This window comes from Pollachius pollachius (assembly GCF_949987615.1).
Source record: "Pollachius pollachius genome assembly, chromosome: 2".
In the NCBI taxonomy this organism is placed as follows: domain Eukaryota; kingdom Metazoa; phylum Chordata; class Actinopteri; order Gadiformes; family Gadidae; genus Pollachius; species Pollachius pollachius.
The window spans coordinates 9,448,834-9,590,542 of record NC_136935.1 but is presented as its reverse complement, the minus strand read 5'-3'; the positions used below and the strand labels follow the sequence as shown (position 1 = coordinate 9,590,542).

The window sequence follows — 141,709 nt, the reverse complement described above, 5'->3', positions numbered from 1 at the left end:
TTTCAGAAACACTGTAAAAGGCAAGGATCCCTGCTCTGTAATCCAGGTAAACTCCGACCCGGGACGACCTAGGCACCTCTAACTCTGTGCTCTTATTGTTGTGCACAAAGGAGTATTTGGACTCTGAGCAATAGAGGCTCCAGGACTTCTCATTCCAACCAAGGCTGCATTCGTTGCCGCTGCCTTTGCGTTTGATGCCCCTGTAGGTCACTGCGATGTCAGTCTCCGTCCCTCTCCAGTCCACCTCCCAGTAGTAACGACTGCCACTCACACTCTCTCTTCCAAGAACCTGCAAGAATAGGACATGTTATGGAAACCAGAATGACTCGTTATTAATTTATACAATCATTTATATAGGGACGTCATAATATGCAAACAAGCAGTTAATTAGGCCTGTAAAGGCCTACCTTTTTTTTTCATTGGGGAAGTTAACCAATTATATTCTTATATTTGTCAGTGGAACTAGCAAGCTAAACAATGACCCCTACTGGTAATTTACAGCATTACAATAACAATGTACAACCAGTGCATTCAAAAATAAATTCAAAAGAGTTGTGAGAGATCTTACTTGTTGCCATTGGTCAAACCTCTCAGGGTTGCTAGAATAACTCTTGGGGTTCTGCACCATGGTAGCCGTCTTGTTTCCATCAGAGAGTTGAAGATTAGGGTGGACGGTGTTTGAGTCAAGGATCAACTGGAAAGCATCTAGAAAAACACGGGACAACAACATGTTGACAGCGCCGCATTGCCTTGCTCAATGCCCTTCCTGGATCTCTGTGTCACCTTTCATGGTTCAAATTATTTTACAAAGAGATCTGGAGATAAAAAAGTATAAAGTAAAAATATGCTTATAAATTTCCTTTGAATGATGCTTGTTTGGCTGTTACTATGGCTTATACCAAAGGTATAAGCCATAGTAAGAATCTGCAATTCATCGTGTTGTATTATATGAGGGGTCTTTCACCATCACAATCACCACCAGCCATGAATGTGCTACTGATAATACACCATTCACAAAACAGTGGGAGTCCATATGGCGATCAAGATTATTCTCTACCTCTACCTCAGTTGTATTACTGCCTTGGAAATTATTCATTGCCAATGATCATAAATATTACTAAATACATTGGTGGTGAGAAAGATCAAGATATTACTGTTGGCTGGGGGTAAGGAAAGAAAGTGGTCAATATAATTAACATATGTTATATTATTATATAATATTATTAACATAATATTCAATGTATACTATTATAAAATGAACACATTCCTTTAACATTTTGTTTCAAGGTGCTTATTAAAGTCACATGACTGAAACCCAAACTATGACAACCAACACTGCCGAGGGTCAACATGAACCACTGCAATCATGACAGAATAACGTATGACATTATTTTGTTTGATCATTTGTTAAAGTATGGAACCTGAATGTTTTTGATGTGTATCCAACTCTAGCTTTGTCCCAAATATACCCTTTATTTGTATAGTTTATGCAAAGTTTTCAGATTGTTTCTAGACATTTCCTCAAACCTGTTCTCCGAGTGGACATACTTCTACCTCTCCGGTGTTTGTCGTTTCTTTTGTTTCACTACAACAGTGGTCTAAGGTGCTAACATGTCGAAAAAGGCAAAGCAGACAATGATAATAACAACATATATATATCATTTTTATTTTTTAACAAAATGAACTAAAACTCACATTTGAGGAAATCTTGTCTGGTCCTTGGTTGTTGTTGTTCCCGTTGTGGTTCCCGTTGTGGTTCCCGTCGAGGCTCGCTGACCGCCACTGTGTCATCTGCTCTCTCTGTCTTTGTGTCCACTTGTTTTGTAATGTGCACCTCTTTCACTATGCGGGACATGTGAAGGAAACATATTGGATTTGATCAGTTCAATGTCAACTGAAGCCCAAATAAGTATGATGACGTTCAACTTTTACTACATTTAAATGTGGGAACCTGCGGAGGAGATCTTGCTGGTCTCTGCCTTGGCGGCCTCCTCCACCTCCATCTTCAGGGCAGCGATGGCTCTCTTGGTGGCCTCGAAGGAGTAGTTGGGAGCTACCACCACGTTGTTGAGGTCCTCATATCCTGATGGTCCGGACAGAGCCTGCCAACTCTGTGGTCCAAGAATCAAACCAAAGTGAAAGAAAAAATGTATTTTTACATAACTGAGACACTTTTATCCAAAGTGACTTACAGCAGAAGCTGAGAACAATCCCATATTGGAGCCAGTACAAACAAAAGGGATAAGTGGAGCACAAGCTGCTTTCTAAAACAAGACTAACTGGAAAGATGAAACTAGGAACAATCTTTATGATTGTTCTTCCTGACACCATCTTGATCCACTCCCCCCCCCGCCCTCCTCCACACCCCAATCACTAACAAACACACACACACACACACACACACACACACACACACACACACACACACAAACACACACACGCAGAAAATGCAATGATGTGCCTGCACCACCAAAAACTCTTAGTAAGTATCACCTTAGTAAAATATAAACATCTGCAATGTAAATGTGTATACATACACACACGCGTGAATTGTAGTTTATTAGGGCAATCGCTTGTTTGATAGACTGAAACCTTGGATAAGGTTCAGACTCAGACTCACATGAAGGAAGTGGATGTGGTCGTCAGTGTGTGAGAGCTTCTCCAGGTCGTTGTGTTTCTTCCTCATCAGGGTTATTTCTTCCTCCAGGCGGTTAAGCAGTATCTCGGCCCTGGAAATAGTGATCTTCTCGTGGGATTCGATCATCTCGCGTACTTCGATGAACCTCCTCTCCACGGTGCGCAGAATCTCAGTGAAGATCCGTTCGTTTTCATCCAGGGCTGTCTGGGCTGAATGCTGTTAAGGTATTAAAAAAACGCTCAAAAAGGTTATTATATTTGAGATTTCTTGGGGAATAATTAACACTCCTTTGCTTTGATCAGATGGAACGTGTGTTCCTCTGATTTGTACAAGGTACACTTGACTCGGCTGACAACGTCACACTCACTTTTACTGATTCCACAGCCTGTTTGAGGTCCTGCCACTTTTTCACTCGCCCGTCAATCCTCTGTTGAGATTTGTGAAGAGTATTGCCAAGCTGTTTCTGGAGAGGGAAAACAAAAATAATACATTTAGAATGACCAATTCAGGTTAAAATAACACAATATGGAGCTATATTTTACCAATTGTATTATTCTATAATGAAGAAGATTGGCAAGTTCTAACTTAAACTAAAGGGGTGTGGTGGTGGCTAGGGTGTTGGACTCCCAGTCGGCCCATCGTTCGGTCCCCAAAGTCCGCAGCCTACCTCTGACACGGACCCTATATCGGTTCCTTAAAGCTTAACATCCTAAATATTTAATTATATTATTGTGAGATTCACTCACTTGCTTCTCGGTCCTCTCTGTCCCGGCGGGAACGGTGTCATGGTGTTTGTGCTCGTCCATCATGCAAAGGACGCACACGGACGTGTTGTCGGTGCGGCAGTAGGCCTCCAGCAGCTTATCGTGCTGGGCGCAGAGCTTCTCCCTCATCTGACCCGTGGCCTTCACCAGCTTGTGCTTCATCAGCGCCGGGTACTCGTAGTGGGACTGGACGTGGTCCTCGCAGAAGGAGGCCTGGCACACCAGGCACGACTTCACCGCCCGCTCCTTTCTGGTAGTGCAGAAGTCACACATGACGTCCCCGGTCCGGTCCTGACCCCGGGACAGGCTCCTGGTCTTGGTGCCGTTGGTGGTTGTGCGGCGGGTCTGACTGTTACTGAGGCTGCTGTAGCGGTCCAAGTCCAGGGTACTTTGGCGCGACATTGTCCTTTTTTTGTCTCTTTCTTTTGGCAGAATTATGAATGAATGGTGGTCGAGCTGATCGTTAGGTATGGTGGTCCCCAGCTGAATGCTACTATATCGACTAAATCACAGGAGCGATACAAGTTAAGAACTGGTCCACTGTTGAAAAGATGACACTTGGCGTAGCTGATACCTTGAGCGAGAAATGGGCCGCTTGAGTGAAACTCCTGCTGAAGTCGTGTATGACATGGTATGCAAAGTCATGCATGGGGTGTGTTCATTTTGGTCAAACCAGTTCTCCTGGTAAAAGGCGTGGTGTAATCTAAAATGCCATTCATCGAAAGGGGTTTAATTAATGTAAAAATAAAATAAAAATGTAAAATAAATTAACTGAAAATAATGTCCCTCATGGTATTCTTAACCTAAATATCTGAGAAAAATTGAATAAATTGGCCTTCTATTTTATACTCACTTACATTCCATTAGTGACATGAGCATACATGGGATTGTGTAGGCTTCAAAAACAAAATAATCCCCTTTGCTTTCTAGCCTGTTTTTTGCTTACAAAACAAACCATTTAAAATAGTGTAGTATAGTAATGTGTAAAGTTTAGTACAATTCAATATCATAAGATAGAAACGATTGGATAAGGGATTAGATTGGGATAGAGGGATAATTGGATAAGAATGAGGGTAGAGGGAATTAGGTCATAGGATAGTATGATATGGTATGGCATGGTATGGAAATAAATACAGTATGTCGAGTTTACGTTTTTTTTAATGTCCTTTAATTACTTATTTAAGTTATAATAAGAGGAATAATAAGACAAATGCAAAAACGGTGAAGCCCAAGTGTCATTGAAATACAAATCTATACCAATTCAACTAATTGTTGCCAAATTATTCACAATAAATCATATAGGCCTAGGTGCCCCCTATGATCGCTCCTGGGCTGTAGGCGGCAGTAGAGCAGGCCACGGTGGTGGAATGACAATGATTCGTTCCCTAAAGTGTGTCGGTTTCTCCATCGTTGGCGCCAGACGAGCTGTGGCGCGAGCTGCACAGAGAGGGAGGAGAGAGAGGAAGACCCACCAGTTTGACGAAGCGCAGACCAACCCGCAGCTATCTCCACTCTTTAGTTTCAAAGCTTACAACCAATCTCTCTTCAACAACAATCAAAAACTGTGATATAAAGGTGGGTGGCCGTTTTACAGATACATCAGTTATGGTAACGATATAAAGCAGGTTTATTTTTTTATTTTTTAGACATCTAGCGACTATCACAAGTTACATCGCGCAGTGCCTTAAAGCTTTGTATGAGGATTAAGATGAGCCCATAGTGTCTTGTTGAAAACAGCACTGCTGCCTTCTAATGTCTGAATGTGTGCGTTTATCTCCAGATACGAGAAGCATACTGTCTGTGTGTACAGTAGTGGAAAAATACACCACACAGGCCCATTATCTGAAATGCTCCGTGGCAGCGTTACGCATGATAATATTACATTTTAGGGGTAAATCTGCTATGGCGATCAATAGTGTGGCCAAAAACGCCATTTTACTTTTGTAGGTGCTTTGTTCCAATTTGGCTTGACATACAAAACTTGGTGTGTAGGTCGGGTTAGGCGTTTTTTTTATATATCAGGCTTCCGTTCTGTTTGGGTGCCAGACGCCAGAAGTTGTGGATAGCCGTGCTAGCGAGCTGGTTTAGCCGGCTAGTTAGCCTGGTGGTGCGGCTAGGTAGCCAGCCTGCTAGCGCTGTTGTCTCCTGCTATCCCCGAGCAAGGCCGCCATTGAGGCCGTGTTTGCTGCCGCATTAAGGAGGGCTTTGGTCTGCAGGAAGCGCCCTTCCACTTTTAGACCACTGTTAGTTCAGCAGCGTATGTATTTCATTGATTAACGTATGTCACGTTTAAAATTCGTTCGTTGGATGTATTGTTTCGTAATTATTCTGTCTGTCACCCCGGAGGAGAGGGTAGCCTTTCCCGGGATTTTCACCCCCCGAGTACCCCGTCGCTGCTGCGTTAGCCATCTTTGTTTCAGCTAACGAGCTTCACGGCGAGGGTGTAGCGCTAAATATAAACAGGTCTCCTTATAAGAATGACGACGGTATTGGTGGATGAATTTAAGACGCATTTGTATGTTTTGATTTTGCAAAGTTGTGGTGTTGGGGGTCCCGATTCCCATGGTTTTGTGGATTACGTGGCATAAGATTAAGTTGTTTTGAAGGGCGGTAGCCGAGCTCGTCCCATGCTAACTAGCGGCAGCCATTTTAGAGCAGACTAATCTGGGCTAGCTGGAAGTGGTGGTGTGGCACGACAAGATGGCCTGGTAATTCTGCGCACAATGAGGATTTCCGCGTTGCTAAGCGTATCCTAGAGGCGGTTCGAAAGCGGTCTTATGGCTTTCGAATTATTTTTGCTCTGAAACTGTAGCGTATTTGCTTGTTTGTTCAGGCTAGTAACACATACCCGCTAATTGCTGGCTATGAAGCTAGTTAGCTCGCTATATTCGCAAACATATTAGCCGCTAACACAATACTGTTACCTTTAACCAGTTCCCCCATCGTAGCCAGCTAACTAGCGGCTATGTAGGCTATATGTAGCTGTTTAGATAGGCTAACAACCGTCAGATGCTTATAGGGGCTACAACTCACAATATTGATCAATTCCTTTGCATTTAATGCCTTAAGAACAAACAGAGAACACAGTCGATTGCAGTTTAGATGGCGGACATGATGTGCTATCCGTGCAGATTTTAACTATGCATTTCAAGTGGGGGTCCATTCAGACTTTATAGATGTTTTTTGGCTACTCAGGTAAAGCTCTGCTGGGCGCTAAAATTGTATGCCAAGTGCTTATGAATCACGTGAAGTTGAGCAGTTCACTAGCAATTTTGGGCACCTGTCGGATATTTATACAATATACCAAATACCTTGTATTGTCACCATTAGCTATTATGGGGAGGATTAGAAGAATAACAAAATGTTAACAGAACCCCAAAATGCTTAACTTGTACGTTATATGGACTAGCGAACAACTCGTGTTACAGTAAATAAATATAAAGTAAATAATATACAATTGCATATACATAAAATCTTGTATGGTGCAGATCCGTCCCCAAGATCCTCCTGATACATTTGTTTTGAATGTTATATTGTGATATCTGTACATCATGGCAGATTCTTTATTTTATTACTAAAACTAACTACTTTTATTACTACTACTAAACACATTGGAAAATTTCGCCAGGAGTCTGCACTTTCCTCTTAACTTGACGCCATGTAACTGACCTTTGAAACTCATTATGACCTTTCTACTAATTATTAAGTCATATATTTTGCAAGGGGAGATACTGAAAGAAAACCTTAAGTGTAACTGAACTGTCTAACTTTGAAAGCATTTATGTTTCAAAGGCACTGCAAACATGTATATACTTTCTTTTCTCCAATTGCAGAACGGCTTGACCAGAAAAGACTTGTGTGCAGCGCTGAATCAGGAGGATCTCCTCTAACCCAAGTCCCTACAAAGTTATCATCCGGCAATAAAACGGAGGTCGTTGGGCTGGAGTGTGTTCTCATGGCGGAGTCAGAGACTGAATGTGACACACCCGGCCTTGACACGCTTGGGTCGGAGTGTGTCATAGCCCACAGCCAGGTCGACCTTCACTATGGTGCAGAGACGGAGATCATGACTGAGGAAAAGCGTGGTTTAGAGCTGGAGATCCATGGCTCGGACCTGGCCAAGATCCAGGGCCTAGGTACAGAGCTCGGAGCAGTGACCTGTGTGGAAGCCATAGTAGCGGAGACGGACCACGACTACATCAAAGTGGAGCACGGCGAAATGCATTGTTTCACGGGGGACGTCAGATCGGCTAACTTCGGGGAAGTGCTGCTGAAGAGCGAACACGACCACGTGGTCAAGGTGGAGTCGGACCACGGCGGGGAGCTGACGGTGGAGTCAGAGAACGGCGTCATCATCCACGAGGCCCACGGCCTGCAGTGCAACGAGTGCGGTGAAATCTTCGGCAGCATCGCCGATCTTCACCAGCATTTTGAGATCCACAAAGATCTCAACCCGTACATATGTGTTCACTGCGGTGAAAGCTTTGCTGTGGAAGCCAGCCTTAAGCAGCACATGAAGATCCACATGAAAGAAAAGCCCTACGTCCCCACCGGCGTTGACATGGTGGGCAAAGGAATGATGGACTCCTTCACCTTCAAGTCCCACCAGATGATCCACCTGGCGGAGAAGCCCCACCGGTGTTCAGAGTGCGGCAAGAGCTTCGCGGCCGCCATCACCCTAAGAGAGCACATGAAGATGCATTCGGAGGACAAGCCCTACAAGTGTACCCAGTGCAGAAAGAGCTTTGTGCGCCGGAGGCATCTGAAGAAGCACCAGGAGCTCCACGCACGCGACAAGCCTTATACGTGTGGCCAGTGTGGCAAGGGTTTTGCCACCACTTCCAACCTTAAGCAGCACCAGAAGACCCACGCGGCGGCCATGGGCGACAAACCGCACCGCTGCACACAGTGTAGCAAGTGCTTCGCCGCCGCCGCCACCCTGAAAGAACACCAGCGGGTCCACTCCGGCCAGAAGCCGTACAAATGCAACCAGTGCAGGAAGAGTTTTGTTCGCAAGCGCCACCTGAAGAAACATCAGCTGGTCCATGCCGGAGGTAAGCCTTACACCTGCTCCCAGTGCGGCAAGGGCTTCAACCACTCCTCCTCCCTTTCCCGACACCACAAGATCCACCTGCGGGAGAACAACATGTACGCCGCCGTGCCGAGCGGCAAGGGCTTCGGCTACGGGAATGCCGTCAAGCGGGAGCACCAGCAGGGCGACAAGCCCTACATGTGCCACCACTGCGAAAAGGGCTTCAACCATTCCTCTTCTCTATCGCGGCACCAGAGGGTCCACTCCGACGGGACCTTGTACACCTGCCCCCACTGCGGAAAGCGATTCAACCACTCGTCCTCGCTGACCCGTCACCAGAGGGTGCACATGGATGATAAGCCGCATCTTCTCAGCCATGGTCAGCAGCAGCAAGATCGAGAGCAGAAGCAACTGTTGCAGCAGCAAATGTTGCAGCAGCAGCAGATGCAGGAGTACAACGCAATCCCCTCGGGAAAAGGGTTCTCCCATGCCATCACCAAACAGCGCCTGGCCGACGGAGACAAGCCATACAGATGCTCCCAGTGCGGGAAAGGCTTCAACCACTCGTCGTCGCTCTCCAGGCATCACAGGGTTCACAGTTGCGCTAATGAGGCAGCTGTGAGATGATTTGCAATTGACCCTCTTATCGTATTGGAGGTACCCCGTGATTGTTCTGGGCATAGTCAGGACCTTTTGAATGCTTTTAAAAGGAAACAAAAAAAAGTGATTTGATATACTAACAATGTTACCTGGACGGCGCTTGCCCCTCTGACTTGGCTATTTGAGGCTGAATTCAATGAATATACCTTCAGGCAGGCATATGTAACTTCATGTGATGTGGCTCACTGGGCGACTGATTGGCGATCAAGAAAAGTTCTATTGTCTTGAGGATATCAATTGGCGATTTCTCCTATCAGTCCATGTTTAGCAAAAAAAAAGAAATTCTATGTAAATAATTGGAAGATTTCTTTTATATATATATGTATAGGTTACTTGTGTGCTGTTATGATCCAGAAGATGAAATTTTTGATAGCAGGATCCACTCTGGCACCAACCCATTTTTTTCCCTTTTTTGCTACCATAGTAGCGTGTGTTACCAGACACTTAACGTGCGCTCACCCTGCAGTAAAAAAATTAATGTCTCGAGTCAAACAATCTAACCTAATCAATTCTTCATCCTGCTGTTTTTCTTTGTTCTCCCTTCGTTAGACTACATGGTCTTTGTACTGGTGTACAGATGGCAGTTTTTGCCTAGGCCCCCCCCTCCTGTCTGGTTTCCATTTTAGCTTTGAGGAAAATGCGTAATGTTAAATAAACATACTGCATAGCATACTGCAAAATGCTCTGTGTCCTTATTTAAAGTTTTATTTCCCCCGTGAACTCCAGCATCACCTGAATGCAGAGGCAGATTCTTCATTGGTTTGGAGTAAATCAATTATCTATCTACTGGATAGCTTAATCTTGTGATGTTTGAAGCAAAATGGTCACAATTTGGTCAAACTGCTTATTACAATGTAAATATAAAGACAATTGCAAGACTAAAGTGAACTTTCTTTAAGATTATCCACCTGATTCCATGGGATTGCGCTCTATTAACTGGTCTGTGTAAAATATCTTTTACAAACATGTATTTTTTTTAGACATGGCTTGGGTCATGTGAAAGGGAATGAGAAATACAGTTTTTATGCGTGGTGAAATGGTGAGCAATATTATCTTTTGGATAACAATTGTGCTTCAAACTGTAGCATAGGTTTCTTCCTTGTGTTAGATAGGTGCCTTATTGCATGCCATGTAGAAATGTATGCTAAGCAGTTATTTGGAAAGAAGAAGTTAGGGTTTTCAGGATTTTTGTTCTTATACTTACCCAACATTTTAATTTGAAGTCACTGATCCCTTTTTTCCTTTTATTTTTGCTTTTATGTATATTACCGTTGACACTGTTATGATCATTATTGTCTTTAATTTCTTCCATCCTTGTCAATGACCTCCAATGTAGAGCAAAATAACCCATGATCAGTAAAGGCCTCGAAGGGGAAATCTGTAACATCTTCCGGATTTGAGTGGCACATGTATGGATCAATAAAGGTCATTGACTCTCTCTAGTCTCCTGTTCATGCTTGATTTAGGGTAAATAGTAATCTGAGCTCAAATTGAGATTACCGTGATTAAATACTCTGAAGATGTTGAGGTTTGGGCCAAGAATATTGGAAGGCTGTCGCAGTTCATTACCGCTGATGTGGAGCTAGGGGGAGATGTTGTGCCTGCAATTTTTTGCATTTAGCACACGGTGGCGCAATTTATCCGCAGTACTGCATGCCTGATGCAGATCTAACGTCTAACAAGGAGTAAGTAGTATGGTCAGTCACTCGGGAATAGCACATGAGAAATTTGCACAAAACAACTACCACTACAATCCAGAGAGTGGTGGCTGGTTTACCAGCCTTATTCACTGCCTGGATACAGGCATATGCTCTCTAAAAATGTATCGATAGAAAGCAGCTCACCTACTAAACAGCCATTGGTTTTATGGCGATGTGGGCTGAAAGGTCCCCCGCTGTTAAACCAACCAGTCCCTCTAGAATCACGCAGTGCTTTCCAAGCCTTGCTGGGAGGCAGTATCACTTCCTAACACTCAAAGATAAGTTGTTCTTTAATGCTGGACCAGCAGACGTGGTAGAGTTGTTTTTCAAGTATCAACTACATGAAAATGTATTTGTGTACATTAATGATTTATTTTTGGATTATTTGACAAGAGAAAAATCAAATGCTTGGACGAACCCTTTTTTCCAGACACTCAATGTGGATAAAAAAACAAACATTCGATGAGCAGTAAATAGCTCTAAATAAACACGAAATTATAAACCACACAAGATCATTTGCTCTGTATACATGCGGCTATTAGAATATATTGCATTAAATCATGTACAGAACGAAATTACACATATGTACATAATACGCCCTGCATCCAGGCCAATGGGCGAGTCTTGTGTTGTGACGGGGGAGTCATTCAGAAACAATTAGCCCCACTCCCCTGACGGGGCAGACGGACAGGCCCAGAGCCCTCACTATACATTCATAACGGGGGTGAGCTGCAGCAGGGAGCTCTGTGGCCGTATAGTGCTGCTCTTGGAATGCAGCTTCTCCAAGTTCTGCAAGAAGCCTCTCTTCTTCAGACCCTCCAGAATCACTGTGTTGTTGGTGGCCAGACTCACGCGGGTCCTACAGAACAGAACGCAAACACACACATTTTCTTAGTTGACATATGACCTGCCCTCCAAATATTATAATGTATATAATAATATCCATATAATTGAGTGAGTTAATGGAAAAAGGCGTGTTTTTCCTTCCCTTCATTATCTCATGAAAATATAAGAAAGTACCATGGCTGTAATCATACTTATTATGATAATCACTGCCTCCTGTGTAAACACTAGGTGCTGTAATTGGCTACATACTGTTTATTCAGCTTCATCGCATTCATTCATCTACATAAAAGGGTAAAAACACAAGTTGTTGAGGCACTCAATTGGACATCTAACCCAGAGGTTAACTATCGCCAGTATAGCTTATTATCTTTCCTTATCCTTTGAGCTTCAGACGGTCCCACGTCCACAGATGGGGGGAAATAGGCCCTCCTGCAACACCATGAGGGGATAGGGCTCCTTATATATATATCTATATAGTACTTGAAGTAGCAAGAAAATATCATTACCATTAATAATTACAGTGATTTCTTTAAAATGCATGCTGTTAATGAGAAGGTAGGAGTTAGGCATCTTTCACTAGTACCTTTTAGCTAAGAGTGGAACACTATATCCACTAACACGCTATCCTTTCCCAATTAAAGATAAATGATCCATTTACCTCGGGGAGTCGATTCCACTATCCCCTGTGATGCTCTGGCTCTCTGCAATCTCCCCCATGTCGCCCCTGGCTCCACTGGGCATGCTCCGTCCGACCACATGGCCCTGAGGGGTTCCGTTCACCACCACCCTCTCCTGTTGCTCCTCTAGGGCTTCCTGCTCCAGCTCCGCGCCCCAGTGAGCAGACTCGCCATCCCCCTCGCCGACAGACCGCCGTACGGTTTCGGCGTCAGATTCGACCTCGCTCGTCTGGCAGTAATCAAAGATGCTGCTGTCAGCCGGCTCGGGGGGTTCCAGGCGGTCTAGGTTGACACCGGCCCCCTGCCGTGGCTCCACGGTGGGCAGTGTTGCTCGCCTGGTGCCCGCCTCGCTCTGGATCCCTGGGGATCCACCGATCTGACTGTGAGGTGGGTGGCTCCAGCTGTTCTGCCTTAGTCTGTCGGGACTCAGAGAGCTTTCTCCCTGGGTGGCTGCAGTGAAGCTGTCTGTATGAGCCATGCTGCCCTCCCATTCTTCTTGCCTGCTGGGATGGGCCAGTGGCGGGTAGCGGCGGGGGTCGTGGGGCTGAACGCGGGGGAACCTATGGTACTGCATATCGGAGTCGTAGTCCGGGTAAACCCCATGGTGGCTGTGATGATCAGCTAGGGCTGGGACGTAGGGTGGGCCGTCCGCCATCTCTTCCTCGTTCAAATACAAGGAGCTGCAGGCGTCCTCGTCCACCTCTTGGTCCTGATAGAGCCGCTGGTCATCTTCCTCAAAGTCGTGGCTGTTTGTCAACAAGGAGCCGCTGTCGGCAGCCAGCTCCGGCCTGTTAAACAGTGCTCTATTCACACCCATGGCAACGTTGGCTTCAGTCACCTGTTGCTGTCGATTCGCGGCGAAATCTCCCGGCTGTTGGTGTGAGTGGAGTAGATCAGGCCTGTGCAAGTTATCGTCCTGTTTCTCGGCATGCCTGAGGGAGTGTGTCCGCTGAAGAGAAGGGTTCACTTTAGTCCAAGGTACTGCCGGCTCACGCATTTTAAGCACTGTGTCGTACGGATGAGTAGGGAGGATGACATCGGCATCCGAGTATAGTAGGATGTGAGCAGGGACCTCCACCGTCGTCGTCGTCTGCTCCACCTGGTGCCTGTGGCTGTCCGCAGAACCCCCGCCCTGCCGCTCATGCATAGGCCTGGGTTCGTCCTCCGATGCCCTGGCCTCCACATTGCCCGGCCCCGTCTGGTGTCTGAGCTTGTCGTCTATCCTAAGCGTGCTGCTCTGAGGGTAGACTGCGCTGTAGCCTAAGGGCAGCTCTCGGCTGAGTTTCATATCCGCCCGGAGGTGATTATCTGCGGCCAGTTCCCCCTCACGGAGACAGGCATATTTGTCATTGGGTGTGCAGGATTCGCCTGCTTGCTGCGTGTCCGGTAAAATAACTTTGGTTGGATGTGGATCCCATGACTTGGAACGGAGCCCTGTCCGCTCCTTCCTCCCTGCCACCGATGTCCGGCTCTCCTTTGTGTCCCGCCTCCTATGCCCTTTGTTGTTGGCGATTGTTTTCTGGCAATTGGTGGTGAGTGTTGCCGGGGTTTCGGTGTCACCAATTGGCTGGGTGTGGAAAGGGTTATCGATGCGCTTTTTATACACACACTTCTCTTCAGCCCCAGCTCCGGCTCCCTCCAGGTGCTCCGGCTCATCCGCATGGATGTCAGGTTGGAGTCGAGCGGGGACGATGTCTCCCTCCTCAGGGTATTCGTCCTCACATAGGGTCTTGTTCCTAGCTCTCTCCTTCTCCTTTTCCCTGTGCTTCTCCCTGGAGGAGTAGGGCCTCCGCTTGCTGCGGGAAGCCTTGGGGACCGACCTCCTGCCCACCCCGGCCCCCCGCGATGACTGATGGTGCCGGGGTTTGGAAACGGTCAGGATTTCGGTTGATATTCCCTTATCCACGCCTCTGTCCACCCGCTCCCCCTTGTCAACGACTCTCTCCTGCACCTTCTCAATCGCTCTCTCCCCTCGGTCTTCCAGCTTCTTCATGAGGACCGTGTGCCGTGTCAGATTGTCCACGGTGAGTTCGGGGTTGATGCGTTTGATGATGGCGTGCTCCAGGTCACGAGGTAGGTTGTTGAGGTCTTCCTCGTCCCGCACCGGCCATTCCTCCGGAGGAAACTGACCCGAAAACGAGGTGTACTCTTTCTTTGGCTTTTCCTTTTTCGCGCCGTTCCTCCAGAAAAGACTGAGGCCGAACTTCCTCCCCGACTTGCTGTCCTTGCAGTCCTTGTCCTTGCGGCTGGTGGCGTTGGTGGTCGCCGTGGTCTTGCTGAGCTCGCTGGGCTGGTAGTCGGCCGCCGTGGAGGTGGACTGATGCACCAGCGTTGGCTTGTGCTCCGACGGCCGCGGCCACTTCAAGCTCTTGCCCGTGCATTCGCTGATAGATACGGTGACCGTCGAGTGGCCGTCGGGAACCACGGAGGGTGGGACGGCGGCCACGGCAGTGGTCGGCGTGGCGGAGACGTTAACCGTCGCTTGGGGGGGTGCGAAACAGCTGCAGGACTTGCAGTGTGCCACCAGGGGGGCGTGGGCGCTGTCCACATCGCAGGCCTCGTTGCTCAGCAGGTAGGTGATGGGGGGCGGGGAGGGAGGGTCGTCCCCCGAGGGCGAGGCCCACCAGTTCTTCTCCCTCACCAGGCTGTTGGTGATGAAGTAGGTCTGCGGAGTCACGATGAAGTAGCCCTCCCCCGTGTGGTAGATCTTGCGCTCCTTGATCAGCGCGCCCAGAGCGTTGTACAGGATGTCCTGAGTGGGGATGGTCATTCCTGGACGCAGAGCACAAAGGAACAAAAGTGAAATCAAAATTTAGGAACATTAGGGATGGATTGTATTTCAGCACAAGACTGGATATGTATGTAGGCTTGCTGCCTTTATTTAGTATGGGCTGAAGATGTATTTCTATTACTATTACTCATTTGACGCTTTTATAGGGATATCAGCCATTTAGAGTCAATTCAGAAACATTAAGCAGATAAGGGGTAAGGTATATTGTTCAGGAAGGCCAACAGGAAGGCTGTGGACATAGGGGATCGAACACAGTGCCTAGTTGGGAGTCAAACAACCGAGTCACCAGAGTATCTAGCGTTGGGTTACCTGGATGGGCTTTGCTCATGTGGTTGACGAGTGCTTCCTGGGAGACAGTGGTTTGGGATGAGTTCATGTCTGAAATGGCCGAGCACAGCACCTCAGCCAGGGGAATAAACTGGGACTGCGAGACAGGCAACATCTGGATGGGGGACAAGTCACCTGAAACACAAACACAGACACATTCCCGGGTCAAACAGGTGGGTCTCGCTATAATTCACACAGTTTAAAGTATACCTGGGTAAAATAGTGGTGGCCTCTGACTTCTTCTTTGCCATAACAAACACACTCCTATGCAGGAACTGAAGTTCACATTCCTGACCATGGCCACATTTTAAATCATGACTAGGGTGGTCTACTCATGTTGGTTATGTCAACCTTGCCTCGATGCTATTGAAATTCCTTCTATAGAGAGGCAGGCCACAGAATTCCATTACCCGCCAAGAACTGACCACAGGTCTGTCTGCTGGACGGATCATATATCCCACCCGCCACCCCCTATAACATTAAAACCCACTCTCCATCCCATGGGGGATTGCCCTGTAGACCAAGGTTCTGCGATAAGTAAAAGACAAGGAAAGAAAAATAGGCGGGACGGAAAGATGACTCTGAGACATTTTGTCCTTGTAAAAACACTGGTTCGACTTCTACATTACACAGACTCCCAGATCAAAATCCTGGACCAGAATTTGGGGTTGACTTGTTCACAAGCTTTGGTCCCCCATCAAACAGAAGCCGCAGGGCTTTGAAAATATAGAATGAGTGCCTTTCAAACAAACACAGAACAACACGCATTTTAGAGCCGTTTCATCTCTCCACCAAAGACTCCCACGGAGCAACCCCCCCATACATAAATCAGACAATTAAATGAGTTGTACTAAGTGATTGGTCTCCCTTTGAGGGACCAGGTTTTCACTAGCTCTGGTCTGTTTTGTACCACGAGAAAAGGCCTTAAGGTACGGTGACATCAAAGCTTACCAACGCCCATATTAGCACGTGATGTAATACAACCCTGATATATTGTGGACCAATTGACAGTTGGTTGTCAATAATTCATCTGCCTGGCTGCATGTTAACATGTTAAAAGAACAGGTTGCTTCTAATTTGCTCGAAATGTTGTCTGTGACCTCAGTCAAGATGCAGTTGAAATCCTGTTCCCCCTCAGACATAAGACAGTGATTTATTGTTTTTTAAAAAACATTTAATTCCAAATTTAACCACAGCTTTTCCTACTCAACAAGTAAAGCAGGCACTAGGGAGGTCCGATTTGAATGCCACTAAAAAGGGATTTCAGCTCTGTGACAAGCAATCAAAATATCACTCCATTTGCCATAGGCCCTATGTGGCGTTGTATGTATTTAAAAATACAGATGCTTGGGACAGGGATTCCAACTATCGGGCAGAGAGTTTCCATGGCAAATGTCCTACTAGCTAGTTTGAGCCAGTGCAATAAAGGTTCAGATTCTTGGCTGCGCAGAGAGAGACCAAGCTTTCAATTCATGAGGAGGTTCAACTGTAACAGAACAACTTGACATACAAGGGCATCCCCATGACCTTACGCAAGGGACTGGGAAATTGCTCTTAGTTAATGAGCTACAGATCATTAAAACAAGGCGGGAAAAGGCTGAGCAACAGGATAGGGTTGAGATAAAATACTAGGCCAGGTGGAGGTGATACAGCTCCAAATTAAATAGTGTAGTTTGCCAAATTATGTAGAAACAATGATGGTGTGTGTGTGTGTGTGTGTGTGTGTGTGTGTGTGTGTGTGTGTGTCCCATCAACCCTAGGTCATTTAGTGAAAACACTGCCAAGCTTACTCTCTCTTTTAAGTAAACATTTACAACATTCACACTTGAGTCACTTTTAAAACAGAGCACATAAACCACTAATCAACTGCCATACTAGATTGCACACACACGCACACACATTCACACAAACGCACGCACGTTGCATGCAGAAACATTTACACACTTCCACAGACATAAAGGATGTTTTTGTTTTTTTGCAGTTACAGACAAAAAATATAACCAGACAGATTTAGTGCAGGATGATGAAAAGGTTCTACTTAATCAAGATGGCAATGTAATTTCTGCAGTATATTAATCACAAATGCAATTTATATTTTTATATTAATGGAAAATCTGTTAATTTATTAAATGTATGAGACAACCCAGAGTTCATATGATCTCATAATATCATTTTTCTCTCCTTATCCAGAATACATTAATTATTAGTCCTATATGACTAACTAATTTAAGTAAATAGCTGAATGTGTGCGCGCACGTGTGTGTAATCCCCCACCCCCCCCTCACTACCTGCTTCTAAACAGGATGTCCTGCTGGAGAGCTCTTATCCAATAAGCTAACTGAAAAGAGAAATGTCCTGGGGCGCTAAAGCGCTATGTAGCACATAGCTAGCGTCTTCTCCCCAGCTCCTTCACAGCAGCCCAGACCAACGTTACAAAGAAGACCCGAGAGATAATACACTGAAGCAAAGGTGTTTGTGTTCAGGACAGAACGTTTATTTGGAATGAAGTCTGGGTTGCTAGAGGAGGAGGCAGCTTTTGAATCGGTGTTTATTGAGACTAACATTAGCGGGCGTGACCGTATAGTGGAGGCTATGGCGTGCTAACCGTCTACTCCTTCCTGGCTGGTGGGGTCGGGGGGGGGGGAAGTTAACATGACGGCGACAGTACTTTGTGTTCCTGTAATCCAAGACCCGGTACGCGGACATTACACCCATTGTCATACACAGCATGAATTGAATACCCTGGCAGATGCCTTGGCAACGGAACCCCGTGCCACGGAGAGGAGAAAGGCGGGCGAGCCACTGGGCCAATGGGACTGTGAGGCAAGGCAGGACATACTCCAGATGCTGCAGCATTGGGCCCTGTTGTGGTGCCTTGAAGTTTACACTTAATTGAAGCTATATAACCGTAATCAGCAAAAGATGTGTGGAACGTTTAAAAATGATGAGTGGCCTCAATTGAAGTATTGGTTAATTTCCCTGCATTAAACCACACACCCATGTCATAAACGGCATACAGTCCCTGCGAGGCAACAGCTGCTCGCAGTTAAGACGCAGAAATGATGGGAGGATGATTGAAATCCCATTCGGTCGTTGTAGCTGATGGGGATTGACGCAGATATTCCCTCATTCCTCCGCCACCATAGGTCGCTGCCTCCTGGTTGATCAATACCATATGGATTCACATGATTGCATGGGCTTAGCTTAGAATCCACATGGCGCATGAGCCCCATTTCATGATTGATTGCATTACCTCCAATGCTCTCACACAATAACCTCTCACATGCACACCAGTTCCCAGGAGTTCAAGAGCCATGGGCCAGTGGCCAGTGGATGACCAGCACACAGAAATACATTTCAACCCACCGCAAGACTGAGATCCCATGACAGAGGATTGTTGAGCCAGTTGGGCTTTTTGGCTGCAAGCATGTCTATGCTAAATGTGTGCGTGCCGTTCTGCAGGAGAGATGTCTTCATATGCATGCATTAAACTCTAAGGGTCATTGATGGAAGTAGCATTCTGACACACACAACCACACACACACACACACACACACACTCACTGTTTGTGAACTATGGCATTGATATCAATAAGCCAAGGATTGTTGAGTCTGCTGATACTGAATGAATAATGGCCTCTGGCCAATAAGGCCAATAAGGTCCCTCCCATCGTATCCGTGTGGTCTTTATTAGGTTGTTGTTTATTCCGAGTCCTTGCTGCATTCCAGATTTCCCAGCTAGTAAATTATAATTCAATTCAGGGGGAATTTCACATGAGTAATACTACAAAGTTGTAAATATAGGAAAATATCGGCAGAAACATACTCAAAGCCTAAAAGGGGGAAATGTTTACACCAAATATAATCATAGGATCAAGGCCTTGACCTTCCACCATAATGCAATCCATGGTGAGATCTAACCAGAAAAAGTGAGCTTTGTTCCCACAACCATCCCCTAAGGGGCGGTCCCACATGCACACACACCCCAACACATGCACTCGCACACAAACACACACAAACAACCACAAACATTTCAACACACATTAAATACATTAAACACACACACACACACACAAAACACACCTGAAATTGTTCCTGGATCACACACAAACACCCAACTCACACACACATACACCAACGCACACACACCAACCCTCAACACAGACCCAGACTCACTTATCTCATCCCTCAATCGCTGCTCTGATCTCTGCAGTACACAAACGGCTAATCTTTCTCCCCCTCGTTAGAGAGGCAGTGTGTGTGGCAGCAGTCAGTGTGAACTTGAGGCGCTTGGCTAAAATGCCAGCGCTCGCCTTTTGTTTTCAGTCACTGATGGAGACTGTGTGCAGGACAAGCTTCGGTGAATCTGAGGGCCGCGAGGGAGACATCCAAGGGGAGCTCTTCCGTGTGTGTGTGTGTGTGTGTGTGTGTGTGTGTGTGTGTGTGTGTGTGTGTGTGTGTGTGTGTGTGTGTGTGTGTGTGTGTGTGTGTGCTCAGAAATCTGAGAGATGTGCTGTGATTTATGCTGCCACGCCCTCATTGTCCCAATGCAGTGTCGTCTTTGTCTTGGCTTTCTCATATCTGCTGCACTTGTGGGCCCCCCCTCAGTGGCACGCCCTTCTTTTTGTGTGTGTGTGTGTGTGTGTGTGTGTGTGTGTGTGTGTGTGTGTGTGTGTGTGTGTGTGTGTGTGTGTGTGTGTGTGTGTGTGTGTCTGATGTGCATGTGCATTTGAGCGCTCATGCATGTGTGCATGTGTACAGGTGAGCGCTCCAGCATTTGCATGTGTTGCACCTGCAGTTAATGACCAAATAAACCAAGTTAAAGATCCTTTCACACAGTAAAATCTGTCCTCTAGCCCACTAGGCACCAGCATTTATTTTTAACTTGTTATCACAAACACAGCACAACTTCTGTGTACCTTTCTTGTGTACCCCTGATAACGTTTTTTTAATCTGACAGTAACAATAATTACTATTAAGTTGAAGGGTGGGTTGGGTACTGTTAAGGAAAGTGGGTATACTGTCTAGTATACCATTGACTAGTACCCCTAGGCTGGTTGGTACTATCTTAGGGGTGGTACCTAGGCTGGTTGTTACCAGCCTAGGTGTAATCTGTAAATACTATTAAGTACTGTGTAATGTACTATGTGAATACAAAAGCATAATATAGAAATTCAAGAATGCAATAAAAATTTCTACAACCACTGCTACAACCAAATGTCTAATGGATGCCTTTATATAGCATTTGATTTGCAACAATAAGATCGGTCCCACATTGAAATCATTAAAAAATATGAACTCATCGTGTTATGACTGGGAATCAGTGTTGAAATCATTGAGAATATAACTAAAGTATTGCTGCCAGACAGACCGCCAGACAGACACAGAAAGACGTGCTGACCGACTTAAATTGTTCAATTTAGCTTGTAGAAATACAATAGGAATTGTCATTGTGCGCTTATATACCAACATCTTGGGAGGAAAAACTAAATCCCTCAATGCAACTCTTGTGGTCAAGCTTTGCAGAGTTGCTTTTCATGCAGGCTGTGAAAAGAGAAACAGACAAGAGCATGTGTTGACTGGGGTCACCATAGAAACCCACAAGTGGGCGTTTTTTGCTTTCAGGCAGTGTAACAAAGAATGACGACAAATAAACAAAAAAGGGCCCAATCTGCAAGTGAGCACAAACAAAGTCAACAGCACCAGAATGGGGCAACCAAATTGCTTACACATACACACAAATTAAAAACTTGGCATAAGACACACAGTAACTATTTTTGCCAACTATTCGCTTATTCGTATGGATGAAGCAAGTTGTGTCAATCCACATTCCATTCTAAAAGTGAGTTTGGGATAGAGAAATAACAGACACATGATCCGAGTGCTGTGAAAACATATGGAGCACTATCAAAATTGCCTTGGGAAATGTTCCTTATTTCCCATGACCACCCAGTCTTTGAAAGGTTTGACAATAGAGGAATTACCGTGTATTCTGTTCCATAGCCGAGAGTGCTACGTTGTAACATTATACAATTACCACTGCTGAATGGTGCGGTGCCCTCATTCTGTTGATGCATTGACAAGATGTCAGAGCTTCACACACTAACAGCCTTACAGCTTACTCAGGTAATACTATGATTTTTGTGGACTGTGGTTTTAACATTAATTTAATGGAATAAAGCTGTAGTAAAGAGGTTGGGATTTTGAGGTGGTGCAATTGTGTGACCTTCATAGACCAACACTCCTTTCCTTTTTCAATGATTTATTTGCCCATTCCTTCCCTTCCATCCTCACCCCATGCATGCGCGCATATGGGCCCATGCGCACACACACAAACACCAACACACACACACACACACACACACACACACACACACACACACACACAAACACACACACCAGAAAAGCACCATTTACAGCAACAACTTCAACAACATTTAATCAAGCATGAGGGCAGTCATTGCTTGGGCACAGACGAAAGCCATTTCCTGCTGATTAGTCTGTGCAGCGCTCCATGCTTGGTCCTGTCCCAGAGAACGAGTCGTCGCCGTCGGCCACGTCTGCTGACTGAACCCTGCAGTCTCACTTTCCCATAAGTGCTCCCAGTGAGGCACTTTGACATTGCCCTCATGAAGGTATGAGCTGTACCGTGTAAGCCATCCAAATCTAATACATTGCTGGGATCACATACTCGAGATTACTAAAGATTATAAAAAGGTAAAGAAAACATCCTGTCAGCAATCTGAAGGCTAATCGCAATGCCATATTTATAATAATATTGAACCACCCCCTTCTGTGTGGACCCCCTTCCCTGGTCAGAGCAGTGAAAGAGTGAAGCTGAACGCTCCACAGGGTAGGAGAGCAGACGGATTCAGAGGTACCTCGTATCTGTTGTTTTTGGCAGCGGGCCATGGATATCAGAGAGCTGTTTTGTGTGGGTCCATACAAAGGGCTGGCTGGCTGGTCTGAATTGGGGGCAAAGAGCTTCATCTTCCATTGGAGAGAATCTACTGCCTGGCATTTCAGGTGTGTGTGTGTGTGTGTGTGTGTGTGCTGTCCGTGTTGCCACAGAGGCAGAGCGCAAGCGGGATTTACGCTGATCCTGATGTCTATGTCTCTCTCTCTTTCGCACTGTTCAGCCTCTTGTCACGTATCAAATGATATACATTTTTGTAATCCACAATTTTGTTCATAAACAAAAAGGATTCTACTGAATCTTACTTCTCCATGTACAGAAATCTTCATATTAATGCGGGATCAACATTCTATCCCTGGTTTATTATTACGTGAGGCCAGATGGTCGAGTTAACGTGTGATATATTTGGACAGATATGAGGAAAGAAACACTTGGGACTAGGATACTTGGTTTATAGTTTCCTCCAAAAACATTCCACTGGTGGTTTTGTGGCATGTTATAGATTGGACTCCCTGCTGGGAAGGAATAGGCCATAGGAATATATTATATAAACTTAATAAAACATATGGCTTAGGTTAGGGTTCAAATATATGATGCCTTCATAGTGGTAGGCTGTATCACAAGCTAGGGATTAATTTATTTTAAGAGTCATACATCTCGAGAGCTAAGAGAGTCATAAAATGGTGTTTCAGCACCAACATACGGTGATGTGGAAAGTTATCCCAAAATAACAACTTGCAATATAAGAATTGCAAACTGTTTTCATATAAAAGGCATGAGCTGTAGCTGAGAGAAACACATTCAAATAATGATGTGTATAACAAAATGTATTTGGTTTGACTAGTATCAGCAAGTCATTTTAAGGGTGGGGATGAGTACTGCCTGATACAGTATGTAAACAGATTACACAATGTATACACATTCACAGGTAAGGTGGCCTTTGGGGTCTTATACAGTTTCAGGTTAATCACTTTCTAGATGTGTATGTTGATACTAGAAACAGGTGTTGAGAAGCCCTCATAAACCACATCAGAGCATGTATATGCGTCTGTTGAGTGTGTTGGACCGCGGCCAAATATCAAGTACTTAACTCGCCCCACCTCCCTGTTATTATAGACAAGTACTACAGAAAGAAAGTACCTTCATCGCACACCTTGAGTTTTACCGATCAGGAAAGTATTAAATGAAAATCCTAAATGTTATTAAAGTCTGTTATGCGGGGTACACTACTTTATAATAAGGTGTTTCTGTGTAGGTAAACTGGTACAGCATGGCACGCCACCAACACTGCCATGGTTATGGGTTCGAGTCGACCACCCATGCTAACCATGCACTGCCAGTAACATAAGATGACTTGGATAAAATCAGCCACCAAACACTGCCGTTACAATAAATATTTAAAGTGTCATGTTTTGGGGTCCAATTGAAACACCTGGAGATTCTATAATAACACACAAACTTTTATCCTCGACTCGACAAAAAAACAGCAAAATAGGCAACACTCTGTGACCCCAAAAGGTGGCCAGTTTGCTGATAGGTCGTAGCTTTTGACCTTTTCTGCTTACTCAGGACAGGGTGGGCCATTTAGCCCAAGTAAGGCAGCGGATGGGGGGTGTCGGGACCAATAACGGAGCATCTGGAAGAGTTATGGCCATTAGCAGGGAGAGCTTTGAAACTTTTTCCAAAAAAAAAACACATAAAAGAAGACACAGATCGTGTGAAAAAGTACAACATTAGCAAAGTGAAAAACGCCCAAAAGGAAAGAAAAGAAGGGTAGTTCTGTGAGCATGAGTTCAGGAAATGATCTCAGAGGTAAATGAAGCATTTCAGGAATGTTTCACCACCTTATGGTATGGTGGCCTAAATGAAACACTGTTTGAAATGGAACCTGGGCACAGGGAGAGAGAGGGGAGAGAGAGTGCACACTGAATTACTCCACAAAACATAGGAAAAGCCTCAAAATTCATAACCACAATTTGTTGAGAGATCTTATGGATCAGCACAGGCTGCCCACCATCACATCGAGGTTCAAGTCCATGTTCACACAATGAGGGGGAGGAGGCTGGTTAAGGAAAACCCTAACCCTAAAGGGTATTGGATAGGGATGATACAGCTCACTCTGTATAAATGATTCAGGCGCACGATCCTCGCCATGCGTTGCACAGAAAAGACATGGCTGTAGTCCATCCAGTTAAAGCAAGCCTGGCTAACTCAATGCTAAGTCATCACTGTAGTTACATAAGGAGAGGTGAGCAATAGCTCAAACAAAAGGTATTTTTCCTCATGAGAACCACATTATGATGTATGTGGTAGTGAATCCGGGTCGCCAGTCTCAGATATAAAACCGTAGATTTTTCCTTTTAAGTCAGTGCCGGGTAGACGAAAAAAATGCCTTCATTTCAAATTAACTGACATTTGCTAATTTTATGGGGGAGGGAGAAATAAGACAGTTACTACAGAAGGCTGACACAAGGGATAAGGGAAACCGCCCCGGGACATCGGAGACTCGAAGAAGTGGAGGAGGAGGTGGTGGAGTAAGGGGTAGGGGCAGGGGGATAACCCAAGCATTGGCGAGGGCCTTTCCCACCAGGATGATAACAACAGAGTCTGTTCATGCTAAGTCTTCACCGTGCTCTGTTAACCCCCCATAACCTCGCTGCAAAGCCCTTCCTCAATCAAGCCCTCGCCTCCCACCAGACTCCCCAAGCCCAGGACCTCTCGCCTCCCTACCACGATCGGAGAGCCCCCCCAAGGAACGCTCTGTTTTCACAAAGCACCTTACTGATAACCAGACAAGAAGGATGAGGTATTGACACAATGAATCACAGCGAGCTATACTCTTCTTGTCTACCTACAGTTCTTTTCCCCTTCAAATATAGGCCTACACTTTAATCTTACTCCAACCACACCTGGTATGTCTTAGAGAAAAGCTCTCCCTAGGCCACTTATCTGATGAAAGGTTTTTTTTTTACGACGTATAGCTCAAAACTGAAATATCTTCTGATTGCAAGTGATTCGTTAAACCTGGAGGACATGTCATTGCGTCAATACAGACGCAATGTCCAGAGCCAATGGCCATGAAAGTGAAGGACATTCATCCAATGGGGAGAGGCTGTGTAAAAAGTCGCCCGTTAAACGGTGATTCACTGCAGACTGACTCCAAGCCAAAAACTAGGCCGTAAACCACGCTGACAATCCACAGAGGATCATTTCCATATAAATGGTCGCAGCACAGGGCCGGTGACTTTGTTATGCAAAGGAAAGAGGTGTCTCGTCCACAGATGTTTTGTCCTAGGTGAGGCTGCTATACGGTGTGAATCTGTAAGTACATTCACCCTTTAGGAGAAACCCTAAACCGCGTTAGGTCTGCTGTCGTTGCCGTATCCATCCACGTCTGTGTTGAATTTGACTCTGAGCTCATTCAATGTTCTTGTGTACATTGAAGCTTGTGGGGACCTTATGGTGTGTGTGTGTGTGTATGTGTGTGTGTGTGTGTGTGTGTTAGCGTGTGTGTGTGTGTGTATGTGCTCATGCATGCCCACACTACATTTTAATCTTAAATCCAGAAACATGCTGCCTCCCAGCAGGATAGCCCATTTCAAACCACCCAAACGCACACACACACACACACGCACACACACACACACACACACACACACACACACACACACACACACACACACACACACACACACACACACACACACACACACACACACACACACACACACACACACACACACAGCCCCCCCACCATCTCACAGCCACATGCACTCAATTTGCTCCCAGGTCTGGCCCCTGTGTGGTCTTCCACCCCTTCCTCGCATTCTTCCCTCATCCTCCCCCTGTCTCACTCCTCCCCCATACTCCCCCTTCCCTCATCACAGGGTCCAGCCCAGCAGGGCTTGCCTGTTACTGACACTTAATGGACAGGTAGTAAGACAGAGAACAGAGACCAAGGCTGAACACCAGCCAGACAGGTAAGGAGAAGGAAGGCAGCTGAATGAAAAACGCAGCTGGGCCAGATGTCAACTCACCAACACTGTGTGTGTGTGTGTGTGTGTATGTGTGTGTGTGTGTGTGTGTGTGTGTGTGTGTGTGTGTGTGTGTGTGTGTGGTTGTGTGTGTGTGTGTGTGTGTGTGTGTGTGTGTGTGTGGGGGGGGGGGGGGGGAGGGAGGAAGTTTCAATCATGAATCAAGGGAAGGAAGCCTGTGTGATTTTAGCATACAAACACTGTTATTCATTTCTGGAAATGATTGCACCTTTCTTTGTGTGTGTGTGTGTGTGGGGGCGGGGGGTGTGTGTGTGTGTGTGTGTGTGTGTGTGTGTGTGTCAGCTGAATGTCTGTATGAATGACACAATTGCATCATGTATTTTTGAGATGCACCCTTCTCAAATTGTGATGTTTTGCAAAATGACGTAATCGTTTATTGCCCTAAAACCATATCTAACCACAATGTCACTGTAATCTTGTATCATGTAGGTTGGGTTAAGAAATATGAACCACCAGTTCCGTGGTGCAGGGAAGGCTATCATTATGTCCAGGATCTCCTTCAATTTACTGCCAAGTGGTGCGGGCCTGTCCGTCATTTAAACCCCATGACATTTCGTCATGCCTGAGTTATACAGGGTCTTCTACAGAAGCCTTTGTCTGACATAAACAGAAGCTGAGTTATACAGAGATAGAGAGAAGCAGATGGTGATACAGATGAAGAACCATTAGGTTTGTAAACCTGTTTAATCAACTGAGACAAGCACAAGCCAATGTCAAACTTGTAGATTCTATATTTAGAGGACAGATCGTCCTCTGTGACATGTTGCCAATGTTGTGACAGTAGGAACGAAGAATCAACCTTCCATTCAAGCCTACAGGTATAGACCATACCGTTAAGGTTGCCATGCATTTGCTCAATCTGCATGTAGGCCTATGTACAAATTGCATTCAACAATGCTCCTAAACTACTATTAATATTCTGTTTTGTTTAAAATACCTTTGTTAATGAGTAGGCAACCCTTTCTGAGTTTCCATTTAAATAAAACATTTGCTTTGATTTCCTCACAATTAACTCAGTTACACTTTTGTTTAATATTATTTTAAAAATAATATCAATGATGTATTTGACATACCAACAGCTTTGAGGACGAAGCCTTTTGGTGACCTGAGTGCCCGACGCATCCATGCCTCTCTTATCACCTCTAAGTTGTTGGCGTTTCCTTGGAGAAAAAGGACCAGATTCTCCATCCATCCCTGAAAGTTCACTTCGGCCACAGCCTTGACTAGTCTCTTATTCCAAAAACTGCGAAGGTTTTGAGACCTGAAGTCGGCAAAGACATCCTGGCCACTCGCCGCAGCCGTGGTGGCGGAAGCTTTCCCGCCGGTGCGCGAGATCTCCTCGTCCCTGCCGAAAACCAGCGCGAGCGAGGCGGCGGAGAGTTGAACCGCTCGAGGTTGTTGAGACATGGCGACACTCCCGCTTACCTACACCAGAACAAAACGGGTCGCATTCTAAACTCCTCCAAAAATAGAAAACGATGGGTTCTTATGAATTAAACAAGGCGTCCCTGACTACACATTGAGGTAAATACACTGCATTCCGACGGTCCCTGTCCGGATCCAGTAGTTGTGAGGCAGAGGGGGGAGTGAAGTCTGGCTAGTTTCTCGGCTCCCAAGGTAACCGGTGACGACGGCAGACGGAGGGAGGGACCGTCAGCCATTTGTCCCAGACAGGTTCTCGTGTGTTTTGCAGGTGTGTTGTTGTTTTATTTTGTCAGAACATGCCACACCATGGCCCTGTATTTAAGCTTATTTGAAGCTTGGCGCTCAATTAGAGCTGAAATATTTCGCGTCAAACCCGCTATGCATAAGGGCATTCGTTGGATTCGTCTGGGAGTTTGAGTTGCTTGGCAGATCTACTTGTGTTGCTGTGGGGGAAAAAATAATAAATTAACGGTATGTTTTACTTCTTGATAATAGGCCTATTTAGAAATCCGATACTAGGCCTACATTGTTCCACAAATGAGTTCGCAATACAAACTAAACTTGTTTAGTCCTCGTAAACACTCGTAAACAATGCGTCTGGAAAGGGTCCAGCAAAGAAAAGGATGCCTTGTAAAGATTTGGTTCCCGTTCAGCGGTTTTTATAAAAAAATGACGCACCATTAGGAGACCCTACCTGATTCAGGTGCCAAAAACACACTGAATGCTACCTTTGTTAAGAGATTCAGCGTTAATCCAAAATAGGAGCACTTATTTCCACTACTAGAAGCCTAAATGGCAAGTAGCTTCCCGCAGCACAATTAAACACCTAGGTGCCTCCAGGTCCAGGCCTCAGTTTAATGACTTACAGGGGCGTCAAACCTGAGTATTCAAGACCTAGAAATGATGATACTCCCATTATAGAAACCTGGAATTAAACCATTCCAAGCAATGGCACAATACTGAGGAAAACGGGTTTCTGTTTTCTTTTCAACAATCATTTTTCAGAGCCCTCGCTATATATTGCGAGCAAAATGAGAACCATACCCCCTCTGTTAGACAAATGCTTTTAACGGATGCTTTGACAGGCTAGGACAGAAGGACAGACAGAACACACACTTCGTATATCATAAAAACCTGTGGTTTTGGTTTAAGAAGTACTGGGTCCTCATAGGAGAGGGGAGGAAGGTTAATGTCCTCCTATGCATGGTGCTGGTGGTGTGTGGGGCCTGTTGTTGGAACAGGATATTGCAGCTTCCTTTGTACATGAAAAGAATACATCAGCCTAGTCTACACAGGATGACAAATGCACAGCCTGTCTGAAGGAAACAGCCAAGTAGAGAGTCAAGTATAATGTTTTTGATTGCGCTTTTACCGTTATTGCCGAAATTCCCCCTTGGGGCAAATAAAGTGATATTCTATTCTATTCTATTCTAGAGCAGTGCTAGAGAGAGGAAAAACAGACCTGGGGTTGGGGAGGGGACAGAGTTGTGGTGCGGTGGTCAAGCAGTTAGATTGAGGATAAAATGTATTTTTGAGGATGTTATGGCGCAATATCCAGATTGGAAAATGAAGTTACAATTTCTGCGGGAAAAGCCCTTGTAGCAACCTTGAACGTTGCACATAAGTAGTAATGTGACGTTTGTCTTACATTCACTTTTGTTCAATTTGCCTTTCTTTTGGACTAGACACTGGGACTGCATAGAACACCACAATACCATTAAAAGCCCTCATGCAATTTAAAATCCAATAAATTTGATACAATATTATAGCCAACCCTCAACTCCCAAGTCTGTAAGCTTTAATGTTTAATTTTTCACCAATCTTCCCCACCAACTTGTTCCCATCAGTGCATTGACACAGCCTCAACATGGTATATCAGGTGTCCTGCTAGGGCCAGTGACCCTGATTTTATCACGTTGTATATTTTACATGAATAATGTCAGCGAACCACAACGCTGAATGAAAGGCCTGAACTTCTACTTACATGCCAATACATCTGTTACTGCTACGAGAGTTTTGCTCCTGGCACATTGCTCAGACTTAAAAGCCCACAGAAGGCATTCCCTATTCTTCCCCTGCAGAGACTGAATTAGGCCCAAACAAACCCTAAACCACAGCAGAAGGTCTGCTAAATGGAATATCAATAGAGTCTCTGGTACTCCAGCCCCACAAATCTTCCCAAATGTGGAACGGAGCGGTCGATTCTGCGTTAGATTAGAGGAAAGGGAGCATAAACCCAAACCCCTGAAGAAGTAATCTCTCTCTTTTATTCGTCTTTCGCGTGTCTGAAAGTGTCTGAGTGTGTGTGACTTCTCTGTCGCCAATTTGGAACGCACATTCAGATTTCCGCAGCCGGAAATCTCGGCAGTTGGAAAGGAACAAGGAAGGGTTGGGAGTGCTGCCCTTTCTTAGGGGTCACGGGGGGTCAACCACATTCCCAGGACATGACTTTTAGGGACTTAGGCGATGTGCATGTGATTCACCTTACAGGTTGATTTGGAGTAAGTAAGCTGTAATGCCACCAAAGCTCACCCTTCTCAAAAACAGTCCCATAGATCAGAAAAACAAGGGTAAGTGAACATATAAAAAAACGAACTGTACGGGTTTATATCTGCTCAAAAACATTTCCGAAGTCCCTTCAAAAAGGAGCTGATGAAACAACAAAGAATGACGATAGGCAGCTCTCCAGTGGAACAATATGCGTGAGGAAGTGTGTCTGCATGCTACATGTCACGACGCACCATAAGTGGATTCTCTCTCCCCTTTTCCCCCGCCTCTTTTTAAATACATTACAGCTCTCTCTTCTCGACCCGTACCACAGAGATCAAAGAGGAAGAGGAAGAGGCTGGTTCGTGTTCACTCTCAATAGTGTGTATTGACATTTAAGACAGCCACAGAGGCATGCTCCAGTGCCTGCGAGCATACAAGACAGAGAGGAATCCCTGGGTCCCCTGACTGAAACCTGCTGGGGTGGAAGACGTCTGTCCCGCTGGCTCATCCACCAGCGCCAGCCAGCCAGCCAGACAGACGAACAGAACGGAAAAGCGAGTAAGAAGAGGGCAGGGTGCACTTAGTCTATAAAACCTGATTGAACCTTAACTCACACAACTGTAATTGGTCTCAATTTGAATCGACTCCAAGAAATGACGAACGGATCCCAAACATCAAGTGTTTGAGAGAGGGAGAGAGAGAAAGGCTCACCCCCACCACTCCACCCAGATAGGATAATGCAGCTTTCTCCATCAGCAGTGTGTAGCCGTGGGTCCCATGGTGGTGGTGATGGGGAAGACAGAAGGAATGTTGAGATGGTAATATTACACATCAAAGACAAGGGTGCGAGGTGGTGAGAGAGAGAGCAGGCCGAGCTTGGTCCGCCATGCAGCTTGCCACACACACACACACACACACACACACACACACACACACACAAACACAGTGACGTGTATGTGAATGAATGCAGATGTGCATGCGTGTGCCACATACGTATGCACACATTCACTCTCACACACAAACATGCACACGCAAATATGCACACATTCCCACAGAATCATATCATCAAACTTGCGTGAACATAGACAAACAAGCACACACACACAAATACACACTTGTGTGTGTGTATTTGTGAACACTTCAGAGGTGAACGTTGCAGATCACAGCCACGTGAGAGATGTCTCCAGCTGCACTTTGAGGCTGTGTGGGAGCGCAGGAGGGTTTAGTCTACCCTTTAGTAACGTATTGTGGCTGCCTGCTCCATTTACACACCGTTAAGCTCACAGGTGCACGCGGCTCTAGTCAAACACAGACCTCCGCCGAAGCCATAACACTTGGCTCGCTATCAAAAGCCTCACTGTGTTTTTTATGTTGTCCTCAAGCCCGTTAAACACACAGACACCACCACGTTAACAGATCCAGGCTCAGTTCAAGGGAACAGAGTGTACGTTTTACACCCGTAATGCCTGGTACCTGTTACTGCGTACCTGTAGACATGTGTGTTAGACCTGCGCGTAAGTAGTACCAACTCAGTGATGTTCACATAAGGCTCTGACTTCATATAGCAATTAACATTAACTTTTGTATCACTTTTATTTAACCTTTATTTATCAAGGTTGAAAAATTGGTAAAAAGGGTAACCTGGCGGGCAGCAAAGCACAGGGAAAAGTACAAAAAGGCAAATCAGGTGCAAAGACAGCAGCCAATAGTGTTCTGTTCCAACAGTCACGTGATCACATTAGTCAAACCAAAATAATAAAGGTAAGACTGGAGCTTCAACCTTTACAAAGCTTTGTAGGCAATATGTTATGCTATTATTATGCTAAGCTATTCAACTTCTTCATTCTGCATTTGTTTACCTTTGCTGTTTGGTTCTTAGCAATCAGGGTGGCGACCTGATATCCTTCTTTGCACAATGATGGTTGTGCAAAGAGTGGCACAGAGGACTGCTTTCTAAATGCATAACCATATGTTTCTACAAGTTTGATATGTTTCCTTGGCCCTTTTGGACTGCAAACTGGTGTAGAATAAAAAAAAGAAGAATCCCAACCAGCAGAGTTATGTTCTCATGCATTCTTCTGCTGATTGCCATCCCTGAACCAGCATGCATACACTTCCACTTACATGTTCTTTATTCTACAGACGCTTTTGGGCAAAGCCACGTCCAAGTGAGGCTGCGAACAATCAAAGCACGCAACGCAATCAATATTGGAACCGCTACAACTGAAGTGCGGCACAGCGTTTGCTAAATAACCTGATACACGTGTTAAAGCTGTAGGAATCAAAAACATGCCTGTTGGTCTCCATGTTACCGAGACATCCAAACAACAGAGCAACGTTTGAAGTAACGTGTTAATTGGCATCCGCTGGCTTTCTAAAATGGACTAGAGCCACTTGTCATCAGTCCACTTCCCAAATATGAGGGCGGATATTGGTCTGCGATACGTCACTTGTCACCGTAGTGGACCAGCAGCCGGTCAGCGACGCTCACTGTATTAAGGCAAATGGCTTAAGCTTTGAACATAAAAAGCTGCTAGGGAAATGGTGTCACATCAAAGGCGTGTGTAGCATATGAGCTTCATTAGCAGTATACACACACAGCCATGGGGCGTCCAGAGAGAACCACTCACTGTTAAAGTAAGACCTTGCACGTCCAAGTAGTTACTGCAACATGTGGCCTTGTAATGACCAAGAGACTAATGTACTTACACACGCCTGCACACATGCACACGTCCCTACAGACACACACAACCACGCATGTGCGCACACAGCAGGAAACTTGTTAGTGAGAGATTCCACCAACTGTTTTCGCTGACCCCTGCTTTGAGGTGACCCCAAGCATGCAGGAAATGCCTGCGGGCAACTTCCTGCCTCTTTTAAGAATTTGGAACCTTGGTGGTGAAGAAGATCAGGGGGGCGAGGAAGAGTGGCTGGTGGGGGGGACGACGACCGTGGGCAGAAAAGAAAGCAGGAATACGATTTGGTAAGAGAGCAGAGATACAGAGAGAAATTAAGAGAGAGAGAGCTGGACTGAGAGCAGATAAAATAGAGCAGGAAGAAGAGCTGGAGAGAGAGCCCTGAAGAGTGAGAGCAGGCCAGAGCCTCGAAGAGAGAGAGAGTGGGACAGAGCTGAAGAAAGAGAAAGTGCTGGAAACTGCTGAAGAGAGAGAGAGCAGAACAGAGCTGAAGAGCGAGAGAACGTGACAGGGAGCTAAAGAGAGGGGGAGAGCTTAAGATGAGAATGGGGGATCTCATTTAATGATAGGGCTACTCAAATCTATACAACCTGCCGAAGTAAATGCCATTGGAGGCAAACATATGTAGGCCACTTCCTGACAATCTCTTAAATCTACAATCCCCATCTGCTGAATCTATGAATGACTGAGGTTTCGCCATGGCAACCAATCTGTGACCGGAACAGGAATGCTTCTTGTGTTTGTCGGCCATTGTTTACTCCGTGGGGCCGGTGCTGTTTTTTGTAGCCCATAATTGTATTCACGTTGTCGAAAGCTCACCGTGCAATTACACAATGGAAATGTTAGCTTTACTAAATTACACATTGCTTCTGGCAACGGTCCAATCGGGCGCGATGATTATCTTATCGAGTGACATGCGCTCCCTCAAGGGCCCAACCTCCATGAGTAGTCATGGGAGGGAAGGAAGAATCTGTTTTGGATCTAGCCGGGTTCCTCTCCAAAAGGTGAATGCCATTATGGCCTTGGTTAACTGGAGTTAAATCATGAAATATGAAACCCTTTTAAAACGCAGTACGAGGTGGAGTGGACCCATACAGCCCCAACCACGAGGGCTGTAGAACCACTCTCCAGAGGAGTCTGTCTGGAGATATATATGGTCGATAACTGGTCCTAGTTTAGAGGGTCTTTCTCAGCTATCCTTGTCTCGAGAGGCGTGCGTTCGCTGCTAGGCTCCCAGAAGGACAGCTGCCCCAGAGGTTATGTTGTCAGTAACAACCGTGGAACTTTCTCACACTGTAACCCAGTATTCCCAGAGAAAGTTTGAGAGAGTGAGAGGATCATTTCCTTCAACAACTACACCACTTTGCTGAGCTGATCTTAAAGGAAATAGGGGTCTTTGGGCAGCCTCTCCTCTTGACTTAACCCCCCCCCCCCCGGCCTTCCAGTAGGGGCCTGCCGTGCTGGAGAGACAAGGAACAGTCAATGGGAGCTCTCAGGTATCGGTTACCTCCTAGAGTATCAAACAGCCTTGTGGAGGCAGAGAGCAGCAACGACGGGCCCCTGTTTGTTTGTTTGCTTTGGTGGAGGCAGGACTCCCCTAGCGAACCTCAAGAGGAGACGGACCTAACTGGGAAAGACGATCCAGTCAGGCCGAGAGAGGGAGAGAGAGAGAGAGAGAGAGAGAGAGAGAGAGAGAAACCTGGCTAATGCTGAAAAGACCACGAGGTGTAATGAATAAGCTGTCGCTGGTTCAGTTCATTGGTTGGAAGACTTGATTGCTTCGCATTTTGACAGTATTATCTAGTACGATTTTATGCCCATGTATGTATCTGGATGGGAACAGTGGGTTCAGAACATGAAAGAATGAGATTTAGCGTAGGGGTGCATTTGATGACAAAGCAGGCGTTTAATTGTAATTTTTCCCCATGCAATGAAACCATTGGTTGTTTGACCCATGAAAGTGACATGGGGTGTTCAGTGTTTTATAGGCACGGCCTTCAAGACCTCTCCCTCTGCTGCTTTCATGTCAATGTCACTGGTGGACAAGAGAGGAAACAATGCAGGAAGCACACAAGGGGCTTCCCAGGGCTTTTAGCAGGGGGATTGCGATGCTGCAAGAAGGCCCTTGTCATGGTAACAACTGCCGAGACATAAGACATGCACACTGGATGGCTGACCCGCTAGGAGAAACCAGGAGGAATGTTTCTTAGCTACGGAGAGAGAGGACATAGACGTACATTATATTACGTACATTCAAATGAAGTTTTGTTTGCGGAGCGATCCACAAGTGTGTGTTCCAGAGGGTGGACCGTAAAGGGCAATCAAAGGGACCCATCGTTCCAAGCACACAAGCGCTAAAGAAGAAGAAGAAGACGGGGAAAGGAACCAGAGGAGTACGGAGCCATAACTCATGCAAGGGAAAGCAGAGCGTTTTAAGGCTATTTTGAGTTCCCAAAGTAGTGGAACATGAGGCTTGGGATGGACCCCGCACGGTTTTCCTTTCTAGACGCACTTAGGCTAACAATACGGCCAGTGTAACGTCACACCGCATCTGCACATGCTTCCTGACATCCGCGACCCTGCCCCGCAACTTCAGAAGCCTTATTTACATGAAAAGCAAGCGTCCTGAGAGGGGGTTGGGGTTGAGCTGGCTCATGAGAGGTTGCCAAAGAACCAAACTGACTATTTGCTAAGCTAAATCTTCTTTACTACCCCCTGGTACCCGAAGTCATCATGCCTTGCATTGAAATGGACTGATTGTTCAACCCATACCCCAACTCTTTGATTGTAGGATGGGTTAAAGAGGAGAGGTGTGCGATTGTGTGTATGTATGTGTTGGATGTGGGAAAGGTGTGTGATTGTGTGTTTGCACGTGTGTGTGTGTGTGTGTGTGTGTTTGTGTGAGTGCATGCGTAAGTGAAAAAGTGTGTCTTTATGTGTGTGTGTGTGTGTGTGTGCGTGTGTGTGTGTGTGTGTGTGTGTGTGTGTGTGGGAGGGGAGGGCTACAAAGAGCCTCTGTTTGGGCCTAAGAGTGGGGTTACCTGCTCTGCTCTCTGCGGTGAGTTCAAATTTCACACGTCACATGTGCATGACCTTGCACATATATGCATATATTTGCCCTCCTGCGTGCACACACACAAGCTTGTATGTTGCTATAGTGCTCACCCATGTGCATGTTTGTATGCGCGTTTGTGTCTGTGTGTGAATCTGTCTGCATGTCTATGCAATCCTATCAGGACAAGTGATATTGTATGTCACTCTTTCCGAAGGGGAGGAATTAAACAAAAGCGTTAACTGACACTCCTATAACCTGCTAGAGCATCGCAGTGACAAGTCATTGTTAGAGCAAGTTGAAGGACAAAGAGATGTTGTTGAAAACTGGACAGTGATGGAAAGATTCCTTACCCCCTTTTTAATGAGACAATATGCAGACACATGGTTTCTTGTGACAATCGGTTACAGCATTCAGGGCATTTTTACCTTTACGGATGGGATTCCTATATGATGAACAGTGAGGAGTCACTGTTTCTCTGCAATGTTTAAGTTGAGTGGAATGCTGTGGATTCTGTGTCGACTGCTTACGAAGTTTTGCATTTTTTATGAAAGTTGATGCAACCACCAATTTGAATCCTAATCCTTCTTTCTTTGAAATTTTCAGTGAAGCAATCTCACCGCTAATTTTAAACTAAAACAAATAAAATCAATCTCCTAAAAGCTGCGGCCAGGAAAATCAGATCATAGTTATTGCTGCCCAAATAAGGCCAAATATCGCCAGTCCAATCAGCCTGCAATAATTGTACGATGTAACCGAAATCTACTGAACAATTTGCTCCTACAACAAACAAAACATGTATTGGTTTCAAGTTCAGAAAGAAAGCAGTGAGAAGCTTATTTCTGCGGGAGTTGTTGTTGGATATAGGACAGCAAAAGCGCAGGATTTCAATGCCATTTGCTATCCATCAAAGGGGAGAGTCTTCCTGGCTGGACACCCTATCCTCTCCTTTAGGAACCGAGTGTGACAACTCCCAGCACTGCCAGTTTTAGAGCTCTGGAGCCCAGGATAAAGCAAGGGCCCTCAGCCAGAGAGGTATAAAATGTTCATTGAAAACAGATACCACGATGGGGGTTGCAGAGTGACAGGGAGATGGAGGCCACGCTTAACCTGTAAACCAGGTGAACCTCGCTCACAATGAACTGGAACACAGCCAGATCTTTTTAGGCCAACAGCACTGGTGGTTTTGAAGGTAATGTTACATTTCACAATAGGGGTTCTTATCTTATTATTAGAGACCCAAAGACCCAAAGTGGGTCCCGAACCCTCAAGTTAGAGAGGGTCATACTGACAATGCACATAGTTAGTGACCATTTCGTGATGAAACCATCATCCGTGTGCTCAGTTTCTTGAGACAAAAACATTTAACCTATTGTTTTACAGTAATACTGGTGGTTTTGGAGTAATATTCCTGATTTACAGTGATAATCGTTTTCATTAAAAGTGGTGGCTGCTGAGTAATATTCATTGTTGACAGTAACAGTAATATGATATTGTTTTTTTAAAGGTCCCTTGTGTTCCCTAGCTTCTTGCCAATATCCCCTTTTTGCACATGGACCGGAAGAAAGACTTCCTTTCCCAGCCTGTTTTGTGTGTCTCTGTGTGTGTATGTCAGTCAGAGAGTGGGGAAGTGACTAGAGAGAAGACAAAGGCAGCGACCAGCATTACATCAATGTCAGGAAAGTCCTTATGCCCCCATCGTCCAACTACTCCAAAGACATAAAGCTCCTGGGAAAGTGTTGCTGGTGATGTCTCAGGAGATAAACGAGGTCAAATTGGCCAAACACTTTTGAACCGTTCATTACCAAAGGCAAGAAACCATTATATACATTGGTAAAAACTCTCTACGTCACCAGTTATAATGGATGGAATGTAGGCGATCAATAGGCCTATTCCTGGATCCATAGGAGAATCAGTTAGGGATTTGGGAAAATAACTAGAGTATACTTAAAAGTATATAGATTGTTTAAATGTTGGTAATTGTCTCATACGGAATATGAAAACTGGTCGATTATACCTACCGTTTATTAGGAGCATAGTTCTGAAAGAGGTGACAAGGCAAACAGGCCTACTAAGTGTTGAGCCATCTGAAATTCTCAGTTTAGGTCGACGGTTGCCAAACAAAGACCATCACATAAACAGGTCTTGTTTGGGAAGGTTCTTTCAAGCAGCCCAAGTTTTGATTGACAATCAAACTAACATGGTTAAAGATCACATGACATTTGCAGAACGGCTTGTAACCGCTAATTCCACCACACCTGGTGGCATGTCATGGGACCTTTAAGTCTCTATTTATTTACAGCAGTCATAACTGTCCTGTCTTCTCAACTTAACATACACATGACAGTGTGTCTCTAATCTAAAATACAAGTTATTTGTTTTAACAAGACATCGAATGTTTTTCAGCGCGCAGATCTACTTTTAAGTGACATCGAAGACATCGAACATGTATCGATGTCTTTAGGACGCTCATTATGAAGTTATAAAATTAGCTCCTGAGCAGTGCTGCCTCCAGCTGGTCATTTTGGGGCATTACACACTTGTCACCCCTGTTCATTTCCACATTATCGAAAGACAAAGGATGTCTAGTCACAAAAATAATATATATTGTGCGAATACATGGTGTTAAATGAACCATTTTAATCAAGCACAAGACATCCAAAGAGTACAATGTCAATAGAAAAATAAAAATTGCCTTCAACAGGGTCTGATTAAATTAGATTTTGGCTCTTCTTTGTCCAACACTTCAAAACAATAAAATGTACAGACTTCAAGTGAATTTCAAAATATGAATCTTAATTCCTTCAGCATCAAAGAGACATTCATTAAGCTTATTGTTTGGGTCCCATGTAGTCAGTAGTTCCCTCCTCGTCAAACAGAAGATTAATTCTTCCCTTATAAAAAAGGTCTAAAAGTGTGAACACACCACATGACAGAACAAAGCCATGCTCTAGCCCAGAAGGGCCAGCAACAAGTAAAGTTTAAGAGGATGAATGTTTCTCGTGGAAAGGGAATCATGCATAGTCATGTCCTAAAGGAACAGGGCAAAACAGAGGAACTCTGAAAAGGTACAATGTGTTTATTGGAACACATTAATTCATTTAACAGAACAGAATATGTCATGAAGTAGTGGGTTTTTTTGGACACCGACTGGAGCCAGCGTTCCATGATCCGCTGTTGAAAAGTAGTTTTTTTATTTCTTTAAATATATTTTTTCTTGCAAATAAATATATATATTTTTATTGCTAAACAGGGAACCAAATATCTTGGCATCAAGTACAACTCCAACATACTGGCATAAATCTACATGGGGTACCTGATGGCAATGTCCAAGTAAAAAATTTAATGAAAATGTACTCATTCACACAAAGCTATTAAAAACCATGAAAATGAGCTTGAGCAAGCATCATTTGAGAGAAAATTAGATCATCAATAAGCAAAATAACTACTTGAATGAAACAAAAACTTAGTTGTGTAATCAAATCAAATAAAAAAAAAATCACAATAAAAAAAGAAACGAAAAGCGCTTATTTACAAGTAGGGAAGAAAAATTCACATCACAGATTCATTCAGTTGTCGCCGCCGTTGGTTTGAGCCGAGGGGGTGGGGCCCCTGCTCTCTGCCTCAGGAGACCCCTCCGCCTGTGGGTCCTAGAACAGGAAGTAAACAACCAGTTAATGCAATACCAAACAATAGATTGCTTAATGCTGACATTTGGATTCTGATGGGTCAGTTAGTTTTTTTCTGAAAAGCAGACATAGCTGCTGTGATTAACAGACCACTGTAATGAAACTGTTTTCAACCGTAGAAACTAAACTACTTGTTTTGAGCGGAAGCAATACAATCTTTTCAAAAAATTAATATTATCTTCCCGTCATATTTTGTGTCTAATGATAGATTTCATTAGTAAGTAAACGTGTAGTAAGCGAGGGGGACGGGTCGTCAGGGCTTATTCCGCAGTTTTGACCAGCTCACTGTACATCTTCCCTTACATGTTTCTGAATTCCCCGACAGTCTCTTTGGGGATGAAAGCGTCTGCTAAACGACGATGGGGGTAAAACGGCGTCACCTTTCCGAGCGTGGCCAGCAGCTCTTTGACGGCGGAGGTCAGGCTGCTGGCGCACGTGTTGATCTGCCGGTGGTAGGTGGTCTTCAGTTCCTCGGTGGTCTTCAGGGTCTCCTGCGTCAGGCCCAGCGTGCCTTTCACCTCCTCCAGCTCCTTGCTCAGCGCCTTGTTGGCCTGTTCCATGCTGCCCATGGCTTTGGTGTCCTCATCTAGGAGAGCAGAGTCCAGAGACACGAGAACTCAGGTTTGGGTCCGAGACGGAGTGAGTGAGTGAGTGAACTAATGTTGATTCATTCGCTCACAAGCAAGGAGATCTAGTTGATCTAATTGAGACACTGTTAGATAAGTATATATCCCCATACAAACACACCAATAGCCTCGAAATACTCCATAATTCTAGGGCAAGATGGTATTGTCTGGGCTTGCATCATAGTGGGATATTGCAATAAAGGGGATATTTCTTCTTTTCATCTACTCCTTAAAGAAAACCAAACACGTACAACTAAAAACCCTACTTGTTCGACCATCGCATAGACATGCATTATTTTTTTCTTACAAATATCTACTGAATAATTTAAGTTTAACATCGCAGCATTGCGACAAATCAACCCCACACCAGTTCACTACTGATGTCGGGTCACTTTATGGCCACAGTCCCACGTACAGGGAGAGTCAGGTGAAAGCCGACCAGGCGTTTATTTAGCAAAACTCAAATTGAGCCAGACACCGTCCCGAGGGACGTCTGGCACAGAGTGTAGCTTGCAGGTTTGGAAATACATCGTACCTATTTATTGATCTAATGCAAATGTGTGCAGATTCAGAATCTCCACAGATGGCTGTGGTTAAAAGACTTCTGGCACAGAGTGTAGCATGCGGGCTCAAGATACAAGAACATAAATCCACTGGCGCACACACAGCATTCCATCTCTCTGAGGGATCGTACCCATCTTGGCGTCCAGCATGATGAGCTTCTGCTCGATCTCCTCCCGGGCCTTCTCACTCTTGTCCAGCTTGGTCATCATGCTGCCCACATCCACCATGGCGCCGTTGAACACGATCAGACCCCCGGACTCGCTGGACTCGGCCATGGGCGGAGCCATCAGGGACGGGAGCAGCGCCCGGTTGCCTGGGAGACAAGGTTAGGTTGATCCGAGTTCTGGATGGTACCCTTCTTCTGCCCATATCGAGACCCCGCCACTTCAGACCGTCGAGAACAGTTATTAAGTCGATGTCAACAATGATTATATAACATGTTGGGTCACTTTATGGCAACAGTCCCACATACAGGGAGTCAGGTGAAAGCGAGACCAGGCGTTTATTTAGCAAAACTCAAATTGAGCCAGACACCGTCCCGAGGGACGTCTGGCACAGAGTGTAGCTTGCAGGTTTGGAAATATATTGTATCTATTTATTGATCAAATGCAAATCTGTGCAGACTATCCACAGATGTAGCCAATCTTCTCCCCATATCGAGACCCTGTCCCTTGAGACCGGCGATAACAATTATAAAAGGTGATGTTAACAATGATTTCCTCTACGGTCAATCGTTTACATTCTACCTTTCCTCCAATTTTCGTATCGTTTCGATTTGTAACTTCATCTATTTTCTGTAGTTCTTTGCATATTGTTATTTACATGTCACTTAATAAATTTACTTTCTTGAACTTCTGCTGCTGTGACAACAACATCACCCATCTGGTATTACCGTTCTAATGGTTACTGACCCAAAGAAGCCCAAGCATATCAATGGAGTGTCAGGCATTCAAGAAGCTTCACAAAAGATTCATAAAGCCAGTGGAAATAGAACCGAATTTGGGCAAACTCCCTGGCCATATCAACCATCTCCAGAAGGTCAGATAAGAAAGTGTGAAGCAGGTGCTCACCCAGTAGGTGCTCCACCTGGGTGTCGATGAAGGAGGGCGGGGCCTCGTCTTTCCCCAGGTCCGTCAGCTTGCGGTAGTAACAGGACTCTTTGACCACCGGCTTATTTAACAGTTTCTTTACCTGGGAATGGAGCGACCGAGAAAGAGGGTTATGTCATTTGGTGGAAAAGCTTGTGCGGTAGAAACATGGGACGGAGGTCTATTTAAGAAGAGGTTGGAGGTTGTTTTCAGCGTGGAAAATAAACAACCTTTCTTGTTCATAATAAAAGGTCCAAAGAGGACATGTTGGGTCACTTTATGGCAACAATCCCACAGAGGGAGTGTCAAATGAAAGACTATCCCATGGACATGCATGCTTTCCTCCTAATATCTACCCAATAGTTTACGTTTAACATCACAGCATTGGTCCAAATCAATCCCACACCAGCTCACCACTGGTAACATGTCGGGTCACTTTATGGCAACAGTCCCACATGGAGGGAGAGTCAGGTGAAAGCGAGACCAGGCGTTTATTTAGCAAAACTCAAATTGAGCCCGACACCGTCCCGAGGGACGTCTGGCACAGAGTGTAGCTTGCAGATTTGGAACTAGATTACATATATTTATTGATCAAATGCTAAATCTGTGGAGATTTCCAAGAGGCTTAAAGGAAGAAGACATAAACAAGCAGTTGTGTGTATGTGCGGGTTGAGTGAGGGATTGAGCGTACCTGAGCGCGGGACAGGTGCAGCCCCAGTGTGTACATAATCTCCTCCAGGTCCCTCTCCATCAGGTAGCCACAGTGGCTCTGGTCAAAGTACACAAAGGCCATCAGCAGCTCCTTGTTGTAGGTCAGCATCAGCTTCTTCTCCTTGTCCTGCAGGGGAGACGCCGACCAACACTTAAGACCAACATACGTTTCCCCATGGTGAGAGACTCACAGTGACTCTGGAAGGAGCCGGCGTGGGCAGCATCTTGCTCGAGGATCATTGGGGTTCAAACCCAGAACCTTTCAGCTGGATGTGAAAACACCACTAGACTTGCCTGCCCTCTAATAACATGCACTTTTTTGTAGTTGTTTTAAGCGTTCTATGCATTAATTACAAAGAAACAATGGGGCAGAGTGCTAATTAAGAGGAGGAAGGATTTTGTTTCAGCTTAGAAAATAAACGTCCTTTCTAGGTCAAATATCAATCAAAAGATGACATGTCGGGTCACTTTATGGCAACAGTCCCACATACAGGGAGTCAGGTGAAAGCGAGACCAGGCGTTTATTTAGCAAAACTCAAATTGAGCCAGACACCGTCCCGAGGGACGTCTGGCACAGAGTGTAGCTTGCAGGTTTGTTAATATAGTGTATCTATTTATTGATCAAATAGAAATCGCTGCAGACTACAGAATCTACACAGATGGCTACGGTTAAAAGAGTCTGCACAGATTACATGGCTGTGTGTGTGGTTGTGAAAAGGCCCTAATAAAGCTACGTGTGGACAACAGGAACCCACCTTGGAGGCCCTCTCCTTGGAGGCCTTGCCCTCCTCTTTGCGCTCCTCCTTGCGCTCCCTCTCAGTGGAGTCGTCGTCGTCCTTATCTGAGGCGGGGAGAAGGCGGTAATGTTGTCAGTTCATCACTCCGATTCAGCGGCTGTATTTTGCCTTGTGTTTTGTCAAACACTTTGTAGGTGCTGCATAAAAAAAGGGGCTACGTAAATAAAGCGTTTATAGTCATAAGCAGGTAAAGTCTGCGAAACTAAGGGGACATTTGTAGGTGATGTGTGAGCATGTTCACAGTTAGTGTTTTGTTCCCTCAGGGGGCCAGATTAAAGGTTGTATCAGCGATGCTAGGCCGAAACATAAATGATCACATTCATCTGATCTTTCCTCACGATCCGCCAGCTGCCCGCCCCATAAGCAGGCCGTCAAAAAAACCTGTCTCTGTAGGCAGCCTGTGCTCCGAGACCGTACAGAAAAACAGATGGTACTGCCAACCACTCAAAGCCAAAATAAATTGTATACCAACCAACCACCGACACGGGGTGGGTGTGGTGTGGTTTTGCGCTGCGTTCATGATAGTTTTTACTGCATGCACGAAACACGGAAGGGGGGGGCGGGCTGGCTCTGTTTGAGATCTCGCTTCAAACACCAACAGAGGTGACGTCACCCAACATCGCTGGCACAACCTTGGAGATAATCTAAATCAAGCTGCGCAGGCCTCGTGTACGCGAAGGGCTACCGTTGTCCTCCTCTTCGTCGGCGTCCTCGGCCTCCATGGGGTCATACTCCTCTGCGTTGGCCGTGCTGCCTTCATCCTCAGCCTCCTCTTCCTCACGAGACTCCTCCTTCTTCAGGTTGGGGACCTTCTCCTCGCTCTGGGGATGGCAGATGGGCAGGATTCTGATGTCATCAATTGTTAACGGTACTTCCTAAAGGGGGTGCTATAGAGTATATTTGCCTACGGTCGACCTTTCTAGGTCAAATATAGGTAAAAAGATGACATGTCGGGTCACTTTATGGCAACAGTCCCACATGGAGGGAGAGTCAAGTGAAAGCCGACCAGGCGTTTATTTAGCAAAACTCAAATTGAGCCGGACACCGTCCCGAGGGACGTCTGGCACAGAGTGTAGCTTGCAGGTTTGTAATTGTATCGTTCTATTTATTGATCAGATGCAAATCTGTCGAGACGCCCTTACCTTCTTCTTCTCCTCGTCCTCTCTGGTCTTCTTCCCGGCCGGCTCCTCGCTCTCCTCCTCCTTCTCCTTCTTGATGTCGCGTTTCAATCCGCCCTCCTTCTTCTCTCCCACCACCACGGCCGCCGTCGCCGCCGACGTCGCCGTAGCCGCCGCCAGCGCCGTCGCCTCCTTCTTGACCTTCTTCTCCTTGTCCTTCTTGTCGTCCTTGGCGGGCAGCGAGGCCAGGGCCTTGTAGATGCGGTAGCCAAAATCCCGCTGGAGCATCTCGTTGAAGAGCTCGGCGAACAGTGACACCTGGTGGTGGGATCCGGTGAGAACGGGGAGCGAGATACACACAAGAGTGAGCCTCGAAAAAAACACTATCTGAACGCAGCAGCAACCCCAAAACATTGTAGCTTGGGGGTGTGGGGGTCTCACCTCAAAGGAGTGCTCCTTGTTGTCCTCCAGCCGGTAGTCCAGCAGCACGCTCAGAGACATGATGCTGCAGTCGAACTTGCCGTTCTTGGCGGCCCAGTTGGGGTGCACCAGGATGGTGGGTTCCTCCGGCAGCACGTAGCGCCGCTCCCGGCGCTGGCGCTCCAGCTCCTCCTGCTTCCGCCGCTCCTCCTCCTGACACGCACCGAGGTCACACGCCCTGTTTAGAGCTACCGCACACTTTGTTGGTGTGCCTACAAGACGGGTCAGTTCGCCTGGTCGACGGCTGGCTGGCGTGGCATACGGCGTCGTCATGACTCCCGGACGGGTGACCCCTGATCTGGGACGTGGCAGTCCTGCTGTGTCATATAACTACCTGGGGGGGGGGGGGGGCACAGAGCCTGGGCCGGAAACTCAAAGGGCAGACTTAAGCCTGGTTTTCTTTTTGCTAGGGAGATCGAATCGAGAGCGAGTGGATGAAGCGTTCAGAAGGGGAAGTGTGTTACTACAGTGGCACGTCTACACGGTGTCGACTTGAAACCTTTTCACTACCCTTTTTACTGTTTTCGACAGCTGGTCGAGTTTGTGGCTACCCATTACACTCTTGCAGATCCCTGCCTCAAACAACATGATTGGTTTAAAAGGTTTGAGCCCAGATCCTGGAAGTGAAACCACCACTAGACTAGCTAGCCCATAATATGCACTCTTTTGTAGTAGTCGTTTTTAGTGTCCTTCCTATGCATCGATTGGGGGGCTGAGTGCTAGTTAAGTAGAGGAGGGATGTTGTTTTAGCATAGAAAACAACCTAAGTGAAATATAGGGCAAACGTAGACATGTTGGGTCACTTTATGGCAACAATCCCACATACAGGGAGAGTCAGGTGAAAGCCGACCAAGCGTTTATTTAGCAAAACTCAAATTGAGCCAGACACCGTCCCGAGGGACGTCTGGCACAGAGTGTAGCTTGCCGGTTTGGAAATACATCGTACCTATTTATTGATCAACTCTGTGCAGACTCCAGGATCTCCACAGATGGCTGTGGACGGCTGTGGTTAAAAGCGACCAACATAAAGGAGCAGCCCTCCCGGACCTACCTCTTTATCCTCCTCCTGCGGGAGCTCCTCCTCATCGGGGACCTTGACCTCGGGTTTCTCCGGCTCCTTGGCCTCCTCCACCTGCTCCTCCACCTTCAGCTGCTTGGTGAGGCGGGCGATCAGCTGGGACTTGAGCCCCTTGGAGCTCAGAGAGCGACAGTCCAGCTCCTTACGGAGGTCGTTCACCTGGGGGGGGGGGGGGGGGGGAGAGGTCAGAGGGGGGACTCTCCGGATTCACAAAGACACAGGGGGTACATTTGAAAACGACATTTTTGAAATCAGTGTCTCCCAAGACTGCAAACTAGCCTGCAAGTATGCAAGTTCTTGTCGCAGAACAACCCGCCATACCTTCATGGACTTTGGGTCAAGCTTATCCCAGTGGGTTGGTATGGTGACCTCCTTAGCATCTTCCTCGTCCTCCTTCTCTTCCTCCTTCAAGGGAAAACGATTCAGATGGATGGATAGAGAGAAAGAGCGACAGAACGGGAGACACACAGGAAGAACGAGAGAGAGAGAGAAAGAGAGGGAGGAAGGAGAAGGGACAACACAACAGTCAGCACACACAGCTCCAGGCCTCCGGTGGGATTCAAAAAGAGTTGACGCGTGCAAAAAGCAGGGTCACATGATCGTGTCTGTCATAGTCTCTCTGCTGTGCTTTACTCCACTGCCACTGACGGATAACACAGGGAAGCTCTCCACTAGCTCTTCTAAACATAAAAATTAATTAAATTAAACAAATTAAAAAAGGAAATGTCCCCCCCCAACCCCAGCGGCCAATCAATGCAGTTCTGTGGAACACAACAAAAAAAATAAAAAAAAAATAAAAATGACCAGGTGTCCAAAGGGTGTGTGGGTACATCAGGTGACCTGGAGCTGTTCTCTGAATGGAGTGTGAATGGGTGGGTGGGCCTAGTATGGTCTATGACTGGGTAGAGGGGGTGGGAGGGGGGGGGGGTATCTTGGGAGGACTGTTCCCATAGAAAAGAAGCCATTTGTCCAACCAACTGCAGTGGAAGAACCCAGTTCTACATGTAGCCCCAAAACAATAGCAAAAAAAACAAGTGCAGACAGGAAACAGGACTTAGGGGTGGGGTCTGGGGGATGGTCACTTTTCCAAGTCAGCCGATATCAATTTGATCTTCTACATAGCACACACACACACACTCACACAAACTAGACCAAAAACATTACGCCCTCACGCAACTGACTCTACAGATTCCAGCCAAGGTTGAAACAATCAAAAATGGTTCCCAACAGTTAAATAAAACCCGAATCGACTCTCAAACCCATATTTCTGAGAAAACCATTTGATAGCAAGCCACGTTTGATGGATCATCATAATTATTTAAGGAATTAACGAGAGTAGTTTGCATCCCGTTTTAAATTGCGTTAAGAAAGCTGGAAGCTGTGTCATCAGCCGGAACCGCGTGGTCATTTTATCAAATGGATGCTAGTCTCTCTCTCCTTGGGACAGTATGTGTCTTGTCAGGTGTTGTGGGGCAGAGTGAAGGATGCAGACCGAGGAGAGGGGAGGGGCAGGGGTAGGGGACACAACAGCAGGGAGGGATTGAGGGCAGGCGTTTGATGGTGCGATGGTGTGTGCCTGTGTGCTGACGTGTGCCATCTCTGTGTGCGAGGGTCTCACGTGAGTGTACGAGTGTATGTGGTGGTGTTTGTTTTTAGCTGTGTGTTGTGTGGTAATTCCTGTGCCTTCCTGTGAGAAGCGGAAATGAGAAGAGAGGGATTAGCGGGTTCAGTGCCTGTTCTCCATCCGCCTCCTTTCGCTCGGCCGACAGCTTCTCGGCCAGCTGCTCCCGGAGTCGCCGCGAATGCCCCTCCCACTCTGAGCGGGTAGGAAGACAATGCCACACATCCGGGAGAAACAAAACCACTGTCTCCACATGTGCAGGGACTGTCCGCCCCTTGTGACTCTCCTCCGGCCGGTGATAGCGAATCTCTGCAAAGCGATACCTGTCGCAAAGGAAGAGGGCGCATTGGAAAGAAACATTCTCGTCAGGACACAGAGAGAGATAGAGATAGGAAGAGAGAGAGAGAGGCAGAGGCAGGTTGGACTAGGACAAGCCTTCTATTCCCCCACAAATAGAGCTAGTCCTGCTTCCCCCTCCGCGCTTCATTACTGTCACCCCTCTCTCTCCTACGAGTAAACAAACTCAGGCTGCATCTCTCCATCAACTAGTAGGGACTTGGTAGGTTAGGGTGGCCAATTTGACAATAAAAGCCGACATGACAGTTACAAAGGAAACAAAAGTACACGAATCAAAACACGACCCCATCGGGTTATTCCCTCTCCGGCAGCCAATTAGAAGAGCGCTCTGCATCTAACACCAGATTATGGTATGTATGCGCTGAAGCGCAGGTAGCTGGTTGGGTTGGGTTGGGGGGGAGGGGGGGGGGGGGGGAGTGGTTGTGAGGAGTAGAGACAGAATGAAAAGGACACAATGAAGTGGAGTTAAATATGCAAGATATTTAACCAGAGCCCATAGAAACACCAGACGACGACAACAACAGAAAGTAATGGCGGCGTCTCCCGGTCTTCCAGTCCACTGCTCATCCAGCCACAGAGAATCATCAAGGCACGCCATCTTTCATCAAATCCATGTGTGAGTGTGTGTATATGTAGATTTATATACATATACGTGTGCATGTATAGAGAGGCAGGACAACACGCACACAAAAGCGACAACGCTTAACAGAAATAAATATAAAGTAGCAAATCAAAAAAATCACAGTTATCATTAATATGAAGTAGAACAGAAAATAGCAACCGGATGTGACGAAGAGAAGAAAAACAATCGCTTGCCCAGGTTATACATTCATGCAGCGTTTGAATTTTGGATTTTTAGCTTCGCCCCTTTGTTTTGTTTCCCTGCTCGCGTCGATACACGGTGGTAGGGTGAGGTGGCGGACGGAGGGTACTTACCACTGGGTGCACAGACTGAGGTCTATGCCAGTGAGGGCCTTGCAACAGCGTATGGCTGTCTTAATGAGGACAGAGGGGTCCGTCTCCGGCTGGGCTCCGTCCAGGGAGGGGGACCAGTGCCCCCCGATGGCCATGGCCTCGTCCTTCCCCCTCATCCCCACCAGGAACTGCACACGGAGAGAGGGACGCACGCGCACACAAACAAATCAACAAAAGGGGCGTTTCTTCGGCGGAGATCGTGACGATCAGGAAGGGACGAGAAACCAAAAGGGAGCAAATGAGAAACGCATCATTTGGTCGTGAGTGTCAGAGGAGGGACTGAAGAGGCTATGGAGAACGCCCGTTGAGAAAAACATCGGATGTATTTCTTTCACAAACACACAATGAGAATTCAGCGGTGGAATGAGATTGAGACCTCACAGTTAGCTCTCCGCTACTCAAACCGCCCCACCACCATCCCTTCCCTCCCCACGAAGGAAGCGCACGTGAACGACGCGGCGATGGGCGTGCGGCGTACCTTTATGAGTCTAGCCGGATGCTGGAAGGCATCTCGGAGTTCCTGAGGGTCCTCGGCCAGAGCGCAGGACTTGTGGTAGAGCTCCTCTAGACCAGGGTTAGCGAGCAGCATCACCTGCAGGACCAGACACGGACATCAGCCAGGAGTACGAGCATAAGGCATCCACAACAGGACCACGGCCCCACGAGCAGGGCCGTATTGTGACCCAGCCACTAGTTGGCAATCTGGATAACCAGAGATAAAAAAAAATGATAAAACAAGTATACTGGAAATAACTGGGTCACACAACAAAAGTAAGGTGCTACTATTTTACTATCAAAGTGATCTGGCTTTAATCCACAGCGATTTATGTTTAATTTGTTGATGGGAGCCAGTAGGCGTTGACCCCTGATGCCCAGGGATGCCTTTATAGGTTAGGCTACGAACACACCGGGGAACTAATGCTGCACCTTTCTGCAGAGAGTCAAACACTAAACTAAGTTGAACCTAACACTACAGCATCCAGCCCCCCTACCACTCCACTATCTTCTCCCCCTTTTATTCCCTCGACAACTCGGGCTCAACCAGAGCCATCGGGACACCGTGAAGTGTGACGTCACCCAACAGCCGGTCCCACCTTGGCACTATAGGTGTGGTTGGCGTCGGGCGGGTCCAGCACGGCCGTGTTCTTCACCAGCGGGTCCACCTCCTTGTGCATGATGTGGAAGTTGCAGTAGTTGCCGAACTGGAAGGGCCGCTGCAGGGGGAAGGCGTCCACCCAGGTGAAGACGGCGCCGAAGAAGTCGCTGGGGATGTACAGGCTCTGGTAGCGGCGGCGCAGCTCCATCATGTCGCAGTTGGAGCTTTAAGGACGCAGGAGGAAATACAAATAAGGGCTTTAGGGATGGGGCCCATCGTGGTGGACGTGACCACGTCCACATGGGTCCTTTGCATGATGTTTTGCAGAAACTACAACTAATAAAACCAAGATTTAACATATTCCCCTCCCCCCCATGTGCCACTCACTCCCTTCCATGCAGATTTATGATAAGACTAAGACCTAATCCAAATCAACCTGAAACAAGCAGAAGAAACCCTAACACACAACCACAAAGGAAGAAGAGATAATCACGCTTCTTTGCTAATCATCTGCCAATATATGGTAAAATGGGCTAGCTTTAAATAAAGTAAACGCCCATAAAGAAACACACCCTAGCACTAAAACAACGCCAACGTGGCCGACGGCGTGTTGCCTACTCACCCGTCCAAGCTGAACTTGGAGAACTGGACCGTGTAGCGAGGGACCACCCTGCGAGGCCTACGGGGCGAGCGCTCCCGTCTCGGGGAACGCTCCCTGGAGCGCTTCCTGGTGGGCGATCGCTCCCGGGACCGCCGACGCTCCCGCTCCCTGTCACGGCTAGACCACAAAGGAATACAGACACGGTTAAAGGTACAGTATGGAACAATTATAATAAAGTATGTGAAATCTAGAGTGTGTGACTAGAGCACTAGCCAGCTAAACTAAGTGTGACTAGAGCAGAAGACGGCTAAACTAAGTGTGACTAGAGCAGAAGACAGCTGAACTAGGTGTAACTAGAGCAGAAGACAGCTGAACTAGGTGTGACTAGAGCACCAGCCAGCTGAACTAGGTGTGACTAGAGCAGAAGACAGCTGAACTAGGTGTGACTAGAGCAGAAGACAGCTGAACTAGGTGTGACTAGAGCACCAGCCAGCTGAACTAGGTGTGACTAGAGCAGAAGACAGCTGAACTAGGTGTGACTAGAGCAGAAGACAGCTGAACTAAGTGTGACTAGAGCAGAAGACAGCTGAACTAGGTGTGACTAGAGCAGAAGACAGCTGAACTAGGTGTGACTAGAGCAGAAGACAGCTGAACTAGGTGTGACTAGAGCACCAGCCAGCTGAACTAGGTGTGACTAGAGCAGAAGACAGCTGAACTAGGTGTGACTAGAGCAGAAGACAGCTGAACTAGGTGTGACTAGAGCAGAAGACAGCTGAACTAGGTGTGACTAGAGCACCAGCCAGCTGAACTAGGTGTGCCGTGTCTGCCGACCTGCGCTCCTCCTTGGGCCTCAGGATAAGCTCTGGGCCACGGTCGATGCGGTTGGGGAAGCGCGGGGGCGGTTCGATGCGTCTGACAGGCTGCGGCTGGGGCATCATCCTCACCGGCGGCTGGAGCAGACCCCCGGAGAACACGTCCGGGGCGAACACAGGAGCCCCCCCTTCAGCAACACAGACGTGTAGAAGCACTCAGTACACTCAGTCAGTACAGAGAACGCGGTTTACAGAGTACGGTGGTATCCATTCATTTAGCCAATAAAGGAATAGATGCATTTGGTGTCGGCAGCATACTATCCCAATAAAAATTACCTTTTTTAATTCTTATTCCCTAAATGGTATCTTCTGTGAGGAGTGGTGTGTAATATATGTCGTTTAGTGGTCAACTTTATACAAAGAGTCCAGGTGGACAATACTGTGAGTGCATACAGGACCGGCCATCTGGAGCACTGTATGCGTCCTTAGAATAGGGAGCCCCCGTGGGAATATAACACCTAGCCTGGCATCGTTAACTCCAGGCTAGTGGCGCTAAGACAGGACCACTGCATGTCGTGTCCCAAGGTTGGGTGCTACAATAGGGATCACTGCAGTCCCAGGCCAACACCAAGATTATAAACACTAAAATACTAGTCAGGTCACGGCGAAAGCCCGTTACCTATGTATGCTTATCTTTGTGCGATGTATTGCGATTGTGATGCCCGAAACTATAATAAAGAAAATGTGATGAAAATGTAGAAAACGAGGTCATGCCTCACCATGGACCAACGTCCATCACCATCCCATGATGGAGGGTCTCCTGTCGGCTTACCTTTGGGCGGGGGCTGGGGCAGCAGGGGCTGGGGTGGGTTCTGCAGTAGAGGGGCCAGAGAGGCGGCAGACATCTGGGGCTGGAGCAGGGAGGGTGGGGGCCCCTGGTTGGGGACGTTGAAGGAGTTGGGCGGAGGCAAGGACTGCATCATGGGCGGGCCCTGCTTCATCATGTTGGGTGGGGGCTGGTTCTGTTTGGAGGAGGGAGGGGATAAGGGTGGGGGTCTAATGTTATTGTCAGTGTCCAGAATTAGCACAGCTAATTTAAGGTCGATTTGAACGGATTTTGGCAAAGTAGCATAGTAACATATTGAACCCAATGCTTAAGAACGTAATAATATATGAATTCACTGCAACGTAATATGTTCCCACTCGCTGTAAAGCGATATCCACAAATTCTAATTAACTCCTTTCTGGACTACAGTGATTTGAATAGTGTATTTGGCTGAAGTACCAGCAGCAGATTAACAGACAACTGGACACTATCACTATTCGGGCCTTTAGCACACAAGCCTTCCAGTGAGTTATCTTTTTAAATATACACGTCAAGAACATGAGCGGATAGTGGGGTCAGGCATCTTTTTTAGGCGATACCCAAATGTAGGCTGCGGACACTGGGGTTTAACCCCGGAACCTTTCAGTTGCTGATCTAAACCCCACTAGACTATGCTGCCCCCCCTCCCCCCTTCAAAACAGAAAGAAAAAACAACATGTGGTGCAGGTTGGGCCCGAAGGCGGGTGTGAGAATGAGCGAGACGTGCCGGGAAAGGGTTTACGTTTTGCCGGTTATCCGGCGCCGAGTGCATGTCCGAGTACCGCAGCTGCATGGGCGGCTCATAGAAGTTGCCCAGCTGCTGCGAGGCCTGAGGTAACGGCGGAGGCTGCTGATGCTGATTCAGGGTGAGGAGCGAGAACACACGTCAGCAACACACACACACAGTTGCCGTGTTAACCAAACACTCTAAAAAAGGGATCATCTCTACTAGGAGAGGGATGATCTCCCCTGGGACATGACAAGACGCTAGCCGTATAGCCATTGGTGGCATCTTCCTCAATCGTTTTGAAACACATACAAACATGCAACTCACGGGTCAGTTAATGAGAGTATTGACTCTAGCTTAATATATTTATATATCTAAATCAATGTACACGATTATGAACTTTAACTGCTTTAAAAAGCCAGTCAAGCCAAGTATGATTGCTTCTTCTGTTTACACAAATTGATCATTTAAAAAACTGAAATGTCAATAAAGAATATTCAGCAGATATCAGTATATTGTATTCGTTCTGGCCTAATTGACTTTGTGTCAGGCATTCTGACCGATTGGTTGGAGAGCTGAGGTAAAGTCTGGATGCGCTGTGCGTTCCACTTGAAGGGCATGTTGGGATTGTAGACCGCTTCCACTAGGACCCTGTCGCCCACCTGGGGGGTCTTCCCTTTCACCGCACTGGCAAGACGAGAACAGTAAAAATTGTACTTGCATTAAATAAATAAATCACACTTTATTATGTACATCACACCAGGCACGAAGACAAATTGAGCACATTGACTCTTTAGATCAAACGTATCTCCCTACAAGCAATTTAAGTTAGATATTATTGAGTACACAGGCCATGTGTAACAGGAAAAGACACTACGTGTTCAAATGTTACCTAAGCTGGAAGAAGACGTCCTCGTCCACAAAGCCGAACGTGTCGTGGAGTTTGTTGACCACGCCGGTGAAGACACGCTGCTTCTGGGGCTGGGCCTGCGGCTGGTGGCTGGAGCGCGGCGTCGGATAGGACACCGTGATCTGGGCCGTCTGCTGATTGGACATGCCCAGGCTGGTGGGCAGGGCCCCCGAGGGCTGCGAGAGGGAAAGCTGCTTCTGTTATTGTGTGACCATTATGGAAACACTGGAACAAATTATGTATTTTCACATGATGCGTCTTATTCCACTACCTAGCTCCTTACCTGAGAAAGCAGGGCCTGCTGAGGCTGTGGAAGCTGAACACGGTGAGGGAGAGAGAGAAAAGAAAAACGTTCAACGGTGAACTGGCTACCATGTGTCAATCTCACCACAAAACACACTGGGTTCATGTTACAATTCACTGGAGGCTTCATTGATTTGTTTTCCATTATCCTCATGAATGTGGTTGGGTGCACTTGAATGAATTAGGTTCCAAACAAAAGTAACATAGTCAGCATTATTATGTGCTTGTCTTATTGTCAACATCACTGGAGATGATGAAGATGACTACAATGGACAATTGAACCAAACTGTTTTAATGTTTTGCCCGAGTAATGCAGCATATAAATAACAATGTTTGGTGCACAAACAAACAGCAGAATCCCATTAAGACCATTGTTTGACGAAAGATAATATATAGAGCACAGGTGCAAATAGCACACCAGTGCCTAGAAGCGCAGTATTTTACCTGATGAGGGACATTGTACAGCTGCTGCTGTGGAGGTGGTGGCTGTTGCTGTTGTGGTTTTTCAATTTTGGATTGATAGAAATCAACATGATTTGACATTAAGATCAAACACTCATTGAAATGGCTGACAAAATATAAGACATGATACAACACAAAAGTTGTAAAAAAAACAGGAGCACGTACTTCATCAGTGACTAAGGCAGCAGGTCTTACCTGATGGGGTACATTATACATCTGTTGTTGTGGGGGTGGTTGCTGTTGCTGTTGTTGATGTTGCTGCTGCTGCTGCTGCTGCTGTTGTTGTTGTTGTTGTTGTTGTTGCTGTTGTTGTTGCTGCTGCTGCTGCTGCTGATACTGCTGTAGGGCAGTATTGATCTGAGACTGGAAGTGTAATACAGGACTTGTGAGACAAGCGAAACATTTAAAACAAGACAAGCCAGTGAATGAATAGGTCACCAACTGGGGGCCGGCCTGTTCCTCACCTGCTGCAACGCTGCGGCGGCTGCAGCAGCTGCAGCCTGCTGCTGCAGGGCGGCGGTCTGCTGGGAGAGCTGGTAGTTTGCTGCAGACTGGTTGCCAAGGGAGGCGGCTGCCAAGGCGGACTGCGGTGCGTACATTGAAGGAGAAGCTCCTAGAAGCGATGGCTGCTGCACTCCGAGAGCTGAAGAGTAACAGAAAGCCGCCATACTTAGGAGTGGAAGGATACGTTTTAGGTAGAATATTACACTTAGTTGACAGAGATTAAAAACAGCTTAAATTATTTTTTTAATAGTTATGCATAACGAATGCTTAACAAAAGATAACTTGGAGCTATATGCAAAAAACGTTAAATAATGCACCACCACGAATAAATAAAATATAGTATTCGAAATATAGTGCGTCTTGACTATTGTTGTTATCATCACAATCAGCATACAATAGCACGTGCATATTTGACATCGATTTTTAAACACTGGCCGTCCATTCATAATGTAAACGAAAGAGCACTGACCATAATCCCTTGGTGTCTGATACTCACAGTGTAAGCTGTTGAGGTCAAGAGACTGTCCAGAGTGGCCAGGCTGGGACACCGCACCAGTGGCGAACTGAGTCGCCCATGGCGGGTTCTTCTGCCCCCCGAACTGGGCCATGGCTCACTCGGGAAAAGGGAGTCTCCGCAGCAGCTAAAATGCTTCCTTCTATAAAACAAACCCAAAAGGCATACGATTAGTTCTTGCTGACACAGCAACCGTGATAGCATCGCCAGCCAAGCCTTCTTGCTACCTCAGCTAGTTAGCAGCAGCAATACGCCTAGCGTGTTAACTACTACGCTGTAGCTATTTATCAACATAACAAAACTCCCAACTTCCAAAGCAAGACGACTAACGTAAAAAAAAAACAACCTGCTAGCCAGTGCCTTTGTGTATACATACATATATATATTTATAAAATGATTTCACCATGTAGCAATAAGACTACGCGTTGCAGAGTCCGTTAGCAAGTAAACGCGCATGACTCGTGCTGGTTTTTGTTATCAACAACCTAGGCCCCTGCTAACCAGTGCTAGCTAATATTACTAGACAGGTAGTTGTCAATAGAAAACATTTTCATTGTGAAAATAATCCTGATTCAAACGTCTACTGCACAACAGTGATAGAAATAGGAATAACATTTCACAACACCCGATCTTCGATTAAATGTAATGATAAATACGTTGGCTTCTTACCACACTGTCCTCTGTACCCGGCTGCTCTAGACATGTACATTGCGCATGCGCACACAGTGCGTGGGAGATCAATTTGCCACTGAGGGTTCTATGTCTTTACTGCTAAGCTTTTTAGGCCCGACATTATTTTAACCCAAAAACATTATTACATTAGTACACGAGTAACAGCATGCATGTAACTTAAAAAGCAAGTATACACAATTAATAATATGTGTGTGCGAATGTTGTCTGCGCTTGACATATATCCATTTACACCCAAACTAAAATTACGATTGCATTGGAAATTCTAAGGTAAAATTAATATATATTTTTCATTTTACTTGACAGTATACCTCGCAATGTAATCCTAATGCGCATGAACTAGAGTATAATGGGGACGCTATAGAAACCATACAAATAGTCAAAATAATATATTATGGAAAAAAACATTTAATGTTTTGATTCTTAAATTCGGAGGTTTTCGGCATTTAAAAAAAATGTCTGATGGATTTATTTGGTCAACTATGAGTTTTTTGTAGTATTGTTACTCAGACACGTGGCCATAACCTATTTGCTACAGATGCGCATGTGCCAGCTCTGGTGCGAAAGCTAATAATGTGGGTAAATTACCTATAGGTGCCGCTATAAACAGCATTACATCTTTATCGGAACATACATTTTTTTTTACTGTCTATGGCCACAACCTATTGTATACAGTTTATGGTCCTAGGTGTCCATACATAGAACCATATTTCAAGGTGACAAGGCCACCCAGAAAAAAAACTTTTGCTTTAACAAGGTTGTGCGTGGCTGCCATTATTTGTATATTGCTGTGGATGACAAGCAATCACTAACAGTGTTTGGATGGTTTACACTTCAAACCAATGGGTCAAGAGTCAAAGCACTATGGTGCTTGAAACCTAGCCTGGGAACATGAAAAATCTTCAAGGAGCCTTTAGCCCCCCTCCGGTTCAGACAGATTCCCTGCAGACCTGGCCCGGGTCCGGGCAATCCAACCGTTTATCTAGTATGGGGCAGGTTCGATACGATGACTGCAGAGAGGAGCCCCCATATGGGAGAGCCATTTCCATAAACAACCAAGATGGATGCCATTGATATACCACACGTTTCGCTGCTTTGATTTGTTATATGCCCATTCAATTGCGTCCGGAAGTATATTGGTCGGCGCCCGGTGATAAAGACTCTTGGTGATGGAAAATTAAGAGGTTTCAGAATAATGGGCATTGGCGAATTGGTTGTGCAATATCAGGCTATTTGGAAACACTTAATGCTTGGAGATACATTTAGATTTGATTTCAGCAAGAACATTTATTTATAGTGTGGTACATCATAGAGCTCCAAACTACAAATAATACCAGCAATTTGAATTACACAGGCAGTTCAATGGTCACTTTGTCAATACAGTGTTTATGTAGAATACTTAGCTGTCTGATAAGTGAGCAGAGTACAGTGGATCACTGCACAGACATAATGGGATTTTATTTTAGAAGCAATGAAAACAGGAAATAAACACAGTAGGTGCTGTATAGAGGAGTACAGTTTGTGCTCAGATAGGTTACAGAACAGCATTACATATACCTTTTTACCAAGGAATAAATACGGATGTGGCTGTTTGTTCTAAATCTGATACAACTTCAGCGCAAACAGTATAAACATATTTTCATATTCTATACAATCACCAAAGTACATTAGCAAAAAGCAAAAGCACTATGCAACCGGCTTTGTTTTAAAGTGAAAGCTAATTTCCTTCATAAACATAGGGTTCACAGGTATGTTGGGTGAAGGGCGGTCCTAATCTTGTAACTTGCTTTCCAGTTCAGAGAACACTTTAGCATTGACTTCATCAACTTCATCCTCCACCTGGGAAAGAAATAAAAGACACAATCATGAAAGGAAATAAAAACATGGCAAAGGAGGAGGCATCAAAAATGAAATCAAAGAATCTAAAATGTGATCGAAATAAGTATCGAAATGTCAATGCCCACTCCCACCCACCCATGAAGCGACCCTTATGTAACATTATTCTCATCCACTTACCTGTTCAACGGCGACCACCTCTGGAATGTAGAACTGCATCATATTCTGGATGCCGTTCTTCAAAGTGACTGTAGAACTTGGGCACCCAGTGCAGGAACCCACCAACTTTACTTTGACTATGCCGTCTTCGAAGCCCTTATAGATGATATCACCGCCATCCTCCTGCACCGTTGGCCTAACGATGATGGGGAGGAAATGGGGGTTTCACAGCGATTCAAATGACTTGTCGTATCTGAGCCTTCTGATGTATTATCTGGTGTACCGTGATCCGTTGGTTTGGGCCAACACAGGACCACATGACGGTAAGCAATATCGACAGCAAATAGGCAGATCCAATGATGTGGATCTGAACTATGAGAATTTGGGAGGTCTGAATTGATTGAAAGGTTGTGATGGCTCAGTACAGCTAAATATAATGAATTGTCCAAATTCAGATAAAAAAATGTAGGCCGCTGCCGCCATTATCATCTGGATGGACGGTAACCTGTCTGCGATCCATCACAGGTCGCCTTATGACCACAGGGCCAAAGAATACTGCAGAATTATCGGTGTGCTTGTAGACTATATAGGACACATTAGAAATCTTTGGAAAGTAATAACAATTGTATTCCCTTAAATGAACCAGAGGAAGGCTAACGTGATGTCAATGGAGGTGTTTAAGAGAAAGCTAATGCTAATCCAGCCAACTCCCCTTCTGGATGCACTATGATGAATTTGGGATCAAACCAGCTGTATGAATCTGGGTAAGACAGGAAAATGCTTGCCATGTGTACGATGGACTCCCCCCCCGCCCCGAATCAGTAACTCAGAATTCAGATTCCTGCCTGAAAATCAGCAGGTCTCCTCATTGTCCCCTTTGGCTCATAAGCACTAATGTGACTCTGGTGTCTGGTACCTAATCCGGTTGTCTAGAAGCTCCTTTATAATGGCAACAACCTCATCATCGTCTTCAGAGAAACCTGCAACAAAGTACATTAAACATTGAGTCATTTAGCAGACACTTTCATCGCAAGTGTCTTACAAGTGAGGCTGACAACTATCAAAGCACTCAGTGGACAGAGTGTAGAGCAGCCATAGGAATCAGAAGTACAATCTTAATACATTTTAGTAGTGGTAGTTGAATAACTGTTCATATATTAAAGTGCTTTCTAAAACAATAAATAAATAAAATGGCAGAACACATTATAGAACAATGTGTGTGTTCTGTACTACTTGCGTGTCACCCCAGATACAAAGTTCCCTGTCATGTTCTTTTCATGCATGAAATGGTGGATGATGAGTGAACGGTGTTAGGAAGCAGGGACACCAGCAGGGGCAAGTGCCCCTGGGCCCGGGCATGATAAATGGCCTGTTAAACTAAATAAAGAAATAACCGAGACATACTGGCATGGAGTCCATGGCCTCTTTTTACATTTTTTACATACTGTATGTGCTACAACATAGTGAATGGAAACTAACCAACCCGCGGCAGCTAGATATTTTCTTAAGCGGCTCTGCAGTCTCTATGATATAAAAATCCATTATATGAAGTCTCGCCGATCTCCCAAAGTACTTTTCAGTTGGCCAGTGATGCATCTATTAACTGTCTTTACTACTTTGTCGATTTGTCTTATCAAACAATTATTTGCTACAATACTTTTCTCTATGCACGAAACATGTCGTACCAGGTGACAGGGAATGTCATTGCCCCCTGGACCCCCACTGAGGGACTTGGCGTCCCCCAAACCAAGGGCCCGCCTCCATTCTCAAAGGCCCTGCTAATACTGAATGTTGTTTGGTACTCACTGCTCTCATTGTTCAGTGCCCCTGTGGTAATAGGAGTGCCACTTTCAAAGAATTTCACAATTGCATCCAAGGAATGCCGCTTAATGTCTGTCCATTCCACGTCATCATCCATCTGAAGGCAAATGTGCATGAATTAAAATTGTAATTTTAAAAAGAGTGAAACATGGTGAGTTTTTCAGATTACAAAGATGTACCTTTGTAACAGTTATGAAGTCTGGCCCAAAGAAAACACTTTTTACTCCTTCGATTTCAAAGAGATCCCTGTGAGAAAAAAGCAAAAGTTATCTTAATATTCAAGTAAATAAAACATAACTTTCCACTTGTGCTTTAACACTACTTTGATTTCTGATGACAACTATTGAGATTAAGAAACCAAAAAGGGTGAATATTGAACGGTAAACTGAATTCATCATTGGGGATATCATTGTGTGTGACGCCATCCGTCTGAAACAACCCAAATACATTAAATGTGTATTCATTTAATCGATCCGATTTCATGGCAGGCTATAATATAAAACCAAATAGGCTATAGAACTGTGAGTGTACTGTACTGTGCTAAGCCGTGCCAGTATAGTATGGTGAAACAATTGTACGACTATTGTATGCACTGTTTTCATCTGACACAATCAAAACTTTGACATGTAAAGCTTTGATTGACGTCCCTCCAAATACTTTCTTGAATTAGATTAATTTATTTATTTTAATAATAATTAATTTACTAGTAATAAATACACAATGATTATTTAAAAGATATACTGAGAACCTGGCTAAAGAGGAGCATTCTGCAGAGCTTGGAGAAGGAAAATCCAGGGTTCCTGATCCAAGAACAGGTTTACCAGGGAGAAACTTTAAGCTTCTCGGATTTGGGGTATCTTGTGTCTGGACGGCCAATTGTCGCACTGAAACAGTAATACAAAAATGAAAAGGGGGTAATACCCTGCCCGACACTGTCACAATATCACAGTGACATCCATCAAAGGTAATTGGAAGCGGAGTCAATTGGAATGTTTCTCACGTGAAAAGTGTTTGACTGCTGTCACGTGCAGCAAATTGAATTTTCTCTGACCGGTGCATTGCGTGTGGTATGAGTTGGTTGATATCGCTGAAAACCTATGGTGGATAAAACAATATGTCAGTGATCAAGTAGATCAATCACATAGCTTTTCATCGTCTGAGGTCACAAACTTCCATGCACGTACACTGATGTGCAATTCTACTGTGTGAGGTCTTTCCTTTAACACACGTTAATACATTTCTAAAAGATGTATACGTATTAATGGACTATTAATCAGTCAAATACATCTGTGTCTGGGATTAAATTCTAAATCGTTGCGCTGTGTCGCAGTTCATTATGTATGGACGAACTCCAGGTTTTCTCTAAACTCGTTTCATTGTAGCTATCACCGGCAGATTTAAGCATAACTTGTTAAATTATAGATTTTCTATATGTATTTATCAGGCAGTGGTTAAGAATATGATAAAAAGAGAAAGTTTAAGTTATTTCCTGACCGTGACAACTGAGGAAGAACCGATCTCAAGCGCGCCGCCATTTTGTTTGTTTTGGACCAGATCGCGTGACGTCACTGTGACGTTACACACGCTCAAATGCGGAATTATACTGATCATTGTTTCGAATATCGAGCTGAGAGTTGATTCTTCAAAAAATATTTATACATCGAACAACGTTGGATAACTAATTTAACTAACTTTTTTTCATTAACTATTATTCCATTTTGGAAATATGTTTTTTTTGCTATGAATTTCAAAAGCAACCATTTATTCTGTAATTCTATAATGAATTAAAAACTGACGTAGCCTATTTATTAACTTATCAAAAAGCAATGAGAGAGAGAGAGAGAGAGAGAGAGAGAGAGCGAGAGAGCGAGAACGGGAGAGATGCCTCTCCCATTCAAGCCAAGAGGCGTTCTGATTGGCAGAGTAGCATAACTCGCAGTGAACAGGACTACTGCTCGTGAAGGAACAGGTGTCTTGTCTTCTTAGGGTCATTTTCCTCTTCTACTACACTGTTAAAGGTAACTTTTAGCTGTCGGGCTGCCAGGACTGGGAGATTCTACCAGCTGCAATTGAGGACAAGAGTTAAAGGTTGACCAGGATTATTGGCATCCCTGTTCATACATTACCTGCTGCTTTCTACAATCAACCCTGGTCCGGGATGATCTTCTGGATAATACTCCCCATCTCCCTTTCTCTAGTGTCCCTCATTGGAACGTGGAGTGTGTAAGCCTACTTTTTACCATTTTTACCAGTAATATTAATATTTACAAATATATATATAAATATATATATAATATATTGTAGAAAATGTAATATCTCATAGTAATACTCTCTAAAGTAGGCCTAGGCTAGACAGTGCATATTGGCCTTTATGTTTTCAACTGAGTCTAGCCTACATCTGGGGGGTTAGGGTTTCTTAAATTACTTTCCTTGTATTCAAGTTAAATCAATCCAAAGGCCTTGCATAACTGAGGCAGTAAACTATCTGTTGCCTCAAATTATTCTACTAATTTCATTTTATAATAATCAATAAGTATTATGCTTATTGATGGCTCTGTGTTGGCAATATCTGATATTGATAAACTTGTTCTCTGAAATATGTGGTTTAGCTGGTAGCAAAGGGTGTGGGAAGGAACTGAAAAGAAGGAATGAGCTTATTGCTTCTTAAACTGAGTCATACACGGTAGACACCTGTAAAGGAATCCCCTAGAATGAAATAAGGCTTTTGTTACAAGACACAATCATTACTGTCCTGAGATGATGAATGATCTCGATTTTTGATTACGTGATGCTGCAAATGATGTGCCATTGGCGGTTATTGTACTATTTATTGTACACCAAAATTACATAAAAAGAACATTTAATGAAGGAACAAAGAGAAACATTATTGGCTGTTTCCGTCACCCCCGCATTAGAGCAAAGCTCATGTTGAAGAGACAGAGGCTGTGGGTTAAGTAAGAGGAAACTTCCTCGATGAGAAGGGATTTTTCAACCGATTGTTTCAAACTGGCATGTCAAAAGAATAGTTTATTTGCGGCACATTTCCTTCGGATACCAGCCCTCTGCAGGCTAAACTACTTTATCCTATTATATTTTACTCATCAAAGAGGGTCAGGTTCTACCTGTTTGAACATTGCTCGAACACACAGTCTGACTGATGTCCCAGAAGATGAAAATGAAATGTCTCTCTCTTTCTTTAAAGATATGCCATCGCCGTTTACAACAACCATGTCTGCTCCCTGGGAGATTGGTAAGCTGTGTCTCTTGTAAAGAAAGAAAAAAGTCAAAGTATTTCATTCTTAATGTAAATGTGAGGCTTTCAACAGTGTTTCCCTCAATAAAACAATGTTGATATTCTGCTCAGGGGTGCTGCAAAATACTGCAATAAGAATGACTCCACAGAATGCTGTCTGGTGCCTACCATAAGGTAGCTATAAAAAACCTATACGGAACAGAGTTTCAAAGTACCTATAATCAACATATATACTGCACAGAGTTTCACGGTTGATATATTACCAATATAATACTGTAAAGAGTTTTCACTTAATATATTTTGCCAACATATACACTGCACAGGTTTTCACCTATATTATCAATTACATATGTACCTGGAATAGTTTCAGAGTTCCTGATATTACAGATACTACCAACATATATTCTGTACTGAGTTTCAGAGTAGGTTTATTACCGACATACTGCACCGATTTTCAGTTATATAACCACCACATGTACTATTTGGAGTTTCAGAGTAGCTAAATGACCAACATATATACTATAACGATTTTCAAAGAAGCTATACAGTAGCTATCTCGCAAACTATCCTACAACATACGTAAATCATTTGTAATTGAAAAATAAAATTTAAAAATGTCTCCCTTAGCTCAAGTGGAACCAGCTTGCCAGAAAACTCTCTTTTTTCTGCCATAATCAGCGGCGGGGCTTTTCTATGTGAGTTTCCAATTCCGCAACTGAACATTCCATTACACAGTATCTTGACTGAGATGAACATCGTAGCCATTAATCATAGATTCATCTTTCTAACTGTGGTTGTACCCTACAGTTCTGGTGTTCTCTGTCTTCCACCATGCCCATATCATGGAGAAGAACGCCAAGCAGGCGTTACTGAGCCGCATCGCACTGGTTTTCGGGATAGTGGCCGCCATGGGGGCATTTGCAGCAGGAAATTGTAACGTACGTACTTCCTTAAGACTTATAGGCAAAAGAATACTGTACAAATGGTCATAAAGGAAAAAGGGTTAGAACAGGAACAAGCAATGCATCTGGATAAGGGCACTTCGCTCCTGTGTCTGAAGAGCAAACAGAGGTGGGAAACTGTTTGTTCTATGTTATCTGTAAGGATATGGCTGAACCAAGGCTTGATATATAGTTTAGTTTATTTATTTAGTACATATTTACATCACTGGTGCAAGGAGGGAAGGAAACGAAGACCAATGGGCTTGTACAAGAGTTCCACCCCTTTCAATAATCACAATGAAATCAGTTTTAAAGGCTAACATATAAACTTTAGCAAATAAGGAGACAAATTACATAATTAATCAGAGTTAGATGTAAAAAGATGTGATAAATACATGCGGTACATAGAAGAAAGCTGTAGGGCAATGGAGAGGAAAGGCAGTGATTAGATGATTCATGAAAATATAAGATGTTTTTTAGGCTGCTTTTTAAAGAGTGGGTGGGGGATATGGATCTTAATAGGGGAGGTAAGACATTCCATAATGCAGGGTCTCTATAAGACATATTATATTGATGATGTGCTGTGCGTGAAGAGGGTAAAGATAGGTTATTATTATTGCTGTGTCTAGTAAGATATGAATGTACATCAAATGAGTGAGTAAAGAAAGTTTTAAAACTTTCAGGGAGATCTTGGTTTGTGTGAATAAACTTTAAACATAACGATAGAACACTATCAAGGTTTCATACAAAGAGCCTCGCACTACTTGTACTCAAAACGTCATAACATAGTGTTGAAGGGCTGTCAAAACATGGATTGTAAGTAAGTCAGTAGTCACCAACCTATCACAATCCCGCCAAACTTGTTGAGTAGGTGAAGTCAAAAGGACAAAGGTCTAGCGTGAAAAAAATTAAGAACTCTACGTACATAGGTTAATCACAACCAACCGAGTGCCCTTGTGCCTACAGTGCAGAAGTTTAAGAGGGCCTGAAAATATTGACCAGTAGATAACTGGAGAGTAATATAAATGCTCATAAATATCACTGTAATTTTGACATGTGCACAGAACTTGGTGTTTATGGGGAATCTCACATCAGTCCAAATAGTAAACTTGTTACTACAAGTATAATACAAACACCATTTTTTAAACATTTTCAGTTGATATTGTAGGGACCAGTTACCATGCAGTTCATAGCAACCAAGCTCAGATTGCCTAAGGGTTTCCATTCAAACTAGTTCCTAATAGGGCTTTTACACATGGCAAGTTGTGGCAATACAACGTTTTCTTTAGCCTAGGTTACGGTATAATTACGTTCAAAAAGGACTTTAAACTGTTATACTGGACTACCCCCATAGGCCTATCAGGCCCACCATGACAACACCAGACCAATCCTTTCTCTCTGTTTCCTTCACAGCCGGGGAACCTGCCCCTCTTGCATCACCTCGGAGCCGCGCTTAGCTTCACCTGCATCTGCTTCTACACCGTCCTGCTGACCTCACTCACTTGGAGGTGTGTGCTGACCGGATTTGAAAAATATCTCTACCCTCTTCGCATCATCTCCTCCGTGATTCAGATCAGCGTCACCATCGGCTGTATCCTCTCACAAGCCTGTTTCTGTGTCAAAAGAGTTGATGTAAAAAAGAAAAGTTGCATTTAAGACATTGAGGTGTTTTTTGATAGTTAGAGGTTGTTTGATAGTAAGAGGTTGAAGAATAGAAACTTAGCTTTTGACCTTCCAGAATAATATGATTTATTGTCAAGTTGGTTCATCCATACCAAGGGTAAGTGCTGTTTTTCCAAATGATAAGAAATTAGGAAAAAAAAAAAAAAGTATTAAACAAATTAATTTAAATAAAATATAGTGTGTGTGTATACATATAAATAGATAAATATTTTGGATCTAATATAAAAACAATGTATAATCCCTTAACCAACAACTGCTTCAGATAGCATACTGTTTGCTCAACCAGACTACAGGGCCATCCACCTCTCTGCTGTGTTTGAGTGGATGCTCAGCGTCAACCTGGAGCTGTTTGAGTTAAGCTACGTCGTGGAATTCGCCTACTTCTACTCCTGGATGTTGTCGAACCTGCTGGTCCAGCGCGAGGAGCAGAAACCCTTGATCTTACCGATGTCCTGATACAAGACGGACGCACCAACCAAACGAGACACACAGTGTCGGTCAGAGTGGATTGAATTATCGAGGCATCAGGATTGGCTAATAATTAGCTGCTATTTCTGTTTTCGGTTAATAGGCCTGGACTAGGCCTACTAACCACTCCTGGATTACACGCCCATGGGGTGCTTTGTAGTTGTATCAGTTGTTTCAATACTTTTCGTTCACTTCTTTCATTAATGTATGTATGCACGATAAGATGATTGTAATGATATGATTGTTCTCATGTTGGTGATCTGCAAACATTATTACTAAGATGGAATTTATCATGGAGCTTGATGTTGTATTTATTATGTTTATCAGTCTATGAGGCTTGGTGTATGGGGATTTTGTTGGGAGAACAAACAATTCTTACCCATCATGATGTACATGTCATCATGGGTATTTATTTAGAACAATTCTGATAGTATCCTACAGCCATGGAATATGAATTGTTTATCACTATTCTATGATATTTTGTACAAATTGTGAATTGATTTATATAACCATGTGCTTTTGTACTATTTATAATATGATGACTTGGTTTTTGTGCCAATCATTTATTTGTCGTTTCAAACAATACTCATAAGAGAAAGTGTTAGAACATTAGAACATTTCTGTCCTCAGAAAACCAATTCAAAATGAATTGATTGTCCAAGATCACTTTATCAATCACCCTGTTCTTAAATTAAAAGTGTGTGTGGGACCATCCTTGTGAAGAAATAAATTTTATATTTATTTGTATTACCGTTCACCCTCCTTGAAGACATCACATAGTTACACGAATATCATTAAATAAAGTGTTAGCAATAACCGGGTTACCCAAATGTTCTGATTCAGGCAGGTAGGCAAACGAAGAACTCAGCCATACATTTCTCTCTTGCGTCCACAGAATGAGTCACATCTTAAAGAAGGCCATCTCATATCACGTAATGCATCACACAATACACACATTATACAACGTGATGCTTCTAGGGTGACCACAATGTCACCCGGGAAGGAGAAGAACCTCTCGTGTTCTTGAGAAGCAGTGTGTGGTACGTGAGAGCTACAGCACCATCAGTGTTATGTCGTGGCAATCTCTTTATCAGATATTGTGTCCAGGACAGATGAGACTTCTAAATGCAAAAGAAGCACATAATAGAAAATAACCTATTTAATGTAGGCATAAACCAGTCTCCTCTCTAGCAGAGTGAGCCTAGAATACAGTTTCACAGTCTTTTAACTCAGTTTCCCCCCCTTTCTCACAATTCAATTGTCCTTACTTCATATGAAGGAAATGTTGACATAAAGGAGTTGTGCTCACATAGATAAGGAATGTCACTTCTTCCTTGAGACCAGTTCCCCCCCAGCAAAAGGTTAACCACAAAGGGGAACTAGAAAACACTAGTGAACAGATGGGGTGGCTATATAACACAACCTGAAGAAAAGCTAAAATTCTTAAAAATAAACAACATGTGGATTTTCCATCAGAGTTATTTGACCGATGACATCCCCTGACCTTCACGGCGACCTGTAGCAGCCTGAGACAAGTTAAAAATGTCAAGCAGGTTTGGGGCATTTCAAACCTGGGGCATGCCCGGGTTTGGGGCATTTCTTTGGTTACACCACTTCTACGGTTTGGGGCATTTCTTTGGTTACACCACTTCTCAAAGGCGTTCCTCTTTGCTTCAGTAAGTTTTTGAGAAGTCACTCCTGCTGGTGTAAGGCATTAACCCTGCTGGACCAACCTCCCAGCACCCAGACCAGCAGCTGCCTGCCCTGCAGTGGTTTTGTCTAGACTCACTTAGTAGGGGTGGACAGCAGCATTAAACATAATTGTGATTGGCCCCAGTGCAAACATTTTTTCTTGGGCCTCCCCGCAACCCCCACAACCCCCACAACCCCAGCCCGGGAATCTTTTCATAAGTGCCAAGGCCTGAGTGTAAATGCTCTTCCTCGTTGCTTCTCTATTTAAAGCATTGAGTTTGTCCCATTGCACTGCCCAGGTGGCACCATCAATACTTAGACCATTGGGGTTGGCCAGGTACGGCGACCCCCGACCCACAAAAACGAACTTTGTCCAAAGCCGCAGAAAATGCATAACAAATATCGCACTTCATAATCAGGGCGCGATTATGTGTAATCCTTAATCCAATAAAATGGGGCTGGCTGGCTAGATGTTGGCTGGAGGCTGGGGAGGGCTGGTTGGAGGGATATTGACTAAAGGTTTGGGAGAGCGGGCCGGCTGGATGATGACTAGAGGCCGGCTGGATGACTGGGGGCTGGCTGGATGATGACTGGAGGCTGGCTGGATGATGACTGGAGGCGGGCTGGATGACTGGGGGCCGGCTGGATGATGAATGGGGGCCGGCTGGATGATGACTGGAGGCTGAATGGATGATGACTGGGGGCCGGCTGGATGATGACTGGAGGCCGGCTGGATGATGACTGGAGGCTGGCTGGATGATGAATGGGGGCTGGCTGGATGATGAATGGGGGCTGGATGATGACTGGGGGCTGGGGCTGGATGATGACTGGGGGCTGGCTGGATGATGACTGGAGGCTGGCTGGATGATGACTGGAGGCCGGCTGGATGATGACTGGAGGCCGGCTGGATGATGACTGGGGGCCGGCTGGATGATGAATGGGGGCTGGGGCTGGATGATGACTGGGGGCCGGCTGGATGATGACTGGGGGCCGGCTGGATGATGAATGGGGGCCGGCTGGATGATGACTGGAGGCCGGCTGGATGATGACTGGAGGCCGGCTGGATGATGAATGGGGGCTGGCTGGATGATGAATGGGGGCTGGCTGGATGATGAATGGGGGCCGGCTGGATGATGAATGGGGGCTGGCTGGATGATGACTGGGGGCTGGCTGGATGATGACTGGGGGCTGGCTAGAGGTTGAAAGGAGGATGGGGGCCTGGTGTGTTCTACCTTCTTGTCTGGTCCCAGCCCATCTCTGAAATGGGCCGGACTGGGATGGCAGCAACTCATCTGGGGCAGGTGGGGACTCAGGCATGGTTAGACCCGTCTTCGACTTTACCGATTATGTCTGCATACAGAACAATGCAACGCAGAAAACTTGGCAGGGGCAACAGGTTATATTATTGGGAGGAACAGCTACCTTAGCAACTCTGACATTACATCAAAGTAACTTTAATCTATGTGATTAAACATTTGGCAGATCCTGTTTGGTTGGATACATAGAACTGTATGACGTAGAATGCTGCTAACTCAGGACAAAAGTAGACGTATGCCCAGGAAAACATTTGAGGCACCAATCACGTAAACATTGCCATGCCAGGCCCTACTTCTCGTTGAACATGGTGGGTGTAGTCACAATCTGCTGTTACACACGTACCTAGGCGTTGGCCAGTTGAAACTTAAGGTATTAGGAAGGTGCCTCGTAATGCAACAGATAAAACTTAGGAATGCAAACTGGTTGCACCATACTTTCCCAGTCATTGAAACAAAACTTGTTTCGACTACATCATGCAACACACTTGGTTATTACAAAACGGTATGTGAAAACTGACTCCCAGATTGAAATAAGAGACGCGTTTTTTTAATGCAAAGCACTTTACTTGAAAGAAGGTAATATACAACCTGGAATTACAGATAATAAAGATACATTATGAGCAATCGTTTCACAATGAATATCATCTCTCCATCGCAATCAATCCAGAGTAGTGTGACATATCTACAGTTTTGTTAGGAAGAAACAGTGAGAAGCACACCTCATTCTGTCCAGGCCTCTTAACTGTATGACACACTAAAATTAAATAAAAAAAAAAAAAGGTCTAGGAGTGGGAGTCCACAATGTTATCCTGATAACAAAACAAAATGTATATGAAAAAATGTTTTATGTGTATTTCAAACTAAGATTTAAGTATTTCAACTGCAAAGCATACATTATAAATAAATGTAAAGGGAAATTGGAGGCGAAAAACAAAACATCAATCAGGATATTACTACATGTCATATTCTACAAGTCCAGCATGGCCGAAACATCAATTGGGCTTTTTATATATTTTTTATTTCAAAACAGAATTCAGTGACCACTGCTGCGACCTCACAAGCCTCCAAGACCTGAGGCAAGCAGCTGCTTGCAAGCCCATAGCACAGACCAGTCTCACGGAAATACATGACACTGTCACGTCATTTAATCTACTCATTTGTGATCTGGGACATGTAATTTCATTTTTTTCCAGCCAAAAAGCATGAATTTCAAACTCTAAAAAGAACAGATGAAGCAGTTACCTTTTTATCCGTTGTGGTTTGCTTGCAGAGCAGCGCACCTGCATTAAATATATCTGAATTGTCGCAATTTCTCAGAATCAAAAGGTGAAAGTAGAAACGGGTGGCCAAAAGCTGTCATATTGTTAGAAATTTGTGTTTTGGCACGAACGAATTGAAATTACGCGTCCCAGACCACGAATGAAAAATTACAAATAGGGCATTTAGCAGACGCTTTTATCCAAAGCGACTTACATCGATTAATCCGTTATAATAAAATGAATAGATTAAGTGACGTGACAGTGGCACGTATTTCCATGAGACTGGGTTGCATAGCATGCTTTATCACCTCCAGATTAATTCAGTTAAAATTACCCTTGAAAATTTCAGTGAATGAAGTAAGACTCATGAAAACTGAAAAGAAAGAAAAAAAAAAATTCATAGCGCAACACAAAAAGGTTTAAAAATAAACTGATATATTTTTTTTCTTCAATCCATAAGTAAAGGGGTGGGGGGGGGAGGGTTTATCAAGAAAGTCTTCCATTGCCAAACATTCTCTTTATCTCACATCACAGCTTCCACTAAATAAAGTGATCTTTTATTCCCTTCTCGCCATTTGTAGTGAAAATGTGGCCAGAAAAACAATAGCCATGGGTCTGGGGAAGCTCCATTATGCTGCGATCCATTATGACCAATAAGTCTTGTTTAATAATAAAAAAAAAAGGACATTACAGCAGACCGTATGATAAACATGAGGATGTGGGTCGTAATTCTTTGATTAATTCTACTGCGAGTTGAGACGTGGGGATTTCTTCAAACAGAATACATATTCTTGGTGGTGGATCCACTCTTGCTGGATGTGTCGTCGTGTGACTGGTAGCTGATCAGGGGCTTGCTGGGAAGGCTCAGACGCTCCTTGTACCCTGCCCTAGGGTTGGGAGGGATAACAAGGGAGGATTAACATCATGTAGCTTCATATGTTAGCACACCATCTGGTGGCCTACCCACGTCTTCACCCTTTAGGGAATAACAACTACTGTGGAGTCCCGCATTAGAGCATTCCCTTCATTAGGGAATCCCACAAAAGTAATATATATATATATTTTTTTTAATCAAATTTGATGAAGGAAATTGACTTATGCAGAAGTTCAGGAATCGAAGGCTGAATCCAAAATGATTTTCTTTGAAACTAATCCTTTTCTATATACATTAAATGGTCTAGTGTGTATAAATTGGTAGCAATTAGTGGTGAGGGGTGAAGTTATACAGCGGCTGAATGCAGCGCTGACTAGGGATGGGGATCGAAACCCGGTTCTATCGAGGACCCGGTTCCACTTTTTTCAAAACCCGAAAATCATTAACGTTTGGGCTTATCGATACCACTATCGAGTGCCGTTGTTCATTCATTATTATTTTTGTCCCGTAGGTCCTGTAACATAATGTTGTGTCCCTCGAGTCGCGTCACGGCATTTAAATCAAATCAATCCAATCACTGCAGCGTGTCCACCAATGTTTTTGAATGGAATTGTAAGCAAACAGGTATCACAAGTAAAACAAGTGAAGTCTGGCAGTTAACTTTGCTCGCGAGGGTGGCTGAACGGGCGAAAATTCCTTATTGTAAAGGGGGGAACACAACCTCAGTGGCCAAGCACATTAGCATTGTGCATCAAATAAAGGCCAAATGCAGTACCTTCGACTGTCTCAGAGATGAAAAGACTCCTCCTGTCTCCTCCTTCTCCTGTCGCACCACAGACGGGCCCGTCTTAGTCATCCACTCAAACTACGAGCGGTAATCGCACACACAGACATTGTCGCTTGTCCCGTCAGTTAAAAATAGCAATCCAATTGTGAAATCGGTGTTGTAATCTGCAGCATACAAGCTAGTTATCTTAAAAAGTAAATAACGTTTAAGATGTGCTGCGTGATGATGTGTTGAGGTTGGCTCAGTAAAACGACTGTTAGGTTATCATGATGTGTTCAAATGTAACAGAGAAACGGTAAATTGAGTTTTTGGTGTAATACTGTCTTTTGGAGTAATACTGTATTACTCATGTTTCTGTATTACTAATACAGTTGTATAGTGCTCTAATCATTTTCATATATATATATAATTAAAACTACTGATGTCAATATTTATTAAGAATTACATATTTAATTTAAAATACAATTATTAATTTCCTAAATATTTTCTTCACTGAAAACGCGTTGTATTTCCACCAATTAATAGAAAAGTATTGATAGTGGTATCGATAAAGACTCGGATCGTTAAGGAGTATCGAAAATCGTATCGATATCAATTAATATTAATGATCCCAATCACTAGCGCTGATGGGAGTGTTCTCATTGGAATCACAACACCATTACGGCTCCAGTTAAGACCAACGTCTCAAAAAGGTGGTTTAAACACAGTGCAGTTTCAATGAAATTGCACAGCAGCACTGATGCTCCTCAGGATAAGAGTATGTGAACAAAACACACATGCACTATTCTGGATGACAGAGCACCAGATAAAGTAAAAACAATAATTGTAACTCGAGTAACTTAGCTAATTACCAGCCAGTTCTCATTAGTAGGTAGATATTTTGATATGGGGAGGAGCATGCGTCAGTTGTTAAAGCATTATATAATTTATTTCAAGTGAGTTCATCTTTTCAAATTAATGTACACAGATGGATGGTACGTGACAAATGACATCCCAATATGGCGACAAAGAAAAAAAAAGAGTGGGACCGAATGAGTTAGGGTGCCAGCAATGTAAAAGATGAAACTGTTTGAGGCTGTATGGATCAGAACTGGCCGTTGATTTTGATGGTATTTCGACAGAGTTAACCTCAAAGAAACTTGGAGTGCATCGCCATGGTGTATGGCACATTTAAGGAATACATTTCATTATAACACGACAGTTCTCCAAAAAAAAAAGCATCACAAATGGGTCGTAGCCATGGGGATAACACACATCACTTCTTCCAACAAACTATTTTTACAGACGATATATATAATTATTTTTCCTAGAGCAGTTTGTCCGTTCTGGGCTAGAGTAGGAACATGTCGCTTCAAAATTGGCATAGTCCGTGGAAGAGGACTCGTTCTCTATGTAGATATAAAAGCTCTTGTTCTACAGTTACGAAAATACAACCAGTCATTTTCATGGGATTATACAGCAATTCAAAATACTTATGAATATTATATTCCATTTCTGCCAAGTTTGTTCAGCTAGATCTGTGGTTTCTACCCACCAAACCTTAAAAGTCGACAAAACCAAGCCATTCTGCAACAAGCGTGTGTTGCTTGCTCTGTTCGGACATTCAAAAAGGTTTTTAAAATAACTTTATATGAATTGAAGAAGGATATGAACATAAAAGTACATTCAAACAGAACTGTTACCAGACAGAATAGATAATGCAAGTGTGGCGTTCCTCTTACCCTATCGTTATGATGGCATCCCTGTTTTGGCAGTTGCTGGTCCAAATTGCTATTTTATCCCCCTTGGGTCTGACATTGACCACAGCTCCACACACGTCTTCACTGGACTCGTCGAATGACTCGCCCACCAAACACAAAAGCTGCATAAGACAAACAACAAAAAAATTATTATTATTATTGTTATTCAGACCGACTTACAGTGTCAACAGCTATCATTCGTTTGCCTTTTATTCAAATTCCAGTCCAAACCCAATATCAAGTTTTTCAACATTGGGTAACAGATGGTGCTACTGATAAAAGGCACTAGCTCCCCACCCCCAGCAGATAAGTCCAGGGCTGAAATTCTTTCCCAGTACACCCCTGCATGCGACTGTAGAGTCCCACCCTGCCCCCCAACCTCTATGGGGGGCAGGGTGCTCGGCCCTCCAACACTGCTGCACTGTGCTGTGGCTGTTCTGAGGTGGCGTACTCAAACTGACTGGACAAACTGATCAGAGGCCCAGTTCTGCTCTGGGAGTGGAATTGGACCCACTGGTAGTTGTCAGAGAGGAGGATGCTGTCCAAACTCCCCTCTATCCTTGGGAATGACTCCAACCCGCTCCGCAGAGCGCTGTCTGAACAGAGGAGTACGTTCAGCCACAAACCCATGGCAATGAGGAGTCCTTTACAGCGCCACAGGAAATCCTTCAGTCCTGTGGCAATCATTCTAACTCGTCTCACTACTAGAGAGGAGTCACTCACAACTCTGTCCATTTAACGTAAGTCACTGAGAGCCAAGCCATTTTACTTGTACCTTAATAACCTGTGCAATATGCCGTCAATATACCCAAGAAACTTTACTTTAGAGTCACTTAGCTTCAACTACACATATACTTTGACTTGATATACAAGCATATTTTATTATAATTCTGCTGTTGGGTAAATGCATATTTTATCTATTAGAATATTTATACTGAAGCTGAATGCGTCTTTATATTGACAGTTGTGTTCCATTTTCTTCAGTGTTTCTGGATTGAACTGAGCAACTGACGTCATCAATAAGGTCAGCTGTATCTGTGATGAATCTTAGGCCTGGGCATACACCGACCTACAAGTGTGTCAATGCATTCACTGGTTTATTTCCAATATACAGTTAGTGGAATTACAATGACGTTCGTGGAAGCGCCACATCGGGGTCACGGGCCAAAAAGAAAGACTACAGCCCTCAGGTACAAAACGTGGCGGGCTTCACAGTACCGTCTCCATCCAGTAGCGGTCCAGGTCGTTGTGTCTCTGCTGTTTGTTGAGGGTCATGAGCCACCTGCCGCCCAGCTTATTCCGGTCGTCCTCCCACATTGGCTTGATGCCATCCTGGGGGAACAATGGCAGAAACAAAAGAGGCTGTGAACGAGGGCCCGGTGGTTGCACCCAGTGCTCTGGTGTCACCCCCGCCCGCCGGACACAAGCGGAGAACACATGTTCGCTTCACGCCGAGCCAAAACCACACCCAGAGGGGACATGGGACGCGTTGATTTACCAGCATCCGACGGGCCTTTTGAATGATCCATCGAGACACAAGAGGCTCATATGAGATTATACAAGATAACATTAGTCATCTGCATACATGGCATTCATTTCAGGTGATTTGCATTTTAATACGTTAAAAATATGAATTTATTTTAAATAGAACAATTGAAGTACCTTTTGAAAGAGCCAAATGTTTAAATTGAGGGTTAGGGTCGTCACATTCCTTACCTTAAATAAGCAGTAATCACAGCCAAAGCCCAGTTTGCTCGGTTGCTGTATGTGATTGTATAATCTGTAAAAAATAAATTGGTTTGTGGTATGAGAACAAGTCTTGAGTTAAACCCAGAAGTGTAAAACGCCTATCAACCTTTATTAGTAACATCTGCTGATTATCCGCATCAAATTAGTTTTTTTATAGAAAGTATAATATCATGTCTATTCATAATATGCCTAGAAGATTGTGAATGGGATAAATATTTATCTTCATCAGTAAATGTGTTCCAACACATCTATGATACGATGACGATCCAACAAGGCTATACCTATACCCTCTAATCATGCGTTCAAACACTTACGCCCAGAAGTCTTCTACGGTGTCAAACTTGGAGATGAGACGCAAGTTCTCCGTCCAGCTTTTGCTCTTGTCATTTTTGAAGTACCATAGTGCCCATCTGTACAAAAGAGAACAGAACGAACGGCCATCAACAACATAGTCACACTCATGGGATTTAGCAGAGGGCATGTGCATTTATTTACTTATCATTGATTCCATGTTTTTGACAATATATCTTTGTGTGCCATGTAATGAAGGGCCACCTGGATATCTCAAAAGCTCTCTGATGTGTGTCTGAGTGCTGCGATACACATTCTGACAATGAAGAATTGCAGCCTCAATAGAACTTGTGTGACCTTTATGCCACAGCTACTGAAGACCTTAGTCTGTTAACATGTGTCCACCACAACACAACACATAACGTGAATCAGGAAAACAAAGCCTGGTCCATCACAGCCTATAACCATATAGGGCCTATTTCCCTGGCCAATACAAACCAGCTCTTTAGAAAAGATCACGCATCAACACAGAATAACAGAATCACGGCAGTCGCCATGACCTACAAATACACCCACCGATGGTTTATGAGAGGTGCCATCATACTTTTAACTTGAGTAAGGTTCAGCCAGTGAACCAGGGTCAAGGATAGCTTTGTGACATAAGCTAACCCCTTAGCTAACCAGGTCGTATTTTACATTTCAAAATGAGGGAACCCACAAATAGTCACTGTAAACCAAACATACAGTTCAGACAAAAATCTACAAAAATGAAGATCCCAGTATTAAAAAAACACAGTCACATATTCAAATATTTGGATACCCTTTATACTTATAAATCTTCCAGTAATTTCACTAGTACCTTCAATGGTTAGCCCCAACATAGGACTACAGCTAAGAGTATTTCAATACAATTAAAGCTTGGTGCACTAATGTTAACATTTCACAATAACACTAACCCTTCACGCTAGTCAGCCTTTCTTAGCGTGTTTTAGCTCAATGACATTGTGTTCTTGGCGAGGCGCTCCGCTAATTGATCCCATACGGGTATACAGTTTATGATTCAAGTCATACTAAATAATTAGCTCCGATATACTGAATCAACCTCTACCACTTACTACTATCACCACCAACAGCCTGACAGATCTAAACACATCATTGCACAACACTGAGGCCTTAAGTTTTCCGGTTTAAAGCTCATGGAAAAGACAGATATGAAAAAACAAACAACTTAACTAGATAAGACTAATGACGTCACAACCAACAAGGTGGAGGGTTTAGACAAAGTGTACGAAAGTAAGTTTCTATGTATTTTTCTGCAACAAATCTTAAATCTTCTATTAAATGTAGACATGGCAATAAGATGTTAGATCATAAAAGATAATTTTTGATTTGAACAAACAACTCGATGTTAGACTATGTAATTTATTTTAAGTACAAAGTGCAACAAAATAAGTCGTATAGCCAACAGCAAATATTATACATGTGTGTATATGGTAAAGCGAGCTTGGCAGATGTGGTAAATATAGTACTGGAAGTGGGCACGAACAAATTGATAATATGATAAGAAAAGTCAGGTGTAAAATGTCTAGCAAATCTAAACGATATTTTTGAATCATTTAAAAATAAATAAAAGAAGAGTCATAACAGTAAACATTTTCAGAATGCAGATGCATGCAAAATGTTCCTATGTAAACAACGTAGGGTCGGAATTCATACTTGTTTTGCAAAGGATGCTTGATATACTCATCAGAACTCGGCAGCACTGGAATCTCAGGTTGGGGCTCTTCAATATCAGCTGGTTTCTGATAATCAAGTAAAAGTAAAGACCAAATGTCCGGTTAATAATCAAGCTGTCACTTAATGCTGACCGTATGTCCCATCTGTTACCGGGTATTTCAGCTCGACTAAAACCGAAAAGGAAAGAGTCCCGATCCTTCCATTAGAGTCAACGATTCCATAAGGTGGTTAGCTCTGGAGCAAATTAATGCATATAAAAGCCGACAAAGCCGATAATGTCTTCATATGTCCAATAACCGCCGTCTCTTCCTTTAGACCAAATAAGGCTTTAGGCAAACTCGCTAGCGTTGGTAGGTGAAGTAAAAGCAATCGAAGAGGTCGGAACTAGGCTAGCGTCGGCATTAGCAAACTCGCTAGTTAGCACTGGGACACACGTGTCTACGTGTGTCAACGTGATTGAAAAATTAAATAATATGATCGATTGTGATACATTGGTGTGTGTTCTTTCTGAATACACAATAAAATCGCATTATTGTCACACTTTAAAAGGGATCAATGAATGGAGTAAGAGTCCCTCCCTGCCAACAAAGTGAGGCAACGCCACCCCCCTACCCATCACATTGCTAACGCTAGCTTGACCACACACGGCAAAACCATCGGCTTATTATTCCATACCAAATTCGTAAAATTACCCCCAAACTAAGTTAACGGCACGGGAGTATAACTAGGTAATAAAGAAACTCAAAAGAAGCGTTATCTTTCCGTTTTCGTCAGCCGAAATGACAGCTATTTCTAGTTATCTGCCTTACCGGCTCGGATGTCGCCATCTTGACAGTAAAGTCTTTCTGCTCGTTCAGTGCTCATGCATCACCAACCACCACTCACACACGTACGGTGGCGCCGTGGCTCAAAAATATCGATTCGATATGACAAGAAATAATGCAAGAGCTTATATACAGCGCGTGTAAGGCACAAATGTTGCACCATTTAACTGACTCGTGGTAGAGTACCAAAGTAACCCTCTCAAAGTTCACAGAATTGAATGTGTATTCGACAAAGGGAGGGAGAGATATAGAATGAGAAAAATAAATAAGACAAGGCAGGGAGAGAGTTAGATGTCTGCTGACTATGCAGCTCTTTCATTCTTGTGACCTCTCTCACCGATTAAAGTAAAATGGATGAAGGCTTCGGTCATGGGGTGTTTGCGGAATAGGATTTTAGTGATGGACATCTGTAAAGCATTACTACGCGTTACATGTTCCTCTATCTCTTCTTCAACTGGTCCCGGAGCATTTAAATTTTTTAGTACAGTAGGCTATTAGTTCAAGAGTGTTGTTGGTAGTTTAGCAGTTGCTTTTCTGCCTTCCTAGGCTTGTATGTTCAATGCTGTTGACCAATTATTTGAACCGCTCACCATGTTAGAGTAAAACAAGGTATTGAAAATTCTTTATTCTTAACGTTTTTGATCATGGGACTATTGTTACAAATGCATTCCACTTAAATCAATGTTGTGGTATCTGGAAGCCTAAAATACAACTGATATAACACTGCTTTATTATTAGAAAGCTCAAAGCCGCAGTCTCTCCCACAGTCTCCCAGAAGTAAAAAGGTAAAATAAAGACGATTAAAGGTCCAAAATATAAATATGTCTTTATTTCACAATCCCAAACAGATCAGCCATCCATAAAATGAATGCTTGTCTCTTTTTTACAAGTCTAAATGGATATATTTTCAGCAAGTTACAGTAATTCAATTTGAAAATAAGCAATCATCCATTGTCTACACACCATTAACAGTACAACAAAGAACCTGGTTCACATACATAATTACACATCTTATAATAAAAACTGATTTCTAAATGCTGGTGCTTTCCGTTAGTTCCTTATTGGTACAGTCAACAGGTAGGGCCTTTGTGTGTGGGAAGTTGAGAAAATAATCCACATGAACATTTACAACCTGTCCAATGTGGTCGCATCTTTCTCTCTAAAATGAGCTGACTCAAAATGAACTTGACGAAAGAAAAATAAAGGTTTACATTCATTGCATTATTTATGTATTCAGTGATTAGGAGTTATACATGTTGCCATAAATAGCACCCAGTTGAACATGATTTATTTTCGAGTTTGGTTACAAGTGGAAGACTTTGGAACCTTTAAAACATAAAAAAAAAAAGATCTTGTTTGTTTAATCAGTGTTTTCCCCCCATGGAGAAATGAAGGTAGAAATAAACAAAGCCATATAGGATGTACAACAGCTTTGAAAGTATGCAGAGACTCTATCCATATTAGTTGCAACAGTGTATACTAAGAGCACCATACGTTCACGTTTAGAGAACACAAATGGGTAAAGTCACTGAAAGCACCTTGACGCCACATTCCCATAGCACCAAAACAATTCAATGTCTCCATAGGAAATGCATACATCTCGTCAATACCCATTCAACTTTTCATTTGCAATACTACTGCACTGTATTTGAAATGTCATTAGTGATGATAATCTATAATCGTCTTTTATTAAAGGGTTATTATTAACAATTCTGCTGCTTCACCCCATGAACACCAACCCTGTATGTCTAACGCAGGCGCATTATTGAAGTAGAGAGCAGAATTTCCTATGGATACTGTATGATTATGACATCGAGAGATAAATCGTTTTTTTGATTTTGCATTCATCGATGAAGTCATGTATTCAAGTTTAACAACTGGCTATAGCTTTTCTAGACATTTGAAACTCTAGCAGGAGAAGTGGTCTCCTAAGCACCAGTAAAATGTACAGTTTATGCCATGATTGTAAACAACATGAGTCCTATGACCTTGTTTCCTATGCAATCACTAGGCGAAACCAATCATTACCGATCGTGAACATAAATGCTAAAAAATATATGCACCTCATCTTTGAAACATACTTAACTGTGGATGACACTGAATTTTCATAGACATGATTGCAGTTTTGTAATATAGTGTTGTTCAATTCACTTGCAGAATTTCTAATCAGATCAACGTAGAAATATTTTAAAAAGAAGAGCAGTTTTATCTATGGCTATGTCATATATATATATACTGTATATATATATATATATCTGTACATACATAAGTATAGGCCTATGGACCGGGGTCCCTCTTTCAAGTTAGGTCTTAGAAATTAAAATCTCCTTAATATGCCATAAAATATGTGTATTCCAAATAAAAGACAATCGAGAGTTGTAGAAACAAAGCGAGCAATCACAAAAAACTTCCTTGAACTGAAGCAAATGATTGGACGAGGGCAACGTAAAAATAACGCTGACATCATCTGTACTGAATGGATGTGTGTCATTATTCTCAGTGTCATACACGCTGATGAAATGGGTTTGATGTAATGTGTTCGTTTGACTAAAATGTGTCGCTGCATAAGCCAACGCGAGCCACGTGGTTAAAGAGAGCACCTCTTGATGGAACCGAGTGCAGTAGACCTGCCCTCGTACTCTGTCTACGTTCAATCAGATCGCGTATTGACCCGTGGGTAAATATATAAACTTTGCAGTAAACAACAGGTTTAACACCAGAAATTAAATAAAAACTGTCATGATCAGAATAAATAATCACTTTTTTTGTTCTTAATCTTGTATATAAAAACCAGTTTAAAAACATTTAAAAAAATTCTTGAAAGCACCATCCATTATTATTTTTTTACAATAAAAAAGAACACAAAACTCACAGTTTAAAATCCCCACAAACTTTGGTCTTTTTCTCATCACTTTCAAGGCAAGAGATGAGAAAAGACTACAAAATAACATGTTAGAAAAGCACGATAAAAGTGACATAAAAGTGAAGAAGTAGACGTTTTGGAGTTGAGGTAAGGCAGAAGCATGGGGTGTGTAAGCTTAATCATTCTGATCTGACTGTGAGTGTGTGTCTGGGCGCGTGTTTGTATTTGTGTGTGTGTGTGTGTGTGTGTGTGTGCGCGCGTGTGCGTGCGTGTGAGACAAACACACCACTAAGTCCAGCGGTTGTAGGGTCCCGTTACGTGGGTGAGCGCGTACGGGGCCACGGTGATGACTCCGTCCCGCGGAAGTGTCCAAGCCTGTCGGGTCGGCACCTTGGGCAGCCTCCTCTTCTCCTCCTCGCCCTCCCCCTCCTCCTCCGGTCCTCCTCCTCCTCCTCCTCCTCCTCCTTCTCCTCCTCCCCTCATCCCTGCCTCCCTTTCTGCCACCCCCAGCCTCATGGCCTCTTCCTCCCTCTCGCGTTCCCGCTTGGCCATCTTGGCGTCCCACATGGCCATGCCGTGGCCGGGCTCGTTCAGGGACTTGTGCTGGTAAAAGACCAAGGAGATGCGCGTGGGGTGACTGCGGTCGGGCCGCAGGATGGGCGTGGTGGCGTGGAGCTCCCGGCGGGCGCACTCGATCAGCACGGAGCCGTGCGACGGCGCCACCGCCACCCCGCCGATGTCGTTGTCCAGGAAGTTGTGCTCACTGTCCGACCACACCTCCTCCTGCTTCAGCTCCTCAGAGGTGTCGGGCGGCTGCGGGAAGGGCTGCGGCGCCAGGCCGTGACCCCTGACCTCTGGGCCGTGGCCCGGGGCGCCCCCGTTGAGCCCGTTGAGTCTGCTGTAGAGGCCCTCTGTGATTGGCTGAGGGGAAGGGGATGGAGAGGCTGCGCCGTGGCCGGGATGAGGGGAGTAATGGAGCTCGTGGGGCTCGGTCTTAAACCCGCGGGGGTAGTCGGGGTGACCTTGGTGGGGGGGTATGCGATGCACCGGTACAGACCCTGAAGAGTAACCATTCACCGCCTCTCCGTTTGTCCTGTGTTGGTGGATGGCCCCGTTGTGTCCGTAGTGGGGGCCAGGCGGGAGAGAAGAATGGGGCGAAAGTGCCTCTCTCCCTGGGTGGACCCCTGCACCCGGAGAGGGGTAGTTGCTGGTGCTCTGGTTGTAAGTGCTGGCATGGTTCTGCTCTGTCTGGTACTTTCCTGTGCTCGGAGGTCTGGCAGGCAGTCTGTAAGAGCTGTAGGCGCCCTGAGGCTCCGCTTTGAACGCCGGAGACGGCTGCTCTGCTGAAGTGCTTTTGAAATCTAGGGTGGATTCACAGACACAAGGAAGCAATGCTTCAGCGGTTATTCAAATTCAATTCATTATTCAGTGTATTATTTATCACAAGCAGGCTGTGCATGATTTTTGTGTTGGATCTGTAACTCATTTTATTATCGAATGTGTTGTACAACCTTTTGTAGAGTAAAATTGTTTTTACAAAGCAAGAAGAAAAATAGCTGGCAAAATAGCAGTGATAATACATAAAATAAATAATAGCAAAGGAAGAATTAGTATGAAAGTAAATATGAAATATATAAAATAAAATACATGACGTCAGCATCGTCCGTAGTGAACACTTACATGACACCAACCAAAGACGGATAGATATGACCACAAATAACATTCAGGGTTTATATTAAAACAATTTCTTAAGGTACAGCCACACTGAACGCGTTACGCGCGTCAGAGGCGTTGAAAATCTGCATTTTTGCATAGGGAACCATTGTTTTAGGCGCGTAGATGCGTTACACGCATCTACGCGCCTAATGCGCCTAACGCGTTAGACGCGTTTTAACGCACCCAACGCACCAACGCGCCCAACGCACCAAGGCACCAAGGCACCCAACGCACCAACGCGCCCAACGCACCAAGGCACCAAGGCACCCAACGCACCAACGCGCAGAGTACAAAAAATTGAACTTTTGACGCGCCTACGCGTGACGCTTAGCCGCGATAGCCAATCAGCGTTGAGCTTGACCCGATGTCACTGGCAGAGAGACGGAGGACGCACAGAAGCAGAAAGAACATGGATGACCAAGTCATCCTTTTAGTGTGTGCTGAAACGATGAGGAGGTGGTGAAACTCACACAGCTGTGAGTGCCTACGGAGGATGTCATGCACTAGAGTTTAGATTCTCTGCCCGAGCCCGAGCCGACCCGCCGTCCGGGTCGGGCCGATATTTCCCACCACTATCCTCGGGCCGCGACGTCAACGTCTTTGGCGGACTATTTCTCTGCTAATCAACACTACGAATGCTGGTAACGAATAAATTGTAAAAAGACACACCATGTGAAGCTATTTTTTCGTTTTGGCAAGTAGCCGTGTAATAAGCGGGATAATGTATAAGAACGTCGCCGGTCATTATCGAAAATAAGCCCCTTCAGGGCGAAGCAAGACACCTCCGCTGGGCGGGCTCATCTAGCTGCGTAGGCGCGTTGAACCATCTTTGTGACACACAACGATCAAGCGTCAGGTTAGGCACGTTACGCGCGTAATCGTACGGGCGTAACGCGTTCAGTGCGGCCGTACCATTAGACGGTAGGTTTTTCCCACTCTGGGAATCTGGACCCTGGAGGTCAGCGTGTAAGAACCAAATTACAAGAGAAAGAGAGCCATTACCTTTGTTTGGAGTCTCACATTTCCCCTTCCCTGCCGACTGGGCCAGCTTCTTCTCCAGCTTGTCCGCCTGGGCCTTCACACGAGCCTCCTCTCTCCTCTTGCGGGCTGACTTCACCGGCTCGGCCAGCAGACGCACCTGGCGGAACCAGCACAAACCATTTAGCCAAACCTGTAATAATTACCGTATGTACGGGCAGGCCTTCCATCCACTGTGGCTATTGTTGCTTTGTTTGCGCTTCGGCTCTGAACCTAAACCCAGATTTAGCTGCTGGCGTTTCAGTTTTTCCGAATTTCCTCAAACATTTAAAGGGAAAGTTCAACATCATCGGTGTGCGTGATCTGAGATCACGCAAGTCTTTGAATGATGTATTGAAACCGAAACAATTTTGTTATGAAATGCCTGAGATCGCTGCACAATTCATTTCAAGGTCTATTATACTACTAACAATGTGTTTATAATTGTTAAAGATTTCTCACACGCTATCCTGCTTGGTCTCTTCCTTATGTGCTCAAGTGTGGGATTTTCCTTTGAGTTCACCCTGAGAATGCCTCTGGATGTAGACGGCAGTAATTACATTGGCGTTTCCCCTTTCTAAATGACCAGTCAATTAAATGGAGTTGCATTGCAGTAGAGTGGGAACCAGATGATTCTGTGAGCTCATGTTTCATTTGCTCTGGCATATGCGTCTGTCCCACCTCAAGTACAGAGAGATTTCAAGAAGTTAGCCTGGGTCAGGCCATCACAACCGTTATCTTATAATGGTCGGGTTGGATACGATATCTATATAGAGGATGGCCAATGGGCGGGCCGTTGAGGCATTTTGAACACCAACCAAGATGGCTGCGGCTGATGGGTCTTCCATTTTTTAACTCTGATTGGTTGCAGGTCTGTTCAAATGTGTCCAGAGGCGCTTTGGTCTGTGCCCGTTGATAACACGCAACACGGAAGAGGTTCCAGACTAACACGCATTTGCAAATTGGTCTGGCAATGTCGGGCTAGCATTACGCTGGTTCTTAAACAGAACCCCTTTAGTTGTTCTTCATCTGGGGAGGATGTAACCAACATGTCTAACTTCCTATCCCTGTCTCATTGAAAAACATGGCAGAATCACAGTTGTCATAATAACTATATAACTAAGTAACATTCGCGATATCAACACTAACTTTGAGTTAGGTCTGGAGGAGTGCGAGATACACAGGGGCTGCAGTCGGCAGTATACGTTCCCTGGTGAGGGTCCCAAGTCCTCTACATAGGGACACCAGGGACACTGGGCTTTACATACCTCTCTTGGGAAGGCCGACAGCACCTGCAGGGCCCCGGTCTGGATCTTGTTCCACTGGCCCTCCACCCGGCCGAACTCGTCCCGCTCCGACACCTTGTACAGCGGCAGCACGTGGAGCTGCTCGTCCTCCGGGATGTTCCGCACCGCCCGGTTGTCCTCCCTGGTTAAAGTGCATACCTGCACACACACAAGTTGAATGGGTCAGCCAGAGAGCATGAAAAAGTCACAATGAGCATTGAGACCCTGAACTAGTAGTGGCTATGGGGTTCGACTCACAGTCGAGACAACTGGGTTCGATACCCAATGTCTGCGGCCCACCGCTAAGCATCTTTGAGCAAGATAACCTCACCCCTTACCTGTTCCTTGATGTTCTTCATCTGAATTCACTCAAAGTTGCTTCGAATGCAAAAGTAAATGACCATTAATACACAATACATACAACTCCGTAAACAATGAGTGTGCACGGTGTAGCCCATTAGCGTACCACAGTGCTGCCGTTGTTCATGTTGTGGATGTCTTTGTGAGCATGGGCGCAGAAGTCAACGCAGGCCGTGACCCCGGAGAAGGGGCGTCCCTCCCTCAAACCCAGCCTGCAATCGGTTCCTGCCTGCTCCTGATCCACCTTGCACACACACACACACACACGCACACGCACACACACGTAGACACGCACGCACACACACACACACACACAGAAGGAGAGATTATTTGTGTGTCATCGTGTCAGCACCAAGTAAGGGGGCCTGCTCATACAGGTTGAATCATCATAGGAGGCTTGAAGTCCATGATGAAAAGTGCTGAAAAATCCTGAAAGAGAAGATAGTTAAGCCCTAAATGATGATTACTATTATGGGGTTATTTGGATGTCTGCCGTACCCAAACGACAGCCATGACCGCTTGTTTGTGTTGCCCTGGTGAAAAAAACCAACTTGTAGTTCATCTGATGGCCTATAGATGGCTCACGGTGGTTGGATGCAAAAAGTCCAGTCTTCACTATAAGCCAAGGAGAAAATGGTTCATTCTTGAAATACAAGCAAATTAATATTTGTTGGTTTGGTTAGGACCTAAGTTCATCTCCATCTAATACATTTTTCGATGTCCCTTTTTATTTCATAAAAAAGTTATTAAGATCTGATATGAATGAGTTTTGGACATAAACTACTGCAAGGCGGTATTAAAATCCCCACAAATACCTCAAATATGAATATGATTTAATGCCCATAACAAGAAATCGAAGGCTGCATCCAGTAGTGTGTAAACCAATGGGTTCGGTCACCAGCGCTACGTCCATATTGAGTGTTGTCTGTGGCCGTACCTGATTCTGAAAGGCCTCGGGAGCCAGTCTCTGGTAGACGGGCGCCAGGTCGGTGGCCAGGTTCTGCAGGTTGCGCTCCAACATCTCCTCCTGATCGATGAACACGAGAGCGCATGATGAGTTCATTTCCTCTTCTCAGTGATTGCGTTGTAATTACATCTGCTGAAGTGGTGCCCAGTGCCATCACCGGCCTCAACAAACTCACGCCCTGACGTCTTATGTGCTGCATTTTGTTCTCTGTGTCATTCATGTGCTATGTGACAATATTGATTCTAATGAAATGTAATGTAATGTCATCTTATGTTTGCCCTTGTCTGTATATAGAGGACATAAATTGGAGGAATAGGCAAAATAACCTTTTTAAAAACATTACTATTGACCTAATGCAGGCACAGAAAGAGGATGCAACACTGTGCATCGGAATGGAAGAGGCAGTGTAAAAGGGAATACAACTATTTATAATACCCTAATTCTAAATCTCTCTATTTCCACTATTAAAAATAAAATAACTGATTCATATGTAAGAAATAGCCTTTGTTCACATGGACAGGAAGTTCACATGACTGCAGGTTTCCCTTCCTCTTCATGGTTTCATTGTACGACCGTTCTTGAGTCAGCAGTAAGGGACAACACGTGGCAGGTCAGCGTAAGAGCAGCCCTTTTCTGTACCTGGTTCGGCTCGTCTCCCAGCAGACGGAACTTGCGGGGGATCTTGCTGCGGGCGAACTTGCAGCCGTTGAAGTACATGCTCCAGGAGCAGCCGAAGGAGAAGGAGGCGCCGCAGGTCTCTGGGTCCAGACCCTGGCAGGCACACGTACGGCTGGGGAGCAGAGGACACGCAGGGGGGGGTCAGGGGAGGCTTAGACGTATCAGGGAGCAGGTTTTTAGGGGTCCAGCATGCCTACAGATGGCTCTAGGTCAGTGTTTCCAAACATCAGGGCCGGGGACCCGACTTGGAGTTGCCCGATGTGCGTATGACATCTTGAAGATTGCTGGAGTTATTGAACAACAATTTTGCACACTTTAATGCCGGCCGGGTATTGTCAGGCTTCTAACCTGTTTTCATTGTCTATGGGCCTTTGTGTATGATTATTATTGCGTATAGTCTTCTGTTACTGATGTTTTTAAACAGCCTGCCTTAAATTACCCCATGAGGGACAAATAAAGTATTGGAATTGAATTGAATTATAACCTAGTTATATTGACCATAAATATTTATGAAAAATGCTGATTTAAAAGGTTTTTAAAGGTCCTGTGTAAACACAAACAGACCCACCTTGTGATTCGCCGCCACCGGCGAAGAACTACTAATCACTTGTGTGTTGTTGTGCGGTACAAAACTCGTACCCCCTTCAGTGTATTCACTGGGACACTGATGACTGGCGGACGTTGAGAGGCTCACGGACCACAAGAAGAGGCCAGAGCTCTGGACAAACTGGGTTCAATAATGACCAACGCCACTCCTGATCCAACCTCCACCCCCTGAAGGTCATCAACAGCAGCATCTTCAGTCAAAGACTGACAGCACCAATGTGCAAAACTGAGAGATATAGGAAGTCTTGTATACCAGCTGCTATAAGGTTTTACAATGCACAGAAATAACACTTTTTAAGTATTTATTTATTGTATTTTAACTTATTAAGTATTGAAGCTACCTGAGGAAATGTGTGGCGTTATGTCTGTCTTGACGCTGCTGTAGCACTGTTATTTCCTGTAAAGGATTATTAAAGGATCTATCTTTCTATCTATCTATCTAAGAAGGCTGGGAGACACTGCTCTGGATGGAGACCCCGCGGGGGCCGTCTAGATACTCACTCTTCGTTGAGGGCGCAGCGCCGGCTGGTGGGGGAGCCGTGGCGGCAAAGGGTGTCGGTGAGGTCGTTGTACAGGCGGTCCGCCACGGCGCGGGGCACGCCTTCCCAGGCCAGGATGAGGATGACCAGGACGGCGCTCTCGCAGCGGTGGCCGGCCCGGTGTCGGACCAGACACAGCAGCTTCTCCTCCTCGCTGCCACGCCGGATCACCTGGTGGCACACCACGGGTAAACAACAAGGGGACACACGCATTCACACGCAGGCACGCACAGACACACACACACACACACAGGCGAAAACAAAAGGATGCACACACACACACAGGCGCACACACGCACAGACACACACACACACACACACAAAAACACATACACAAAGACAACACGCATTAGAACAGGAGACACTCCAATCATGTTGGGTTTTGCGGGTGCTGTTAGAAGCATCTGATGAATGCCGACCACATCAGACTGCAGACCCTTACCCATTTTGCGATGGGACAGCCCTGGCTGCTCTTTCCCTCTCTGCCGGTGTACACCACCACCTCCACCCTCACTGCCTTCCCCTTCTCACCGTACCTGAGGGATGAGAGCAGGTAAATAAGCAAGGCGGTAAGGCTGTTACACATGGAGATTGTGTAAAGTATATATATTTTATTGACAAAATACAGGAGTCAACGAATGGTGGAAATACACAAATCATGCAACATTAACAATCCAACAGAAAACAAATTAGAACAATAACAAAATTCAAAATATATAGTTATCGATTATTCAGTGTAAGGGTGATATTTATTATTTGGCTTCAACATTGCTGGTTTACTAAACCACTTAACATATCCACTGCTCAAAACATGCAATAACAATACTGGTAGTTGTGTGGGTGTCTTTACTGCATCAATAGTAGTAAATGTGAAGTTACTACTACTGGGCTTCCAGTTTCCTGTTTCAACATGGGTGTAGAGTGCTTTTCTGTGTGTATCTGTGGCTAAATGTGTGTGACTGTGTGTGTGTGTGTGCATGTTTGTGTGTGTGAGTGAATCTGTGGTTGTGTGTGTTTCAGTATGTGTAAAATATATAGCCGGCGCAGCAATAGCGTCTCTTTTACATCGTCACCCCAGCCTACTCCTACAAGCATGTGGTTTCCCCTAGGCATTCTACTAAGAAATGGACATAGACACAACACACACCAACACACGTGCACACACACAACCCCCCTACATACACACACACACACACACACACACACACACACACACACACACAAAACCACATGTGCAAACACCCACATAGAGTGTAAACACACAGGTAGTCACCCTACCTGTTCTCCATCAGCTCTCGGACTGCGGTGATGCTAGGCCCCGCCCCCAGGTGAGTGTAGTAAGGCCCTTCTTCTTTTTCAACTATTTGCTCTGTGGGAAAAAAGAGAATATTTAGACTTTTTATTTGCACAGCAAATGTACTGAATATTATTACTTTTTGTGTACAGCAAGTCATAGTTTTGTGTTTCCCAAGTGTACCTACTCTGTGAGTGTGTGAAGGAGGACGGAAAACAATAATTGATCAAACCTGTCTGATCACGTCATGAAATGCACAACCATCGCGCTAAATAACGTCCCCGAATACCAGAACTACATCCTAAAACACTAGTTAATTCTCATTAATAACTATTCAATTACTAGCTTTCAAATGACAATCACAACAAAAACACGCGGGCCTGCGTTTGTTAGAGAAATCAAACTCCAACCGAGCTGAGGAACGAAGGGGAAAATACAGGAAGCAGAACCATTTTTCCATGTGGCAATAAATAGCAGCGTGACTCACCCATGCACTGGCAGGACGGGAGGTCGGACAGCTTCTTGGAAGGCGTGTTCAGCAGGTTCTTGGTGGGCGTGTCCAGGAAGCTCCCGGGGGACTCCAGGAAGCCGTGGACGCCGTTCTTGGTGGGCGTGGACTCCTGGGAGTGGAGCTGCTGGTCGGCGAGGTCCGCGGCCGTGGTGGACAGCACCGTGACTGCCCCCGAGCGCTCCAGCTTGTAGTAGCCCTGCTGGCTGGCGGGAGGGGAGGGCTCCCGCCCCCCCCGGGGGTAGGGAGCGCCGTTGGTGCCGTTGGTGCCGTTGGTGGTGGAGGAGGAGGAGGAAGGGGACGAGGAGGCCAGGGCGTGGAAGCCCGCCACGTGGCTGAGAACGTTGAGGTTGGCCAGGCCGCCGCCGGCGTTGGGGTCGGCCCCCTGATGCTGCAGCCCCCAGGGGGGCTGGGATACCTGAGATAGCAAGCAGCGCCGCTCGTACTCCTGCTGGGGGGACGCTGGCGGCGGCAGGGCGGCTGGGGAGAGGAGGCGGCTCTGTAGTGGCCACGAGGGGGGGTGGGGCTCGTTGTGACGGGGATGGTGACCGTTAACGAGGGGGCCTGGCTGGCCGTTGGCGTGGTGCGTCCTGGTGTACTGGGCGGCGTGGTGGTTCTGGTTGTGGTACTGGGGGGGGGTGGGGGCGTGCTGGATGAGCTGCCGTTGCTCCGTGGCCTGGGCCTTGGCCACGTACCGCCCCAGGTCCATCTGGGCCTGGGGGAGGAAGAGGTTCCGCTTGTGGCGGAGTGAGGCCGCCGCCGCCGCCCCGCCCGGCGGAGGCAGCTTCTGGCCCCGGCCCTTGGAGGGGGTCTTGCCGTTGGGCGTGCGCTTGGCCAGCGGGGTCCGGCGAGTCGTGCCCCCCTCCTCCGCCTCCTTCTTCTTCCTGGGTTTGGAGGGGGTTGTTTTGGCCTTCTTCACCAGGGCCTTCTTGGGGTCGGGGAGCAGGTGGGCGTTGTTGTAGTTGTACTTGATGGTGGCGACGGGGGTCCCGCGGGGAGGGAAGTTCTCCGACTGTTGGCTCTGCCGCGATTGGATGATGAAGGCCAGATCGGCCAGCTGGGCTGCCACCTCCTCCTCGTCCCTGTTCCTCCTTGCTATCTTCCCGGCCAGCATCTCCTTCTCCCCCCAGAACAGCCTCTCTGGGCCCTTGCAGATCCTGTTCTGGCCGTCGCTGTAGTCCTTGTAGCCGGCCTCGGTCTTGATGACCCGAGAGGTGAAGGTCTGCTCTGTGCCCCAGCAGGGCGCTCTCTCTCCCTGGGAGCTGGCCTCCAACAGGTCCTGCAGAGACATCTTGCCTGTAGACGCGGCGTCCCGGGAGATCTGAAAGACGCTCCCCTGCTTCGCCACCGGGGGGCGTATGACCGACGTGTGGTTGAGCGGCGAGCTGATAACCGACACCTTGTTGCAGCGGATGACAGCTGTGTGCTTGGCCGGGTGCGCCGGGGGTGTGTTGGGATTAGCGGCTGCAAGGGGAGTGGATACGGAGACGGGCTGTTCCGGCGGCCGCTCTGTTTTTATGTGCGCGTGGGTGTTTTCGGGTATAGCTGCCAGTTGGGTCAAAGCCTCGATGGCGATGGCCTGATCAAAGCTGAGGTTCCTCTGCTCCACCAGGGTCTGCACGCTGGGCAGCGAGGCGTTCGTCGACAGCTCGCTCTTGATGGACTGGATGGGCTGGATGATCTTGTGCGTGGCGGCGGGGGTGCTCCTCTGGCACCACTCGCTCCTCCTCAGCTCCTCCAGGTCCTCCAGGTCCTCCTTCTCCGTCTTGATGGGGTCTGAGAGCTCCGTCTTGAACGAGCGCAGGATGGGCGAGCGCGAGCCGAACAGCTTCTCCTCCAGCCCCTTCCTCTCCGTGATGGACAGACACACCACGGCGGCCAGCGTGGACAGGGGATCCTCGTAGGTCTCCTCCCTCACCTCCTCCCCTTCCTCCTCCTCCTCTTCTTCAGGCTGGATGGGGGTCTCCTCGGTGCTCCACACCCAGGGCTCCTCCAGCTTGATCTTCTTCAGCGGGACGGCGCCGGCGTCCTCTTTGGGAGGTTCAACTACAGGTGAGCTTTGCGGGCCGGGGCATGGGGGGATTGTGGGTAATGTAGTCCGTTGGGGCGGCGACACAACCGTCGCCCGCTGACAGCGGGGCCGCTGGTCTGACCCGGCGGCCATGTCATAAGCACCGTTAACGATTAGAGTCCGGTCAGGAAGGTTCCGGAGAGGTCCAGGGGTGCCGCGGAAGTGCTGCTGAAGTGCATTGTGGTCCGGCATGTGTTCTCTCTTAATAAGCAGAGGCGTGGGGGCGGCTGCGCGCTCCAAGGGCGCAGCGTACACCGCGAGTACTTGTGTGGGGACATGTGGAGGCCGCGTTGGAGTTAGGTGACCTTCCTCGCCCTCGTCTTCCTCAGCTGCCGCCGCGTGGGTCTCTGCTTCCATCTGGGCTCCACCTCTGCCATTTACCGATCCGCCCTCCGTCGCCGCCTAGGGGCCGGGAGAGAGAGGGAGAATGAGTTAGCGAGAGAGAGAGAGAGAGAGAGAGAGAGAGAGAGAGAAATAAACAAAATCTAAGAGAGAAAGAGATGTGACTCAACAGGGTCTGGCAGCATGAAGTGAGTCAGCGTGTCCTAAACAGTCCCAGCACGCTGTGCAACAAACTGCCCCCCCAATGCACGCTGTTTGTGTGTGTGTGTGTGTGGGTGGATGGGTGGGTGTATGTGTGTGTGTGTATGTGTGTGTGTGTGTGCGTATTCCCATATTTCTCCCAAGAGGGACCATGGCAATTGTGTGGCACACCATCACAAAAGAATCTGCTTTCTATGAATCTCCAAATGAATACCGTTTTTATAAACTGGACATGGAAAGCATCATTTGAATGAAATCCCGCACACACAAGAACAGCTATTAAATGATCAACGTCCTGGTTCCTGGTTCCCAGGTGAATATTTACAGCCAATAGGAGGGAGGGTTAATGAGGACATGCATGAGTGTGAGCCTGTCAAATAACTGTGTGTGTGTGTTTGTGTGTGCGTGCATGCGTGCGTGCGTGTGTGTGTTTATGTGTGTCAGAGGGATTTGTTCTAGTGCATGCACGCCACGTGTAGTCATGCATGTAGACTACATATTAACCTGTGTATGGCCTAGTGTCTAGTGAGAGATTAACCCGACAGATTGCACTGGCCTGGATGTAGTGTCATGTGCGTAGCGACGGCCGCTACCAGAACAAGAGCACTAAATCCCCACATGTCGTGTTGGAGACAAGAGATAAAGGGCTGATATTTCACTGCCGGCGGAGCCCCGGATCATCTGAAGGTCCGCGTTTATTGAAATATTGATTGGGTGCCTCTTAGGCTGCTCTCTGGGGGAAGAAGGAGCATGAGGCAAGGCTAAAGATGTGTTAGTTGCCGGCCATTCGCCACCCTTACGTGACCTCCGCCGGATCCCGATCAATGGCTCACACTGTGTTTCTCTCTCCTGTATCTCTCGCCGCAGTGCATCCCTCTCCATGTACAAGCTGTCTACGTAACAGAGGAATTCATGGGGAAGAGGCTCCACTCTCCTTCTCTCTCTCTCTCTCTCTCTCTCTCTCTCTCTCTCTCGAGCTGTGAAAGGGATGCTTAAGATGAAACCCTAAAACAGCATTCCTGATGAATAATGGCCTTGTCTTGGCATTTATATCATGGAGCATACCACTATGTTCACATATCAAAATCAACAATACACCAAGTATTAATAGTAGTGTGACTTTGTGCATGTGCACTGCAAAATAGATTACGACTTTGTTGCAATGTCAGGGAAAGAGATAATCGAATAAACATATCTAACACTCAATGGCAGAAAGTGGACGTTAGCTACCTCCTCTGTGGGTTTTCCTTGGCTCCCTTTCTTGCACGACACCACATCCAAATATGGGAGATCGCAATTAAGCAAGGATAAACATTAACAGATTGACCTCACGACAAAACCACATCAAGTGCTCCCCTCTAACCACAGAAACCTTTTTAACCGTTGCCTGCTCACGGCTGTTGAACCAGAGTGCCCTTGTTGTTGAATTAGTCTGAGCCAATTAAACACCAATTATTTTTTCACAACAGTGTTCTCTCACTCTCCCATGCACTGATTGGCCACTGCCAATCTAGTCCCCCCCCCCCTCTCTCTCTCTCTCTTTGCTGTGAACCATATATATATATATATATATATATATATATATATATATATATATATATATATATATATATATATATATATATATTTCCTATCTACCCCATTGCACATTTATGTTTAGTTTATTTTATGTACATTCTTGGCAGATATGTTTTTTTTTTTTTTATATATTGTCCATAACTTATTTATTTATTTATTTATTTATCTATTTTTAGTCGTGTTTGTCATTGTTGTTATGTCTGCTCTAAAAGCCTTACCTTTAATTGCCCCCTGGGGATAAATAAAGTTTCTTGAATCTTGAACCTTGAATCTCTCTCTCTCTCTATTATCTATTCCCTGTCTGCCTAAGCTGGGTGGAACCACTCCGCTGCTGGTGATGCAACAGATTGGCGATGAAAGCTGAGGCAACATCCCCGCCCATCACTGCAACTCTGTGGGCATGAGGTGTCCAACACATGGCCGGGGGGAGAGTGTTGGGCCAGGCCAGGGGCGAGTGACATAGAGACAGAGTGTGATAGAGAGAGTCAGAGAAAGAGGCAGAGAGAGAGAGACAGACAGAGATGAGAGTGAGTGAGAGAAAAATAGATAGAGAGCTAGAGAGCCAGAGACAGATAGAGAAAGAGAGGCATAGCGAGAGAGAGAAAGAAGGAGATGAGATTGAGTGAAAGAGAAACAGGTGGAGAGAGCTAGAGAGAGGGAGAAACAGAGAAAGAGAGGCATGGAGAGAGAGAGGGAATAAGGCAGTGTGTCTGCCACAATAACCTGCTTTCAATGACAAAGCAGCGTTGGCTGCTTTCCAGCCCTGCACCCGACCACGCGTGTGTGGGTGTGTGTGCGCGTGTGCGAGAGTGTGCATGTGCCCGTGTGTGCAATAGATCTGAGATGTATTCATCATGAGCATCTAGTGTAGCCTGCGTCTCAGTGTATATCAAAGAAGCATATTGTGCTGATCAGGTCTGCGCTGTCTTCAGGACGGCGTGGATGCAGGCGTGGAGCAGGCTCTTTGTGCCGCTGCTGTGCTCATTGCATCTGATTCACTGGGCTCCAAGTGACACTCACACTGACTGGGCTATGGGGCATTATGCTGACAAAGGCTCTCTGGAGTGAAATCAAATGCACGGTGATGCTCTCTTTCCCTCTTGCTCTTCTCATTCAAGACACACATATGGACATAGAAGCACAAACACGCATAGAAACACAATAACACACACACACACAAACACAAACAGACATTGAAAACCACACAAAACATCACACACGCACACACACATTCAAAGGATCACACATTGAAACACAAACAAAAACATTTCAATTGATACACACAGTGAAACACACACAAAAACATTGAAACACACACAGACATTGAAGCATACACAAACACACAGACAATCACAATCACATACACATACATTACACATACATGTACACAGACAAACAAACACACACACATGCACATGCACACACACACACTCAAAGATAAACATTGAAGAAATATGAGGAAACCACACACACATCCACACACAAACACCCAACACACACAGATATAAACACACACACAATCACACACACTCATTTTAAGACCTAACCTAGCAACGGGTTTGTCTGCTGCTTGAATCCCAACAGCTTTCTTTGGGAGACGGGTTTCCAAGGAAGCTGCAGTGTTAGGGAGTAGCCTCAACTGTTAACTGACTAAACACACACACACAAACACACTCACACACACACAGACTCACACACCCAAAACACTGAACACACGCTAAAATACCTATTATAAAACAGGTTGTTCCACATTCGAACATCGCCAAAGACAAAGACTAGCGAAAAGACAGTTATGTGTTATTTCTGATCTCTATTTAAGGGACTCCTGCATAGTTTGCCGCACACTCTGCACAGCTTAGTGTCACACGCAAACATTGTTCTCTCAAAAACATAAAAAGCGACAAAAAAGTATGCTTCCTTCCTGGCTAAGAGGCGGTAATAAGCATGTGTGTGTGTTTATGTGTGTGTGTGTGTGTTTGTGTGTTTGTGCTTGTGTGTTTATGTATGAGCCATTCATTCTCTACCCTCCTACAAGTTCTTGCCTCGATCACAGAGCGAACTCTTCCTGCCTACGCTCTGAAGTCAACATCACAGGGGTCGTCGCCGTCGCTACGTCGCTACAAAGCATGCTCTGTATTCTTCACTGAAAACCCAGCGGAAACCAACTACAAACAGCCGCGCCACTGCAAGAAACGGTCCAGATCTAGTCTGGCGTTGGGGGGGTGGTGCGGTCTCAAGGTTCCACTTGAGACATAACATCACACGAGAACGAGACTGTAGCTGTAACATGAGGACTCTCTGCACAACCATAATACAATTACCCACCGCAACACTGTGCGAAGTCTGGCCAAATTACACTCCGGGTGGGGGGGGGTGGGGGTGGGGGGGGGGGGGGGGGGGGGGTGGGTCTCTCTAACACTCCTCTGATACCCACTGTCACAGAACAGCAGGTGCAAAGCAAAGAAATATGGCCAGGGAAGAATGAATGAAAGAAAGAGAAGGGGAGGCACAAGGGCTCTTCACGCACTGCGATATAAATGACACACACACACACACACACACACACACACACACACACACACACACACACACACACACACAGGCTCAAAGAAGAAGAGTGGGGATGGTGGGGGGTGGAGATGGCGCGTCTGTTACCGTGGAAACTGTCCCCTGGGATTCTGCAGACATGCACTTGTAAAATAAACCCACCTGGAGACGACAAGGTAAACATGCGGAGGAGCTGGGGGAGGCGGCCGTCCTCGCGAGCCCCCCCTTAGCGACGGGGTGACGTCAGGGCGGTGCGGTCCGGCGCGACCTAACACATCGGCATCGATAACCCTCCCGGTGCTACTGTAGCCGAACCATCCACACACACGCACACACACACACACACACACACACACAATAGAACCCCCAAAGAAACCCTCAACGTTGAAGCCCGTCCACTTTGGCCAGCATTTTCCCCTTAAAAGGTATCGGGAGCCATCTTGCTTCTTTCAGCCTTCCTTTCACACCAAAAAAAAAAAGGAAAAGGAAAGAGGAAGGACAGAGCGGGTGGCTGCAGCGACCGAGCCCAGGGCAAACTCCCCAGGATCACGGCCAGAATGACACGAGAGCCGCCGAGGCACTGCGCTGCTGCTACTGCAGCACACACACACACACACACACACTCACTCACACACACACACACACAGACGTACACACACACACACACAGACGTACACACACACACATGCGCACGCATACACATCACAGGATGCCTTTTGCAGACGCAGACAGGGACCGATCAGCCAATGGTGTGCGGACCTCAGCGGCTTGTAAATTATCTTCCATGCCTAGACTCTCCTAAACAAAGGATCCCCTATGTGGGCTCTTTTACGCCAGCCCTCGTAGAGGAAGCGGCAGGGAAAACCTGGGCCGGAGTACACAGCAAACGGGGGATCGGGATCGCATCACACAGCGTTTACACGGGTAACTGAGTTCAGCAGGAGATAGATTAACCCTTAACTGCCCCCCTCGGCAACACAAAGGAAATTGCCGCCCGCCAGGCACTTGCTTATTTGATTGCATAAGAAGACACAAGATGTTCTTAATTTTAAAAAGACATTTTAGCCGACAGACAAAGAGAAATTTGGGGATGAATAATATTATTTTCCATATATATATAGTACGTTTGCGTTTTTTTAATACTTGAATTTATTGCACTTTTTTTTTTGCAACAGCAACACAGCAATTTTTTATCGTACTTTTTAATTGGAAAGGATAGCGCGACTTAAATGAATAATTAAATTCCATTTGGGAGGAAGACTGCAATTGGTTTCGATCAATCTTTGAAATGACCTAATTTAATTTCCATACACCATATGCTCTATTATTTCAGCCCTGTTTCGGCACCATTAAGCTGAAATAGTCTAGGCCCTAGGTCATACATAATAGATCATCATTTAACTTATTAAATCATCATTATATTCCATCAATATGTTAAAGATACATTTGTAAATATTATCTCAAACACAAAAAAATCATCAGTTTGAGTTTGCTAGCAACCGTTTTAACACCTGCCATTGCTTTAGTTAAACAATCAACCATGAAATATATTTTTTGCTATGAACAAACGACAAGATTGGAAACCTCAGGGCTTGTACAACAGAACAGTGTAGACTGGGGGTTTTCTGACCTCCAGCCGAAAGGTTCAGGGTTCGATCCCCAATGTCCACATCCCAATGTCATTAGGCCTCCTTGAGCAAGATGCCTAATGAACCAAATTCACTTTTGTTGCTTTGGATAAAAGCCTCTGCTAAATGACTGAACACAGACACAACACAACAAAATAATCCCCCTTACAACAGAAACCACAGCCTAGGTACCCTTGAGCGAGTCCTCGAAAAGTCCCTATTCTCCAGTAGTACTGATTCACCGGCTCCCCAATGGGGGCTGATTCCAGGTTTGTTCAGCATGTTTAAAACTCAGTCACTTGACACTAGTCTCCCCAGACTCCTGCTGTGAGGTTGCTTGTGTGTTTGATTCAGCTTGGTTGGTCACCGTTCAGCCATCGTTGACCCTCAAAGGATCCAGATGGGGACATCATAGACGTAACAGAGGAAGAAAACAAACATACCATCCCAACCTGAATAGGTTCAGTCCCCCTATTCTTCACCGACGGTACATAGAGACAGGGTACCGCAGTCATTCTCTCCCCCAACTGAACCACATAACAAACCTACAATCAAGCATGTGTGTGTAAGTGTGTGTTTGTGTGTGTGCACTAGTGTGCTGTCATTTATGTTTGTGTTATTGGAAAAGGGGGACAAATGCTTTGTTGTATCTCAAATCTTTCCTCTCATTCTCGGTCATTCAACACAGGCTCGGCTGCCATATCTTCTTGTACTCCTCTATATGATTGCCAGAGGCATGGCTGTGGTCAGAGAGAGAAAGAGAGAGAGAGACAGAGAGAGAGAGAGAGCGAGAGAGAGAGAGAGAGAGAGAGAGGGAGGGAGAGAGAGAGAGACAAAGACTGAGACAGAGACTAAGAGAGTGAGTTCAATTCTTAACCTGTGTTGACAATAAAAAATGTTACTTTTCCAGGCCAAATACCAATAAAGCTATTTTGAATTTAATTGAAATTAGTTGAATTGAGAGGGACAGCAAATCAGAATGAGTGTGACAGGAAAAAAAGAGAGAAACGGGCAACAAGACGGAATAGGAAAGAGTGAGACAGAATGAAAAGGGATTTGAATAGAAAAACCCAAAGACGTTGCCTACTTTAAAGCATGTGGCTGAGAGACAGAGGTCACGGCAGGACAGGAGAACAAACGGACACAGCCTGCGCCTATCCCACTCTAACACCGTGTTAACCAATCTCAGGTGTGTTTTACATATGCACGTGTGTGTCTGTGTCTGTGTGGCAGGCTGAGAGAGAGAGAAAGGGAGAGAGAGAGAGAGAAAGGGAGAGAGAGAGAGAAAGGGAGAGAGAGAGAGAGAGAGAGAGAGAGAGGGAGAGAGGGGGAGAGATAGAGAGAGAGAGAGAGAGAGAGAGAGAGAGAGAGAGAGAGAGAGAGAGAGAGAGAGGGAGGGGGGGAGAGAGAGAGAGAGTGTGTGTGTGTATGTGAGCGGCAGTGAATGAGTATGTGTGTAGGCATGTTAATGTGAACGTGTATGTCTAGGTTTATGTGTGTGTGTGTGTGTGTGTGTGTGTGATGTAGGGCGTGTGTCCAGACAAAGCGCATGCAGCCCGATTCAGACACAATGATGCCAGACGGAAGAGTGCAATATTACATTTCTGTTGTTGACACAAAGTGCCAAACAAAGCAAATATCTCATCATATCTGCTGATATTAAATTACCTTCCACAAGGTTTTAGACCTTTCTCCTCATCAAAACGTACACTTTACTTGAAATAATGGCACATTTGGAAGTCAAGTCCAAAATCAGATTATTGATTTTGAACTTGAAGTTTAATGTAATTGTACAGGGAATACTACTTCAGCTACTTACAGCAATAGCTATGTTTTGGGTGAATGTGTGTCCGCAGTTGTGAGTGTTGGCTGTTTCGAGTCGTAGCTGTCAGAGTGTGTGTGCTCGAGTCGCATCGGATAGACAGCCAGCCGGCAGCCCCCGGGCTAATTCTTCAGTCAGTTTCAAACAGGTTAAGCCAAAAATGAAACGTAATCTCTATCCAAGGTTCTACCCTGTATTCATTAGCTTCTGCGTGTTCGTGTGTGCTGCTGATACCATAGAGACAGTGGGGCAAACATTGTAGTCAATGTGCAGATAATGATATACATTAGAACCCTTTCTGAACACCGCTATTTGGGAAATGAGGGGGATTGAGAATAGAAGCATTCTACATTCGGTTTTTAATGTATAAAGAATTCCCGTTAATCAATCACATTACTTTCAGGTGTACATAAACGTCCCCTTATGCTACATTTAAAACTACTCTTCAGAGAGAGTGGTAGGGGCAAAACGTTAGTTATTTTTTCATTACTGACATGGTCCTGGTTTGCATCGGCAGGGGCTCTGATCTGAGTACCTGGGTCCCAGCGTGGGTAGAAGACAACCAAAGACCACCTAATTAGACCCCTCCATGGTCACTCCCACTCACTGGGAAAAATACAGGGTTCACAATGAGCTAAACCTGCATGTCTCTGGAGGTCAAATAAAATGGGTGAAACTACTCAAAATAATAAATAAAACCAAATTATAGTGTTATAGTTTACATACGTGGAACATTACATTGGTGGACTGCCCAGACCAGAATTTATGGTCAGCTTTTTTTTATTTATCCCTGGGCTGATCAGATCTTAAAAGCGCAAAGCGCCAAAGCCAATTCGCCCCCCCCTTGCATATCTCCACATGTACTCCAATTACACTGCTTGCATTAAAGTAAAGCTTAAGCATGCATGTGCCCTAGCATGCTAACCGCTCATCCAGCCTTCGTTAGGTGCATGCAACGAGGACATTAATCACCTTCCAGTCTCACTGCCAGGCCAACATCTGGAGACCCCCCCATGTGAGCCTCCCCCCCTGCCCCCCCCATGTGGGCCTGGGGCCCCTGCCCCCCCCATGTGGGCCTGGGGCCCCTAGCCCACTGCTGCTGCTAGTGGCCTAAACTGCGTATTCTTCAAGGACTGAAGCCTGCATTGGTTCTAGACACTGGCAGCGTCACGAGCAATGCAATTCTGCATTTAGTTCCATCCCCCTGCTGGTGTCTAGAACCAAGAAGGAACTGGGATGGCCGCTAGGCGAATAGGTGAAATCAATACGAACACAGAGTGTGATTATTCAGCAATTCTTCAGTCTGGGCATCTTCTGAAGTGGTTCTCAACACTAGCAGGCTCCTACCAGCTAGCGGTCAGAACCTAGATGCAACCAAAATGGCCGCTACTAGGGGATCGAGGCTCATTGCCTTCATTGACGCCGAGTGACACTGGAGGAGACAGTTGCCCTTGGTACCCCCAACCACCTCATTGCCCCCAGCCCCCCACCCCAGTTGTAGGCTGTCAGTTGGTGGGTTAAGGGCTTGTGTTCCATTTACAGTTGTCTTAATGTGCTTTCTCCTGTCAACACCACATGTGTTTTATGGGTGTGTGTGTGTGTCCGTGTGTGTGTGTGTGTTCGTGTGTGTGTGTGTGTTCGTGTGTGTGTGTGTGTGTGTGTACAATGTGTGTGTGCGTATGTGCGTGTGTGAATGGGGGACGGGAAAAAGGCGGGGGAACATACTTGAACATGTCCCAATCAGCGATTGAGTATGACACTAATAAACACAAATGCCAAGCATACACCCACACCCATACACACACACACACACACACACAAACACACTGTACGTCACACAATGTACAGTGTACACAGAGAAGGAGCTGCAAGAACCACAGAGCCATAAAGGCTGAGAGAAAGCAGCAATCTAAACTGCTTGTTTAAGACCCATGTGGCTTCTCCTGTTACACTCCCCATAAGTGACTTGTAAGGAGTTATGGATTACGTTCCTTTTCACATCCTCCCCCTAGCTGCATGATGTATCGCAAAGACGTCTACAGCACTCCATCCTGCTTGCCCTTGCTGCAGATTCCTGACAGACATCGGTAATGAATGCGCATGCACCCTAACACACACACACACACACACACTCTTGCGCATACTAACACGTGCACCACTGCATGTAAAATCAGCATTCACATTCATGCACAGTCACACACACACACACAAAACATACACAGCCTTGCTTGTACACAGACACCCCTGCACGTCCACACACCTTGCACTTACATACACACGCACGCACGCACGCACGCACGCACGCACGCATGCACTCACTATGTACTCCCTCCCCCTTCCTTGACCTGCAGGAAACAGGGCTACTTTAGATTTATGCAAATGTGGTGAATGTGCTGAGTTGGTAGTTCTGCTTTACAACCGCACGTGTGTGCATGCGCAGAGAGAATACGCATGGCCATGTGAACACACACACACACACACACAGAGTGCACTCCTACCAAATAGCCAAACAGCTTTCTGAAAGAAATGGACCAGAAAACATTTTATATTCTTTCTTTCAGTATTCTCAATAAATATCAGGAGGTTGCAGCCCAAGCCTTTAATTTGCAATACTTCAGCCCTTTATTCAGTGCTTTAAAGCCTAAAAAAACACCATTGTGCTGATTCTTGGGTAGGGTTTTTTGGTGTCAATTGAGGACAAGGAGGGCCAAATGGGGATTTCTTTTTACCCAGAGAAATCAAGTGGCACGACTTCAAAGTGCTATCAAGGGACTTAGTGTCTCAGTAGGAGTCGGAACACAGAGAATACTCACAAACGCAAAGCCAAGCAGACGAAGACAGCATCAGATGCTTTGGTCCCACTAAACACTTCAAAAGAAACAATCCTTTGGCTGCTTCGTTAGATTTAGTTTATAACAGCCAACGGGTGTGAGATTTTTATCATGGCTGTAGAAATCCTGTGCATAGTAATAATAGCAAAGGAAACGTCTATCAGAGTAAGGGGGGGCAGCAGGTGCATAGCGTTGTCGGTCCGTCCGTCTGTCTGTCTCTGTCCCCTGCCGTCCAGTCTCAAGTCTCTAGTCTAAGTGTTCCCTGCACCTGCGACCAAGCAGCACAAGGCATCAATCTGCACTAATGTAGGGTTGGCCGGCTCCCACCCGTCACTTAGCCCCCTAATCAAATAAAGTCAACATTTTCAGTCATCTCCTGGGACTTCAGCTGAGTGACTTCCCAAAACCTCCGGGCACTAGCGATGAGCTCACCCCAGTCAGCGGTCCTGTAAGGTTAGCCTTAGCGTGGAGAACTGGCTAAAAGCACCAAAAACGCAGGGCATCAATCCATATTCTCTGAACCCATATAGTATGTGTGGATCATAGATGATGAGGGATGCCGGAAGACAGGAGCGTTGCTGGCAATTGAAAACATTCGGGGCTGTAGCCCAGAAGTTAGAGTCCTTTTAAAAGGGGGGTTCGGGGGTTTGTCCCCCGGGAAAATTTGAAAATCGGGCTGATGAAATATGCAATTGTAACGTAGTTTGAGAAGGAAAGGAAAGACCAATCGTCATGTCTGACTCACGTCGGGGCAGGCCTACTGAGTAGGTTAATGTTTACGTTAAGGATAGGAAAGTGCACCACATACACCAGAAGCCAAAATGAGACATTAGAAAAGCCTGTAGCCAAATAAACACTGTCATGCGCCTACTCAATGAATTCAACCGGGTTGAATTCACTGCGGGTCTCCTGAATCTGTGCAAGCAGCACTAAACAGCAATATCGACCTGATGCGCTATGCATTGAGAATACAATTTGCAACAAATGATTCTAAATCTGCCCATATATGTACACGTCAGAATTTTGCGGTTTTCACTGGCTACAATATTGCATCTGTCAGTTGTCAAATTTGCTGAACAAAATGTTAAACTTCAATAATTGTTCATAGTCAACTTATATAGTCCATTTATTTAAGCTCTCAACAGCATAACCATATGCTACGCCATATCAGCGGGAAAACACGGCACACGCAAAGCACATCCATGGAATCAGCCGTTCAAAGCCAGTCTGCATGAATCGTATGACAACTGGGTGGCAGTGGTTGCGGACAAGGAATACACCGCAGGGGGGAACATGAGAGCCCCAGCTCGCCGTATACTAGTAGCCTGGGTGCTTTAAGCGTGGAGCGTGGAATACTCCCGATTACCACTCCCCCTGTGTGCGTGTGTGCGCGTGTGTGTGTGTGCGTGTTTTAGCATGCGTGCAGGCGTTATTCGATTGCCTACGGTTACTAATATTCATACTGGTTTAAATAATACATTTGATAGTATATCCCATCTTTGCTGAGCAAGAGTTTTGTTCGAAAGTTCAGTGATCGAAACAAATAAAAGCCCGGGCTGTTGAAGTTTCATGGTACCACTGTCATGCACCCACCTGATGTCAAGTGGACCGGGTTGAATTCACTCCGGGGCTCTCTTCTTATATCTATCTTACCAAAGACAGACCCTCCAGAAAAATGCGGCGTTTTTTTGTGATTGTTGCGGCCAAAAATCCTTGATTATGCGGCACGTTTTCTTAAAAAATGCGATGAAGTATGCGGCATATTTACGCAATTTATGCGATGAAATTGCGGGAACTTGCGAAAAATGCAGCTTTTCAATGACGTTCACGTCGCGTAATTACGTCACTTCATAACGTTCCCATGGCAACAGGGGGAAATTGCTGCTGTTGTGTGAAGTAAACGCAACATTTTCAACTTTCTGCTAAGATATATGTGACTGTCCTGCAACGAAAATGCGGGGATTATGAAATCATGCAAGCCCGGCATATTTTGTGTGGAAATCGTCAATTTATGCGTTGAAAGTGCGGCATATTTGAAAAAATGCGGCCCCCGCATGAATATGCAGACTTCGGCTGATTATGCGTTGAATTATGCGATCGCATAATCACGTTTTTCTGGACGGACTGCAAAGATATTTTATTACTGTCCTTCTCAACACTCACTTATTACCACCCCCTGGAGACTTTCCAGGGGGTGTGTGTGTGTGTACATGTGTGTGTGTGTGTTTGTATGCCCTTGAGCTCCATGCCAACTGCCCACTTCTGTATGTAGGCACACCTGTACTATTCCTATCACACCATGCAACGCTCCAAATATTCCTTTCCTTTTGAAAACGAAAAGCAAGGTATATTTCTAAGCTGTTTTTTATTGTTCCCCGCGGTAAAGTTTGGCCTCCACTCTCCATCCATCTCTCTGGGAGCGGTGGGCGGCCACGCTGCGGTGCCTGCGGGTCTACTGGCAGTACCTTGGAATTAGTTTAATGACAGACCAAAACCGTCCCGTCGTTCTTCATTATCGGAAACCTCTGCTGAATAGCTTTGGGTGATTAGTGTACAGTTGTAGTTACAACTGGAGCATTTAAAGACCTTTCGTAGCTCAAAATGAGATCATTCTCAGTTAACCGCTGTCATGTGTAATAACTCGCAGCAGTGTGGAGAATGGATGAAATGAATAAGGAAGTCCGAGGCTTTATTTTTTCTTTTGCAGGAAAATATTCAGTCTTGTACAGCACATGATAATTCAGCATGTCCTGCAGTGTGCCTGGCTTTGCTATTGGGTCTCTGGCAAGTCAATCATTAGTGCGGGAGAAACTGGTCCACAAAGCAATCACATTGAAAGGGGGAGGGTCATGAGGAGGTCACGCATATTTGTTGAGGATATCCTGCCTAACTGCAACTACCACGTTGCAGCAAGAACAGAACAGGAACAATTGTGCGTGCCAGTGTATCCAATATACACGTAAGTACATTTGAAATAGCAGTAGTTGCATTAAACAGAACTTTAGCCCTTAGATTTAAAGTCTCTCCTCTTCAAACATGTGCTACAAATGTAGCTGTTTACACAGCGTTGAGACATTAACAAGGAGAGCACGCTTGAGGAATTTCGATGAAAGATATGGATTTATATCCAAAGTCTATATGGGCCCAAACAGTGGGGAACCAACAGAAAGACAGGGCTCAGGGCAGTATAGCGTAGCATGGATTATAAGATTGTGTCCCTTGCGGCTTGGCTCCTCCCAGAGTCCACAGTGCGTAGGCTAACGTAGGTTAACAGACTAGACACAAGAGAACCTAATCACCAGAATGTGGGTTACGGAGTGGGGAGGACTAAAGCCGTTGTGGTCGTCGTAGTAGTAGTAGTGGCTGCATGTCTGCTGGTGGTTATCTGGCCCTAATCCTCATTACGACCCAGAGAATACTCCCACAGACCATGACAGGTCGAAGGTCACCGGCAGACAATGCGGTCACCATGGTAACCATCAGCGCGGCTGACATCCATTGGCCGTGCCGTGTGCCTAATGGTCGAGAAGGAGGGTGACGGTGAGGGTTTGGGGCTGGCTGACAGGATCATCTGCTGCTTGAGGTCAACCCGGTGGCTCTTCACATTGAGTCAGACCCCCTCTTATGTGGAATAAAAGCAATAGGTGGAGGCGGGGTGCACGGTGGCCTGTGCACTAGAGATGGTGTCGAACAGAACTGAATGTAAACAGCTGTGTGCACTGCGGGCTTATCTGAGAGCAATGGCCAGTGCCACCGGGCTCCATGCAAAAGCCACATACAACTACACAGGCATGTGGGTATGCTTACTTGTGTGCACATTGCCGCCATGTGCCACCACAGCACTGCGGTGAAGCCAGGTTTAATTCCATCCTGCGGCGGTCCATGTGTCTTTCTTTTAACCTACTTTTATGTCCGCCTCTACTATCCCGTCCGTCAACACACAGAAGCAGGCTACTAGAAAATACGACCCACCCACTCACCACCCCCACCGCCTTCCTTTTCACTTTCATGTTACTATTACACAATTATGATCCCATTATTTGTCATGAGGGTGTGTAAGCCTGACTCGCAAGACTGCCAGGCTAGTTAATCACAGATCAATATACACACCGGCGTTCACTCGTACACACACACTTAGCGTGACTGCTCTCTCCGGACGCAAAACTCGAAGACAAGATACAAGCTAGCCTTGTCCTACCTGTTTTTATCAGAAATCTGCCACAGCCCAAGGTTAGTTCACAACAGGCAGTAATAATAATAAAAAAAATCTACTGCAGCCTGTTCTTACAGCCAATAACATGCTGTTGTTGTGCTTCTCAAACCCCCAAATAATGATTTACTTACTTGAGCTCCTTAAAATTGGAGCTCCAGTGTGACTTGAATTCGACATGAATAAAACAACACCTGCCTTTGTTTCTTGAATGGCAACTCTCTTCCTTTTTACCCCCAGATGCTCTCTCTTTATTGTGCATTCAGTCTTTTCCGTTCATCCCGCTATTCTCCCCGCTGACCGGCCCACAAGAAACCACGTGCATCGGCTCCACACAAACCCTCCCAAACACTGTGGCGCATACCGGGTCCCACCGCCAACAGAATGAGCCATTCAGACAGAGAAAAACGTCAAACCAGGACACGCAAAGCCCCACGCGGTGACCCACATCACCCGACAGAGAGGGAATTCCGAGTGATATGTTTTCTAAATCTAAAGTTTGGCGGTATAATCTTCTCCTCCTCCTCCTGCTGCTCCTCCTCGGCCCATCAAATAATCCGTAGTGGCATGCGGGGACTGGAGGTCCCCGTGAATGCCGCAGGTGTTACATAATATAATCAGCCCCTAATCCGCTGCTCTTGCAGCAGCACACCGCCACCGCGGCATGCGATACTGCCTGCGTGTGCAGCGTGCAGCCTGGGCAACACAATGGCCAACACATGGTCACGGTTATGCACGCGCGACAGCGGTCGGTGCCACTCTCTGGGCTACTCACGGCGCTGGAGTGCAGTAACTCAAGCGCTGTCAGCGAGGGTTGTTTGGCAAGGCGGCGCAGGGCTAAAGTTAGCGTCTAAGCCTACTTGCAGGAGCTGCTGTGAAGGCTGTCCTCGGGCTGCGTGCCACATTTCACGATTTCTTTTACGAGTTCACATTGGGCTGTTTATGTGATTTTCGTTAATATAGCTTGTTGGTTGTTTTAGACGCTAAATCCTCCTCTAGTCTTAGAAAAGAGTCAGAACCAGTGCAACCAAACTAGTCAAACATTGTGGATCAGTTGCCAAGGAACTATTGATTTCAATCCTTTATAGCCATATGTTTGTCTGGAAAAGATCAGTGGAAAGTATTTCTTTCACGTAAAGGACGTCTACTCAACATAGAGCAGTGCATACTGCCAACAATACTGTAGCACAGCTCAAAGAGAGCTTATAACATGAGTATGTTACAACCACACACAAACAAACGCACACACACACACACACACACACACACACACACCCTAAAGTAACCACGTGCTGTGCAACTGCCGGCTCATGTGACAGAGCATTCACTCCTGACAGAGTAAGTAACTCACACATGCGCTGCACATTCACACATGACCCGACTTAAACAGTGTCCACATACACACATGCACGCACGCACGCGACCACAGCGGCTCCGGAGTCTCACCTGTAAAGCGGGGGGAGACAGCAACGACAAGGACCTCCTCTTCTTCAGCTCCACACACTTGCGCAGCTTACAGATCTGGTGGCCGGTGCTGCGGTTGAGGCAGCAGCTGCAACGGCCACAGCTTATCTTCCTCAGGCAAGGCTCGCAACCGCCGCAACGGCTCCTCTTCTTCTTCTCCTTCTCCTTCTTCTGTGCCCGGCCGGCGGCGGTCCAGGAGGGCATGCAGGCCCCCTCTGGGAACCCCCAGGACCCCCCGGCCAGGAGACCGGGGCCCGGGTCACCGCACCCGGCGTCGGACTCCGTGTCCAGGGAGGAGCGGGTGCTTTCTGAGCTGCAGGAGAAGGGGTAGCCACCTCCCCCTCCTCCACTACCGCCGCCCGGTGGGGAGGCGGTGGTGGTGGTGGCGGCGGCGGCGGCGGCGGTGGACGTCTTTGGCATCGACTCCTGCTCCGGCAACGCCACCGCAACCTCGCGGGTCTCCCTCGGGCTGGGCTCACCGGCGCCGGCGGGAACTACTGTGTTTCCGAGAGGAAGTGGTGGGAGGGAAGGGGGGACCTCCTGGTGGGGGCGGTGCTTCGATGACTCCAGAGCAGGTGGGGGACCTCTGTTATCCGTCTGGACCGGTGTCTGGGCCCCTCTGCTCTCCTCTCTGGGAGGGATCTCCCTGTTCAGGGCCTGCCCTGGACCCCACTGGTATAGATGCTGAGGGAAGATGGGCCCTAGGACCTGGGTTCTGGTAACATGTGCGTTTGGTGACATCGCGTTGGTCCGTGAGATTAGGTTGCTAACACTGAGAGCAGAAGATACTGGTTGATGTAGTTTAGCACCATGGGTGATGTTGGCTGATCGGATGTCTTGCCTGCCATGGGCAAGTATCTCTTGTGACTCCGACCCCACCGGGGATTTAACGGGTTCTGAGGTAGCTGTGATAGACACAGGGAAAGTCTCAAAAGGTGTCGCTGGTCTTCCTGTCAATGCGTCGCTGGACTGGTACAGATCAGATGAGGGAGCAAACAAAGTACGGTGATGGGAGCGAGCAGCAAAGGACGAAACATTGTTTCCTTCCCCCTGGTTCTCTCGAGGCAGAAGAGGAACAGACTCCTTAACATTGTCCTTAATCACAGAGCACCCTATTCTCTCCTTCTCCTCATGCCTTCCTTCTAAACACGGTTCCCTCTCTTTTTTTCGGCTCTCCTCTCCATCGTTCTCGTGGGTGGCTGTCACCGTCTGCCTCTCCGTCTCTGCCTCTCTCAGGACAGATGAGTTATCCTCTTCTTGTGGAGTAGAGACTTGCTTCCCATCGCTAGCAGGATCACCGGGTTTCACTTCGGCAATGTCGCTCTTCACCTCCTTGAGATCAGGAACGTTGTCACCAGGCTTCACCTCACCGTTATTTCGCCTAGTCTCCTCATCCTCAACTAGTTTCCCCACGCTCTCCATTCGTTTCTCTTGGTTCTCCACTCGTTTCTCCTGGTTCTCCACTCCTTTCTCCTGATTCTCCACTCGTTTCTCCTGGTTCTCTCCTAGTTTCTCCTGGTTCTCACCTAGTTTCTCCTGGTTCTCACCTAGTTTCTCCTGGTTCTCCACTAGTCTCTCCTCAGTGTCGGTGTGCTCAGGGACCTCAGTCTGGCTTGCCTCTCTACCACCACCATTGCTAGATCCCAGATCATGTGACCCGTCCCCTTGTTTATCCCCCGGGCCCGTGACCCCAGGCACTGGCTCATCCCCGACCCTCTGCTGGTCAGCCCTCTGTTCTGGCTCAATAATGACACTGTCACACCGGCCCCGTGCCACACACACTCGCTGTGTGTCGTCGCCGGGAGACGACTCACAGGGAAAAGGGCTGCTCGGGCTTGCATTGTTTACAGCTTCCGCTACCTGCTCTTTGAAAGCAGCAGCGGCCTGGCGGGGGTCACTTTTCAGCGCAGGAAGATCGGTTTCTTTGACACCGTCGTCATCGCTGCGGGCTTCCTCCTGCTCCTTAGTGTCGTTTGCATCGCCGCAGTCGGGGTTCACGGCCTCTTTCCGTGTGTTCCGACGGTGTGCAGCCGTCCCCCTGGCCAAGCAACTCCTGCCCTTCTTCTTCCCCCTCCTGGAGGGAGGCTTGGCGGGTTGGCAAGGACCAATAGACGCCCGGGTTCCCCGTAAGGACTTCCTACGCCCCAGGGGGTCCTCTAACTGAGCACAGTAGTCAGGCGGATTGCTTAGCTTTCTAAGCCTCGCCGATCCTGTTGTAGTCGCGGCCGGGATAACCTTAGAAGTGGCCCGCCCTGGTCCTTGACCGACCGGCCCACTGACCGCTTTACCCCGAGGGCTTCGACCAGACGGCGCTTGGGTCCTGCTAGTGGATCTTTTTGGTTCCGACGGTGTTTTCTGGAGTCTCTCAGTGGCTCTGCCTCGGGTTTTGGTGGACTTGCAGGTCTGTCTCTTTGCGGCGATTACTTTGGGCCCATTTTTTCTTTGGGAAGCGGGCTGTCTTTTGGAGGTGGCAGGCATGGTTGAAGGTGGGAGAGGGAAGGTGACGCGCACCCGGCATGGGAGCCAGTTGAATGTTTATCTTATTCCAAGCGCCAAACGGTTTGTTATTGTCTTCTTCTGCCCTTTGGATAATGATGCGCAAGCAAAATTATTTTTTCATTGTGAAAGGGCAGTGCACAACCTAAAACACCAAGCACAAGAAAGTTTTAATCAATAGTTATGCCATGGTAATTATGCAAGGATTATAGTATGTACAATACAAATCTAAACTTTGACAAAAATCTAAACACAAATGGTAAATAAAGATTGCAAATATGCAATAAGGTTACTTTCAATAGGCTGTATTTGGAGACTCAACAAAACGGTGAATACACATAACGGTAAACAAGCTATTAAACACCATAAATACATTTTCTTCCAACGAGTTGAACGCCTTCAAAACTACAGGCCTATAAACAAATCCATTTAATAACGTACAATTGCAACAAATGTGCACGCGTTGGCCGTGGCTTTACAATTTAAAGGGCAAGCCCAGTCAGATGTAGGCTTGGCTCGGAAGTCGGATCCTGTTTTCGTTTCTGACTGGCGGAAGAACAGTTATTACAACGTAAAAAAAAAAAGCCTTTCGCCTCGTTTATTACTTCGTGCACTTGACCGCTGTCTTTCGTACGGTTATCCAGATCCCAAAGAGCGACCCATCCGTACATTATAAAAACGAGTTTGTTTGTTTTGTTACCTTACGACATACGCGTTTACTTTAAACTGCAGCTCGAATACTTTACATACCAGAAAGACAGTTGTACTATCTGAACTGCTAATAATACTCCGAGACACGGACCTTGTTGGTTTCCCTCCTCGGCAAAACGGAGACAGACAGCGAGTCCGATCGTTTCCCACACGATGACACGTGGATACGGTTGAGTAGAAATGTGCACATAAGAAACGGCCAAGGCGGTAGAGACGGCAACATGTAGACTTATAGGGTAGGACACTCGTTAAAACGTAAATCCCTCTTATGTCAATCCATTCAGCGCAGCCCACTCTCCCTCGCTCGCTCCCTCTAGCAGACGTAACCTACGATCTCAAGCCAACCCGTCGGACTGGAGAGACGAGTAGCACAGAAAATGTGACATGGACTTCTGCACAAGTCCATGCAGTTTTTTTTGTTTTTTTTTGTAAACGAAATATGCTTTGAATATTATTTGATAATTATTATTATAAGAAATTATTTTGATGATTTGATTCGTTTGGTTTCGGTTTCTGTGTTGTTTAGAATACGTGTTAATCACAATGTTATTACAGCGTGAGCGTGAGGGTGTCGTGAATGACAGGTAGGGCCTATAGGGTGACCATTTTGACACCGGCCTTGTTTACTGTCAACACAAGTCTGCTGATGCCCATGAGTATAAAACGGTTAACTGAGATGCAGTAATAAACTAGAAAAAGATACAATGAAGAACACGAAGAAAAACACGCACATTGATCCGCGCGCGAGCACGCACAAACACACACACGCACACACAAATAAACACACGCACGCACGCACACACATAAACAAAACATATAACGAAGTTTGAACAATTAAATCCATAGTATCCTATCTATCTATCTATCTATCTATCTATCTATCTATCTATCTATCTATATATATATATATATACATTTGAAAAGTATCATTGAATTTTCAAATCACGATCTATATGATGCACGGATTTAAATTCACTTTTATATTATTGTTTCTTTCTAAAAGCCTATATTGACGATTGAATTCAAACCAATTTCAAGCCACTATTCCCTTAATCTACCAAATAACAACCACTTTAAGAAATAGTGCAGAATCATGAATTCTACTTGTTTGATAGGTATAAAATAACAATAACTTTTTAATGAATCTACATTTATCTACATCTTTTATCCAAGGAAATGCCGCCATCTAGAGGACAGTGGATGAACTTTTCTGAGAGAGATTAGTACAGAATCAGATGCATTTAGATGCATTTCAAAAATTGTATTAGACCAATAAAGGACCTATTACAATGTTATTGATTGGAAAAGCACGTTTAACCTTAATGTATTTAAAAAGTGGGACTCTCCTAAGATCAGTCAACGTCGCCCTACAGTACGCCGTCATCCCGGTGCGACACTTAAGGAAGGCAAGCGAAGGACACGGTTGTGTTTATGTATGCATCTGCTAGCAAAAACGACACACTTAAACATAAATTACTCGACCTGTCATCCCGTTTTAAACGTAAAAAAAGTTTAACTTAAACAGTGACAGGCTAATTTGAACCTCCGTTCAATGCCGGTGTGATTGAAGACGCTACACCATGTGTATACTGCTGTGTTGAATTACTAGAGAGGCAGTTACATTTACGCAATTTAGGAGGTTTCGCCCATTCATTGCTCCCATAGCAGGTGGATTTGGAATTGGATGGTCAGAGATCGTTACCGCTTTGGTGGTTTTTGTAAGTATACACATATAAAGCCGTCACTAAGGTTGGATATTATTAGACGTAGATAACGTCACTGAACCCTGGCACAAGACCCTACTGTGTGTGTTATAACACTTAAAGTTGTGTTTCGTTTAATACGTTGTGTTCTATGTTATGAATTCAATATATGAAGTCAGATTGGCCTATTTTGAATAATATTAAAACGCTATATGTGAACCCCACACAACTTTGTCAATTTTGACTCTCTTCTGACTCCTCGAAATCAGTCCATTCACACTTCAAAACGACCTCTGTCCCTTCAAGCGCATTTTATAAAGACCATTCGACGTTGTGCAATGAGAGCAAAAAGAGTGTTAGACAATCCTTGGTCTTGACATTGTTTGTTTCCATGTTTGTGTTTCGTAACGGAAGCATGTATTTTCTCCTTCAAAGCAAACACGGATGTGTCTTCTTTCTGAGTGATAAGAATGGCATCGGAGGCTACGGTCTCTACACCTGTTCCCATAAACAACCCTGTCCAGAGAGACTATTACTGGGTTCGGTCTTTTGTAGCTGGAGGTAAGATTCACATATCATTTATTTATAGCACTTTTGCCACTAGTGGTTAATTAGTTAAAACGTTTTCTTGAAGCCATGGTTCTATCCGGTATGCCTAGCTGACTAAAACAACATAAGCTGTCACGGACAGGTGGGCCTTTATCGTCTTAAAAAATGATAATAGACTTGGAAAGCAATATCATGAATTGATTACTAAAAGCAATTCGTCAATTACTAAACTGAAGGGTTGGATAGCTGAGCAGAATCATTGGCACAAATGCAACTGCTCTTAGTTTGATGCCACCAGGCGCGTCGTTAGACCTGGGCATTCGAGGCTATAGCCCCGGATCTTTTGGGAATAGCCCCGGATCGTTGTGCCGTCAAAATAAATAAATAATAATAATAATAATAATGATGAAAATAGCCCCGTTGAGTATACTTCTTTGTGGTTGCATTACCAGCAGCCATAGATGCAACATTGTAGCCAGTGAAAACCGCAAAATTCCGACGAGCCAATATGGTCAGATTTAGAATAATTTGTTGCAAAATGTTGCAAATTCAACGTCGGTATTCTTTCTTCTCTATGCATAGCGCATCTCGTCGATATTGCTGTTTCGTGCTGCTAGCCTTTTAGTGAGATCACAGAGTGTTGAGAAGGACAGTAATAAAATATCTTTGGTAAGATGGATGTAAGAAGAGAGACCCGCAGTGAATTCAACCCGGTCCACTTGACATCGGGTAGGTGCATGACAGTGGTACCGTAAAACTTCAACAGCCCGGGCTTTTATTTGTTTCAGTCACTGAACTTTCGAACAAAACTCTTGCTCAGCAAAGGTGGGAAATACTATCAAATGTATTATTTAAACCAGTATTAATATTAGTAACCGTAGGTTACCAGGCAATCGAATAACGCCTGCACGCATGTTATAACACACACACACACGGCTGATTCCATGGATGTACTTTGCGTGTGCCGTGTTTTCCCGCTGATGTGGCGAAGTATATGGTTATGCTGTTGAGAGCTTAAATAAATGGACTATATAAGTTGACTATGAACAATTATTGAACTTTAACATTTTGTGCAGCAAATTTGACAACTGACAGATGCAATATTGCAGCCAGTGAAAACCGCAAAATTCTGACGTGTGGACAGATTTAGAATTATTTGTTGCAAATTGTATTCTCTATGCATAGCGCATCAGGTCGATATTGCTGTTTAGTGCTCCTTGCACAGATTCAGGAGACCTGCAGTGAATTCAACCATGTTGAATTTATTGGGTAGGCCCATGACAGTGTTTATTTGGCTACAGGCTTTTCTAATGTCTCATTTTGGCTTCTGGTGTATGTGGTGCACTTTCCTATCCTTAACGTAAACATTAACCTACTCAGTAGGCCTGCCCCGACGTGAGTCAGACATGACGATTGGTCTTTCCTTTCCTTCTCAAACTACGTTACAATTGCATATTTCATCAGCCCGATTTTCAAATTTTCCCGGGGGAGAAACCCCCGAACCCCCCTTTTAAAAGGACTCTAACTTCTGGGCTATAGCCCCGAATGTTTCAATTGCTAGCGACGCTCCTGGATGCCAAATTTCCATACAATTGACATATACAAAAATATATAATTTTTTGTAGGTGACTGTCTGTCAATCCTTCTTCTGGCCTGGTGTGGATTAGTTCCATAATACCCATTCACTGAGAACACTGTACGCCGGTCTTAATAGTGCCACCCTGTGTGCTGAACAGCCGTAATGGGTACAAGACTGAACAAGATTGTGCTGCTAATAATACCATACATTTTATTCCCTCGTCTCACTAGGTGTAGCAGGATGCTGTGCCAAATGTACAATCGCCCCTCTGGACAGAGTGAAGATTCTTCTTCAGGCCCAGAATCCCCACTACAAACACTTAGGTAACCTGCTTTAACCTCTGTCTGCTCACAAACCTAACACAGCAGGAGGCTGTACTTTCTTCTCTCATTCATGCAATGATGTGCTTTTTAATTCAAGGTGTGATCGAAACGGTCCTCGCTGTCCCGAAGAAAGAGGGCTTCCTTGGTTTTTACCGGGGCAACGGGGCCATGATGGTCAGGATATTCCCCTATGGAGCCATCCAGTTTATGGCTTTTGACAATTACAAGAAGGTACTCCTGTCATCCTGATTAATGAGGATCAACAGCCGAAAACAATTATACTCCTATATTCGGCCTTGCATTGTACTTGTACTTTGCAAAAGGTGTGTTGTCTATGTGAAACATTGTTTTTAACCATGAGGACCTGCCGTTGTATTTTGCAGCTCCTGAGTAAACGGCTTGGGATCTCTGGCCACATCCACCGCCTAGTGGCTGGGTCGATGGCAGGTTAGTGAGCAGACATTAGAGCTGTCCTTGTTTTCTTCATTGGCCGCTTGTTGGACATCAAGGCATCCACCCATAAACAACGTATGAAGACAGTTGTACATATATTTGTATATATATATTTTTTTACCTTTTATTTAACCGAGGAGAAATCTCATTCAGATAAATATTTATTTTACAAGTGAGACTGGCCAACGTAGCAGCACACACACACATATAAATATTTATGTACGAAGACAGTTGTACATATATAAACATTTATAAGGCTTTACCCCTCCCAAGTATCAAGCACTGAATTGCCTTAAATGGCCATATGGGTCTGGGTGATCAAACCACCGCAACTGTCTCTGCTGGCTTCACCGAACCAAGAGTTACCAATGCAAAGTTTCAAAATGGCTTCCATGTCTGATTCTGCTGTAGGGCAGATAGCGTGGACATGCCTGTCAAAAATATAAACAACAGCAATTCAGCACTTTCATCACAGAATGGAGTTTGTGGACTACAAAAAAGTGAAATGCTGATAGTATACAAAATGTACTATCGCAAATAGCAAAGTGCAAATTGTGTTCACTCGTGGCAGGCATGCGCGCACGCAATGCTCTTCGGCAGAATTGGCGCAAGGAAGTAATTCTGACAAATTATATTGGTAACAAATGTTTTAGTGAAGCCAGGAGATATGGTTTGATCACCATGATTAATGTCAAGATTTTATTCTTCAAATAACGTGGGGGGATCATAATGCAGGGACACCATTAACACTTTTGTTGTCTGATGTCCAGATGCAATAGAAAAACAATGCTTCCCCCCCCTGGTGTTTACAGGGATAACTGCAGTGATATTCACATACCCCCTGGACGTCGTCCGTGCCAGGCTGGCCTTCCAGGTCAAGGGAGACCAGCGCTATACCGGCATTATCAACGCCTTCCAGACCATCTACCATAAGGTAACCATGCCATTTAAACCTTTGCTGCAAGACCAGCCGTGCAAGACCCATATCTCCACTTGCCTGGATCTATCGCAAAGCTTTTGTCAAACCTCAACGTCTACCTTGGGTTTCCCTAGGAAGGGGGTGTACCTGGGTTCTACAGAGGACTCGTCCCTACTATTGTTGGCATGGCTCCTTATGCAGGTGAGTGTCTTTATGTGGTTCATAGATTCTGTGTTCATAGGTTGTAGATTCCGATTACTTTATTAGTCCCTGAGGGGCAATTCGGCTTTACAGCCAACCCATCCATGAAGGGTAAAAAGAATGTTAAACTAGAAAAGTAAGTACGTAAGTACTGCAAGTCATAAATCAGCCTGTATACAGTTTCTCTCTCTCTCATAACATCCTACACATGACTCAATCATTACACACACACACCTGCCAGTGACGGAACAGATGTAGCAGTACAGCTTCACCTTGTAGGTTGTAATAGTTTAATCATCCTGTAAAGCTAGCTATGAGTGTGCATTATAATCATCCCTTGATAGTTTATGGTAGGGTTTTAAGGCTACCATAATTTACGACAAGAACATAGATTTGGTGTGATTCACTATATTCATCCCTTATAGGCTTTAGCCACATAGTAACACTGGGTAGGTTGTGGCAGTTCATAACCATGTTAGTGTGTTAACAATCAGGAGCTAGACCATTGTTACACAAGGCTGATATGTTGTGGCAAGACAGTGACAGGGGTAGCTTTTAATTTAATTTCATTTAAAAAACAACAGTTGACCAAAGAGCTATAAAAAAAAGATAAAACTAAAAACAAACAATAAAACAAGTAGCAATCATACATTTGAGACGACGATAATAATAGTAACAAAATAAATAATTACTATAAATAATTATTATTAATTACAGTAATAACAATGATAATGTAGGCTAGAACTTGCCACAATGCAATGCATCAATGTGCAAATCAGGATCAAAAGACTAAAAGATGAGATAAAGATGAGGTAAAAGATACTGAATTAAAGGCAATAGAGTAGGGATGGGTTTTACGGTCTGATTTAAAAACAGCTACAGAGGGGGACAATTTAATATGCAGTGGCAAGCTGTTCTATAGTTTAGGGGCAACAGCAGCAAATGCGTTATCTCCTCTAGATTTGTGTTTAGTTTGGGGAACAGCCACTAAGAGCAGGTCAGAGGATCTGAGACTCCTTATAGGAGTGTTTTTGACTAGTAAGTCAGATAGGTACATGGATCATTAATGGATCCTCTACCCCTACACCCCCCATTCCCTTTCTCTAGGTTTCTCGTTCTTCACCTTCGGCACCTTGAAGAGCCTCGGCCTGAAACACTTCCCTGAGGGCCTGGGACGACCGTCCTCAGACAACCCAGAGGTGCTGGTCCTGAAACCCCACGTCAACCTGCTGTGCGGAGGTGTGGCCGGAGCCATCGCTCAGACCATATCGTAAGTTGGGCCGCGCGTCCGGTGCAGGGGGAAAACTCTGGACTGGATCATGGAACGACGAATTACTTCTGTTTTGGGTTTGATGTCTGGAGACGTGAATTGGCGAGTTGATGGACTAGTACCTCGGCAGATACTTTTATGAAACTAATTGCGGGGAGTTCTGAATCGTGTCACTAAGGAGCCAAAAGCGGTTAGGCGCTTGCTAGAGGATGCCTTAAAATAGGGGAGGGAAGCAAGCAACTCTCAGCTCGGTGCTGATTTCCGATGTTATCTGAGCCTCTGTTCTTGTGTGTCGTGTCCAGCTATCCCTTGGACGTGGCGAGGAGGAGAATGCAGCTGGGGACCGTGCTTCCTGACTCTGAGAAGTGTTCGTAAGTAGCACAGCTTTATCCTCTCCACTTTTGATATGGCTCGGGAGATTGCTGGTGCATTGGGAAAGTAACCGTGAACAATTATGTTTTACATTAAGATTAGGAGTTCAGTCACAGATGGTAGGAGTGGACTTGATTTATGATATTGAAGGGCATTCAAAGTAATTTTAGTTTTAAGCATCTTTGCATGATTCTGCCAGAAATTCCACCCTCTCATCTGAGAAATGTATTTTTTTAATGCCGACTGTGTTTCAAAATGAAAAGTCCCTATATTTGAAAGTCTACTTAAATTACATTTTCTGTGCAAATGTGAGAACTGGCACATTAAACATTGAACAACCGGATATACTTCCAATGCAGTCTACTGTGCCCGATCATTTAACTTATTTTCATCGATCGATGACTCAAGTTTGAAAGTCTATTGGAGATCCCCTTTGATCGTTTTTGCCATTTGTTAAAGGTGAAAGAGCCTCTGTCTTATTTCCAAATCTATTTTCTCTTCTCCCCCCGCCTCCCCTCTCTCCCAAACAGCTCACTGAGCAAGACCCTGAAGTACGTCTACAACACCTACGGCGTGAAGAAGGGACTGTACCGAGGCCTGTCTCTCAACTATATACGCTGTGTGCCTTCCCAGGCTGTCGCCTTCACTACCTACGAGTTCATGAAGCAGGTCCTTCACCTCAACTAGCGGTCCCACCCTGGGACAAGGAAGCCTAACGGACATTCTTTCATTTTTTTCTCTCCATGCCATTATGCAGAATCAAATGCTATGAGCTTTGGACCCTCTTGGATCAAGGCCCATTCACAGGTTATTTGGGAGTTGCTCTCTGGTTGAGCTCATTATGCTGCATTCACACGGGTTCAGGCAGAATGTTGACGGTAACATAAGGTGAGGCCGGCGTAAAATACCGCAACAGTCACGGTAGACTGCATCGCCACCCAGGGTTTAAATATTGTAACTTTTTGTCGGATGGACTTTACAGCTGAATTTTTAGTAGCTCCCTCACACAAGAAGAAAACACGACCGATCTGGACAGTGGAAGCTAACAATATGGGATTTCATAGCCACATGTTTTACAAGAATATTTGTTTAAAGTAATAGACACAAAATAATTGTATTTAATATATTTGAGTTCACCATAGCAACATAGCGCCCTGCTTGTTTCGTTTTGGTTCCAGAATATGTCGTCCGTCTGACTCCACGTGAACACAGCATTGATACAAGTGGGCTGCTCCTTTCACAAGGTACGGTTATGGACACGGCGTTGTGTACCAGAGGGACCCCAGTGATGTGTTCTTGGTGAGCCGTTGGCCTCAAGTGTAGAAGTAAGCCTCTTCCCAGTCATCGGACTTTGCATTGGCCCGCAGCAAATGGTTTTGCTCTGCTGCTGCTGCCCCCTTTCTTAATTTATTGAAATTATTCAAAGTAAATTATCTTCAGCCTAATGTTCAGAACGGTGGCGTGGTTTTAGCCAGATCTGTGTGATGGACGGATACGGCAGGGATAAACAAACATGTGCAGTTGCGAATGGCCTAGTGTCCTGCCGACGGATGATGTGGGTTTGTTCTCTATGAGTCGCACAGTCCAGACCAAGCCAAGGTCTTCCACAACCGGCAACAAAGTGTTGTAGGAACACTTAAACAATAACACCTGATTTAGCATTTAGGTTTGGTACTTACTTGATGATGACTAGTTTGAAAGATGGCAGGATGTCCAATGCTCATTTAAGGGTGTGTGTGTGTGGGTGTGTGTGTGTGTGTGTGTGTGTGTGTGTGTGTGTGTGTGTGTGTGTGTGTGTGTGTGTGTGTGTGTGTGTGTGTGTGTGTGTGTGATCTTGATGAAACGCTGGCAGAGATTTAGGGTCCAATAGCTTTCAGACATATTATTGTGGCTTCTGAAAGCTTAATTAATTTAGTTTCAGGGTCTTTATCTCCATCTCACGTACAAAATTTATTTGCAATAAGGGTTTCATAATACAGGGAATCTTTGGACTGACTTTTATGAGCGATGGCTGAATAGAAAGTGAACTATAAATTTGAACTAAACAAAGATGTTTGTTCTATTGCTGACAAAGATTAAATAGGTTCTGTATTGATGTTTATATTTTGTGTATACATATAATTATTTTTTTTCTGCAATGATCAGGGGTGTTTTTGTTTGTGATTTGATGATGATGCAGTTTGTGGTGGGACTATGTTGATATGCTGTCATAGCGGTTGAATTACATTATTTTAGTCAAAAGGATTGAAAAGAAATGATAGATTTGCACTTCAACACAGCGTCTCCAGCCTTGTTCTTTTTATTTATTGACTTGGCAAACTGTAGCCACTGAGTGGCAGTGTTTAATATAGATGGCGTTTACTATCAGAGATTATTGAACAAATGTTTCAGTTATGTCAGTTAACAAAGAGCATGGACTGATAGAGGTACATAGGCCTCTTATTTACCCTTGATAACAAACTGTCAGAACAGTGACGGGTAAGGTGAGGTCGTTTGTAATAGGCACATATGGTAGTGAATGTACTTTGTCGTTCAAATGTACACATTTTCAGTGTAGTTTGTAAACATCAGCTGATTGCAAGCAGTGAGTTTTAGATCAATGAATGATCTTAATCAGACTTAGTCCTTTAGTGTAACATGACATACTACAGCATAAAATTATGTCATGATCGGTCTCTCCGTAATCCATTTCTGAAAATTGGTTTATCAATTTATTTTCCGGTTGGCATACTAAGAAAACTGTCAAGTGCATTCTGTTATTTTATTTGATTTCAGTTTTTTCTTGTTTGAATTGTATGTAGGCCTATTAAAATGGATGGTTTAAATTTCTTTGCATGTAAAATGCAATTCAAAAGAAGAATTTTGTTTTTTAATTATGTTTTGATTTAAGGCAATGCCATCACACAAGCAGTGTGAAGTCGTTAGAAATAACGATATAATATAACATTTGAAGGCTCAGGACTAAGGTTTTTTAGCTATAGCACACTGTTTATTGTTTTTGTTTTTTAGGGTTAGCAACTAGTTTTCAGTGTAGCTCCTAAAATCGTTATGGTGCTTTTAAGGTTTAAAAAGATCCAATCAGGTATTTTAGCAAATCAATGGTTGGAGCATGTTTACAAGAGTCTTCTGCTTAAAACCGACTAACCTTTCTGATCAACCAATTGATTTAATAAGGGGCTGTTGTATGATGTGGAATTTTTCATAGTCTTAACGGAATCACATTGGCCACAGATGACTGTATAAGAGTCATTTGCGATCGGATACGTTACAAATAGACTTGTGTCTTGTGCCAGCTTACGCCTCTACAGCAAGTTATTATTTACCTTCATCTTTCATTCTGGTGGTGCAATAATTTCAGTCACCTAATTTACATACAAGATTGTCAACATATTTCAAATAGCAATGTTGTGATAGTTCATTTTGTTATTTTTTTAATCCTACCAATGCGACTGTTTGTTTTGCTTTGACTGCTCATTGTAAACACTTATTTTGGGAGAAATTAATCAGGTTTAATGTATAGCCTAAATGTAAATGTCCATCATGGTCGGATGTAGTTCTTAAAAGCAGCAGTGTTGGAACAATCACCAATCAATAAAATGCCTTTCAATACGTTATGAGTTGTATTCTATTTGTTAGGCATATACATGTTGACCGACTACTTCAAATGAATATTGTATGGGTCATAACAATTCTGACAGCTGATTTGTGACTTCACGGACGATGTACACTCAAAAAAATAACTTGTTGAATTTACTTTTAAAAATCTTTGTAACAAATTGCACTAAAAAAAAAAGTAACTTTAATAATCAAGTACAAATTAATTGCCACCAACAAGTAAAATGTACTTGCTGCTAACCTTGACATTTGTGAAAATATTAAGTATATTTTACTTAATACGTCGAAACAGGAACATCATGGTCAACAAAATATTGAGTAAATCTTACGAACTGAATAAGTAGATTTTACTATACTTTTTCTGTTTTCATTACTCGGTTGTATTTAGTGGTTTTACACAATAAAAATCACGTAAATGTTGCTTAATTTCTTTTTAAATATTGCTAAATGCTCAAAGCACTGATAAAACTATTGTATGAAAAGAAATAACTTGAAAAGTGTTACTTATTTAAAGTAGCCCCACATACACAACTTCAAAAACTGAATAAGTCAACAAAAAATAAGGCACTGAGCTTATTAAGCATGAGAAGACAAGATATAATACTGTAATGAAGCAATTTTATTGATAACAAAGAATGGATGAAGATGAATAATGAAATCTTTTTTCCTATTGCAGTTTCTCAAAAGGATGCGTCTCTACGGGAACAGTAAAGCATTGCGTTTCGTAAGATTGTACAAACTTAATCGAATACAATGCATAGTAGACGAATGAACAAGAAAGAAATTTTCCAAAATTGCAATAACTTAAACGTTTTTTCCTCTTCAGTCCTAACAGTACACATAACTTGTGTACCTTATAAAAATAACTTGTTCATGTTTTTAATTTGTAGTTTGAGTTCTTCGTTTTCTGTTCTTGCTCTATATGTGTATGTATTTGTGTATTTTTGTATGCATGTATTGCGCATGTTCGTACATAAGTGTTAAAGTGTTGAGATAATGTATGAAATACAATATGTCCGAAAAACTCATCTCGTTCATACAGGAAGATTAGAAAGAGGTATGAGATGAAAGACCATAACATGATAACGATGAAAGAGTGCAATTACAAAACAAGAAACCGCTTGTTAAACTAAGCTCTAATTCAGCAATATAGAGCTTCATAAGATTGAACAAACTCAATCGAATAGAATACCGTTTTTTTTGAAAAAATTGCAATAACTTATTTTCCTCTTCTTCAGAGATAACTGTACACAAAACTTGTGTACCTTAAAACAGCTTTGTTAAACAAAGCTCTTATTCTTCAAAATGAACATATCACTTTGTGTGTGTGGGTTTAAGATAGCAATTTAGACTTTAAGAATTGTACCTTTGGGGACAGCTTCATCCCATCCAGTTCCAGGAAAAGTTTCTGAAACACCTCAAAAGTGTAACGCAGTGTTTGGGGGTATGCAAGGTTGAGGGCATAGATCAGTCGCATCAAAAATGTACAAACCTAAGCGGTGTTTCCACATCCATGCAACACCTCCCTGCCTTCAAGAATGATGGAGACATCGACTGGATCCTCTTCTGAAGCATCATAGACGACCATGATCTTGAGGACATGTTCAGTAGCATCACTGCGGTTGTCCTCCTGCAAACAATTTACAAGAAAAGAAGACAATGCTATTGAGGAACAAACCGGATTTCTTCAATCATTCATATCGACTTCATTGCCATAGGATAATTCCTATTTAGTTGACTGAGCTTTAAACTAAACACTTCTAAGCAGAAGGTTGGGATACCACAATGTATTGGAATGATTTCATGCCTGGAGGGCAAAGCTCACTCTGCTGAAGATACTGCTCATTGGTTGAAAAAAAACGACGCACCTCAACACCAACTAGATTCACCTGAGGGCTCCATTGATTTTAATGGTCTGAAACGCAAGTGAGAAGCGCCAAACGCAAGTAGCTTTGTGGGCGGTTCAATGGCGATATTGCTAGTTTACCTGCGGATAAATGACTTGCGCCCGGCGCAAATCTAAAAAGGGTTGGTCTCAAGTAGCCTGATTACCCGTAGGTGTGGTTTGGGCATAACGTACAATGAACCAATGAAAGTGCCATCTCCCATCCCCTTTAAGAGCCATGAGCGCATTTGAATCTGACGAGTTGATATTTTGACAGCGCGTTTCAGTCTCCGATGAGACTGATGCATGACCACATGAATTTCAAACTTCAAATGGCTCAGTTTATGGCCAAATAATATGGCCTAATTCACACATGGAATAGCGTTTTCTTCCAATAAAGTCCTCAAATAAATTTTGGCAAAGAGAACTTAACACAAATATGATATGCGGTAACTGTGGTTCTATTTAATGATTTACGCAATACATTAACAAACATCGTTTCTTACCAGTATTGTATGCACTATTGTTATCGACTTGTGTGCCTAATATGCATGTGTCCCCCCGTTAATATACATTGCCATGGACTGTATTATGCATTACGTGTTTAAACAGATGGCTACACACACGCGCTCCCGCATTCATTCATCCTTTTTAACTCACTCGCGATAAAACAATGTTTACTCACGATCAAATGCTCATCAATCCTAAAAGTTATGGGCTTGTACACGATGTCTGTGTCAAGAAAATATGTGTTTGCTGTACGGTGTTTGCAGATGCATTGATTTAAAAGTACAACTTATTACCGCTGTATCAGCTGTTCTTTCCCAAATAATTTACCAAGAATGTTCGGCCAGGTAGATGAGAGAAGCAAAGTGTATGCGCGAGGTGCACAAGCAACATTATGCATGCGCCCTTAAAGTAGCATCTGAACAACGCACCACACGCTTTAAACAACACACAATGCGCTTTAAACCAGGTATTTCCTAGTTTGTGGCGGAATTGTTTTCTGAAACTTCGAAATAGCACCAGGGAACGTTTGCGCCAGAACACGCCTCCTCCTTTCGCCGAACCGCCCCTTGGGGCGCAAGATCATTTCCTAATTTACCGACGTGTGGCGGTGGAGGGAAAAGAACGCTCTGCGCCAGTTGCAAACTAGCAACGACACATGCGTCAGTGTCAAAGTCAATTGCGCTGGATGCAAGATAGGGCCCTAAGAGTCCCAGGGAACCCTATGGCTTTGTAATCAAGAGCATATCTTGGTTTTTGTGATTGTACATGTACCTGGCAATCTTCAAAAAAGTTCCTCTCCCTTCTCGCCGAGGTACAGAATGAGGCTGCGGATAACAGCTTCCCGTCTCATCCCAATGCTTTGGTTCTGTAAACCAATAGATAATGTCAATACTGAACTATTACACATAAACAATAAAATGTCACAGGAAACGCAAGACAATACATTTGGGGGAGAGATATAAGCACAATGAGTGGAGAAGCCACTGAGTTGCGCTGTACTTCCAAATATGTGTAAGGCTGTGTGAGTGTGTGTGAGAAAGTCAGAAAAAGGTCCATCTTCCTGCAAAATAAAAAAAAAAAAACACACACCTGACTCAGTTTAAACAGGAACGGCCTCAGTTTGGTCCCCACATCACCCCCCTTGGCCTTCATCAGGGCTAGAAGTTTGGGTGTGTGGGTGTCCAGTTTATACATGAAGCTCTGCTCCAGGGAAATTGTGGTTATTCTGCGGAATTCCTCTATTATCTGCATTTATAAAACACAGAAACAAGTTGTGTGCAAATTATGAAGAGACATTTCAAACCTCAAGATATTCATGGTGAAAGGATATTTATTATAGAATCATTGTTACTGCTCAATGGAGCAGGTAATATTTCCAAGGGTCTAGATTCACCTAACCCATCTGCACAAAACAAAGCAGGCCATCTCTCTGTGAAGTCTTCAGCAGCTTGTGTAAGGTTTTACACATTTTTTCTTGTATCACCTTGTTATTGTTCTTCTTTACTTCATTGAGAAGTTCTTGTCTCTCCATCTCCAGACTGTTTGTAGTTTCTCCACTTGGATGTGGAGGAAGGTAGTTAACCTCTACTCTTGGTCTCTTGCAATTCTTTGCCGGATTTTGTTCACCCGGGGGTTTCCCTTTCAAAGAGTTGACATCAAGCTCAGGACAAGGTACTTGACGCCTTTTCATTTTGTTACGGTAATTAGCCACCTTGTAAGTAAGACGCTGCTGCCACCCGTACATGCCTGAAAATGAGGTTTGAGGCTCCCCAAGGCATGGATGCTTTTTTAAAGAGAGCTTCTACAACGGCCAGTCTTTGAAGGCCAGTAGGATAAGCAGTGTAGTAGAACATGGTGTCAGCAAGTTTGTCAAGTATGCTTGACTTCACGTTTGGATAGTTTAAAAGAGTGAGCCATCACATTTATAAGCCTTATTTCCTGCTTGAAGGAGCATTTCAACATCATATGAAAAGGTGGGTATAAGGAAATTAGTTGGCCATGGTTCCGAACTATACTCTGGGGACCGTTGTAAAATTAAGGTGTCAGCCGAGCTAACTGCAGAACTGTCATCCTGGAAAGACTGGTCCTGTGGCACTGGAGCAACTGACTCGTTGATTGGAGTCAATGTCAGAATAACAGACTCTTCTTTTCTAACTAGTTTGATTGTGTCTTTGTCCTTAACCAAATCTGTTGATGTTAGAGTGAAGAATTGGTTATCAAAGTCTTTGTCCATAAGAGTAAAGCTCCCTTGGAGTTGAAAAAGATCCAGTGCAGCTGATAAAAGTTAATCTACAGTGCTAGGGAATCCACTTGGTAAATTCAATTTGTGAACTTGAGTTTCTTCAAAAACACGTAGTTGAGTTGGGGTAGACATGTCAACCGTAGGCAAGGACGACTAAAAGAAAACACAAATAAAGATATTATTCAATATCGTATTATCAATATCGTATTATATATATTGCAAGTCGCTTTGGATAAAACCCGCAAAATCATGTACCATTGGTTCCCAAACTTGGGGCATTTTTCCAACAATATAAAATCTGGAATAAATATATGGTGAGGGAAGTTATTACATTACAATAAGGCACAAGCTTGATTCACACAATTTAAATTTATACTTTACCTAGTTTGACAAGCAGATGTGGTGTTTGAGAGAAACCATACGATCGCCTTTTACTGCATACGTAGCCAATGGGTATGTGTCAGTGAGTTGTGACTGCTCAATCACTTTGACTATGCTTGTGGACTCCAACTTGAAGCATCTAAAATGCTGAAGGTACCATGCATTTTGCAATTTCAACGCAAACACTAAGCTGTCATGAACTATGATGATTTGTAGTATTTCAGCAAAGTCAGGCAATCCATCATTGGAGCCATATACCAAGATCATGCCAATACCGTAACTGGTGCCCTGAAATTCTGCCTGTTTTGTCAAATGAACAGCTGTCTCTTCCGGGAATTTCTGTGATAGAAATTCTTGTATGTTCTCATTTACAACTTCTAATGGAACTCTTGTCATCTTGACACAGAGACAGCAGTTTTTTTGACATTTGAACCATGTAGATGGTATGCGATCATGGAATGGTGTTTTTTTTGCCATAGACTTCAAAATGTTACGGAAACAGTTAGTCTGTCTCACGATCTTCTTAAAGAAGCTATGCTTTGCTTCAAAGCGCATCGTCCATAATGACACTAGCGGACCAAATACTTTAATAAGCTATGAATAATGCTCTACAAAATGGTGTTTTGGAATCAGTCTCTGTTGCAGAAAAACTCTGCTAAATCTATGTCTACGCTCAGAAATCAGGCTATCTAGGTGACCAATGCTTTCATCTGTGTGGGTAGGTGACATAACCAAGGCAACAACATCTTTGAGTGTCATCAACAACTGCCAGGCGTGTTCATCTTCTGGTACTTTGGTGCCAATCATAAATGGAAGCAGCCTCAGTAAGCACCAATTTTCAGTTGCGTTACCACCAATGTTTTTACGGGAGGCAAAGGTTAGCGGACAATTTGTACGGTCTTTCCCCTTATAAGGGAACTGTTTGATGATTATATTGAGCTCTTCAAAAAAAAAAAATATTTTCTTTATCAAATCACCTAGGCACAAAGCCAATTCTACAGGTACAATACCCTCAAGTAAGTCATGGAGTACATCAGGTGGGTAACCTGTTGTTACATGAAAATGATTTAACCTTTGAGTAATTGCACAATGCCTTTTAATGCCGCGACTATGGGTGTTACTAGCCAATGCTGCTTCAATGTCCACCTGATGTTGCTGTTTTGTTCTACTAGGGAATTCTCCTGCCCTGACTTCAAGTTCCTGAAACTGGGACCGTTCTCCGACACAAAATCTACAACTGTACGGCCCACTAAAACTTTCAATAAATCCCCCGACTGAATGGGCACCAAAGTTATTAGCAATGACTTTAGTCAGCCACCAATTGTGCAAGTTCTCCCACTTAAAAAGACGAGAGAGGCCTGTAATTTTCATCATAGGTAAACCTCAGCTATGAGAGACAAAATGAAAAAAAAAATCCAGAAAATCACATTGTCTGATTTTTTAAGAATTTATTTGCAAATTATGGTGGAAAATAAGTATTTGGTCACCTACAAACCAGCAAGATTTCTGGCTGTCACAGACCTGTAACTTCTTCTTTAAGAGGCTCCTCTGTCCTCCACTCACTTCCTGTATTAATGGCACCTGTTTGAACTCCTTATCAGTATAAAAGACACCTGTCCACAACCTCAAACAGTCACACTCCAAACTCCACTATGGCCAAGACCAAAGAGCTGTCAAAGGACACCAGAAACACAATTGTAGACCTGCACCAGGCTGGGAAGTCTGAATCTGCAATAGGTAAGCAGCTTGGTGTGAAGAAATCAACTGTGGGAGCAATTATTAGGAAATGGAATACATACAAGACCAATGATAATCTCCCTCGATCTGGGGCTCCACGCAAGATCTCACCCTGTGGGGTCAAAATGATCACAAGAACGGTGAACAAATATCCCAGAACCACACGGGGGGACCTAGTGAATGTCCTCCAGAGAGCTGGGACCAAAGTAACAAAGGCTACCATCACTAACACACAACGCCGCCAGGGACTCAAATCCTGCAGTGCTAGACGTGTCCCCCTGCTAAAGCCAGTGCATGTCCGGGCCCGTTTGAAGTTTGCTAGAGAGCATTTGGATGATCCAGAACAGGATTGGGAGAATGTCATATGGTCAGATGAAACCAAAATATAACTTTTTGGTAAAAACTCAACTCGTCGTGTTTGAAGGAGAAAGAATGCTGAGTTGCATCCAAAGAACACCATACCTACAGTGAAGCATGGGGGTGGAAACATCATGTTTTGGGGCTGTTTTTCTGCCAAGGGACCAGGACGTCTGATCCGTGTGACGGAAAGAATGAATGGGACTATGTATCGTGAGATTTGGAGTGAAAACCTCCTTCCATCAGCAAGGGCACTGAAGATGAAACGTGGCTGGGTCTTTCAGCATGACAATGACCCCAAACACACCGCCCGGGCAACGACGGAGTGGCTTCGTAAGAAGCATTTCAAGGTCCTGGAGTGGCCTAGCCAGTCTCCAGATCTCAACCCCATAGAAAATCTTTGGAGGGAGTTGAAAGTCCGTGTTGCCCAGCGAAGGCCCAAAAACATCACTGCTCTAGAGGAGATCTGCATGGAGGAATGGGCCAAAATACCAGCAGCAGTGTGTGAAAACCTTGTAAAGACTTACAGAAAACGTTTGACCTCTGTCATTGCCAACAAAGGGCATGTAACAAAGTATTGAGATGACCTTTTGTTATTGACCAAATACTTATTTTCCACCATAATTTGCAAATAAATTCTTTAAAAATCAGACAGTGATTTTCTAGATTTTTTTTTCTTAATTTTGTCTCTCATAGCTGAGGTATACCTATGATGAAAATTACAGGCCTCTCTCATCTTTTTAAGTGGGAGAACTTGCACAATTGGTGGCTGACTAAATACTTTTTTGCCCCACTGTAAATGTGCTCCCGAATAAAGAGACCATTCTGATGGTATGCTGGCGCAGTGCAGGGTATGTCGCTGGGGAACGTCCTTTGTAGAACTCTATGAGATTCCTGTCACGATAATGCTGCTCTGGCCTCGGAGCTCTCCTGTAGGTCGATGAGCTCAAACTGCATTTCTGCAGGCTCTTCCGCAGGGACACAAGAGAAAGGATTTTGGAAGAGGTTGATTGACTTCTCGTGGTTCCTGAAGTCGGAGAAGCGGTGCTCGAATTCCTTAGTTTTTTATTCGGTTTTGGCTGTGGTCTGAACGCAGGTGACGCAGAACGTGGCGCCGATCTGTGTCTGTTTCATCTACGAGCGCCTTGCAGGCGGGAAAATGGGTTAGAACTCCGTTTGAGCTGTCCCTGCAGCAGTTCAATTTTTCTCTGGAAAGCTTTGACGTTGTCGAATAGTGTGGAAATAAGCTTCCCATGGCTCTGCAGCTTCAAATTGAGATCGCTGAGACAAGTGTTCACATCAACAAGGAGCGCTAGGTCACAGAGCCATTTTGTGTCACTTAGCTGTGTCAAATCCTGTCCTTTTGACTCCATGAACTCTTATTTCCTTCAAGTTAAAAAAACGCTTCAATGTGGCTCTGCTCAGCCACCTTACAGCAGAGAAGTATATTACGTCACCAAAATCTGCCTCTGATTGCTCCAGAAAAGTCTTGAATTGGCGGTGATTCAGACCTCTGGACTTCAGGAAATTAACTGTCTTTACAACAATCTCCATGACATGTTCTATTTCAAGCGTTTGAGCAGCGAGGGCTTCTTGGTGTATTATGTAGTGATATTTGATTAGTTTCTCACCTCCGCTGTTGGCCACTTTCTCAGAGCAGCGACAAGGCACCTGCCTTTCTTCCGACCATTGCCGGTGCTCCATCTGTTGTGACACCGACCATAGACTGCAGCTTCACATTGCATGCTTTGAGACTGCGACACAGCTTCACAAATGTCGACTCCCCTTGTTCTGTCTTTGACACTCTCCAAACTAAGCAGCTCCTCGCCTATTTCAAAGTTCTCTGTGACCGTTCGGATGAAAATCAGCAATTACGCTAGGGGTGGGCGATATATCGAGTATACTCGATGTATCGCGGCTTGTTCTACATGAGATGTAGTAAATGACTATATCGTGAACATCGAGTGTATGTTGTTACGTAAGTTTCTAAGCCGCCGCGACCGAGTGTGACTTGCTTTAGCGCAGCGCTTTCCCGCTTACAGACACAGAAAAAAATTCACACACACTCGCTCAACTTACGTCACATACACGCGCCCACACACACGCTCGCCCAGAGACAGAGAGGTGCCGAGGCAGCGCGCATGTTTGTTTGGAGGAAACGGGGAACGAGGAGACGAGAGCACGAAAGAAGTGAAGAGAGTTTAGCTATTTTAAACGTTAGCCCTACGTGTTGAATTTAGAAACGGCAATGGAAGATGGAGGCGCCGAGGCGGACGAACTGGTTCCAAAAAAGAACAGCACTGGATCCATCGTCTGGCGGTGGTTTGGTTACCGCAAGGAAGATGTTGCACAAACAACGGTTATCTGCAAAATATGCAGCAAACCCGTTGCCACAAAAGGTAGTAGTACCACAAATTTGTTCCACCATTTCAAAATTCACCCACTACAAAATGAAGAGTGCCTGAAACTCGGCATGTCCACATCTCCCGGTCCCACACAAACGCCAAAGCAATCAGCCCAGACGCAAATGACTCTGGCTTCTTCGTTTTCCAAATCAATCCCGTGTGACAAAAAAAGTCCAAAATGGAGAGAAATCACGGCCGCGGTAACTAACTACATCGCCAAAGACATGGCCCCAGTGAGTGTGGTAGAAAAGCCCGGATTTCAAAAACTTGTAAAGACGCTTGACCCAAAGTATCACTTGCCTGGTCGCAAATATTTTGCGGAGCTAACAAATGTGACCCACTTCTGTACAACAACGGATTTGTGGTCCAGCAGAACCTGTGAGCCATATCTCAGTTGAACTGTACATTACATCGACAACTGGGAGTTGAAGAGTTCATGCCTCCAAACGTGCTTTTTCCCTGATGATCACACAGGCGAGATCATCGCGCAAGGATTACAAGATGCTCTCATGTCATGGAACTTAACAGAAGCTCGTCAAGTGTGTATCACCACTGATAATGGCAGTAACATCGTCAAAGCTGTGAGCCTCAATAAGTGGAAAAGACTGCAATGTTTTGGCCATCGGCTGCACCTCACGATTGGTGAGTTTTTGTCTCCTTTTTTAATTATTATCAGCAACGTTATAACGGCCTGCTGGTAAACATAACACTAAGAGAATACTTCATAATGTTTCATGCAATTAAAAAGTATGTGCATCATGTGTATTAAATATATATATTTAATACACATCATGCACACACACTTTTACAGTGTTATGTTTACCAATAGGATGTTATAACATTGCTGATAATAAAAATGATTATTATTTTCTCACAGGAGAGTGTAATATATATATATATATATATATATATATATATATGTGTGTGTAATTTTGGCTAAAATGGATTTTAGACAGATTTGTAGAAAACAGTACTGTGCAAAAGTCTTAGGCACCCAAGAGTTTTTATATAAATTGTCTTAGATGTTAATTCATTTTTTTCTGTATTAGTGTGTCAGTACAAACTTTTAATTTAATTATTTTTGAAAGCATCTTCATTCACTTTAGTTTTTTTACAATTAAATGTAGACCTTTGCACAGTGCTGTATTTACAAAATAATTGGCAAAATTATTTTTGGTGTTAAGATTGATTGACTAAATTGTTGGTTTTTATATTCTCAGAGAGAAGCATGAAAGACTCCCGTATTGATCGTGCTGTTGCTGTTTGTAAGAAGGTTGTGAGCAGCTTCTCATTCAGTTGGAAGAAGAGGAGAGACCTGGCCACAGCGCAGCAAGAGCTGAACATACCTGCACACCAGCTGATCAGTGAGTCTCCTACCAGGTGGGGTTCCCGAGCAAAAATGTTTGAGCGGGTGCTGGAGCAGCAGCGAGCTATTTCACAAGTCTTGGCCTCAGACAAAAAAACAAGGCATCTTGTTCTGACCTGGCAAGACCTGGAAGTCCTCGAGTCAGTGCACAAGGCTCTAAAACCCCTCCTGGAATTCACCGATGCTTTATCGGGTGAGGGCTACGTCACAGTGTCCTATGTAAAGCCTGTGCTTCATCTCTTCCACTCCAGCATCTTGGCAATTCAGGAGGATGACACTGCACTGACCCAGTCTATCAAAGTCTTCATCCTGGATTACCTGAGGGAGAAATTTGATGACCCTGCCACCAACAACCTGCTGGACATGGCTGGCTTAGTGGATCCCAGGTTCAAAACAAGATACGTAGCAGAAGACAAGGTGGAGGAAATCAAGTGCAAAGCCATATCAGAGATGGAGGCGATGCTGTCTGAGTCTGACCATGGCACAGCTGAGTCGTCTTCTTCACAGCCTCATCAAGCGCCAGCAGAGCCACCAAAAAAGAAAACCCTCGGAAGCTTCTTCAAAAGGGCAACAACACCTTTGCCACATCATCACAGAGAGAGCGGATTGAAACAGAGTTGTCTGCCTACTTGCAGTCTGTCGATGCTGACAGTGAATCAGATCCCCTGCAGTGGTGGAAGACCCATGAGGAAATGTTTCCAAACCTGAAAAATGTGGCGAAAAAGTATCTGTGTGTGCCCGCCACCAGTTCCCCATCGGAACGATTATTTAGTACCAGTGGGAATATAGTTACATGCCACCGGGCAGCTCTCAAGCCAGACGCCGTTGATAGGCTTGTGTTTTTGGCACAAAACCTCTAGATAACCTGTTGGTACTGACTGGTTGTCACAAACACACAGAACACAATAATTTTAGTTTGCCGTTTTTGACCAGACCTTTTGTTTGACATCATGCACAAAAAGTGCATTTTAACTTATGTTGATTTGAAAAGTGCACTTTAATTTAAAATGTCTAGTGACAAGCACAAAGAGTGCGCTTTAATTTATGTTTTGAAATGTGATGGGGTTTCTGCACTTTTTCCATTGAGCTCTGTTTTTGTTACGGGTCATTGAGCTTGAACTCTATAGAAATAGGCTACAGTATGTAGGCCTACATCTACATGTGGCATTATTTATTTTCATTTACCAGCTGCTAAAAGCTTATGTGCATTTTGCAATTGCCTTGAATAAAAACTGTTTTGTTAAATATAACTTCGTTGTGATTTACCTCTTTTGCACATAGGTTTAAAATTGTTCTAATAGAAACCTCTAATGAATAAAGTATAAATAAGAATGGTTTAATGCAGACATATGTTGCAGGGACTACTAGAATCATCATACTGGTGTGACTATGCATCAAAGGGTTAAATCAAGCATTTTTAAGTGCTTTAGAGGAAATGTCAAAATATCGAGATATATATCGTGTATCGCGATATAGCAAAATAATATCGCAATATCATTCAGAGGCCATATCGCCCAGCCCTAAATTGCGCTGTATCATAAATGTCCGTGCTTTCATCCAGTGCGATGGAAAAGGCTCCCTTTCCTAGTCCCTCGATACGTTGTCCCAGTTCTTTGAGATTGTTTGCCAGATCTTGGATTCGTCGGGTCACTGTGTCATTTGACAAACTTATGTCACGGAGCATTTCTTTTTTCTCGGGGCATACAATGTCGGCCACTTTCAAAATGCAGCCTCGCACAAATTCTCCGTCACTGAAGGGCTTGCTCCGGCAGGCTATTTCTTGAGCTAAAACATAGCTAGCCTGTGTTACAGCTCACCGGATTTTGTTAGATTTGTGAAAACTGACAGCTGTGCAGCGTAGCCTCTTTTAAGTTATAAGCTTACCGGTGCGCTCCTTGCCGGTAAATTTGTCGTAGGTTTTATGATTGGTATCATAATGGCGTTTTATGTTGAAGTCCTTCAGCATTGCATTAACCTGCTTGCAGATCAGGCACATGACTTTATCCGACCCGTGAGGTACGGCAAAGTAAGTGTATGTCCAGCTATCTTGAAACCGCCTTTTCTCATCGCCAAAAGTACGTTTTTTTCTCTTGAGGGGCCGGGCTCCCGCTCCGACTCCATCATCACAGCTGCAGTCACGGTCTCTTCCCTGAGGCTGCGGCAGAGTGACTGAGGCGGGAAACGCCGTCAGCATCCCAGTGGTGAAAAAAAACATTGCACCGTGGACCTCTGGGAATGAGGTCAAGTGAGGTCCAAATCACGAAACTGAGGTTCATCCTTTCAAAGTACTGTACGGTCGGATTAAATCGAACAAATGTAACAGGATTCAATTGAAAGCTAGAGAGTCGACTTTTCTCTTTATATTTATTTATTTTTGTTTAAATTAATATTGACATAAAAAAAAAAAAAGAAATCATTTTTTTTTTTTAAATAAATAATTTATTTTTATTTTTTAATATGTTTAACTTACATCTGTATGTCATTGCGGGCCACCAGGAATGTTTCTGCGGGCCGCCATTGGCCCGCGGGCCGCACTTTGAGAACCCCTGTTCTAAGCTTTTCAAATCACTTAATGGCTCTAGCACTTTGGAATAACCACATTTTTAAATGTCATCTGCCTTGCACAAAACGGCGAAGTAAATGGATGATAATGTAGACCTTAAAACTGACGGAATATCAGCAAATACCCAGTAGACACAAGTTACCTTGTGCTTCTTACGAGAGGTTCCTAAGGGGTTACATATTTCAAAATCATCACAGTAGAGAAGAAGTGAAAGTCTTAACTCCTCTCCAGACAGAAATGTTTTTTCTTTGAAGTGGGAACCATCACGGAAACTAGTATGCTGACACAAAGAACTACAATGCCTTGCACTCTTCAAAACCCTCTCCTGAATGTCACTATTTTTCAGAACATGCGACAAGGTTTGCAAAATTGGTATATACTGGAAAGACTTTCCCTCTTTCGCATCAAGTATATACTCTAATGGTTCAACAACAGAGAAACGTTCCTTTACATAACCATTTCTCTTGTATGCTGTGCCAAGAGGACCTTCCCCACTAAAGGCTACACTGAGAGGATTTAACTGACAAATGCTATTTACCAAATCTGTGATCACTAATTCTTCAACAATGCAGTCATGATTTTGTAATGTGTTACAGACAATGTTTTTGATAATGGGTGCGGTTGCTGAACGAGTAATAAATTGAAGCTCCTCTACAATCTCATCTATACACCTAATGGGCACATTGAAGATGCAATCTAATTTAAGTAATAAGGACCCAAGCTTATCAACAATGACTTGAACCAAGGCTTCACCCTCACTCAGAAGCACTTCACCTGAGGGAACTTCACTTTCATCTAAAACGCAATTACCCTGCTCTGTTTCCTGATTTGAATATGTCTGAAATACAGTATGCTTAAAATATTGAAGGCTGTGAGGAATGTGCTTTCTACTTTTATGTGACACAAAGGTTGAATATATATTAGTGCTGTAGTCACAACCCTTAAAGACACAATGAACAGTTTCTAACTTTTTCAGATGAGCTCCAAGGTGTTCAAAACATTGCCTCTCAGTGTGAAAACTACATGAATTACATACGAAAGACATGAAAATGAATTAATTTGCCCTGACTGTTTGTGTATGATCTCTAGACAAATGTGTACGAAGGGCCCCCCAAATTTTAAACAAACAAGGACAATCGGAGTACACGCAGGGTAGAGACCGGCCTTGACCAGAATGTAAATGTTTCAACCTATAATGCTTTAAGAGTTCTAAACGTGTTGATGCCTTGAAGTTGCAACTTTTGCATGACCACCTCATAACATAACCCTACGGTTTCTCCTCCATTGAAACCCTTTGATCTGTCCTCAACTGTACTGGTTCGTCCTAGCCGAAAGGTCTGCCTGTAAATCACAATTTGTGCTATTAAAAACTAATGATCTACAATGCTAAGCTACAATTTTATATTACATTAGAGAGTGAACAATGGCAAATAATAACAGCATTATTATACCATACACAGATAGATGTTTACTTGCCTGAAATAGACCAACAGTGCAGCATCACCCTCAAGGCACTCTCCTCTGGCTCAACCTGCAGTATCTGATGTGTTTCACTTCTTCCTGTTGAGAGAAATATTTGTTAATACGACTAACAAAATCACAAATTAATATGAACATAACATTTCCATCCAATATTTGAGTAAAATAAATGACTAGACTGGAATCACATTCGCAGCTTTTCTCTTAACTAAACTTAAGGTCTGATTATGGTTCCACGTCGACGCAACGCAAGGGGGTTACGGAGCCCTTAGTCCTTGCACCTCCAAATCGTTTAACCTTGAGTCGAATGACGCAGTCGCAAGGGCTGTGATTGGTCCGCTGACTACATCATTTCCGGAAATACGCTTTTTATGTAAAAAATCAAAAGGCAAAAAATTTAACTTTTGCCTTCATAACCGTAAACTGTTTTTTTTTCTTGCTAGTAATCCGCAAAAGTGGAGACGTTTTGTATTCGGTCATCATAGACTTCGAATGTAATGATCAGAATGGACAACGACGACCAACTAGCATCTTCTGTATTTGTTGCACAATGTTTGAGTCGTATTCAGCTTTTAAGTTGCTAGAATCCATACCACTTAAAACTTCTAGTAGTAGACCAATTGTAAAGTTATAGCATGCACAGACAAAGACCAACTATTTGTTCTCTCTTTACCACAGACATATAGCAACACGTAAACCCGACGGAGAACCATAAAGGTTCAGAAGCGACCGCGTCGTCTTTGCGTTGCGTCAACGTGGAATCATAAATCAGGCCTTTAGCCCATCAATAATGAATTGAATGATTTAGTTAGCAACCTCTCAGTCTGAGATAACTGCAGAACTCACATGTAAAAGAATTTGACGGTGTAAGTGTGTGAAATAAATATCATGCCAAGATAATGTAACATTTAGAGCCACTGTTTAAGTCGACGTTTTGAGTAGGTTAATGTGGACTTCAGTGAAAATATAGGCTAGCGTTAACTTAACAAGTTCATGTGCAAGTCATCGTCAAACATGGCGCCAAAAAGTTATTTGTTTCGACTGGACGTCAACCATAAACACTTCCCTATAAAAACAACTCGTTTTCATTTTGAGAGAAGGCATTTTAGGTTAAACTTGTGCTTTCTATTCAGAAACTGCAACTCACCTCTTCAAACGTTAAACTAGTCAGACAGTAGCGCTAACGTATATTGCCTCAAGCAGACTATAATCAAACTATCAAAATGTACACAAACTCTTCTACGATTACAAATATAAAACAGAAGGGCAATTACTCACTCGTCTCGACCCGATCCAGCAAAATGGAGATTCCAGAAATCTTGCTTCAGAGCTTCAGAGCCTTCTTGCCGCTTCTTCTCTGGCGCTTCACTGATTTTACATTGTCAAATGGCGCATACGCGAAATCCAACGCGCTGTTTCTTCAGAATAAAAATTAAGCCTCGTGCCCACTTGCATCCGTCCGTTGGCTGATCCCCATTGACTTTGAATGGGGACGGACGCACAATGCATTGTGGATCCGTGCGCTCCGTTGGAGCCTTCGGCGCCGTCAAAAAGTTGAAAAATGTTTTTCGGCAGCGACGGATCCGTCATCTAATCAGATCGCGTATGCAAATGTAAGCACTGTGACACTCCTCGGGCTCTGATGACCCTGGTAAGCTCCCATATCCGCAACCCATGCCTTCCGACGCCCTTTGACTGACGGTGCAAGTGGGCACGATGCGTTAGAATGTTCAGGTGTTGGTGCAGTGACAAACAAAAAAATAATAGTACGAGTAAATATCTAGTAAAAAATACTCTTCCAAGTCAAGAACATTCATTTCATGAATATTTTGTGTATAGTTTTGTAGTGCCGGAGGAAAAGGAGGACGTAGGCAACGTAATAATAACTGTTTAAATCCAAACCGACAGCAGAACAATCACTCGCAGTGCATGGCTAGAACAAAACGTGCAACCCTATAAACCCTCCTAGTCTAACAGCAGAAGCCGTCAGGTTTTGAGATACCCCCACCCGACTTAGAACTAAACGCAACCATCTTTTTTCTTATCTTTAGGGTCCCCCATTAATGAAATGGAGTGTTGCGAAGTTTTCTTTTGGGGGAAAAATGTGGTTTTGAACTATTCTTTAGACCTACCCCAATCTCTGAAAAAGGCTAATCCGAATAGGACAAAGTTGACAAAAAAGCCTATAACATGAGAATGCTCACTCTTATCTCCATCAGAACTGCTGAGGTATGAACCAGGTGTCTACCCTACATCACCAAATAGTCAGAATGTAATTTACCTGAAGAAACACTGATACATAGTCCTTTAAACATACCATTGTTTAGGCGGAACTGTACTTTTGTGGTGGACTCCTTTACCTTATCGCATTTGTCATGAAAACATTTAGATTTATGTCAAGTAAGCTGTTACTGCTTTGCCAAAGATGCTGTTAAACAACAGCCAGTGATTGTGTGGAGAGATCTTGTACAGTTTTATTGCAAATCAGACTTCTTTAGATATACCATTCTCTGAGATAGTCAAATTAAGTAACTTAATGGAAGATAGTTGACATACGGTACTGTAAACTAAGTTGATGATGGTCATTATATTTTGCTAAAGAAAGTCCAGGTGCTTGTACACTCAGAATGTGATTAACCTAATAGGGTAACTACATTTAAGGTCTATGAAACAAAGACAGAAATACAAGGCATGCATAGACTTCTGAGTTTTATTGAACCATTTAAATCAGCATCTCCTATCTCAATGTCATCTTGATAAAATACAAACAAAAATTATAGTGGGTAATAATAATACTAAGGGTAATAATTATAATAATAATAAATCTCAACGTGCCTTATGCCATTTCAGAAAACACAAATAGGAAAATCAAATGTAAAACAAACAAAACATATTTTTCTTTGTGTGTGTGTGTGTTTCAGTCAATATTAGGCTCTTCACTGTCTTCTTCATACACATTTGGTGACACATTTTGACATTC

The 141,709-nt window shown here is 44.7% G+C and overlaps 9 protein-coding genes across 16 annotated transcripts in view; 3 read left to right on the top strand and 6 right to left on the bottom strand.

Moving 5' to 3' along the window:
• The window catches only part of ftr14l (finTRIM family, member 14-like), a 4,293-nt gene extending 286 nt beyond the window's left edge, over positions 1–4,007 (bottom strand). Inside the window, exons 1-7 of the mRNA XM_079729912.1 lie at positions 3,385–4,007; positions 3,006–3,101; positions 2,621–2,854; positions 1,952–2,111; positions 1,696–1,842; positions 569–705; positions 1–289 (exon numbers count right to left, since the gene is read on the bottom strand). The exon at positions 1–289 is cut by the window's left edge and continues 286 nt beyond it. Of these exons, the coding sequence (XP_079586038.1) occupies positions 1–289; positions 569–705; positions 1,696–1,842; positions 1,952–2,111; positions 2,621–2,854; positions 3,006–3,101; positions 3,385–3,804 (1,483 nt within the window). The 5' untranslated portion in view covers positions 3,805–4,007. The remainder of the gene's footprint in view (positions 290–568; positions 706–1,695; positions 1,843–1,951; positions 2,112–2,620; positions 2,855–3,005; positions 3,102–3,384) is intronic.
• An 833-nt stretch (positions 4,008–4,840) lies between these two features.
• LOC307091898 (uncharacterized protein) lies at positions 4,841–10,532 on the top strand. 2 transcript variants are annotated; one of them, XM_079758744.1, is made up of 2 exons: positions 4,841–4,977; positions 7,236–10,532. In XM_079758744.1, the coding sequence occupies exon 2, from the start codon at positions 7,358–7,360 to the stop codon at positions 9,059–9,061; it is 1,704 nt and encodes a 567-aa protein (XP_079614870.1). In that variant the 5' UTR covers positions 4,841–4,977; positions 7,236–7,357; the 3' UTR covers positions 9,062–10,532. The 2 variants fall into 2 exon arrangements, with proteins under 2 accessions (XP_079614870.1, XP_079614871.1); XM_079758745.1 differs by lacking the exon at positions 4,841–4,977 and adding an exon at positions 5,493–5,659.
• An 801-nt stretch (positions 10,533–11,333) lies between these two features.
• stox1 (storkhead box 1) lies at positions 11,334–27,941 on the bottom strand. 2 transcript variants are annotated; one of them, XM_079758701.1, is made up of 4 exons: positions 27,479–27,941; positions 15,418–15,570; positions 12,299–15,089; positions 11,334–11,653 (listed from the first exon to the last, which is right to left on the bottom strand). In XM_079758701.1, the coding sequence occupies exons 1-4, from the start codon at positions 27,810–27,812 to the stop codon at positions 11,500–11,502; spliced, it is 3,432 nt and encodes a 1,143-aa protein (XP_079614827.1). In that variant the 5' UTR covers positions 27,813–27,941; the 3' UTR covers positions 11,334–11,499. The 2 variants fall into 2 exon arrangements, with proteins under 2 accessions (XP_079614827.1, XP_079614828.1); XM_079758702.1 differs by lacking the exon at positions 11,334–11,653 and adding an exon at positions 11,952–12,069.
• A 10,747-nt stretch (positions 27,942–38,688) lies between these two features.
• Positions 38,689–56,667, bottom strand: ccar1 (cell division cycle and apoptosis regulator 1). 4 transcript variants are annotated; one of them, XM_079730929.1, is made up of 27 exons: positions 56,636–56,667; positions 55,949–56,108; positions 55,413–55,591; positions 55,144–55,311; positions 54,931–54,978; positions 54,467–54,499; positions 54,166–54,374; positions 53,834–53,960; positions 53,274–53,402; positions 52,514–52,703; positions 51,701–51,869; positions 50,891–51,046; positions 50,267–50,492; positions 49,651–49,764; positions 49,134–49,300; positions 47,953–48,163; positions 46,541–46,624; positions 46,193–46,378; positions 45,103–45,294; positions 44,686–44,979; positions 44,229–44,364; positions 43,502–43,587; positions 42,727–42,873; positions 42,018–42,138; positions 41,078–41,260; positions 40,138–40,343; positions 38,689–39,718 (listed from the first exon to the last, which is right to left on the bottom strand). In XM_079730929.1, exons 2-27 carry the CDS (start codon positions 56,058–56,060, stop codon positions 39,638–39,640), a joined length of 3,954 nt encoding a protein of 1,317 aa, XP_079587055.1. In that variant the 5' UTR covers positions 56,061–56,108; positions 56,636–56,667; the 3' UTR covers positions 38,689–39,637. The 4 variants fall into 4 exon arrangements, with proteins under 4 accessions (XP_079587055.1, XP_079587057.1, XP_079587056.1 ...); XM_079730931.1 differs by having other exon boundaries at positions 53,289–53,402; XM_079730930.1 differs by having other exon boundaries at positions 54,166–54,359.
• Positions 56,668–57,963: 1,296 nt separating this feature from the next.
• On the bottom strand, positions 57,964–62,007 carry LOC307091725 (NFU1 iron-sulfur cluster scaffold homolog, mitochondrial; the record flags this gene model as incomplete). The annotated part of the gene is made up of 8 exons (XM_079758530.1): positions 57,964–58,495; positions 58,673–58,847; positions 59,568–59,631; positions 60,458–60,569; positions 60,652–60,718; positions 61,221–61,356; positions 61,473–61,567; positions 61,967–62,007. 8 exons carry the CDS (start codon positions 62,005–62,007, stop codon positions 58,427–58,429), a joined length of 759 nt encoding a protein of 252 aa, XP_079614656.1. The 3' UTR covers positions 57,964–58,426.
• Positions 62,008–62,393: 386 nt separating this feature from the next.
• Positions 62,394–67,564, top strand: LOC307070739 (transmembrane protein 150A). The gene is made up of 7 exons (XM_079729353.1): positions 62,394–62,695; positions 63,675–63,722; positions 63,837–63,899; positions 64,353–64,420; positions 64,533–64,663; positions 66,080–66,257; positions 66,612–67,564. The coding sequence occupies exons 1-7, from the start codon at positions 62,631–62,633 to the stop codon at positions 66,803–66,805; spliced, it is 747 nt and encodes a 248-aa protein (XP_079585479.1). The 5' UTR covers positions 62,394–62,630; the 3' UTR covers positions 66,806–67,564.
• A 2,832-nt stretch (positions 67,565–70,396) lies between these two features.
• On the bottom strand, positions 70,397–79,130 carry eif4e1c (eukaryotic translation initiation factor 4E family member 1c). Its single transcript, XM_079758506.1, has 7 exons — positions 79,071–79,130; positions 78,241–78,326; positions 76,548–76,643; positions 76,201–76,264; positions 75,703–75,816; positions 74,467–74,606; positions 70,397–71,971 (listed from the first exon to the last, which is right to left on the bottom strand). The coding sequence occupies exons 1-7, from the start codon at positions 79,086–79,088 to the stop codon at positions 71,857–71,859; spliced, it is 633 nt and encodes a 210-aa protein (XP_079614632.1). The 5' UTR covers positions 79,089–79,130; the 3' UTR covers positions 70,397–71,856.
• Positions 79,131–79,892: 762 nt separating this feature from the next.
• Positions 79,893–113,126, bottom strand: tet1 (tet methylcytosine dioxygenase 1). 3 transcript variants are annotated; one of them, XM_079729157.1, is made up of 12 exons: positions 112,860–113,126; positions 109,596–112,254; positions 90,899–93,392; positions 90,396–90,486; positions 89,560–89,653; positions 89,080–89,288; positions 87,934–88,084; positions 87,265–87,354; positions 86,434–86,571; positions 85,950–86,126; positions 84,667–84,802; positions 79,893–83,309 (listed from the first exon to the last, which is right to left on the bottom strand). In XM_079729157.1, exons 2-12 carry the CDS (start codon positions 112,089–112,091, stop codon positions 82,237–82,239), a joined length of 7,149 nt encoding a protein of 2,382 aa, XP_079585283.1. In that variant the 5' UTR covers positions 112,092–112,254; positions 112,860–113,126; the 3' UTR covers positions 79,893–82,236. The 3 variants fall into 3 exon arrangements, with proteins under 3 accessions (XP_079585283.1, XP_079585282.1, XP_079585284.1); XM_079729156.1 differs by having other exon boundaries at positions 112,912–113,126; XM_079729158.1 differs by lacking the exons at positions 109,596–112,254; positions 112,860–113,126 and adding an exon at positions 97,821–98,403.
• A 1,118-nt stretch (positions 113,127–114,244) lies between these two features.
• slc25a16 (solute carrier family 25 member 16) lies at positions 114,245–123,784 on the top strand. The gene is made up of 10 exons (XM_079729164.1): positions 114,245–114,538; positions 114,959–115,084; positions 116,882–116,974; positions 117,072–117,205; positions 117,358–117,421; positions 118,240–118,361; positions 118,481–118,547; positions 119,655–119,817; positions 120,120–120,188; positions 120,720–123,784. The coding sequence occupies exons 2-10, from the start codon at positions 114,994–114,996 to the stop codon at positions 120,874–120,876; spliced, it is 960 nt and encodes a 319-aa protein (XP_079585290.1). The 5' UTR covers positions 114,245–114,538; positions 114,959–114,993; the 3' UTR covers positions 120,877–123,784.
• The last annotated feature ends 17,925 nt before the right edge of the window (positions 123,785–141,709 follow it).

What these genes read in the sequence shown, in the direction of transcription:
- LOC307091898 (XM_079758744.1), top strand. Translation starts at nt 7,358, where the DNA reads ATGGCGGAGTCAGAGACTGAATGTGACACACCCGGCCTTGACACGCTT.
- stox1 (XM_079758701.1), bottom strand. Translation starts at nt 27,812, where the DNA reads ATGTCTCAACAACCTCGAGCGGTTCAACTCTCCGCCGCCTCGCTCGCG. An exon ending in CTTCGTCCTCAAAGCTGTTG is followed by an intron (nt 15,571 to 27,478) that starts GTATGTCAAATA and finishes TTTGTGTTTCAG; the next exon opens with GTGACTTGTCCCCCATCCAG. An exon ending in CATGAGCAAAGCCCATCCAG is followed by an intron (nt 15,090 to 15,417) that starts GTAACCCAACGC and finishes CTCTGCGTCCAG; the next exon opens with GAATGACCATCCCCACTCAG.
- ccar1 (XM_079730929.1), bottom strand. Translation starts at nt 56,060, where the DNA reads ATGGCCCAGTTCGGGGGGCAGAAGAACCCGCCATGGGCGACTCAGTTC. An exon ending in GCCCCAGCCCCCGCCCAAAG is followed by an intron (nt 51,870 to 52,513) that starts GTAAGCCGACAG and finishes GTGTTGCTGAAG; the next exon opens with GGGGGGCTCCTGTGTTCGCC. An exon ending in AGGCCCAAGGAGGAGCGCAG is followed by an intron (nt 51,047 to 51,700) that starts GTCGGCAGACAC and finishes TTTGTGGTCTAG; the next exon opens with CCGTGACAGGGAGCGGGAGC.
- LOC307070739 (XM_079729353.1), top strand. Translation starts at nt 62,631, where the DNA reads ATGATCTTCTGGATAATACTCCCCATCTCCCTTTCTCTAGTGTCCCTC. An exon ending in GTCTGCTCCCTGGGAGATTG is followed by an intron (nt 63,723 to 63,836) that starts GTAAGCTGTGTC and finishes TATTCTGCTCAG; the next exon opens with GGGTGCTGCAAAATACTGCA. An exon ending in GATCAGCGTCACCATCGGCT is followed by an intron (nt 66,258 to 66,611) that starts GTATCCTCTCAC and finishes CAACTGCTTCAG; the next exon opens with ATAGCATACTGTTTGCTCAA.
- eif4e1c (XM_079758506.1), bottom strand. An exon ending in ACCGTAGAAGACTTCTGGGC is followed by an intron (nt 76,265 to 76,547) that starts GTAAGTGTTTGA and finishes TATTTTTTACAG; the next exon opens with ATTATACAATCACATACAGC. An exon ending in GTGATTACTGCTTATTTAAG is followed by an intron (nt 75,817 to 76,200) that starts GTAAGGAATGTG and finishes TTGTTCCCCCAG; the next exon opens with GATGGCATCAAGCCAATGTG.
- tet1 (XM_079729157.1), bottom strand. Translation starts at nt 112,091, where the DNA reads ATGCCTGCCACCTCCAAAAGACAGCCCGCTTCCCAAAGAAAAAATGGG. An exon ending in CCCGTCCTGCCAGTGCATGG is followed by an intron (nt 90,487 to 90,898) that starts GTGAGTCACGCT and finishes TTTTTCCCACAG; the next exon opens with AGCAAATAGTTGAAAAAGAA. An exon ending in TGGGAGACGAGCCGAACCAG is followed by an intron (nt 87,355 to 87,933) that starts GTACAGAAAAGG and finishes TTCATCGATCAG; the next exon opens with GAGGAGATGTTGGAGCGCAA.
- slc25a16 (XM_079729164.1), top strand. Translation starts at nt 114,994, where the DNA reads ATGGCATCGGAGGCTACGGTCTCTACACCTGTTCCCATAAACAACCCT. An exon ending in AGTGGCTGGGTCGATGGCAG is followed by an intron (nt 117,422 to 118,239) that starts GTTAGTGAGCAG and finishes TGGTGTTTACAG; the next exon opens with GGATAACTGCAGTGATATTC. An exon ending in TGGCATGGCTCCTTATGCAG is followed by an intron (nt 118,548 to 119,654) that starts GTGAGTGTCTTT and finishes CCCTTTCTCTAG; the next exon opens with GTTTCTCGTTCTTCACCTTC.